The sequence below is a fragment of the Rhinolophus sinicus genome, linkage group LG11 (genome assembly GCF_036562045.2).
Source record: "Rhinolophus sinicus isolate RSC01 linkage group LG11, ASM3656204v1, whole genome shotgun sequence".
Lineage (NCBI taxonomy): Eukaryota > Metazoa > Chordata > Mammalia > Chiroptera > Rhinolophidae > Rhinolophus > Rhinolophus sinicus.
The window spans coordinates 14487117-14624789 of record NC_133760.1 but is presented as its reverse complement, the minus strand read 5'-3'; the positions used below and the strand labels follow the sequence as shown (position 1 = coordinate 14624789).

General features: G+C 48.1%; 9 protein-coding genes and 1 long non-coding RNA gene across 21 annotated transcripts in view; 5 read left to right on the top strand and 5 right to left on the bottom strand.

The window, feature by feature from the left end:
- The window catches only part of FFAR2 (free fatty acid receptor 2), a 2707-nt gene extending 522 nt beyond the window's left edge, over positions 1 to 2185 (top strand). The window contains exons 2-3 of one of the 2 annotated variants that reach the window (XM_019710603.2): positions 42 to 102; positions 594 to 2185. In XM_019710603.2, the coding sequence (XP_019566162.2) occupies positions 601 to 1590 (990 nt within the window). In that variant the 5' untranslated portion in view covers positions 42 to 102; positions 594 to 600 and the 3' untranslated portion in view covers positions 1591 to 2185. The remainder of the gene's footprint in view (positions 1 to 41; positions 103 to 593) is intronic. The other variant, XM_019710602.2, reaches the window with a different exon arrangement.
- Positions 2186 to 30240: 28055 nt separating this feature from the next.
- KRTDAP (keratinocyte differentiation associated protein) lies at positions 30241 to 33279 on the bottom strand. 2 transcript variants are annotated; one of them, XM_019710614.2, is made up of 6 exons: positions 33151 to 33279; positions 31747 to 31785; positions 31611 to 31652; positions 31394 to 31438; positions 30677 to 30724; positions 30241 to 30405 (listed from the first exon to the last, which is right to left on the bottom strand). In XM_019710614.2, exons 1-6 carry the CDS (start codon positions 33235 to 33237, stop codon positions 30367 to 30369), a joined length of 300 nt encoding a protein of 99 aa, XP_019566173.1. In that variant the 5' UTR covers positions 33238 to 33279; the 3' UTR covers positions 30241 to 30366. The 2 variants fall into 2 exon arrangements, with proteins under 2 accessions (XP_019566173.1, XP_019566174.1); XM_019710615.2 differs by lacking the exon at positions 31611 to 31652 and having other exon boundaries at positions 33151 to 33278.
- Positions 33280 to 38926: 5647 nt separating this feature from the next.
- On the bottom strand, positions 38927 to 53020 carry DMKN (dermokine). Of its 7 annotated transcripts, none has more exons than XM_074315765.1 (20): positions 52446 to 53020; positions 51971 to 52171; positions 51805 to 51864; positions 51485 to 51535; positions 51069 to 51314; positions 49823 to 49885; positions 49547 to 49597; positions 48118 to 48165; positions 47371 to 47424; positions 46469 to 46519; positions 46301 to 46348; positions 46061 to 46108; positions 43717 to 43773; positions 43332 to 43379; positions 41618 to 41665; positions 41460 to 41501; positions 41037 to 41111; positions 39947 to 39970; positions 39791 to 39838; positions 38927 to 39241 (listed from the first exon to the last, which is right to left on the bottom strand). In XM_074315765.1, exons 1-19 carry the CDS (start codon positions 52827 to 52829, stop codon positions 39791 to 39793), a joined length of 1647 nt encoding a protein of 548 aa, XP_074171866.1. In that variant the 5' UTR covers positions 52830 to 53020; the 3' UTR covers positions 38927 to 39241. The 7 variants fall into 7 exon arrangements, with proteins under 7 accessions (XP_074171866.1, XP_074171867.1, XP_074171872.1 ...); XM_074315766.1 differs by having other exon boundaries at positions 41037 to 41108; XM_074315771.1 differs by having other exon boundaries at positions 52758 to 53020.
- Positions 53021 to 59537: 6517 nt separating this feature from the next.
- Positions 59538 to 64244, bottom strand: SBSN (suprabasin). Its single transcript, XM_074315847.1, has 5 exons — positions 63465 to 64244; positions 62159 to 63356; positions 60680 to 60745; positions 60527 to 60571; positions 59538 to 59637 (listed from the first exon to the last, which is right to left on the bottom strand). Exons 1-5 carry the CDS (start codon positions 64181 to 64183, stop codon positions 59614 to 59616), a joined length of 2052 nt encoding a protein of 683 aa, XP_074171948.1. The 5' UTR covers positions 64184 to 64244; the 3' UTR covers positions 59538 to 59613.
- Positions 64245 to 68395: 4151 nt separating this feature from the next.
- On the top strand, positions 68396 to 78731 carry GAPDHS (glyceraldehyde-3-phosphate dehydrogenase, spermatogenic). 2 transcript variants are annotated; one of them, XM_019710665.2, is made up of 11 exons: positions 68398 to 68667; positions 71434 to 71638; positions 72397 to 72493; positions 72659 to 72765; positions 75747 to 75837; positions 75942 to 76060; positions 76445 to 76526; positions 76839 to 76990; positions 77134 to 77296; positions 78336 to 78433; positions 78517 to 78731. In XM_019710665.2, exons 1-11 carry the CDS (start codon positions 68601 to 68603, stop codon positions 78587 to 78589), a joined length of 1254 nt encoding a protein of 417 aa, XP_019566224.2. In that variant the 5' UTR covers positions 68398 to 68600; the 3' UTR covers positions 78590 to 78731. The 2 variants fall into 2 exon arrangements, with proteins under 2 accessions (XP_074171913.1, XP_019566224.2); XM_074315812.1 differs by lacking the exons at positions 75747 to 75837; positions 75942 to 76060 and having other exon boundaries at positions 68396 to 68667.
- Positions 75062 to 78941, bottom strand: LOC141567641 (uncharacterized). The gene is made up of 2 exons (XR_012490488.1): positions 78725 to 78941; positions 75062 to 78430 (listed from the first exon to the last, which is right to left on the bottom strand). It is a non-coding gene; the product is annotated as an uncharacterized LOC141567641 (long non-coding RNA).
- TMEM147 (transmembrane protein 147) lies at positions 78939 to 80811 on the top strand. 2 transcript variants are annotated; one of them, XM_019710671.2, is made up of 7 exons: positions 78939 to 79122; positions 79192 to 79261; positions 79811 to 79870; positions 79957 to 80093; positions 80230 to 80314; positions 80405 to 80526; positions 80614 to 80811. In XM_019710671.2, exons 1-7 carry the CDS (start codon positions 79046 to 79048, stop codon positions 80735 to 80737), a joined length of 675 nt encoding a protein of 224 aa, XP_019566230.1. In that variant the 5' UTR covers positions 78939 to 79045; the 3' UTR covers positions 80738 to 80811. The 2 variants fall into 2 exon arrangements, with proteins under 2 accessions (XP_019566230.1, XP_019566231.1); XM_019710672.2 differs by lacking the exon at positions 79192 to 79261 and having other exon boundaries at positions 78976 to 79122.
- A 2771-nt stretch (positions 80812 to 83582) lies between these two features.
- ATP4A (ATPase H+/K+ transporting subunit alpha) lies at positions 83583 to 96700 on the bottom strand. 2 transcript variants are annotated; one of them, XM_074315730.1, is made up of 22 exons: positions 96672 to 96700; positions 96439 to 96579; positions 96292 to 96351; positions 95628 to 95831; positions 94379 to 94492; positions 93907 to 94159; positions 93349 to 93617; positions 92534 to 92732; positions 92019 to 92128; positions 91805 to 91939; positions 91153 to 91345; positions 90246 to 90421; positions 88981 to 89117; positions 88743 to 88893; positions 88483 to 88651; positions 88239 to 88393; positions 86895 to 87018; positions 86231 to 86376; positions 84852 to 84985; positions 84340 to 84441; positions 84161 to 84252; positions 83583 to 83969 (listed from the first exon to the last, which is right to left on the bottom strand). In XM_074315730.1, the coding sequence occupies exons 1-22, from the start codon at positions 96681 to 96683 to the stop codon at positions 83941 to 83943; spliced, it is 3105 nt and encodes a 1034-aa protein (XP_074171831.1). In that variant the 5' UTR covers positions 96684 to 96700; the 3' UTR covers positions 83583 to 83940. The 2 variants fall into 2 exon arrangements, with proteins under 2 accessions (XP_074171831.1, XP_074171832.1); XM_074315731.1 differs by having other exon boundaries at positions 94078 to 94159.
- Positions 96701 to 116969: 20269 nt separating this feature from the next.
- PMIS2 (PMIS2 transmembrane protein) lies at positions 116970 to 117597 on the top strand. Its single transcript, XM_074315893.1, has 2 exons — positions 116970 to 117302; positions 117469 to 117597. Exons 1-2 carry the CDS (start codon positions 116970 to 116972, stop codon positions 117595 to 117597), a joined length of 462 nt encoding a protein of 153 aa, XP_074171994.1.
- Positions 117598 to 125658: 8061 nt separating this feature from the next.
- On the top strand, positions 125659 to 135660 carry HAUS5 (HAUS augmin like complex subunit 5). Its single transcript, XM_019710679.2, has 19 exons — positions 125659 to 125818; positions 126535 to 126597; positions 126686 to 126718; positions 126838 to 126862; positions 127471 to 127576; positions 127656 to 127815; positions 128912 to 128981; positions 129063 to 129145; positions 129660 to 129717; positions 129872 to 129996; positions 130183 to 130246; positions 130357 to 130487; positions 130664 to 130826; positions 131029 to 131109; positions 131210 to 131355; positions 131613 to 131724; positions 131807 to 131939; positions 133912 to 134044; positions 134217 to 135660. Exons 1-19 carry the CDS (start codon positions 125721 to 125723, stop codon positions 134332 to 134334), a joined length of 1902 nt encoding a protein of 633 aa, XP_019566238.2. The 5' UTR covers positions 125659 to 125720; the 3' UTR covers positions 134335 to 135660.
- The last annotated feature ends 2013 nt before the right edge of the window (positions 135661 to 137673 follow it).

The following is a 137673-nucleotide window of genomic DNA, read 5'->3' as shown; positions in this document are numbered from 1 at the left end:
CCTCACTCCCACACTTCACTGGCTTCCTCTTTTTAATACAGCCCCAGAGTCTGGTATTAGATGGGGGAAGAAAAGGTGTTCTGCAAAAGGAGAGAAAACAAGGTAGGGAGATGGGGTGGGGGGGTCTGGGTACCTGCTTCCTGGATGTGTGGTGGAGTCCTGTGGGGAGCCAGGGGCCTGCTTCTCACAGCACAAGTTCTCAGTACAAGGAGGCTTGCCGTTCCTCTCTGCAGGTGTCTGACTGAGGAAGGGACTTAAGGAAAGATGGAAACAGCTAACAGTTAACTTCCTGTATCTGTGAGGAGAAAGGCTGGAGACACTGGAGGGGGAATTCCCTGGGGACACCAAGGGTTGGTCTCCCCCAGAGACACATGATGGCAAACGTAATAACTCCTAGTTAATATCCCGCCCCAGGCAAAGTCAATAATTGCTCTGGGCAGTTCTGGCAGGTGGTGTGAACAAGCAGTGGTGGCAACAGAAAGCCCTGGCCTGGGAAGGGAAGAGAGCAGGGAGAATGTCATCCTGAGCCAGAGGTGGATCCGTAGGCTGTGAGTAGGTCCTCCTGACCCTGCCCTCTCTTAATCCTCTTCCAGAACAGTCATGTCCAGCTTGAAGAGTTCCTTGATCCTCACAGCCTACATCATTATCTTCCTCACCGGTCTCCCTGCCAACCTCCTGGCCCTTCGTGCTTTCGTGGGGCGGGTCCGCCAGCCCCACCCTGCACCCGTCCACATCCTTCTGCTCAGCCTGACGCTGGCAGACCTCCTCCTGCTGCTGCTGCTGCCCTTCAAGATCGTGGAGGCTGCGTCTGACTTCCGCTGGTATCTGCCTGAGATCGTCTGTGCCCTCACGGGCTTCGGCTTCTACAGCAGCATCTACTGCAGCACATGGCTCCTGGCGGGCATCAGCATCGAGCGCTACCTGGGAGTGGCCTTCCCCGTGCAGTACAAGCTGTCCCGCCGGCCTTTGTATGGAGTGATTGCTGCTCTGGTCGCCTGGATCATGTCCTTTGGTCACTGCAGCATCGTGATCATTGTTCAGTACTTGAACTCAACCCAGAAGGCCACAAATTCGAATGAAATTACCTGCTATGAGGATTTCACCCCAGATCAGCTGAAAGTGGTGCTTCCTGTGCGACTGGAGCTGTGCCTCGTCCTCTTCTTTATCCCCATGGCAGTCACCATCTTCTGCTACTGGCGTTTTGTGTGGATCATGCTCACCCAGCCCCATGTGGGGGCCCAGAGGCGGCGCCGGGCTGTGGGGCTGGCTGTCGTGACGCTCCTTAATTTCCTGGTGTGCTTCGGGCCTTATAACGTATCCCACCTGGTGGGGTTTTACATGAAAAAAAGCCCCAAGTGGCGAGCGGAAGCTGTGGTGTTCAGTTCTCTCAATGCCAGTCTGGACCCCCTGCTTTTCTATTTCTCTTCTTCGGATGTGCGTAGAGCCTTTTGGAAAGGGCTTCAGATACTGCGGGATCATGGCTCCTCCCTGCTGGGATGCAGAGGCAGAGAGACAGGGGAGATGACAATTGGAGACAGGGGTGTGAGTCAAGCAGAGGGAGCAGCGAGTTCTGACTTCACCACAGACTAGGGAGGCTCCTGTACCTTTGGAGGCCCTCGAGGCTGTGTATGAGTTGAGCAGGCTAGGAGAGGGGGAACGTGAGGGTCTTAGGAATCCTCAGACCCACGCCACTAGCGGGACTGTAAAAATCTCTCACCAGCTTGGTATCCCTTCCTGACTGAATTTTCCTTCCCAAAGGAACACAGCTCTGAGGCCAAAGACACGGCTAGGCATTGAGAAGTACTAGCAGACCAAGTTTCAGAAGCAATGTAGCTAATACAAATTCAAGTCCTTGTGAGGTGGTCTGTAGCTGGGGACGACCATGCTGAAAGAGAGAGTCCTAAAGCAATCTTGCCATAAGCTTTGAAGCAATACCTAGACACCGGTCTAGCGGTTCATGCTGGAAAGAAGCCAACAGGAAAGAGCTGGAAGAGAAATACTACATGAGGTCAAAGAAGACTCAGGAAGATTCTGAGCCAAGGGGACTAGGAGGAGGGGCTGTGGGCTTAGGCCTCTAATGATCTGGGTTTGCACTGTACTGATCTGGCCTGCTGCTTTGTAAGTATGCTTCAGTCGTCCTCACATGTGTATTTTGTCTCCCCCATTAAACTGGGAGCTGCCTGAAGTCTGGGTCTTGTCTTCTCCCTCCATAGCACCCCACACAGGTCAGGACACAGCTTGGCACCCATCAGTTAAGAGCTCAACACTGACTAGTACAGGAAAAGACAGCCTGGTCTGGCAGATTGAAAATAAAGATTACAAAACTCTGAAGTGAGTGACCACAATGTTTGTTAACATTTCTGCAAGTACGGGGAGGGCAAAAATGGGATGAAGAACCAGACTCAGCAGCAAAGGGGAAAAGGTGATGTACCTGAAACCACAGAAATATTTTAAGGTAAAGATGTAACGAGAGTGGATTAAGTAAGGGTACTGATGTAATCCCATTTAGGTCGATGACTGGAGGCTAGGTTTAGAAAGAGCATGTGGGGTGAGGCCCGAGTCAAAGTTGTCAGTGTATCACAGGGGGCTTGAAACATGCTACTCTCCTGCTTAGAAACCTGCAGACTTTTCTTAGCATCAAAAGTTTTCCTCTCAGGAACTCATATCATATCATTCCATTGTCTGCTTTGTATCCTCTTTCCCTTCCCAATTCCAGCTGCCCAATTCGTTTCTCCACAATAAGGACTCCTACACCTCTCTCTAGGTAACGGGCCCTCTAGGTGCTCACCTAGTGACTTGCAACAGGGGCTATACATCAGAGTTCCACGGAGAGGTATAAAAATAATACAGGTGGCCACCTCTAATCTACTGACTCAGAATCTTGGGATGGGAGCAGCAGGGGAGCTTTGAAAAGCTCCCCAGGTGATTGTGAGAGGCAGCTCTGGTCAGGAATCACTGGCCTATCTCAGGGGCCGAATGTGTCCAAGCAATTACTCTTCAGAGAGACCTTTCCTGCTTTTAAGTCCCCCTCACCTCAATCACACGCACCCTCATCTTCGGATTGCTTGCTTTTTCCCTTCTGATAAAACCCCACTCGATATTTACTTTCTCCAGAAAGACGTCCCTTGTTATTTCCACCCAACAGAGAGCACCTTTTCTCCGTGTTCCTTCCTCAAAACAACACTGGACTGGTGTCATAAGAGCCCTGACTGTTGTGTTGGTTCTGCTTACTAGCTGGATGACCTTGAGCAAGTCACAACCTCCAGCCTCCATTTCCAAATCATAATAATGAGGATCATGCAAGCCTCACAGTCATCCTGAGGATGAGATTGCATATATATAAAACTGCTGAGAAATTATAGAGCAGTATTTAGCTCTAAGATCGCAACTGAACCACACATACATACCCCTACTTGCGGAAATATAGTAAGAAGAAATTTAAAATGATGGAAATAATATATTACATAGCCAACTATAGAGGATGGTTTGACAGTAATATGTGAGGGGGGGAAATCTGGGATTTTTCAGCTGACTGTAGGCTTACTATGTGTCTGTGATGTATTATACCTTCCAAAGAAGCTAATTTGATTTTGGGTGGTATTAAGAGAAGCAGAGTCTAAACAAGTTGATAGTGTCACTCCACTGAGGCCTATTCAATAGCATGTTTAGTACTGAGCAAAGTAAAGGACATTAGCTCAAGGAATCAAAGGACAATAACTCAAATTAATCAGGAAAATTAACCAAAATGTTTTTGGGATTTAAAACCTAATAATAATAAAACAACAACAGCATTAACTGCCAGGCACTGTTCTAGAGAAGGAGCCTGAGGTCATGAAGGGAACTTTCCAAGGTCAATAAGTGAGAGGGAGTTGGAATCCAGGTCTTCCTGACTCCGGCATACCTACTTTCTTCACTGACACATGAGAAGAGAAGCAAATAAGAAAATGCTGGATACGTGCCTGAAACAAGATAAGGTCCATTTTATGGAAGACTCAGTCTATGTAGCCCTCTAGGGAAGAACAAGGGTCATGGGCAAAAGAGGTAGGGAGTTACATCTTAAACAGTCAAACAGTCAGGGTTGTTGCAAATGGAATTGACTGCCTCAACAAGGTTATCACTCCCCAGTCTCCAGGAATATTAAAGTAGAAGTTAGAAAACATCCAACTTACAACACTGAGGAAACTCACGCATCTGGTAAGGGCTGAACCAGTAACTGACAAACCCTTTCCAACTTGAGATTCCCAGGGTTTTAGGGAAATGGCTGCTCTTGCTAATCAGGAAAGTGCCAGAAAAATCTCTTGACCTGGTCTGAGACTTTCAGGGTGGAACTTGAGTTACTCACTAACAAACTTTTAATCTTCATCAAGTTACTTGTTACATAGCCCATTTCTTCACTGGGAAATTAGTAATTCATTTGTTCAACAGATATGTATTGATTACCTACTATAATCAGATACTTTTCTAGGGGCTGGGGATGCAGCGTGTATTAAGAGACAAGGAATTTGTCTTCTTGAGGCTTCCATTCTAATAGGAAAAAATAGTTAACAAACAAGTAAACAAATAAACAATCAAGGTAATTTCAGAATGTGGCAAATGGTTTTTACAAACAGACTAAAATAGGAATATGGGAGAAAATATAAGGGAAGGTTGAGAGGATTTAGAATATTCTCCTGAGTCAACGATGTTCAGCTGAGACCTGAATAATGAGAAGGAGTAGCCATACAAAGTGCCATAGGAAGAGCATTCTAGAAGCAGGAACTGCTATCTTCCCTCCCCACAGTTTCAGAATCAGTAGGTCTGGGATGAGACATAAGAGTTTGTATTTCTTTTTTTACAAATGTTAAGTTTTTATTTTGAACAATTCACAACTACTGATACTTCATTAGCTGTTTTGAAATGGTGTTTGGTGACAACACAAGTACTATAATACACAATAAGTAGTTAAACTTTGCTATAATTCTTTGTGTATCTGTGGTGTTAGTTGTCACTCACTTCTCCTCTTTCATTTCTGATTTATTTGGGTCCTCTCTCTTTCTTTCTTGAAGAGTCTGGTTAAAGGTTTATCAATTTTATCTTTTCAAAGCACCAGCTCTTGTTTTCATTGATCTTTTGTATTTTTTTAGACACTATTTTGTTTATTTCCACTCTGATTTTTATTATTTCCTTCCCTCTACTCACTCTGGGCTTTGTTTGTTGTTCTTTTTTCAGTTCCTTTAGGTGTAAGTTTAGATTGTTTGTTTGAAATTTTTCTTGTTTCTTGAGGTAGGCCTGTATTGCTATGAATTTCCCTCTTATAACTGCTTTCGCTGTATCCCATAAATTTGGGGTCATTGTGTTTTCATTTTCATTTGTCTCGAGGCATCTTTTGATCTTGTTGTTAACCCATTCATTGTTTAATAACATGTTATTCAGCCTTCATGTGTTTGTGCTTTTTTCAGTTTTATTTTCTTGTAATTGATTTCTAGTTTCATACCACTGTGGTTGGAGAATACACTTAATATGATTTCAATCTTAAATTTATTGAGACTTGTTTTGTGGCTTAACATGTGACCTATCTTGGAAAATGTTCCATGTGCACTTGAAAAGAATTCTGCTGTTCTAGTGTAAAATGCTCTAAAAATACCTATTAAATTCAACTGGTCTAATGTGTCATTTAAGGCCACTGTTTCTTGTTGACTTTCTACCTGGAAGATCTGTCCATTGTGTAAATGGGGTATTAAAGTCCCCTACTATGACTGTATTACTGACATTCTCTCCCTTTATGCCCATCAATATTTGCTTTATATATTTAGATGCTCCTATGTTGGGTGTATAAATGTTTACAATGGTTATATCCTCTTGTTAGATTGATCCCTTTGTCATTATGAAATGTCCTTCTTTGTCTCTTATTATAGGGTCTCTGGTGCAGGCCAAGGTCAGCTGCTGCCTGTGACTGACCCAGGTCTACTTGGTAGAAGCTATAAAATGATCTCTGGTTGGTCACTGCCTGTGCTAGACCCAGAGGTGCATGGGAGAGGCCACTCTGTGAACTGAGGCTGGCTGCCAACAGTACTGGGCCTGGGGCAGCTCAGCAAAAGGCCCAGGGCACCCTGAGGCCTGCTGCTGGCTGCTGGCTGTCCAAAAGACTCAGCCACTGAAAGAGCTGGGTGAGATGGGGTCTCAGGAAGTCACCAGGGTGAGGAGAGTGGTATTCACCAGGTTACTGCAGATTCCGATTTGGTGCCAGTGCTGAGCTTGAGTCCATTCAGCAAAAGGCACAGAGCACACCAAGGCCAGCTGCCATCTGCCTGGGGCCCACAGACCACCCCCAAGAATTCTCCAAGAAAGATTGCAGCACAGGCCAATGCCCACTGCCTGTCACTGAAAGAGCCTCCTGTGGTGAGCGAGTAGGGCAGGGTCCCAGGGAGTGACCAGGGGAGAATGAATGAAGTTCACCAGGCCAAAGCAGATTCAGATTTGATGTGGCAAGAGGACTCAACACAGGAAAGATGGTACCCACCCACCAGCTACACGGGATGAGGGCTCAACAGAGGGACAATGGTGGCTGTCCCTCCAACCCCCGCCCTTAAGCTAGCCTCGCCTTTAAGTCTCTCCCTGTATGTCACTGGTGCCTCCTGAGCCACTGTACATCCACTGGAGCCCAGGATGAGTGCCTGTGAGCAAGTGAATCTGTGCATGGGCCCTCTAAGAGAATACCTGGGTTTCCAGCAGTCTTCCATCTCACCCAGATGGACAGACAGAATCCCTGATGATTTTCACAGCGAGATGTTGTGGGAACTCCTCTTCCCAGCACTGGTGCTCTGGGCTGGGGAGCCTGGTGTGTGCCTGGGACCCCTCACTCCTCAGGGCTACCTCCGCAGCTGAGATATCCCTCCCGATTCTCAACCACCACATGTGGGTATGGCACAAGCGTATTTCACATCTCCACCCCTCCTACTAGTCTCATCATGGCTTCTTCTTTATATCCTTAGTTATAGGATTTCTGTTCAACTAGGCTCCAGATGGTTCTCCAGGTTGATCATTCTATAATTTGGTTGTAATTTTGATGTGTTCGTGGGAGGAGGTAAGCATAGCATTTACCTACTCTGCCATCTTGACAAGAAATCCTCAAGATTTTGTATTCCTAATAACCCTGGGTGATACTGATGCTGGTGGTTCAGAGATGACACTTTTGAGAACCACTGGGCTGGAATACTGTGAACTGGGGAGAGAGAGCGATAGAAGATGAAGTCAAGAAGGTCATCAAAAACCAGACTCTGCAAAGTTTGTTAGGACACAGATGGAGTTTGAATTTATTCTAAGAGCTTTGGATGTTATTCAAGAGTTTTAAGCAAGAAAGTGGAATGATCTAATTTCCATTTTAAGACAATCACTCTGGCATCTGTGCTTACCACTGAAGGGGATGGTTGTTAGGTTAATGAGGTAATGTACATGACAGTTAAGAAACCATAAAGTACTCTAGCAAACATGCAGGGTTTTCATCAGTCTGGTAGTTCCCTGAAAGTGGGGGCTGTTTCCTTTTTTATTAGAATGGGCAATCCAAGGACCAAAATAGGAAGGAGGAGGCTTTATAAGTTATGCATCTACTTGATAAATAGATGTCACCAGTGATGTGCTAGAAAACGTTTCACAACCAGCTCCTGGGATGGGAAGGATGGTGGGGAGCAGGGAGGGTGGAGGTTACAGAAGGCCATGAGTAGTCACACTTGCTGATTTCTGTGGCAGACACACTCCACCAAGACCAGTTTCTACCAATGTGAAGACATTGAACAGGGGTTTTCAAGAGATGCTAATAATCAGTTCTTGCAATTCAGCTCAAGCACATCACCAGCTGCACTCCCAGCACATATGCTCAACTGGCAGACAGATCACATCCTACTTGAGAAAAATTTCTCTCCCCTTGGCTACATAGAGTATAAGCCACTGGCACAATAAACACTAGCTGGCTGGGCCTGATCCAAGAGGATTGGGTGGTTGGTTAGATTGCAGGACTCCTCTGAATCCCCTGCAGGATGACAGATGGGTAAACAGAAATATTAGAGCCTGGTTAATGAATAACACAGACAGCAGCCTGGAGCTGCTACCAGGAAACAGGAGTGGAGGGAGCTGGCTCAGCCTGATCTAGGAAAAGGGAACCTGGCATTGACTATTTCACTTCCCCTTTCTATAAAAAATGCTGTTTTGCCCGTTCATCAGAAATTTTCACCTGACCAGAGCTCAGATGTAGTGTGGTTTTGTGGCGATCACTGTGGTAAGAGAGGCAGGGGCGAGCCAGCCCAGAGAGGATCTGAAGGAAAACACACAGCCCAGATTCCAACTCCACTCCCTTAAACCTCCCCGCCCCTTAGCTCCAGCTTTATGTCAGTTCTCTTTTTAAAATTTTTTTCAGCTTTCTCTACCTCATGTGGTTGGATACTTTTAGCCCATTTTTTATTTTCATTCTTTTTTCTCTAGTCACAGGAAATGAGGACATTTCTCATCTGCAAATTACACAATCAACCAGGAAATTGGGTCAAAGATCTCTGAGCCCTCAGAAGCAATAGTCCAGTGACCCACTTGGCAACGTTTTGAATATTTGGAAAAGTAGAAAATGTGAGGTCAAGTGGTGGGGGTGGGGAGCTAATGCTGCAAATGCCAGCCATGCTCAGATGTACACCAGCAGCTTCCCCAAGGAGGGGCTATCCACAACTCTATTATAATCTCAGGCTCCCTTTCCCTGAATGTTGTCCCCTGCCGTCTGTCAGCCCAGCTATGATCAGCCTCAAGGAAACAGTGTTAGGAAAGTAAATACACAGCTCCCAAATCTAGATAGAAGCCCATACATGTTTATAGCAGTCGAGAGTTTCTGAAGTGCCAGAACAGATATTACGTCATTCGGCTATCCATAGATGTAGCATTCATGCATCCACAAATGCTTATTGAGGCCTACTATGTGCTGGGCCCTGTTCCAGGTGTTCAAGACCCAGCAGTGAACAAGGACATGGTCCCTGCTCTCATGCAGCTCGCATCCAGTGAGAGAGGCAGACAAGGAGATCAATAAACAGACACTTTGAAGTGGTGCTAAGGGCTGTGAACACAAGTAAGCAGAGACAGGGGTGAAAAATGACCTTGAGGGGGGAAGTAGGCAGCTACTGTGGAATAAGTGGCTTGGAAAGGCCTCTCAAATGTGGCATTTGAGCTGTTACCAGAGAAACACACATGCCAAGAACTGGGGGGATGTTCCAAGCAAAGGTTTCAAGGCAAGTACAAGGCTTGAATAAGCTGAGTTTGCACAAGGAAGAGATAGGCCAGGGTTACTGGGTCTTAATGACTGCTGGGAAAAGCAGACAGGGGCAAATCATAGGAGGGCTTAAAGGTTTATTATAAGGAGCACAGCACATAACTTCTCCCTACTTAACAACAAGAATAGCAGAGGCTCAGAGATGTAAAGTGACATGTGCCAGTCCTCATCAAGATGGTCTAACTCCCAGTCCAGGACCCCAGACTCCCTCTCAAAACTAGGTGCACACTCTCTCACGCTCTCAATCTGTTACCTCATTTCAGAGAAAGGAGGGCAGGAAACGTGATTCGTGCAATGTGCAGTTGTTTAGTATAGAAAGTTGTTGAGGGAGGTAGAAACTGACGTTTGAGGTTCTGAGGAAAGAAAGGAAACAAAGGGGAAACAAGACACCTGAATGCTGAGAGCAGGAAAGAGACCAATGAGGAGCTAGGTTCTGGCAAGATGTCATGGCTGGGAAGAGGCAGGATGTCTGGGCTTTGAGAAAGGCCTGAGATGTCACCAGCAGCCCTCCCATGCTGTCCCCGTGTCCACTGGCCTGGAACGGAAGTGGCGGTGTGAGGACAGAATCGTGGCACTCTGGGGAATCGTAGAAAGCCTCCAAGCCAATGATTCTCAGCCCTGGCTGCACTCCAGAGCCCCCTGAAGAGCTTCTAAAAATGCCAGTGCATTTGGGCATTTTATTTCGTTACCACTCTCCAGGGGCTTGGGAACCCTGGAGGGTTGACAATCACCATACCTAATCCTGCTCCTCCACTGGACCAGCCAGAGGGGTCTCCAGGGAGGCAGCGCGGTGTACTGACTGGGCCTGAATCTGGACTTACACGGTGCAACTCAACTTCTCTGGGCTTTAATTTTCTCACTGAAAAAAAAAAAAAAAACTGGGGGTGGGGGTGGCTAACGCACCTCCATCATCATGCTAGTAGGAGGATTAAATGAGCTCAGTACTGTACATATAAAACACTTAGAACAGTATCGAGCACACTGCCGATGTTTATACACATTAATGATGGCAATCTGTTTCAACTGTAATTCCGTTCTTCTGCTGAGAGGCCTCCAAATACTTCTCATGGCCCAAGGAATGAAATCTCAAGCCCTCTCCATGGCCAGTCAGCAAGGCCCTACATGATCTAACACTTGTCCACCTGCCCAGGCTCATCCATCTCCCCCTACATCGCCCTCCTTCTCACGTCATTCCTCCTCTGTACTATCAACAACGTGCTAAGCTCCTTCTTGCCTCAGACACTGCGCACTTGCTGTTTCCTTCTTCTGGAACCCTCCTCCCCCACATTCTCATCTTTCAGGCTACCTGTGACTTAAATTTCATCGGCTCATAGGGCTTTCTCCTCAACCTACTCCCAAAGTGCCGCCTTCTGACACAATCACAGTATACTGAATCACTGACTTTACTGCATTTATTACTATCTGATATCATTTTTATCTTACTTGTTATTTTTATAAATGTTATACTTGCACCTAGTTTAATTAATAAATGGTTTGCTGTGAAAAACAGCATCCCTCACCCTCTTGCCCTATTACAGCCATTTATCCCTTCCTGGAGACAACTGCTTTCACCTCTTTTCAATGAAATATTTATCCTTTCACGTCTTTAAGGAAGTTCCTTATTTTACTGTACTCCTTCATTTTTCAATATCAGGTTTTATCTGTTACTTTCCCCGATGGCAGATGAGGATTTGGCTCTCCCTAATACATAAACACACACACCCTTCCCACTCTGTATCTTCATAATATACTCATATCATAATTGTGTCAGAACAATACTCAATATTTACATTATTGTGGCTATGTAAATAGAGGGGCTCTAGATAGTGAACTATGATTACTTTTTCTACCCTGCACAATTTTCTCCCTACCCCAGTATTAATAATCACCTTATTTTTCGTTTGCTTGTTTTCTACATACTTACCACTAATTCCTTCCCAAACGCTTTGCCAATTGTCTTATTTCCTCTCAAGACCTTCAGAGATATTAGTAGGATACAGATTTCATCTTCCTGAAGAAATCTCTCCCACGACTTCCTGACCTGCTCCAGTCTGGACAGGTGGCAGTTTATGCCAGGTGTTCAGCTGGCCTCTGGACGCTCTTGAGAGGCTTTTTGCTTCTCTGCTCTTATTTCTCTTCCTTGGTTTATGTCCTTTAGCAGCTGCTTTAGAAAGTAAATGTGTCATCCCTCTCCTGGGTATCTACCCAAAAAATCTGAAAACACTTATTTGTAGAGATATATGTGCTCCAATGTTCATTGCAGCTTTATGTATGGTGGCCAAGACATGGAAACAACCAAAGTGTCCTTCAACAGATGATTGGATAAAGAAGTTGTGGTATATATACACAATGGAATACTATTCTGCCATGAGACGAAATAGTACCATTTGCAACAACATGGATGGATTTTGAGCGTATCATGCTGAGCGAAATAAGTCAGACAGAAAAAGTTAAGAACCATATGATTTCACTGATATGTGGTATATAAGACTGAAAACAACAAAAGAACAAGACAAACAAATGAAGAAACAAAACTCATAGACACAGACAATAGTTTAGTGGTTACCAGAGGGTAAAGGGGGAGGGGGGTGGGTAGATGAGGGTAAAGGGGATCAAATATATGGTGATGGAAAGAGAACTGACACTGGGTGGTGAACACACAATGTGATATATAGATGATGTCATACAAAATTGTACACCTGAAATCTATGTAACTTTACTTACAATTGTCACCCCAATAAACTTCAAAGAAAAGAAAGTAAATGTTTCAAGACTGCATGTCAGAAAATGTCTTTATTCTACCTTCATGTTTAACTGATACTGGGCTATGTGTGAAATTCTAGATTGGAAATCATTTTCCTTCAGAATTTTCAAGGGATTGCCACATTGCCTTCTAGCTTGTTGAAAATTCCCAAGATATTCTGATTTCTGATTCCTTGTATGTGGCCTTTATTTTTCTCACTGGAAGCTTGAAGGGTCCTTACCTTTCTCACAAGTATTGTAAAATTTCATCCATTGTACTAGGCACTCGATGGACTATCAGTCTGAAAAATAATACTCTTCAGTTTGGGGAAGTTCTCTTAAAACACGTTGCCTTCCTTTTCTCTCTTCTCTCTTTCTGGAACTCCTAGACAGTGGACCTCCTAGACAGGCCCACTAATTTTCCCTTTTCTCTCATTCTCCATCTCTCCATCCATTTGCTCCACTTTCTGTGAGATTTCCTCAAGCTTACTTTCCAGCCCTTCCATTTAATTTTTCCTTTTTGCTCTCACCTTTCATTTCCAAGCACTCTTTTTTATTCTTAATCTTGCTTTACGGTTGTTATATCCACTCTGATCTCTTTGAAGAATGTTCACCTCCCTACTCCGAGTTGCCTTTCTGTTGCCTTTTTTGGTCTCTATCCTGTATGTTAGAAGTTGTGATCAGATATCTGGTAATCCTTGGTTGCTCACCTTGAGGAGAAGGAAGGGGACTAATTTCTTTTTTTTTTTTAGATATATAAAAAGTATATAAAGGTAATATGACATGATGTCTAGAGTTCACTTTAAAGGCAGAAAAGAAAAAGGAAAGGAATGGAAATATGGAAAAATCTCGATAACTGTTGAATCTGGGTGATGGATAAATTAGGTTCTATTGTACTATTCCCTCTACTTTTGATGTTTGAAAATATTCGCAATAAAAATGTGATTGCTGGCAGGATTCAGTTCCTTGAGGGCTGTTGAACTGAGGGCCTCGGTTCCTCGCAGGCTGGAGGCTGGAGGCCTCCCTCAGTTCCTTCCCATGTAGGCCTCTCCATAGGGCAGCTGGCTCCCACCAGAGCAAGCAAGCAAGAAGGCAAGAGAGAACAAGATGGAAGGCAGACTTTTTATAAACCTAATCTTCAAAGTGATCTTCCATCATTTGTGCTCAGCCCATTCTCAAAAATAGTGAATTATACAAGCGCATGAATACAAGGTGGTGGGATCACTGCAGCCATCTTGGAGGCTGTCCTTCATAGGTACTAAATAATGAATGGAAGCTGTGAACACATGAATTAGGCTTCACTGAAGGGTGATTCCGCTGGGTCATTTAGTTAGGAGAACTTTCAATGTCAATCATTAGGGTTTTTCTTCTTGGGCTGATCAAATTTCCCAGAAAAAACTCCTCTATTCTCCTGCCTAGAGGGTGAAAGTTGGACTGCTAGAAATTTAGGTGTCAAACGGAAAGGATTGCTGGTGAGGAGGGAATCTCAACCTCCAGCATTTCTTTAATCTGCTATTTATATTACACTGCTCCCTCTTCCAATTCTATTTGGTATCCCACATTACAAAGACCCTCTGTTATCCTCTCCAGAAAACAAAACTCCAGTCATTTCCTGGGTGAGAGGCAGTTGCCTTGCATCACGAAATTGGGGAAGGGATCTGGGGATTCCTTTCAAATACACTTTTAACCAATCTTCCTTATGTTAGCTTGCCCTTCACCTTCATTTCCAGAGGTGCTTGTTGCATCATGAACCTTACGTGGACTCTGCAGTAGAAACTTGATTGAATCTCGGCTTTTCCTACTACTGGCTCGAGATTCAACTTTCACAGGTCTGCCAAGTCAGTTACCAGTTACTACTCTTACATCTGCTTTCCAGCTTCCAAAAGGAGATGGGTATATTCAATCCATCATCATTAGCCTCAAGTATTTCTTCATTATTATTATTTATTTATTTACTTGTTTATTGTCTGTCTTCCTCTCTTAAATGTGGGTTCCAGGATAACTTGCTTATTTTGTTCACCTATCCATCCCCAGCACCCAGAACCATTCTTCGCAAACGTAGGTATTCAACAGGTGAATCAATCTGCCGGCAAAGGAAACTTGTTACTCACCATCAACAAGCTGGTAAGAGACTCAGGTGTTCTAATTTTCCATCCAGTACCCTTCCTGCCACAGCATAGATGGGATGTGGGTGATTTTGTTCACTAATGATACTTAACAAGTTATAAAGTGCTTTACATGTTACAAAGTGGTTTCAGGATCTTATCTCATTTGATCCTGACAACAGACATGGGCAAAATGGGAAAATAATTACTGTTGGCCCTAATATAGTTATGATCCTTGCCAAGAACTATCCTGTGCCAACGCAATCACCAACCTTGTTCCTGAACTTTTATCCCATGCCACTGCCATTTACCTGGCCCCTCTCATCCCTTCCTCTGCAAATGGGACTTTTAAACTTGTTATTTCTCGAGGAAGTAGTCCTCAAGAATCCAAGACCCACTCTCTCATAAAGAGGAAAACAGGTACAGACGTGGGTAAGTAACACACGGGCCTTTGAGCAAAGAGGCTGTCTCAGTTTTGTGACATGGTTGGAGCAGAAAAAGAAAAGTGGGACTGTCCGAATTAGTAGAGCATAGAGACGAGGTTAGTACTAGGAGGGGGTTTAGATCCTGGAAGGAGAGGGAATAAGTCCCAGAACTGAAAAGCAGTCTGTGAGTGGTGGGATGAAAATAATCATATACCATAACCAGTAGACTAAAAAAAAAAAAAAAGAAAAAGGAATAAAAAGGGAAAACTGTAATATAATCAATATAATCACAAAACCAGTTACAAAATACTCTAGACAGCAGGTTTTATACAACAATAACTTCAGATCTTAGGATCTAAGATGAGCTTGGTCTGAATTCTGCCTGAGGCCCCCCAAGTGAAAAGTGAAAGCAGAGTACATGGCCCCTTGAGGGAAACAAAATGTGACCTCAGAAATCACACCAAGTTCCAAGGGCACAGGTCACAGAGAAAAAGGGCTATAAAGGGCCCCACACTTTCCTTGTGCTACTTTCTGTCCTCTCTTGGAATCTGCCTGCCACCTCGTGGGTAGATAAGGTCATTACCTACCTGCAAGGCCTGGGAGGCCCAGGCACCACAGAGGCTGTGGCCTCTGTTATTCATATGCAGCCAGGAATCTCTCAGAAGTAGAAGAAACTTAGGGATGAGGAGTTGGCAAGGGGTCCACCTCCTTAATCCTACATCAAACAAAGAGAAGTCTTGGTGTGGAAAGAGGCTCAAGACATCATATTAAGCTACAAAAACAGTTGCAGAAGAGCATAAAGAAAACAGCATTGTCCATAATGTTAAAATAGGTATACGAGTGTATAATATTAATAGCAGCTAAGTGTCCTGAGACCTTTGGCATGTGGACACAGGGCTAATCCCTCTGCACACACTATTCAGTGACTCTTTTACCAAAACACAGTGTTGGTACTGTCATGACTTTTCTTTTTACTAAAAGGGAAATTGAGACTTAGAGTGAGTGTTAAATAACTTGCCAATATATCATGGCAAGTAAGTGGCAGGGTAGGATTAGAACCTGGGTCTGTCTGACTCTGGAATCTGAACTCTCAGTCATTATCTTCCCTAAGAAAAGACTAACATGCGTGCACACAGCAAGGCATATGTGAAATTCTGAAAGGTATTCGACAGTCAATAGGGGTTACTTAGGGAGTTAGGGGAAGGTAAGGTAGACCAACTTTCATCTTCTATTTTACAAAATTCTGTACTGTTTACATTTTTCCAATGAGCAAGTATTGTTTCATAATGAAATACAAATCCTTATTATATGTAATAATTCTGCTCCCCAAATACACACACAGAAGAAGACTCAATTACTGTAGCTTTTAGACGCTGTTTACTGAGCAACTACTATGAACTTTATTGAGTGCTAAGCACTTCACATTCAAAACTTCACTGAATCCTCGCAACCATGTCTGGAGGGAAGGCATTCTCATTAACCCTTTTTATAGAAGAGGAACCTGAGTCTCAGAGATGTGAATTGACCTTGCCAACGTTACATAAGAATGCAGGGACTCAGCTCAAGTCTGACTGGTTTCAGAGCCCATGATTTTACCTACTTCAGTATGCTAGTTGTGCAGGAACGATCGCAATGATAATAATAGGAGTTTAAGTGCTTACCATGGCCAGGCCTATGTTTTTCATGCATGATCTCACCAAACCTCCATGGCAATCCCCATCTTGCTGATGAGGAAACTGAGATTCAGCAGCAAGGAAGTCACTTTTTTGTCCAGGGTCACCCAGCAGCATTGGGACTAGAATTCAAGTCCCATACATAGCACTGACATCCACCCAGTTGCTCAGACCCAAAACTCAGTAGTTATCCTTGGCTCCTTCTCTTTCCTTTTCCTCTCCAAGTCTATCTAATCCATTGGTTCCAATTGGTTCCAGCTTCCAAAATACATACTCACTTCTCACTATCCAGCTACAGCAGCCCCAGTGGAAGCCACTGCCATCTCTTATCTGGGTCACTGTGAAGGACTCCTCACTGATCTCCATGTTTCCACTCATGCCTGTTGGCCCCACCCCATCCACTCTCCACTCTGCAGTCAACGTGATCTTTTTCAAATCTCTTGCTAAATATCCTCTTAGGGGCTTGGGAGAGAATTAAGCCCTGCAGAGGATGGTATGAGGGACTGTTTTCTCACTGTTCCAAAGGATGATACTAGCTAATACCATTCTCTAATACAATAGGAGATGACCTAATCCATTACATGCAATGGATCCCTTTGAATGTTAGGGCTTAATTCTCTGCAAGAACTGGATGGAAACAGCTGCAAAAGTTTTCTGTCACACTTCAACTATCAATGACCGTAGTCCACTAGGCCTTTGTAACATACTAGCACATTTTCACCTCTGCAGGTTCATTTTCTACAACAGTTTTCCCGAACACAAGAGCTCTTTTCTGTTCCTCATTTATAGAAGCCTCATTCCTGCCTCAGGACTTTTGCAAAGGCTGTTCCTTCTGCCTGGAACCTCTATCCCCAGGCCCTCCGGGGTCAGCTTCCTCTGTTAGCCATTCAGGTCTCAGTTCAAATGCTACCAGCTGAGAGAGGCGCTCCCAGGCATATCTCTTAACTAAAGATACACTGCAAATACCTGCTGTTCCACTGATCCTGTTTTATTTCTTTTACAGTACTTATTTATCATGAATCTGAAAGTGCTGTCTTTCTGTGTTCACTTACCTATTTTTTATGTCCCCACTCAGAGCTGAGTGCCACAGAGCAGTTCTATTTTATTCACAGCTGAATCCTCCATAACCAGCAGAAAGTTTTTCACAGGGAAGCAATGTGTAAAAGTATGTTTGGAGAATTTATCAGACATTTATTATGTGTCAATCACTGGGCTAAGAGCTTTGCAATGTATCCTTCTATCAACCCCAGTGCTGTCCAACGAAAACATAAGCCATTTAAAAAATTTTTCTTTTAATTTTTATTGGGGAATAGTGTTTTTCCAGGACCCATCAGCTCCAAGTCAAGCCATTGTTTTCAACATTGTGGAGGGCGCAGCTCACTAGCCCATGTGGGAATCAAACCCGTGACCTTGGTGTTATGAGCACTGTGCTCTAACCACTGAGCAAACCAGCCGCCCCCCATTTAAAATTTTCTAATAGCCACATCAAAAGAAGTAAAAAGAAACAGATAAAATTTACGTTAATAATATATATCATTTACTCCCAACATATTAAGTATTATCTTCTCATCATGCAATTGATTTAAAAAGAGAAATTTTACTGTGTTTATTTAAACTCCTCTTCAAATCTCCCTGTCTGCCTTCTGGGTCCTGAGGAGCTCAGGGCTGTCTCAGAGTTTGGGGATTCACAGGCTCCCACTTCAAGCCCAAGCCCCAGTGCTCCCCAAACTGGTCTCAGATTGCCTGCCTTTTTTATAGTCTCTCAGTGTTCATGTGCCCTTCAAGGCCTGCGTCACTAGAAAGTGGGAGGCAGTCCAGGACTGAGGCCTGACGATGTTTTTCTGTGCAGATGCCCAACCAAAACAGGTGTGATAATGGGCCAGCGATGTGCCAGGGGCCAGCAGGGGTCTTCACCAGAAGTGGATAGGAAAGAGTAAGAGGGGACTCCAGAGCCAGGGAGCATGCGCAGGTTAGCTCAGCCCGAAAGTGCACAAGGAAAGAAGGGAAGTGCGGTGAGCGACCGCTGGATACTGAGGCAGCCCTCTTGACAAGAAGCGGGTGGACCCAGACCACGAAGCTCAAAGTTGGGCGTCCTACCCAAGACATCGAGCTGAGGGATCCCGAAGAGGAGTTAGTGCTGGTGTTTGAAGGCAAGTTGGGACTGGAAATTGACTTCTCCTCTGCAGATGTAACAACTGTAAGTTTGGGCCTTTACGATAGGAGGTTTTATACCTAGGCAGGGTCTTTGCAGAGAGGGAGCTGGATAAAGCTTCTTTGCTGTCAGGAGAGACTTTGGGAGGTTTCTTTGAGGTGTATTGAGAATCAATGCCAAAGTAAAATGCATTACAAATGTGCCATGGTTTAAAGGTTGACATTGAATGAATTATACAAAAACATATCCAGGGCAATATGGTTGTGCAGACAATTTGATTTATAAGAAATAACAAGGCGGCCTGGTAATGGGACACTAAGTTGTACAGTAAATGAGACTTGGTCTCTCAATCCAGTCAGCTTGCTGCAGCTACTCTCTGAATAATAACAATCGGAGATCATTTAAGGAGTTTAAAGTTACTCTCCCTCGATCCTGCTTCGGTAAAGGAGGGACCCCCGGTGTTCTGTTAGGAATTAGTGAAGAGGGCTGTCCTGAGAATAAGCTGTAAGGGGGATCTGTAATAAATGGAGGTCCTGAGGGATCTTTTCATCAGGTCACCAGGGCTGGAGGGACGTTGATCCCTGATGCTACTTTGGGAATGAGTAATGGGGCTGTTGTGTGTAGGGTGAGGTTTGTCATGGTTGGGGAGGGCTTCTGGCTGAGACTGTCACAGTGACTGTGTGACTCACACATTATATCAGGAATGTGAGAGGTGCTGGGGTTGGTTTAAGATAGGGTTCCTTTGCCAGTTGGAGAATCGTATAAAAGGAGGTTCATGCTATGGGAGATGATGGAGCCCTTATTGTAGGGCCAGGATTGTGTTGTGCCTTGAAAGAGGGGGCTCTTAGAAGTAATGTGTGAAGGGAAGTTATTGTTTGGCACGCTCTGATGGAGGCTTGATTGTGAATGCCCTATGTAGGCTTAGGCATGGACAAGGGGACTGGTCCTTCATTCAGTTCACAAATGTTTATGGAGTGCCTGCTCTGTGCCAGGCACTATGTGCTAGGGATACAGTGGGAAACGAGTTCTCATCTTCATAGAACTGACCTTCTAGACCAGTTCTACCTAACAGAAATAGAATGTGAGCCACATATGTAATTTAAAATTTTTCAGTAGTCAAATTATGAGAAAGAAAGAAGAGGGTGACCAGTTGGCTAGAGCGCAGTGCTCATAACACCAGTGTCACTGATTCTATTCCCACGTGGGCCAGTGAGCTGCGCGCTCCACAACTAGATTGAAAAACAACAATTTGACTTGGAGCTGATGGATCCTGGAGAAACACACTGTTCCCCAACATTCCCCGATAAATTTTTTAAAAAAGAAAAAAAGCAAACAGGTGAAATTAATTTAAATTTTAATATAGTTTATTTAACCCAATATATCCAAAATATTATTTAAACATGTAATATAAAAAATATTAGTGAGATATTTCTATGCTTTTTTTCTTTTCTTTTTTTTTTTGGTAATATCTTTAAAATGTGATTTGTGAGTTTTACATTTGCCCCATATCTCAGTATGGTTAGTCACATTTCAGGTGCTGGATAGTCACATGTGGCTCGTGGCTACTCTACTGGAAAGTGCATCTCTAGTATGCTATAAAGATAACAAATTAAGAGAGATATTTCTGATAATGATAAATGCTTTAACAAAAAATAAAGCAGGGTCGGAAGATTAAAAGGGCAGGCAATGCTTTAGGTAGGATGGTCAGACTGGAAGACCTCAAATGAAGTGAGGGAACATGGAAGGAGGAATGAGTCATGCAAGCAGAGGGAGCAAGCTTCACCTGTTTGAGGAGCCCCAAGGAGTCTGCGTGTCTGGACCAAAGTGAGCGAAGTAGTCAAGGGAGGTAGGAGATCAGGCCCATGGTAAAGTCTATAGAGTTTTATTGTGGAAGTAATTGGAAATCATTGAAGGTTCGAGAGTGGAAAGATGGCATGATCTGGTTTAACATAAAAAAAAAAAAAGGGGGCTTTCAGAGCTCTTGGGAAGTGACTAAGTATCCAAGTGATGGAGGGGCTGGTAGAAGGATAGATGTGAAAGAGGTCAGTTGCAGCAGGGGACACTGAGAAACATTACCTCAAGTCACCGAATAGGGGGGCGGGGAGACTCAGGTTTCCCTGAGGAACGTGAGAGATCTGTTAGTGGGAGAGGACTGAGGGCTTTTTGCTTGTTTGGGTTGTCACTGGTTTTGGGGAGGAGAGCACCCAGGAATGTCATAGGTTCATCTGTTGGGTGTCCAAAAATGCAGGGGGAGGTCTTAATTGGAGGATAGTAATCAAGGGCGGTGTGTTCTGTTCTCAGAAGCATCTAACGACATGTCATCTGTTGAAGTTCTTGGGCTGCCTCCACAGTGTCCTCGTTGTTGGGCTTTGTAATGATGTGAACCAGGCCGTCAGGAAGGACTGTGTTTAAGAGGTAGCATGAAGAGTGCTGTGTCAGCCACAGAATTCTCTCATGGCTGAATAGCTTTGGGCAGGTTAAAATTAAGGTGTCTTTATTACTGTTGCTTTCCAATATTTTGTTATGAAATATTTCAAACATACATAAAAATATGAGAAACCATACTAACAAAGCCTAGTGTACACATCCCCCAACTTTATCCGTCTTAACATTTTGACCTATTTGCTTCAGACTTGTTTTAAGAACTAAAATATTACAGATAGAATTGAAGCTCTGGTCGTCCCTTTCTTGATCCTATTTTCTTCCCTCTCTAGAGGTAACACAATCCTCAAATTAGTGAAGGATTTTTTTTCCCATCTATGTTTTTATACTTTTATTGCAGATGGATGTACCTGCGAACATAATATTGCTTTGCATATTTTTACGACTTTCATAAATGGTTTCACACTAGCTATCATTTTGTGGGTTGACTTTTTTCACTTAACATTATGTTTTTCAGATGCAGTTTGGTTGATAAATGTAACTCTATCTCATTTTCACTGCTGGATACCTACCTTTGCACTGGGTGAATATACCATATTTTATTTTTCCATTCTCTGATGGATGAACATTCCGGTGATTTCCACCTTTGAGTTATTGCAAACATTGCTGCTGTGAAAATCATTATACCTACCTCTTTGTGTATATATATATGCAAGAGTTTCTAGTGGATCCATAGAACAATAGTTGCTGGGGTACACATTTCCAAAACTCTGTACTTCAATTCTGATTTTATCATTCAGGAGCCTGATGAGAAACTTTAGTGACAGAAAGTTAAACCCAGCCATGCTTTGCCCCTTTGAGTTTTATTTTCCTTTCTGTAAAATGAACATGATAATACTGCCTACTTCCCAAAGTTGTAAGAATTAAATAAGAACAGGAATTGAAAGTACTTAACACATATCTTACACATGGTAGGTGCCCAATGCCTGGGAGCTTTTTATGTTTTACGAAGACAGGAAATTAAAATGGTTAAAAGTTCAGAACTGGGAGAAAACTTGGCTCTGCTACTTCCTCTCTGGGTGCCCTTGAGAAAATCGCTTCACTTTTCTGAGCTTCAGTTTTCTCATCCACTGGAAGAGAGTAAATGAGTGCAATTGTGAATATCTGTTCTCTAACTATGAATCTGTGTGGGTCATAATCTGGCTGGAGTTATAGAGAATAATCATAACAGCCACCATTTGTTAATGTGAATAAAATTAGGCTGACATTTATTGTTGCTTAACTCCTGTAAAGTATTGGTATTATTCTCACTTTGCAAATCATGAAACTGAGGCCCTGACAGAGTGGCCACCTGGAGGTCACATAGCTAATAAAGTGATGGGAACAGAATTTGACTGATTTTAAAACTTGGGTCCTATTCACTAGGCTATACTGCCTTAAATGACTTCAGCAGCTACGCATCATTCTCAGCAGCAGTTTCCAAACCGTTTTTAAAGAATGAAAGCATTTTGTCCAGCAAAATCTTACGTGGTACCCCAGTTTATAAAGCAAATGAAGCTAGAATGAGTCTAGTTTAAGCAGGGTTAATGTCATAGGTGTATGCAGGTTTCATCCTGGCTCTGCCAGGTACATACTGGCTGTGTTAACCTAAACAAGTTGCTTCATATCTCTGAGATTCAGTTTCTTTGTTTGTAAAATGGAGATAGTGATGCCAACCTAATAGGATTGTTATGTGGATCAACCGAGATAATATATGTAAAACACTTGGCAGAAAACCTGGCTTGTGATAAGAACCAAATCAGAGTGGCTGTTGTTGCAGTGTGGCTATGGTTGTTAGCACCTTCCGGACTCTCTTCACTGACCACGGGATGAAGTGGAAATTTCTCAGCCTTGCATTCATGGCCCTCCATCATCGGACCAAACCTGCATTTCTGGCCTTCAACACCTACACTGTAGCCAAGCCAAATTACGTCCGCAACCCAGTATCTCACACTACCAGTTCTGTGTTTATGCTCTGTCCACTGGGGGGACTCCCCGCCTTTGTCCACTCCCTTGCTCTAAAAGTATGAAATTATGTTTTTAAAAAATACATGATTTGAAACTTTCATTATGGAAATTTTCAAAATACACAAAAGTAAAAAGCTACCGTAGTATAAAGAATGCTTGTCTACCGTGTTTCCCTGAAAATAAGACATAGCCGGACAATCAGCTCTAATGCGTCTCTTGGAGCAAAAATTAATATAAGACCCGGTATTATATTATATTATATTATATTAAAGACCTGGTCTTATTTTACTATAAGTAATTAATATACTTATTTTACTTTAAGTAATTAATATAATTACTATATTAATTTTTGCTCCAGTAGACACATTAGAGCTGATTGTCTGGCTAGGTCTTATTTTCGGGAAAACGCGGTATCACTTAGCTTTAGGAATAACCAACCTTATTTCCTATATCTACTCCAACCTACTCACCCCACTAGATTATTTTGAAGCAAATACCAAACAATTTATCATTTCATCTGTAAATTCATTATTATGTATCTCTAAGATAAAGACTCTTTTAAAAAACATAACTGTAGTACCATTTTCACATCTTAAAAAATGAATAATTATCAATCTATCAGTGTTTAAATTTTCTTCAGCTCATAAATCTTTTTTTTTTAGTTGATTTGTATACAGGCAAGATCTATACATTGCATTTAAGCAATATGCTCCTTAAATTCGTTCTTATATTTAAGTTCCTTCCCCGTCCCCCCCTTCTTTTTTTCTCCTACAATGTTTTTGTTGAAGAAATTGGGTCATTAGTCCTCTAGAATTTCCCATGTGAAATTCCAAGGGGGGATTGCTAATTTCTTCTTGGTGGAACCCTTTATGAAGTTACTCTGTGCCTTTTTTTTTTCTGCAAACGGTAGTTAGGTCTAGACTCTAGGGGTTTAATCAGATTTGGGGTTGACTTTTGGCAAGAATACTTTATAAGTGGTGATCTGTGCCTTGTCTTTTATCAGATCTGCCGAGGTAGGTCTTCTGATCTCTCTTTTAGTGTTGGATAGGTCCATGCATTCAGATTGTCAGCCTGATTCACCATTCTGAAGTTCCCTGTCAGTGTTTCACCTGAGGGTTTTAGCAGTCATTGATGCTAGCCTTAATCTATTGTTTTAGTAAGTTTTGAAAAATGGTAGTATTGTAATTCTGTTATTCCATCTGCAGTTATTAGCTGCAAATCCTTATACAAAGAAAAATTGTTTGTTTGCCCTAACGTACAATTCATACAGGAAAGAGAATAAATGCTTGATCCTTTCCCTTTTATTTATCAATATTCAGAATAATTAACTGGTTCCCAGCAGCCTCTAAAGGTAACCAATGAGTTTGTCATTGTTTTTTAGTATCATTATGAATTCTTCAGTACCCAGCCCAAAAACTACTTCCCCTAGTTTTCTTACCTTGATTCTAAAGGAATTTCTTCCTTCTGCTGAATTTAATTGAAACACATCTTTTCTAGTGGTATCCAGTACTTTTCTACCTGTGCACTTCCTTTATCTTCAGCTGGGTCCTAAGCTCCTTGAAGGTGGTCTGCACAGCACTTAACATAATGCCTCAGGTAATGTTTCTCAAACTTCATGTGCATCTGAATCATGAATGGAGGTCTCATTAAAATGCATACGAGGTCTGACAATTAAGTTCACGAACTTGCCACTGTGCCTTACATTGGCAGCACTGTACTAACAGCTCAGTAAGGTGTCATACGTTGATATATCAGTGTCTCACAGCTGTGTTCGTGTCGGTGTCTTGCTGAGTCGTGTTTATTATTGTTGTGTGTTTTTGTGTGCCGTCGCGAGAATGTCTGAGCTTGAATTAGAGCAACAAATAAACATTAAATTTATTGTTAAACTTGGCAAGAGTGGAAGCAAAATTAGGGACATGTTAGTCCAAATTTATGGGGATAATGCCATGAAGAAAACAGCAGTGTACAAATAAATGGATTAAACGTTTTTCTGAGGGGAGAGAATGAGTCACTGATGAAGAGAGGTCAGGGTGGCCAGTAACAATCAGAACTGATGAAAACATTGCAAAAATTTGTCGAATTGTGCATCAAAATCATCGGCTGACTCTGAGAAGCATAGCAGACCAAGTAAACATCGGTAGAGAAACAGTAAGGAAAATCTTAACTGAAAATCTTGGCATGAGAAAGGTGTGTGTAAAAATGGTCCCGAAGGAGTTCACTGATGAACAAAAGCAGAGGAGAGTCGAAGTTCGCCAAGACCTTTTGGAGAGGCAAGATGATGTTTTGAACCATGTTATCGCTGGTGATAAAACATGGGTTTACCAATACAACCCTGAAACAAAACATCAAAATACACAATGGAAGTCAACCAATTCTCCACAAGTCAGGCCAAATCAAAAGTCAAAACGATGTTGTTAACCTTTTTTTGATATCGGGGGATTGTTCATTATGAATTTGTACCAACCGGACAAACAATTAACCAAGTTTACTATTTGGCAGTGCTGAAAAGGCTGCATGAAAAAGTTAGACGAAAATGACCTGAACTTTTCGCCAACAATTCATGCATGGCTCTTGCATCACGACAACGCACCAGCTCACACAGCACTATCTTGGAGGGCAGTTTTAGCCAGTAAACAAATAACTGTATTGGAACACCCTCCCTACTCACCTGATATGACCCCCAATGACTTCTTTCTTTATCCGAAGATCAAGGAAATATTGAAAGGAAGACCTTTCGATGACATTCAGGACATCAGGGGTAGGTCATACAATTACAGCTCTGATGGCCATTCCAGGAAAAGAGTTCCAGAATTGCTTTGAAGGGTGGAGTAGGCGCTAGCGTTGGTGCATAGCTTCCCAAGGGGAGTACTTCGAAGGTGACCGTAGTGATATTCAGCAATGAGGTATGTAGCATTTTTTCTAGGATGAGTTCGTGAACATAATTGTCAGACTTCGTAGTCTGATTCTTTGGCTCAGGGTTGGGCTGAGATTCTGCATTTCTCATAAGCCCAGGTAATGCTCATGCTGCTGGTTCATCCAAGGGCCACACTTTAAATAATAAAACGGTGTGGTCCTTTCATTCATTCTATAAGAAATGCCTATTCTGGGCCAGTTCTCGGGCGAGGCCTTGCTACCTTAAAATGTAAAGGGTGTCTGTGTGTGTGTGTGTGTGTGTGTTTTATTAGAGAGTTGTTGTTTTTTAAGTATAGTTGGTATACAATATTATATTAGTTATATTCATTTCAGGTATAGAGGTTTTCAATTTATTATTTTAATTTATTCTTTTTAATAGTGTACACAGTAAAAAATAATTTTTTTTCCATAAAATCAAGAGCACTTAGTGACAGGACATCAGTCCCCAGAGGTCACTGTTACTTCTTGAGTTTTATTCTAGACACATTTTATGCATATTAGAGCATATATTTGTACCATCTCTCTTTTTTTAAACATATTATTCACGCTGCTCTGCCACTTTCTTTTTTCATTTTACTACATTTTAGAGATCGGTCCATATCTCAACATATATCTCTACATCCTATTTAGTGGGTGGCACAGTGTCCACACGAGATGCATTGATTGTTTTTATGAAGTATACAGTAAAGTGTGACTACTTCTTGGCTCCTTCCTCATCCTACACATTCCCCAGAGAAAAGAGATGCCTTGTCTTCCATTCTTTCAATTCTTCAATTATCTGGCTCATATTTGTCAATTTCATTTGATCTAGAATACATCCATCACTCATTTACACAAGTACATCTTCACTTCATTTTTCTCTTCAGATAGCAGTCCTCCTAGACTCTCTCGTTTAAATAATATTGTGACTATACATAAGTGTGTATAAAATGTATATTGACAGGGTTCAGGACACCCTACCCCAAAATATGGTGCCTTGGCATATTGAATATTTCAAGCTGATGGAGTTTAAGAAAATCGGTGCAGGAAAGACTGACTTTCCCCTAAAGCAGGTCTTAAACCCTCATGTGAGAAGTGCCCTCCCTACACCTGGAGGAAACGAGCAGCCTTATCTCCAAGATGGAGAGACACCCCCAAGAGGAGTCTGAATGAACAGGCCTTGCTAAGTTGACCACAGTTTACTACACTGAGCTCATACCCCTTTTGTCCTATTACATTTTTCCAAGACATTCCACTCTTTATCAAACCTAGCACAAAAACATACAGATTTAACCTCTTCTTCAGGTCTTAATTTCCTTGTGAAGGTTCCCATTGTTGCAGGAGGCTAGACGATGATGCCTCAGCCCCGGGGCAGCCCGCAGAAGGGGCCTGGACCAATGCATTCTTGGCAGCACTGCAGGAAAGAATTCAAGGTCAGGTAACTGCTAGATGAAATCCATTGCCATGTTGGTTCTAGCTGGTTGCAGCCCGTCTTAGTGGTTCCCAGATTATTAACCATCCATCTTGTCTTGGGGTCTGGTGATGTAAGTTTCAAGAAAAAGTTTCAAAATGGGCTGAGATTTTTTGTTCTACAGCCAGCCCTGCCTTTCATCTTCCGCATCCAGTCCTGCCTTTTATCTACCACTCCATGTCCCCTAAAACTTATATTAAACAAATATGTATGCTTTTTTCTTGTTAATCTGTCTTTTGTTACAGAGAACCAGCCAAAAATCTAGAAGGGTAGAAGGAAAAGATATTTTTCCCTTCTCTACAATATACAGAGGGTACCAAAAAAAAAACAACGTATACACATTTTAAGAAAGGAAAAAAACTGTATTAATATATACCAATAACAAAAGATGAATACAAGTCATGTTTGACTTCTGCAATTACAAGAGGTGCTCACAGTAGTTACCATAAGCTTCCAGACACTTCTGATTACGGCAAACTACTGCTTGAGCAACGTTGACCAAAGTGTTAATGTCTCTTAAAATGTATATACATTGGCACCCCTGGTATTTAAGGAAAAAATAAAAACACTAATAATAGAAGCCTTCAGTCCTCCTCCATTTGCCTCTCCCCTCTCACATGATGGTCTTTCCCCCAATGAGGTAACTACTGTCTTGAATTTTGCATCGGTCATCCTGTGGCTTTCCTTTTCTCAGTGGTTGTCAAGCGCTAGTGCATGAGAATCACCTACAGGGCTTGTTAAGGACAGGTTGCTGGGCCCCACCCCCAGCTTCTGATTCAACAGGTCTTGTAAGTTTCCATATGATGCTGAGGCTGCTGATCCCAGGACTACACGTGGAGAACCACTGCCGCACCTCAGAGGTCCTTGGCTTCTATGTGATGACTCTTGTTCTTTCCTAAAGCCTAGCTACTTAATAAACAGAGGGGGCCAAAAACCATGTATACACATTTGAAGAAAGGAAAATTGTATTAAAATTGTAATACTCAATATACACTGATAACAAAAGAGGAATACAAGTCGCATTGACTTCTGCAATGACAAGAGGTGCTCAAAGTGGTTACCAGCAGCATCCAGACATTTCTGATTATGGCAAACTACTGCTTGAGCAACATTGACCAAAGTGTCCACTTGCATACATTTTTTTTTTTTTTTGGTACTCCCAGTATGTGTCTTAAGGAATTCCCCTCCTTCTTCCTCTACTCCATTTTCTACCACCCCATTTGTGAGCCTTCAATCTTTGCTAAATATTTTGATTGTGGCATTTGACCAGTCTCTTTTTTTTTCTGATGATCCCATTTATAACTTGCTTCGTGTGTGTGTGTGTGTGTGTGTGTGTGTGTGTATTGTTACTTAACCAGAAGAAAGGGGATGAGCAACATTTACATGTCTTAGTCATCTAGTCTGGAAGCTCTTTGAAAGCAGGAACCAAGTGAAAAGGTTCCTGCTTTGCCACCCCAAAATAGGCCACTGTGGCACATTGATGATTTGGAACTGAAGGCACTTGAGACACAGCGGATGCAAGAAGGGCCCTCTGCCCTCCCCTTTCTACGTAAAAGCAAGTCATAACATTTTCCTTGAGAGAGGTGCTCTCCCTGTACCAGGAAGAGAAGAACAATCTTACCACCAGAGTCTGGGAGTCAACTCCAGTCTGTATAAACAAACCTACTAAAATAATCCTGACCTTTCATTAGTTTCCCCCATAGATTTCCTAGTCACCGTCCCATAGTTTATTGCCCCTAGTCCAAGCCCTTTTGTGTTGTTACGTCCCCACAATTTGTTATTCTTTGAATAAAGCAGTGTATAAGTTTTTGGGCCTAATGGCTTCTTCGAGTCTTCTCTTTCCTTCTGAAGACTCCAGTGTATATATTAAAAATATTAAATAAATTTGTGTGCTTTTCTCCTCTTATTTTGTCTTCTGTCAGTTTAATTCTTAGGCCAGCCACAGAATTTAAGAGAGTAGGAGGAAGTTTTTCTTCCCCCTACACAAATTTAATTTTCCTTTGTAGTCTACTTCCTCAAGTAAGTTCCAGGCCACAGTTTACAAACTCAATTTCTTATAAAGGCCAAAAGGCAATGTGAATAAATGAAACTTGCCACATGGAACTTTACTGATCTGGAGACCATGTCCTGTGTAAGGAGGACAGCTATTAACTTAGATTTAAGCCAATCACAGCTCCATTGTTCTCTGATTTTCCCAGTTTTCAAGAGAAACCAGAAATAATCCCAACTAATTCAACATTTTAAGTCATAGGGCAGACACACAGAGTACACAGAGATTTCATGCAGAATACATCTGCAGGAACTAAAACAATCCATTTTATGTTTTAAGACCTTGCAGTGGATGGGTAAGTGGCTGGTTGGATGGATGGATAGATGGATATTGGATGGATGGATGGATGGATGGATGGATGGATGGATGGATGGATGGGTAAATGATGAATCTGGGTCATTATGGCAGCTCTTTGGGGGAGTGGAGGGAATAAGCAATTGTTGAGCAATACGCCTACTATATGCCTGGCGTTATGCAAGGAGCTTTACATACCTTATCTCATTTGACCTTCATAATAACACCACGGTCATTATTATCATTCTGATTTATTTCCACACTCATATCACAGATAAAGAAATGGATGCTGAGAAAGGCCCAAGGTCATACCACTAGTTTTCTTTATTGTATAACCTACCCTTTTTTTTTTTTTTTTTTGTATAAAGGATTTCAGATAAGCTCATATGATTTAAGCTGGGTCCTGAGCCTTGGATTCCAGATAGCTCTGGTGTACCAAATTGCCACCACTACGGAAATCAGGTTCTCAAAAGGCAGGAGAGGGAGGGTACCAGTAGTTCAAGGAGCAGATTTGATTCCTTGGGAATCTTCAGTAACTCACAGCTTCATGCTCCTCAAGCATGTCAGCCAGTACTAAGAAGCTAAGACACAAGGGATCTCTTGCCTTCATGATCTGTCCTTCCCTCTTGCTCCTCTCTCACTACTTACTACCCAAGTAAGTAAAGTACCCAAGTCAAGATTTCTGCCTACACCGCCTTGGAGCCCACTCCATCTTAATTTCTTTGTAGAGCCCAGTAGGATAAGAATAGAGATGCAGATACAGGAGCTATTTGGTTGGAAGACATTTTATTGGAGTTATTGAGCCAGGAAAGAGTGATTGTAGGATGGTGATCAGATACCACATTAGCCCCCTTCCAATGGGTATCAGCAGTGCTGGGTCTTGAAGGGAACGATCACTGGGAATCAGGAGTTCCACTCCTCAATCCTTTCAGCTAGAGGAAGAGAGGGCACGGTCAGACTGGGGATCCTCAGGTACAGGAAGCTCGAGTCTTCCATAAGGAACCTCAAGATAGGGTGGGGCACTGATGGAAAGGAATCTCTGCCCCAGTCTAAGTTCCCATTCACCTCTAAGTATTGTAGCTGAGATACTTTGGTGGGAAGAACGTTTATCCTCCTATCACTGTCCCCACTCTCCCTCCCAGATCCTCTGCTTCTTCCCTCACTCCCAGCCCCGTTATCCTTCTAATGCCCACCACCTCTTACCTTAGGAAAGGCATCCCAGTTGAGGAAAGGAAGTTTCCTTTTGATAGTCTACAATAGAAAAAGAGAATGTGAGATGGGTTACAGGTCAGGGGAGCATAGCTCAGTAAGCACCCACTGAGTGAGCTCTCTGTAGTGGCGATGATGTTATTGTTTTATAATTATGATAAGAACAGATATTTCCTGAGCCCTTCTTCTGTCTGCCTTGTACTAACTGCTTTGTAGGCATGATTTCATTTTGTCTTCACAGCAACCTTTGGAGGTAGGTACTGTCATTGTCCCCACATCACACATGAGGGAACTGAGGCTCAGACAACTGAAGACATTTGCACAAAGGTACATAAGTATGTGGAGAGTCATGCTATGCAAGCTCTAGTTCCAGCGTCGTCACTCATTTAGCCTCCTAAGTTAGGGTCAGCCACCCAACTTAGGACCTCAGTTTCTTTGTAGAGGATGAGGAGATTCAAATAAACTCTTGATTGATTAAGGTCTTCCTTTTCTGGAATTGTCTCTGTGGCCTGCTCCCTGCTGCCATGTTAAGAAAATAAAGTATAGCCATGGCAGCCTCCTGGGGAAACTTTCTTTGGCTGGACAGCATCTAAGCATGGCCATTACTCCCTTCTAGAACTCAGGAAGGAACCTGGAGAACTAGCAGGTGTTGCCACTACCCTGGAAAGACTGCAAACAATCAAGAAGAGTAAGGAGTGCCTAAGCACTTACCTCGAAGAGGGCGTGCCAGTTCAGGAATTCATCATTCTTAAAAGCCTGTGAGGAGAGAGAGCAGGACAGGGTCAGTTCCAGAGGAGGGCAGAGCTTAATCCCTAGTCTTCTGGAAAAGGTGAAGGGACCATGGCAGCTTTGCAAGCTTGCTCCCGAGGCATCGATCTCCTTTCTGGTGTGAATATTTGTGGGGACAGCGTTAGAGAATTGTACTTACAGATCGCAACTTGTCGATATTCAGAAACTGAGTGTTATGGGCCTAGGCAAAGAAGCAGCGTGTTAGAAAAATTGCTGAGAAGCATGAGAGGCAGGGGACAAACTCATGGCTGGAGTGTAGGAAAATAGGTGTTTACCTCAGGTCCTGCCGCATAATTACCAATGGTGCTTTCTTCCTGGAAAGTGAAGGGGAGAAAGGAGCCAAATGATCACCTGTCAGCAAGTCCCCCTCTCCAAACCCTCTCTGTCAGCTCTCCCTTCCCACAATGGGCCAGTCCCTGAGCATATTCATTCTCTACCATGAGGCATCAGTTAACCCACACTGTTCCAACAAGGCAGATGTTGACAGATGGGCATGTTTAAGGTAGAGAAGTTAAAAACCCAGGCCTGCGTCCCTCATAAGCAGCTGGTGCAAAGGGTGGAGAAAGAGGACTCCTCCCAAGAAAAACGAGCTAGTGTTGTTCTGCAGTTGACTTCCGGGGTGTTCCTAAGACACCCCATCTTAGCCCAGAGAGCTGATGGGAGAGATTAGCATGGCAGTGGGAGCCAACCTGCTGAAGTGCCCTGCCTGCCTTAAATTGATTGATGTTGGTTTGCTTTGTAACTTGATTGCCACAAAAGTCTCGGGCTCTGTTTCCCTCCATTTGGTCACTCCTCCAGACCTCAGTGCAGCCATCTTGTCACTTTCCCACCTCACCTAGTGTCACTGTCCTTACTTCCCACAACAGAGGTCACAAACAAGTAGCCTACAGCCTAGACCCAAATGTTTAGCTCTCATAGTAGTTTGGCTGGTTTGTTTTTTAAGTTGAATTAAACATTTTTAACCAGTAAGAATTCATAAATCAGATTTCCAGTTTCTCCTGAAAATTTTAAAGCTCTGGCCATACCGAGTACATTTTCCCACTTGGCAGCAGTAAGATGGAATACAGACTGTCCCCTTTTAGATTGGGCAAGTTCTCCCCACCTCCCCTGAGGCCCCAGCAACCCTCTTGCTGACTGATACCACTGGCTTGGATTCTAAGCAGCTGAGTCTGTGACCCCTGTCGTTGACTTTTAAATCTAACATACACATTCTCTCCCCACCTTGGGATAAGTTGGGGATAGAGAGACCTCAAGATTCCTCTTGGCTGGAGGCTGGCTCTTACGATTCTCGCTATGGCCTAGGCTCCAGAGACAGTAGGGAGCTCCTAGTCACCTGGAAGCCATTCCCAGGGATGCAAACGAAACAAAGGTGAGGCTGAACCCAGACGACCAACCTCAGCCCCTATCTCTTCCCAGATCTCAGTTGTCCAGCCTCCACCCCATACTTCACCATCCCTTTCAGAAATATAAGCATCTCCATCCCTACAGGTTTTCCCAGGGATACTTTGTTTCCTTCCTCCTTTCTCCCCTTCCTCAGAGCCCCAGCTTCTCATTCAGCCCCTGATAACATTAAAAAATTAGAACCAACCACTTATCCAGTAATGGATAGAAGGTAAAGAAATAAAAGAGTAAGTGAGGTAATAGATACAAGAAAAAGAAAACCCAGGTGATGTGCTCACCTCAGAACTACCCAGGGCTGCCCCCTGAGCAGAGTGGAGCGCCAGAAGGGAGAGAAGAACCACAGCAGGGAGAACTGGGATCTTCATGGTGTCAAGTTTGGGGTGCTCTGAGGCGGGGCCTCATTGCTTGCCTTTTATATTCCCAGGAAGGCAGATATGAGCAGAAATGGGGTCCCCACCCCACTGACTCACCCCCAGATCCTGTCATCCACCCCCGGGGCTCTGGGAGGGGAGGTGTGGACTATTCCCCACTTACTTTGGATTTCTCAATTCACATTCTGCTCTAGGCATTAGGAAGGTGAGGTGGCAATGGGGTTCTTCATGCAAATGGAGCTGGGATGGAGACAGGTTGGACCTGTCCCTCTAAGGGATTGGCGGTGGCACCCAAGCAACTTCTCCTTTTGTCTTTGTCTCTTTTCCTTATATCCTTCATTCCTCTCTTATAATTCAGGCCTTTTCCCACCTTACTCAGTTCTGTCTAAACTCCTTAGACTGGCATCCATGCTCTGTCCTCAATCTGCCTTTCTGGTGTTTTCTTCTTATACGCCCTTGGCACATACCTCACATCAGGTCAAACTGGACTCCTTACCAAATATGTCCTTCTTTTTCCTCCTCCAAACATCTGCCTATGCTGTTCCTTATTCCTAAAATACCCTTCTCTCATCTCCAGTTCTCAGAACCCAACATCCATCTTGGAGGAAGCTTCCCTGGTTTCTCCCACCGTCCTCATCCCCTTTCCCCCACACACTTTGCCCTTCTCGGAATGGCCATAGCAATTCATTGGTTTCTCTCTGGCATTGCACCTAGAGCAATGTATGTTCTTCTCCCAGTTCCTTGTTAGAATATTAAGTTCCTTGAGGTTAGGAGCTATATCTTAACCACGTCTATATCTCCCTAGCACTATGCCTTACACAGAGTACAGATGGAGCCAACATTTTTAGGTTGGATGTTAGAATTCAAGCATCCTTCCACCAAGTTGTGTACTTTCCTCCTTTGAGGCTAGATCCCTCCTATTATCCAACTGCCCATCTTTTACTCTTGGGTCTTCAGAGAAATGATTTACTCTTGGGTCTTCAGAAAAACGACTGTTCTGAGCTGAGACAAGAAATAGAGAAAAACAAACAAACCACGAAACAGGTCCTACAGCTAAGCAATTGGACATGGGATCTGTGTCCTGGACTTTGTATGCCTACTCCATTTCATTCAGCTTATCCCATGCCACCCCCCATTCTACTCCCCCACTGAGGAGTTGTATCACCTCAAAGTGACAAAACATCCTAATCAAGGAACCGTCTCCACAATGAGGTTCAGGTGGCCCAACTGGTTCCTGGTGTAATAGGGAGGTGCTGGAACGTCAACCAGTGCTGCCAGATCAAAGACCTTATTTCAGAGTGGGCCTCTACCCAACCTGATGCAATGCACACAGATGGCAGGACTAGGGTGGGAGGGCCACAGTCATTCAAGAACAATCTTTATGAACCCCAGACGCTGGCACTTCAGTTCAATTCTCATGCTGCCCCCACATCCCAGATCCTGACATCCTTTCCCTCTTTAGCCCTAGGAAATCTCTTCTGTTTTCATAATGGCATCTGCCCCTTTTCGGAGCTACCTGAGGAGGCACTGCTTGAGGGACACTCACTAAGCACAGATGACCTTGTGAAGGTGGATGTCATGTGCAGTTGGTGCTACTGAAGGGGATAAGTGAGAAAATGACTGAGGTGGGTGGAGCACCTCCCAAAAGGTTTTCTAGAGGATACAAGGTTTTACATGTAGTGAATTCTTACTAATGAATTAACAGTGAGTGGAGGAGCTCTCTAACCACCATTCTGTCAGCATAGGGTCAACTCCAGGAGCAGAAGGAAGGAACAAGTGACAAAAAAGAACTGACATTGTATAATCAACTCCAATTAGACATGCTAATGGTGGGACACTGGCATCTAAAGCACCAGATGATCCAAACACCATCATCTGTTTGGCTCCAGAGTTCTTTGGCAACAAATTGACTTCCCTCTTTCCCTCTCCACCTTATGCTGGGGCTGCTAATAATGATGTTAGCCAATTGATGTCTTACTACACGGCAGGCCTTGTGCTAAGTGCGCCTAAAGCATGACCCCGTGTTTCCCCGAAAATAAGACCTAGCCGGACAATCAGCTCTAATGCGTCTTTTGGAGCAAAATTTAATATAAGACTTATATTTTACTATAAGACTGGCCCATAATATAATATAACATATAATATAATTAATATAATATATTTACGATATAATAATATATACCGGGTCTTATATTAATTTTTGCTCCAAAAGACTCATTAGAGCTGATTGTCCGGTTAGGTCTTATTTTCGGGGAAACAGGGTCTCATTGAAATATCACAGTGATTCTGTAAGGTAGTTACCATAATTACCCACAATCTATAGGTAGGGGACCCACAGCATATAGAGGGTAAGAAATTTACCCAAGATCACACAGCCAGTGTTTGGCAAGACCAGTGTTCAAAGCCTAGGATTCCAGAGCCTGCATTTGTATTGCTCCTTTGCTGTACTGTGGAGTAGTGTCCTACAAAGGGAATGGCCTGCCTGTGGACCACCTTGTGTGAATTAGACCCATGCCCTGAGAGCTGGGGGGCAGGTTGCATTCAGCCCCCATTAGCCTCCGTGACCAGGTGTCCTTTTGTGGTGTGCAGCCATAGGTGGCAGCTCTGAGCATCTGTGCATTAATTTCAATGAATTAAACTGTACACTCTTGGCAAAATGAAAACAGACAGCTAAGAGATTAATGACACAAATGAGCATATGTCCCAGAATGAACCTGCAATTACCTCAATTTCCAGATGCCTCATATCATATAAGCATCTTGCCAGATGTATGTACTTAAAGATATTTCTAGTTCTAGTTGTAGTGCTTAAAGTTCTGGTGGTTAAAAATAGGTGCTTTTGTATCATACCTCTGAATACAAGCCAGCTACTTCATGTGCACAGCCAAAGAAATTCTGTTCTTACGCTGGAGAAAAAACTGGCTATGCTGAACTTATGATTTGTTTCGACTTGGTACCTTCCTGATGGATTTTCAAGGGTAGTTTTGGCTTTACATGATTTACACGGTAAGTGCTAACTTTGGAATCTATTGTCTCTGTCCAAGCTCCTTCTCCTTCCCCCATCGATACTGCCTCAGTGAGTTTGTGATCCCTGCTTGTCCAGTGTCCAGTGGTCAGGCAGGTAGGGGGATTCTCACTGGGACAGGGTCCCAGCAGTTTGGATAATGGCTGGCAGGAGAATCAGCCCGGGATTCAGTGTTGCATTGGATATATCACATCAGGTTAATGGCTGAGGCAGAGTCACAGAGCTGGCTCTGCATCACCCCATCTCCAAGTCTGGTTGGTCTCCTAGTTGCCTCTCTGAGCATACCAGTAAACCCCTGTTTTCCCACAGGCCTGCTCCCACCCCACCCCGATCTGCCAGAACTTGAGTGTGGGTAGGAGACGAGGCCCAGCCCTGATTAGTACATTACAGACACACCTAGGGGGCAGAGCCAGCCTCCTGGGTTCATGGAGGGAATGAGGAACTTGAAGGGATGCACACTGGGGCCTGGGGCCTCGGTGAATACCTAGGTGACAAGCCTTGGAGAGAAAGGGGGCCAGGGTGTGGGGTACTGGGGTATTGGGGTACGTGGAGCATTGGGAGGCAGAGCTCAGGGCATTGCTGTCTTGTCCTTGCCTCGCTCTGCTGGCGTTATTAGCACACCCAAGAAAGCAGCTACATTGCCCAGCAGGTCTGGTCTGTCTTTTGCCTTCCACCTCCTGTCTCTGTGCGCCCTTTGCTTAAACTTCTACCAGGAAGACTTCCTGGACTGATCCCACTTAATTCTGATCCCTTCTTCAATTCTCTAACTCACAAATGTTTATTGAGCAGATACTTTGGCTCTTAGTGCTGGAAATTGGTGCCTGTCCTGTGGAGCTTATGTTCTGGCGGAGGAAACATCATAATCTAACAAAAAAACAAAAAAAAAAATGGAAACAAGATAATTTCAGAGACTGACAAATTCTGTGAAGAAGTTAAAATCGGGTGACGTGATAGTGATTTTGCAGGTATCCTTGGCTAAGCTGGTGTGGCAAGGGACATTTAAATTTAGAGCAAAAGCAGTTAAAGCTCCAAACTTCTGAAGATCTTGGGTTCCAGGGGCAGATAACAGCAGTGTGTCTGAGGGCCTTTCCCAGAAGGTCTGGGATGACAGTGGGGAGAGAGGCCAGAGCCAGATCACTGTGAGCCATGGACAGTTGGGCTTTTATTCTAGAGCTAACGAAAAGCTTCAGGAGGATTCTGAGTGAGGGATCCTCCATAGCTGTCATGCGAGAATGGATTTTAGTGGGGGAAATGAAAGGATTTCAGGAAGCTGCTTCAGAAGTTCAGGCAGGAGAAAGGGTGGCCTGTCCTTCTGTTAGAGTCCTTTACCCAAAAGTCTTAGCTTCCTTCAGGTGGTACTTTAAAGGGCTGCTTTCAGCCCTTCGGACCCGGAATGCCCCAAGAGTCCAGAACCATGTTGATGACCTCAGCTTCTCCTTCAATCCCTCAGGGACTAGCTGGAGGAGACATGAGTTCTAGCTATTTCTGAAACCTCACCCACACTGTGGGAAGCTAGCTGTCAGTCAGCTGGAAAGACTGTCTGCCCTGGGACAGCCGTGTTCACCTCCCTGTGGCCGTAAGGAGGTAGTGCAAGGCCCTCCCACACAGTTACAACCGAAGATAAATGCAAAGCAATAGCCCCAATTCAGGGACATACGAGTAAGTGAGAACAGGATGGAGTAGTCTTCTTTCGCCCAGTCAGGTGGCTTTGTTCAAATAGGTTTCCCCAAGTCCATTTAGGGCCCACTTTCTTTCATTTATTCATCAGCTATTTGAAGCCTGCCCTACCCTGTGCCAAGGCCCTGTGCTAAAGCACTGGGGTTGGAGCAGTGACCAAGGCAGACAGTCCATGCCCTCAGGAAACTTGCAGTCTTGAAGGGAGTCACTTAGGTTGGCAGGGTGCTTTATGTCCTCCTTTTAGTTCCTGGGTCCCCACAGGGATGTCAGGAACGAGTGATGGAGGCTCCTTAATTCGGACACACAGTATGGCCTTGATGGGATTTTGGCTCAGAGACTCTAACTGTAGACTCTCCGGCTGTGTCCTCAGGGCTTCTGGCTTATAATAAGCCTGGGCTCAGCCTGCACCCAGAACCTCTGCCTGTCTCACTGGCACATTACTGGAGTAGAAGTGTTCCACTGCCCTCTGCACCCCGGAAACACAGGGCCGCTGCATGTGATAAGGTACTAGACGGGAGCCACTCCCCCCAACTTGCTAAGTCAACCCTACTGTCCCCTCATCCACCCTTCAGTGTATTTACGAGGCTGCGGCATATTCTCTACCCACCTCTTGCTCTTGTTCCTGCCCTCTCCCTGGGACAGGTCTCCTCTCTTTGAACAAGCTGTCTACTCCCACCTTGATTTGAATAGCTCCCTCATTGCGTTTTCAGGCTAGCAATACACCTAAGACTGCTTCAAGGGCGGTAAGCATGTTATTCAGATGTTTCTGGGCAAAGATCATTTTTCACCGATGGAGGAACTGAGTCCCAGTGACGTCAGCTAGCTACTTCTTGTCAGGACCGCCCAGGTCTTACCTGTCTCAGACCGCCATTTTGTATACCACTCTCAGGAGGAAGGCAGATTATCTGCCCCTAAATCACTTTTCCCTCCTCTCTGATCCAGGCCATCAGAATAGTATTAAAGAATAAAATTTGAGAAAGTCTTAGGGAAACTTTTTTATTTCCACAGAGAAACTCAAAAGTAGGAAGCTCCTCCTGAAGAATTGTCACAGTAACTTCAGGTCACAAAATGGAGTAAATAAAGAAAGTGACTGGTTTTCTAATGAGACTGGTGGTCAAGGAAGCACCACATGGGCTGGGAAGCAACAAGGGACAGATAAAACCAGGTCCCCAACCTAGAAAAAGGTGTCAGCACCCACAGCAGGCCTAGCACAGACGAAAAGCTGGGGGAGGGGTGCAGTTGGGCTCCTTGACAACTGACATTTTTCAGGGCCTCCGTCGTTATTGGAAGTGATTTTCTAAAAGAAAAGAAAAAAGCAAAGGGTAGAATGTGGCTACTCCTAAACCTGTTGAAACCACGTATTCTTTCATCCAGCTTCTGCATTCCCACGGTTCCTTTGTGTCTTACCTATGTCACCTGCCGGTCCCCTCACTTTTGCTGTCCCCTAAAACAGATTGTGTAGTCCTGCCAAGTTAATCTACTACCTCGTCCCCACTGGCAACTCACTTCTTCCTGCCTCTGACCCTTTGCACTTGAAAGGCTCACCTATTACAGTCCGTCGTCAATTCCTATCCTGCTTCCTCTCCTTAACCTAGTGTCATCCTTCTTCTCATACACGTCCCTGCAGGGTCCCACCTCCGTCAGGCCTTCACTCAGCACCTAGGGGGTGCTTTCTGAGTAGGCCATTTCCTATGAGTTTTTCTCCACACTCCACACTGGGCTCTCCTCCTCAGTTACCTTTAGAGCTTCCGTCCAGAGCAAAGGAAATGCCAATCCCAGCCCTGCCCCTGGGAGATGGTGCCTCAGCTCCCGGGTGCAGCCATGCCTGGTTCCCTCTGACACTCACCTACCAAAACTTCAGCCACTGCAGCAGACCAGGTTGAGCCCGGGAAGCCTGCAGGACAAGGAGAATGTCTGAGTGGACATCGCACTGTCCCCTGTACACCCTCTGGCCTCAGGCCCCTTCTCTCACAAGCCGGATTTTCTTTGCCCCAATACTTACCGAGGAAGAGATTGTGACTCCACCCTGCAAAGAGAGGATCGGAGGAGGTGATGTGGGGACTAAAGTGACCTCTCTGTCACGTCCTCACAGTTCAGGAAGGGCTCTGTGACAGGGGCAGGCTCAGACCAGGATTATTTCAAAGGTCCTTTGGTCTGACTGTGGACATTCAGCCCAGGGAATTTTTTCCACAGCAGATTTATCATTCTAAGTACATTTTACCCAAAATGATACTGAATATGGTCCCTGAGCACACTCTGCCCATGGGGAGTGAAAGAGAATAGGTAGGTCTCCCTCTGCCTGTAAGATGGATGGAAGTTGGCCACAAATAATTGGCGAAGCGGATACCCACAGGTAGTGTGAACCGCCTCTTCACCTCCTCTCAGTTAGCAGTTCCTGACCTCTCGGTGGAAGGCCTGTCCCCAGGGCAGGGCTTTATTGTTCTAGGTGGTAGAGGGAAATTCCACCTGTTTTTTCCTTCACCTGCCCAATTAGTATTTAGCACATTTATTTACTGAATTTATAAGATTGCTTTCTTTGCAACTGAATGCAACAAAATTCTTAAATGTTTTCCCTTTTATTTCCTTTATGGAATGAAGTGTTTTCCCACCAACCAAGAGTTCCTGGGTTAGCTTCACCTACGTGCTAGTCTATTCTCCTCCTCCTGGATCCCTGCCACCCCCAAAAGGTCAGCAGTTAAAGAGGCAGAATACTGATGCTGCAAAGGAAGGCTGTTTGTTCTGCCATGTGTCATGTGATTTTTTTTCTTTTTTATTTTTTTTGAGCGTATGTTTCTCTTTGAGAGGATATATGTTCCCAGTTTTCTCCATGTATATGATACAGCCACTGCACCCTTGTAACGTTTTTCTGAGTGGATGGGTGTGAAGAGCATTGGACCTTCTACCCTCCACTTCCAGACTGCTCTCAGGGAGTCCGAGTCTCCTTGCAAAGGGTGGAGAGACATGACTTTCAAAGTGAAGAGGATTTGACCTCAGCAAACCCACGTAGAGAAAGGACCCTGGCAGCAAAAGCCTCCCTCCCTCACCCCCATGCAGAGACCCCAAGGGGAAAACAGGGCACTTGCAAGTCTTACCTTAGCGGGGAGCTTGGCTGAATACTGCCCACTAGAGCCAGTAGGATATGCCTGCTGGTTATAATTGTAGTTCTGCTGAAGAAAGCAGAGGGGTAGTGGGTCATGAGGGAGGGGGCCGGGGCAACACAGAAAGCATGAAGGCATCTTGCTCTGGAATAAACTCCCCACCTCCCTGACCTGGCTGGACCTCTCTCAAAGCCCCAAACTTCTCCCCTCCTTGTCTCATGTGTTTTCTTTTCTGGAATCTCCTTTAGCCAGCCAGAGCCCATACCCTCACCTCACTTGATGTTCCTAGCCCAAATGGCCCTGCCTCCTTCCCTCGTTACCTCTTCCAGCTCCTCAAGTGTTACTTGGGAAGTGAGGGAAGGAGACCAAGACAAGAAGTGAGATCTAAATCACGTGATCACATTGCAGATATCTTACCTTAGAAGTTACAGGTGCTACTGCTTGCCATCCTTGACCAGGCTGAGAAAATTACAGAATAGGAGAGTGAAGGAGGAGAATTTCAGATTGGCCAAACCCAGGAACAAGACTGAGAGGGACCAAGGGCCTCCAGGACCAGTCTGAGGGCAGAGACGTACCTGACCAGCATTGCCTGATCTCTTCTGGAGTGATGACTCACTGGGACCCTGTAAAGAAGAGGGGAGACCCAGTTAGGGTGTCTCCATGGTCCTTCGGGTCCTTCAGGACTCCAACATCCTGCTGCCTAGGCTCTGCCCTCCTTTTGGAGCACCAGCATCCCACACAGGCACCCTACTCCTCTCAGTGGTCCGTGATAAGTGCTACCTACAGAGAAGGCAGTGAGTCTGGAGAAAACTGATGGCCCAAATAGATACAGGACAGATTTCTACACTCGGTATTGGGGAGCAAGGGTAGAGAACTGGCTTTGGCAACACCACCCCCACCCAGGCACCTGGAGTGTTGGCAGGCTGGCCTGAGATGGAGCTAGAATGACAGATGGGTGGTACCCACACAGGCTTCCCTGGGCTAGACCCAGGCTCCTCAGCCCCAGCACACCTTTTGCTGACACCAAACCCTGCTTCCTTCATAGACCCTTTTATCCCTGTTTACAAACACTGTTCTTTACAGGGTCCTTGGAAGGGTGGGCTGTTATTCACAGTTTATTAGGTGAGCTCTGGGACAAAGCAAAAGAAAGGCGAGACATACAAGAAAGCAGGTGAAGCCACTTAGGACACACCACAGAGGCACTTGCCACCTCCCCTTCCCTGATGGAGGCAAGGGGAAAGTTCTAAGCAGTAAGAGAGAAGTTTAGTTCCTGCCATCATCACTTCTCTACCAGGAACCCTACCACCACCACCACCACCACCACTAACACACACACACACACACACACACACACACACACACACACACAGAGTTAAGACATTCTTCCTAACTCAAGCTTAACTCCCTGCCTTATCCGCACCTAACACTGAATTTTAACCCTACATGAGCCCTAACACTGACCACAGTCCTCCAGACATTTTTTCACTTGGTCTGCATTTTTTAATTGAATTAGTTGCGAGCAATTGAGAATCAGATTTCTAACTTTTCTTGAAGAATCGGACAATATGGCCATCCTGGTGCTACATGAGAGCATGACAACACTCAGCAGAAAGGCCTTAACCTCTAACTTTGCATGGTCCCACCTGTGCAGCCTCAGTGCCTGGCCCACGTGGATGAGTATGTGGGCAATCCTTGCCTCAGTGCCCAAGGGTCCTCGTTCCCCAAGGCCACTGGCCACACAGAATCGAGGTGTGGCTGGCTGGAAGACCCAGAGGTCCTGCGCATCCTCCCCAGAACCCGGATATTCAGACCCTCTGAACCTGCCTGTGCTGGGGCTCACCTGACACCCCCCTGCCACAGCTCCTGTTTCCCTTCAGCCAGTTCTGAGGTCCCTCCCTCTTCCCCACCTTGTGGTCCCCACGCCTGCTCACCCAGTAGCTGTGGCTCCCCCGGAGCCAGGCCATGCCCAGTAGGAGCAGCAGCAGAGCCAGTGGTGGCCAGCTTCATGTTCCCGGGCCTGTGAGGGCCCCAACCCTCGGCCTGGGCTTTTATCCTAGGGAGGACCTGCCACTCTGCTCCTTCTTCAGTGACTCACAGCTCACTCGCCCACCCCACCCCCACTCAGCGTTGCATAAAGGGAGGAAAGTGGGAAAGGAAGGGAGGCGCCCTCCCTCAGCAGAGAGGATAAGGAACTAGGCCAGCATCGCACGCCATTGCCAAGGGCCCAGAACCCCATGTCCCCAGCGCTCAGCTTCCTGACCCCGAAACGAGAGGTTCTGAAGCCCTTACCTCAATAATTTCTTTCCAGTTCAAGAAGGGGGTGTTGTGTTTGAAATCCTGGAGGGAGAAGGAGAGATGAGTGGGCCACAGGGAGACAGAACTCAGAGGGTGGAGTGTGGCAGCTCATTGGGAAAGTTTCAAGACCATGTGCAAGAATGGGTTTCGGAGCCTGGGTGTGGGTTGGGGTTAGATAAAGACAAGCGTATAGGAGACTGAGGGTGTTAGAATTTCAGATGGTATTGGTGATAAGATTTGAGTGAGACTACCCATCTCAAAAATGAAAAGGAGGAATCCTGTGACAGGTAGGTTGGAGCCGGGGTGGCTGCTTGAAGCAGGTGGGGAGAGGGACAGGATGACCAGGATCCCCAGTTCTAGAAAGTGAGAAGTGTCCTACCTCCCAGAGTCGGCTGAAGTAGAGCAGGGCTCGAGTGCTGGGGGCCGGGATTTGACCCTGTGGATGAAAGGTGGGGAGCAGGTTAGCAGGCAGCCTGAGCCCCTGCTCACCTAAGCCCCTACTCCCACTCCCACCATTTCTCAGTCTTCAGAATTGCACTGTGACCAAGGTTTGGGGGGAAGCTGGGGGTCTTTAGGGACCAGAAACTATTTTTGGAAGCAGAGGAAGAGAGGAGCTAGATCCCTGGAGCCACTAACCATCCTTCCGATCCCCAGCACATACGTGCGACCTTCTCTATCCCATTTCCCCAGCTTCTAGCAAAATCTCAGGATCAGGACCTGCCTACAGAGCTTCCTGCCTTTTGACCTGCCATGCCCCCTCCAGCCCATTTCCCAAAGCTGTGGGGCTGAAGTCACCCCTTCCAAGCCCCCCTGAGATGACAGTGGAGACGTAAGAAAGGAGCAGAGACCAGGAGTGTGGGGCAGCTAAGGTTTATTTCAAGGGTAAGTGTTGATATTAGTGGTGAGATAGTGTGGTTTTAAGAAGGGGTGAGGGGCTCCCATCCATCTGGTAGCTCTTTGTCTGGAGGTCACGGGATGCGAAAGCTCCTCTCGTCCTGGGCAAAAAAATAGGTTCTGAGAGGGAGCTCAAGGAATCGGACTTCAGGGAGGAATGGACCAAGACAAGGGTGGATTGGACGCCTGCTCCAGAAATCTGCAGGGACCTTTTTTGCACACGCTGTCATCCAGTCAAATCCAGATATTCCAACTTGGCCTTGAAAACCCCTGTACCTTGTCAGGAAAGTTATGTGTAGTTCCCACCCACCCTACCCCCCACCCCACCCCCATCTTCTCTCTTCACTGTAGAGGAAGTCCCAGCCCCCCTCAACCCCCGCTGTGAGGGAGATGGGGCTCTCCATTCTCTTCTCTGCCCTTTGGTCCTGCCCCTCTTCCGCTATCTGCTCCTCCAAGAAGCTGCCCCAAATGAATCCTGCCCAACCTCAAGTACTTGCTTTACTGCCCCCCTACATGTGCAAAAACACTTGGCTGTCTGTCCTGGCCCTTTGGGAAGTGTGTGTATGTGCCCTGGATCTCCCATCAGACCCGACGTGCTCATGGGGTGGGGGAGGGGGCCTGGTCTCCCCATGGTCCACAGTAAGGAGTCCTGCCCCTCTCAGAGACAGTTCTCTCTAAAACAGAAACCGTCTATTTTGTTCATTTAGTTCAATCAAACCAGAACTGCGCTGCAGCTGGGAACATCTGTATCTCCTATCTTCCACTCCCCACTTATCTCCAAAGGGCAGACTTTGACTTTCCTGAGGTTTGGGCTGCCTCTTCGCAGACCCCTACCACCACCCCTTTTCCCCTGCAAGTTTCAGAGGGCAGGATCTTGATCTTCATTCTTTTAAGTTAAGGGTTAGAAACTCAATTGTTCACGGGCCAGTTGGGTGGCTAGAATGACTGATGGGCAGGGGGATTTGGCTGCCCGAGAGCAGCCCCCATGGCAGGAAGCAGCTCTACCTTATTGTAGCTTGTGGAAAAGAGCCCAGTGTTGCCAATTTTTTCAAGAGAAGTCAAAACCCAAGTCATGTTGTGAAGTCTCTCAATTTTTAAATTTTGACAACTAATTCATATTGTTTTTTAAAATGGCTCAAACAAAATCCATCAGTGGGCTGCCTGCCAATTGCAGCTTCTGCCTTTGATATTTGTTTGGATTGTTTGTCTGCCCTCATCCCCTCCTTCCAGTCCACTCCTTCTACTATTCTGGGGTCACTTCAGCCTGGCCAGCGGTTCCTCTGAAAGAGGAAGAGGTGGGCAGGGAAGAAGGAGAAAGCAGTCTGGGCCCTCAGTGTGTCCTAAGCTTCTGTATGTACCGGGCACCCATCAGGTACCCAGCAGATAATCGCTTCCTCTTCCCTTCTTTTTCCATGTCCGTACCTATATGGCCTTTTAGCTCCACCTGACTATTCAGTCCATCCACCACCCCAGCCTCTGCTCCCTCTGGTTTCCTGAGGATTACGCCTGCTTACTCTCCTGTTACCCTCCAAGTCTTAAAGGGGAAACTGAGGTTCAGACCTGTTCAGGTCTGCGTATTAAAACATGAAAGAGGCCCATTCCTTCCTGATCCCCAACTCCAAGCTATTTCCAAATTCTCCCTATCTTTTCAGGTCTCTGCTGCCCTTCGTCCTGTTTTTGTCTTTTTTTTTTTTTTTTTTTTTAAGCACTGGCTGAAATGCTCTTAGCGCCATCATCATTATTTTCCTGGCTCAGCAAGCAGCGGTTCAGCTTTCTTTTCTACATCCATCTCCCACAAACATCAAACAGTATGGCCTTCCAGCCCTTACCTTGTTTATGGCATCCCAGTTAATGAAACCCAGCTTGGATTTCAAGTTCTGCAAAGAAGAAGAAAAAAGGAGAATGGCCAAATTGGGTCATGATGGAGTTGGCTCAGGGCCTCAGGACAAGACAGGTCTAGGGCCACTGCTGACGGTTGTTATAGAAACAGGACTCTGTCCTGTGGGGCCAAGGGGCCGGGTTTTGGTTTTTCCGAAAGAGAATGAGCAGAACAGTCTTGTCCAACTCACCTTCCAGAAAGCGTCCAACTTCAAGAGTCCAGGAGATGTCTCAGAGTTCTAAGGAACCAATGAGAAACGGGATGACAGTAAGAACCTGCTCTGTGGACAAGAGGCAGGGGTAGGAGCTACGGGTGCTGGGAGGGTCCTGGCCCAAGGTGGGGTGATGCTGCCACTCACCAAGTTATTGATTCCACCGACTGCCTCACCTTCCCCACCGGACCCTTGCCCCTGGGTGGGTGAAAGGGGCACTACTGTTCCAGGCTTATGCATCCCGTCATGCATGCCACCTGTCAGCCTGTTCCTGGCCCACTCATCTCTGTCTTTGCTCAAGCGCATGTACTGTCTGTAAAACCACCTCTCTTCTTACACAGCACCTAAGAACCCCACCTCCAGAAAGCCTTCCTGGAATGACTTGTTATTTGCTCCCTAGAATAACCCTATGCATCCCCTAATGCTAGTCCCACTGCGCCAAGCACTGTGCCTTATCCTGCCACATTCCATGTTACAGATGAGGAAACTGAAACATAGCTACCCAGCAACTGGCCTCAGGGTCTGTCTCCACGGCGGACTCCAGGGTCTGTACCATGAGCCACTCTGGTCTTATTATGATGGAGAAAGCTCTGTACTAATGGGAGGCTGAGCAAGGTAGGCATCACTGTCCCCATTTTACCCAAGAGGAAGCCCAGGCTCAGAGAGGTCAACAGACTTCCCCGAAGACACACAGGTGACAAGTGATCCAGCTGGCATTTAACCCCATTCCTACCTCAAAGTTCACTGCCTTTCCACTTCCCAACACTGCCTTCTTAAGTATGGTTCTACAAACTATCCCCCGGGCATTCTTCTGTTATTCGTCTCTGCTTTTTCCCTCACAGAAATAATACAGCTGTGATTGCCGTTGGAAGGAGGAAGAGAATGGGTGAATCAAGGAGCGTGATGGGAACCCCAGACCCGTTTGGTCTCTCGACACAGATTCAGAGCAGCTTACAAGAAGAAGCTGATATTTCTATTTCTTTTCCCAGGCCTTTGGCATTCTGTCCCTACACTCCACCATCCCTTCTCCTAAAGCCATCCCTGCTCACCTGATAATTGCCTTGGGAGCCCCCAGTGAGGCGACTGCCTTCCCTGCTTATTTCCTGAGGAGAGAGAAAATGGAGAAGAGTTGGCAGGGAGGAGGCAGGATGCAGAATGAGAAGGCAGGATAACAGGTGGTAGGCGAGAGGTTCCTGAATCAGGGGACTGCGACACGAGCATGACCGAGGACCTCCCAGGACCCCAAGAGAGGCCCTTCTCTCTGGGTGGCTCCGTCTCCCTGGCAAATCTTGTTTCACCCCCTTGTGGATCGGGCTACTGCTTACTTACGATGCTCATTGGTTCTATAACCATCTCTGTTTCTATTCATATCTGCAAGCTGCCCCAAATCCAATAGGAACTGCCTTTGCCACCGCAGTACCTGAATTCTCCCCTGGTGTGGTGTCGGGGTGGGAGGCAGCCAGGCTGTTGGACTGAATTGATTCAAACTGCAGGACCCCGTGTGGGCTGATGTTTTGCTTTGGTCAGAAAGGTGACATTAGAGTCCATGGGAGCTGAGGTAGCTCCAAAATAAACTGCCTAGTCTCCTCCTAGTTATGCTGGCCTCCTCTTGAGTCCTGCTTTCACTGTTTGGTGTGAATCCCAGGCCCATCAGCACCTCCTCCTTCCCAGAGCTGAAATCTAGACCAGGCCGGGATGTGGGACTATCTGCTCGGTCAGTATCGCTGCTGGAGAGTTGACTTCCATCCCACTAACGGGTACCACAGCCCCTGCTCTCAGCCTGTCCGTCGCCTTACCCTGAAGTCGCCTGAGCCTCGGGGGCCTCCCTGTCCGCCTCCAAAGCCCTGAGGAGCGAGACAGGGAAACACAGATTATTGTCGTGGATCCTAGTCCATCCCTGCAAATTTCCAAAGGATTTAATATGATTCCTCTTAAACTCCTAATGGAATTCTCTTTTGGAACTTGTCAAAGTCATCTTGAAGTTCATTTAGAAGAATAAATGTCTAAGAATAGGCAAGACAACATTGGAAAAGGTAAGCAGCAAGGGAGGCCTTGTACTGGCAGGTACTGATGTACTGTAGAGCTACCATAAATAAAGCGGTGTGGTTCCTGACCCAGAATAGATGAATCGATTTAACAAAATAGAACTTCTAGAAGCTCTCCCCAAATATTAAGGTATTTACAAGTGACATTTTAAATCAGTGGTAGAAATGATTCAATACACGGGCCTGGGGAGACCAGTTAAGTTTGGGGGAGAAAAACTTAGTTAGACCTTATCCATTTCCTCCCTTCTGTTATTATCTGGTTTTCTCCTAAGGGAGCACCCAGATCTGATCCAAAGTGTAGGGTCTGCCTAGTTGAATGGAGTTGAATGGGACTAGACAGCATACAGCAAAATAAAGCCCAGATGGATTAAAGAATTAAAGGATAAAATTACAGAAGTATTAGTTGTGCTAGACGAAAATAAAGACCTTTATTTTCAAGAGCAGAAACCATAGAGAAAAAGTCTTCAGTATGTAAAAAACTAGAAATAGAGTTACAAACTGGGAGAAGTTTTCTTAGAACCTGTCTACCCATAAAAAGTTAGTATCCCCAGCGTTTAAGGAGCTCCTCAGAGAGCCTTGTCAACGCAGCGCCACGCTTCTCGGCCTGTGGGCCACGCTCACACCAGAGCACAAAGCAGCAGCGGCGGCCTCACCCAGACCTTGTTAGAAACCAGAATCTCAGCTCCACCCCAGAGCTGCTGAATCAGACCGTGCATTTTCACAAGACCTCCAGGTGATCCTGTGGACGTTAGCTGAACACTTCCTCTGTCAGAGCTGCAGCTGCTGACAGAAAGCCCAAATTTCCAGAATAACTAGGAGGGGAATGTATGCTTTCGAAACACCATTTCAAAACTGCCGAAGGAGTCACTGAATTCTGTTCACGGGCCCAGCATAGGACATTTGAAAAAATTAGTGTCTAAAAGGACTGGTTTTCATACGATTTTTCACAGCCCCATCTGTGGTAGAAAGTGGGGTGTATCCCATAAGGATTTGCAATTAATTATTACTTTGGAGATCGGTAGTAATGTTATGCACTTGGTTTCTTCCCCTAAAAGGTAAACTCCCTACAGACAGGGTTGGGACGGAGATTGGCCTTAGAAGTGGGGCCAAGCAGAGTTGAGTGACGCGGAGTGAGCACAGCTGAGTGATGAAGCGTACTCACGACAAGTGTGACTCTCACCTGATTCCCAGGGCCTCCGGACCCTCGGACTTCGTTCCCTGGGTTGTCACACTGTGGGAGAGAGAGAGAGAACTTTCAGTCCCCACCCCGACACCAATTCCAGCCCTCAAATGGCAGCCTTTTAACTCCGAGGCTAGCCCACACCCACCCCACCTCAGTAGCAGTCCACCCCCATTCTCAGCCCCACCTGTCACTCTCCCATCATCTGAGAAGCTTCTTATTTTCCTTCCCCCAGTTTGAGGGAGATCTGACCAGGTGCGAACAGCAGACACTCACCTCCGGTTTATATCCACCACCACTTCCACCTCTGCTACCTGAGGAAGAGCTGGGATTGTAGTCCTACAAGGGAAAGCAAGAGTTCATCTGGTGTCTTAAAAGGACTTGGAAAGGACCCAATAGTTCGCAGCCGTGTTATGTATTTTTAACCCCCTCTCCCAACCTCCATACCTTCCCATCTTTAGCTAGTTGGTCACTGAGGGAAGTTATTTGGAGCACAGAGAAGGCCAGATGTGGCCAAGTGTATTTGGAAAGGTAGGATAATTTGGGATTCTGAGCTATTGCTCTCCACCCCCCACCACATGCCACGGGTAGAAAGGCCTCTGGAGCCTAACTTCACAAAAGCCATGACCCCGCCTGGCTCCTGAGGGCAGGCGGGGGTTCATTCTGCCCTCTCCCTGCCTCTTCCCTCCCCTCACCCTCTCCTAGAACCTAGAAAGAAGAAGGGGCCACTAGAGTCTCTACCTGGGAGCGTGAGTATCTGCTTTGATCAAAATTCTTAGAATTTTCTATGGGTCGCTCTTAGATGGGGGGAAAGCAGGTAGTACAAGGGGCAGTAAATTAAAGCAGCTTACGTTATCTGGCTTGTTCTAGTTGCTTCCCTCCTCTTGCCTGACACCTTTCCCAAGACCCCCCCAAGGAAGCCAAAAGTGCTTTCTCTCTGCAGGCCATGCTCATGGAGCCCCCCCAATCCGGCTGCCAGGTTGTGGTCCCTTTCTGGCCTCTAACCCGCCGTGGAGGAGCGGCACGTGTACGCCGTATTTGTTAGTTCGTCGACACCACAGCTCTGTAAATGTTCCTAAGTCTCCGCGTGTGGGGAGACTTGCCCCCATTCTCCCGGGAGCTACCCTAACAAGCGTCATGTTTTTCTGTGCCCACCTCTCCTCTTCCATCCATCACCCCCAGCTCTAGTCAGATTTGCCAGGTGGACGTGACTGCAGGAATGGGGCTTAGACAGGAGATGAAATATCCTCGCCATCATGGGGCAGGGAGAAGGAATAGCGTGAGCAGGAGTAGGCAGCGCGCCGCTTCTGGACAAACTGGAGAGCGTGTGTAAGGAGCCCTGCTCGGTGGGGCTGGGAAGGTGGGGAACAGAAGCTGACGGAGCCACAGGATGATAAGTGCCAGTAACGCCACCCACCCTGGGGGCTGGCAGCTTCCAGGAAGACCTTGCAGTACGGCTCCTCCGCAGGGGCCACCGGGGCCTCAGCACCATCTCTGCCTTCAACAAAGGAGCAGAACTCACCCAGTTGCCTCCAGAATTGCCGCCATTCTTGCCACTACTGCCTCTGCCGCCACTGTCGCTGCCGCTGCCGCTGCCGCTACTGCCATTGCTGCCACCACTGTTGCTGCCGCTGCCACCACTGTTGCTGCCACTGCCACCACTGTTGCTGCCACTGCCACCACTGTTGCTGCCACTGCCACCACTGTTGCTGCCACTGCCGCCACTGCTGCCGCTGCTGCCACTGCTGCCACTGCTGCCGCTGCTTCCCTGGGGGGCGGAAAGGGATCCAAGCAAGGACTAAAGATGAGAACCCCCTAGATTGCTTCCCTCCATTCCTTCCTCTGTCGCTCGGGCACAGTCCCTTCCCGGTCTGAGGGCAACAGAGTTTCTCTGTTTCCTCCCTGTGCCAAATGCCTCCGGTTGCCCCGTTCTCTTACCCAGGAGTTGCTAGAGCTTCCACCTGAGCCAGACGGCGGGGCGTTGGTGCACTGCGGAGGGAAGGGGACAGGGGAGCTTTGAGACTTGAGTGAAAGCCATCACCACAGGCCAGGCTCTCCTGCGTATAGCTTGGCTTCTTTCCCAGGGTGTTTCTCCCCATCCCCATCTCATTTCCTTTCTTGCCTCCTCCCCACGCCCACCTCTTCCCTGGCCAATCTGCCCCGTACCTCCAGCCCTTCCCTCCCCATTTTTGTTTCCCCTTTGTCTCTCCTGCTCATGCACCCAGACACCCTCTTCTTCCCCCGACTCTTCCTCTTACCTCTATATTTGGGTTGCTGTTGCCTCTCATTGAGCCATAACCAGGTTGGGCCACAGCTCCCTGCAGGGAGGGTGAGACTGAGTGTGGGATCTGAGGGACGGAGGCATTGGAGAGTGTGGGCTTGAGAAGACAGGTGGCAGGATCAGGGCTGGGGTGCTTACTTTACCTGAGTGTTGCTCCCAAAGTTATGCGATTCTCCATTGCCTCCTTGGCCCCAGGAGCTCCCCTGAGAGTTGGTTCCAAAGCTGCCACCTGAGCCTCCCGAGTACACATGATCCCAGGGAGTCCCTGGGCCTCCAGGATTGCCCTGGCTGTGAGCTCCGAGGCCACCCTGAGGGCCTCCACGTGGAGGCTGGCCGTTGGTTCCCTGCAAGGACAACATGCCTGCTCTTAGTCTGGGACCTTTTCACTCTGTGAAGGGGGAGGGCAGGCAGAGCAACTAAGACAGAGAGGAGCCAGAACAGGACATAGGGAGAGACAGGTAGAGACCCCAAGGCGGTGAAGGAAGGACGCATACATGGAAGGAGACTGCCCCACATAGCCACATTCATACATTCAGCCTTTCAACCAATTCCCAAGATTCTCAATCCAGCTGCCCACAAGCTCCCATTTCCACACCCAGCTTCCTTCCAGCCACTCACCCAAGCACCATTGTTGCCAGGCACTCCCTGCCACGAGCTGTGGGCAGCATCTATTCCATGTCGAATGATATCCTCAGCCTGTCTACCAGCCTCACTCCCAGTCTTTCCAAGAGCATGGGTTGCTTCCCCAATCCCCTCATGGATGGCCTCTCCAACACTATGGCTGAAAGCATCCCCCACCCAGGGGCCAGCAGCCTCCCTGATTCCAGAGCTAGCGGCCTCACCAACCCCTTGGCCAATGGCCTCCCCGATTCTATGGCCAATGGCTTCTCCCACCCCAGCACCGACTTCGGCGCTTCCCCCTCCGCTCACCAATGGGCCAGCCTCCCCACTGCCCAGGCACAGGGCCAGCAGGAGGCAGGTCAGGGACCCCTGAAACTTCATCTCTGCCCTGCTCCTTCTTTCTCCCGAGTGTCTTCTTCCCACCCAAGTTTCCTTCTTTTTGCCCTTTCTCTTCCTCTGAGTCTGTGTGCCCTCCTCTGTTCTCTTCTTCCTTCTGACCTTGTTCTCCCTCCCTCTAGGTCTGCAGTCTTCTCTCTCCTTTCCCAGACTCCCCTGACCTCCCAGAGTCCTCCTCCCTGCCACTACTCCTTATACTGTAGCTTGGGAGAAGGTGACAGGGCTGGGCATCCCAGAGCCCCTCCCCCCGTGACTCAGGGCCAGCCACCGATAGGGTAATGAGCTATAATTGGGAGTCCGAGAGTCTGTGTTGAAACAGAAAGAGAGAGAGCTGTCCATCAGGGAGGGAGAGAGAAATGGAATGAGATGGGTGCAAAAGTGTTCCAATTTCCCAACCCCAGGAATTTGGGGCACAGGGTGGGGATGGGGGCATCTGAGGAGGTGATAGGCTGTTGGTGTCTCCTAGAGGCAGCAGGTGGAGGGGACTTAGGAGAGGGAAGTCATAGGCAGGACCCTGCCAGTGGGTAAGTGTAGGGAACCCAGTGGAACAGGATCCACCATAGGTGTCAGCCAGCCTGAGTCAGGGGCACCAGAATGAGAGTCAGGTGCCCTTTCTTGGTCTCTCAGTTTCAGTCGGCCTTTGCCTCTCCCATCTCTCTCCCCTCCCACACTGCAACCTAGAGGTGACTGCTCTCACCCTCTTTCATACATTCCAGTCCATAGAAAGCCTGGGAGCTGTGAGTCTAGCCTTGGCCCTCCGTGGGGACCCCAAGCGTCCAGAAAGGAGTGGCCACGACCCCGAGAGAGGTCATCAGAGTGTCTCAGCATCCTGGTGGCTCTTGGCTGAGAAAACTGGGTGTGGAGCAGGGTAGCTGGGCGGGCCAGCCACCCCCAGGGAATGAGTGGGAGGGAAAAACCTAGGGAGGGAGCAGCTGACCCAGGCACCTGTCCTGTTTACCTGTTCTGGAGGGAACATGTGTGTGAGTTCACAGCCTCCTGGGAGGGCTGGGACTACACCAACACCAGCTCACCCCCCCCCACCTCCCAGCCCCCCCCAGGGGACAGGGTATTACTGACAAGGGAGAAGGATTCAGCACAAGGGCAGGAGCCCAAGGTCAGCAGCTCGGTGCTGTCTCAGGTCCAAGCTCAGGACTAGAACTCAGGCATCCTCCCTGGGTCTCATCCCTGCCTAGCCAGGGTGGCTGCTGCTCTACTCCCGGAAGCCCCAGGTCCTCCCACCTGCCACTGTCTCATATCACTGCGATTCATCACCCAGTTAGGAGGGGCCAGTTTCCATCTACCTTTCTCAATGTCTCCTAGTCAGTCTCTCTCTCCACCCCAACACCCGCACCCCAATTTGTAACATTCAACACCTCTTACCATGTAAACACAATCCCTGTCTGTCCTCCGCAGCTCCCATTTCCCTGTTATTCCATCTCTGACTCTAATGATAATAATAATGGTGGTGGTAATAATAATAATGATTGCAGCTCCAGTTTATCAAGGGCTTTCTATGTGCCCAGCACCGGACTGAGCACTTTAGGTCTCAGACAGCCCTGGGAGATTGGTCTTATTATTACTCCTTTTATGGACAGAGAACCTGGGGCTCAGAGAGGACATGGTGAAAGTGTGGTAAAGCCCAAGCCAAGCCCAGGCCTGCCTCACTCCTAAACCCTGGCTCCCAGCATTTTCTGTCATCTCACTGTCTCAGACTTCCCCCCCGCTTTTCTTCTCTGGACAGAATTTGTTTGGGTTTTGCCCGGCCACCTTGTGGAAGGTGGGCAACAGGAGTAAAGCTGAGGCCTCCAGGATTGGTGATGGAGACCCTAGCCCCTGAGCCTGTTGCTTCCCACTCCCACAGGGCAGGACCACAGGCAGGATGGAGCACTTGCTGTCTCAGATGCTTTTCCACACTTCCCTCATGGGACATCACCTTCACAATGGCGTGTATCTGCCCTCTCCATTCTCTATTAGTAATATTTTTCTTTAAGCCTGCTTACTTTCTTAATATGTTTTAAGAGAATACTTTATATTGCTGCTGGAAGTGGAAAGCCGGAATCACTTGCCCATAGATAGAAAGTACCAGAAACCACAGTGAGAAGCAAACCATGGTATTACATTATAGATGGCTGCAGTTCCTGTATCTTCTTTGTTAGAAGGGGAGATGAGTAAGTATGAGAGAGATGTTCAGAAATGGAGTCTTCCTCTTTAACATAATCAGAAAGCATCAAAGAAAATTGAGAAAAGAGTAAGTTTCTCATGGGGTGGTGCAGTTATTTAAAGCCATGTTCACAAAACACCTAAATTTTCTCCTGCCACCAGCAGTCCCATGTTCTACGTTCTGTGAAAAACTGCCCTCAGACATCTCTGGACCTGAGGGTTTACCTCAAATAAATCTTAAGGCATAGTTATGAAATACCTGTCATGAGCCCAATAGAAGGTGGGGTGCTTTCACATGCATGATCTCATTTAATCCTCACTATAACCTCAAGAGGTAGACATTATTCCCATTTTACAGATGAGATAACTGAGGCCTATAGCTGTTGTACACAAGATTATATGTGAAAAGATCATGGTAAAATGCAGTTGTCAGAATGTGAACCAAGTCTGTCTGGCTCCACACAATTTTTCTCTCACATCACCATGCCTCCCTTGTTTTGTACATAATAGCATCCACAAATCTGACATGCTCACATTATGTCCAAGGCCCTCTGATTTCAGTTTTTCTCTCCAATTCACTTCTTGTTTATTCAACAGATGTTTATTGAGTCTGTGCCAAACCTGTTCTAGACATTGGGGATACTGCATGGAACAAGATCATCAAAACCTCTCTCCTTGGGGTGCTCACATGCATTGTGGGGGAAATTGGACAATAAACATATCTGGCAAGGAGTGAGGGAATGGAGAAGACAGAGGAGGTATTTTAAATAGGGTGATCAGGAAAGGGTTCTTTGATACGTGACCTATGAATGAGTCCCAAAGGAAGTGAGAGAGAGAATGAGCCAGGAGGACATCTGGGGATAGAGTATTCCAAGAGAGGGAATGGTAGTGCAAAGGCCCTGAGGCTGGAGCAGGAGGGAAATGGGAGGAGTTAAAGTCAAAGAGGTAACCATTGTGAAGACTTTGACTTTTCCGGGCTTTGAGCTGAGGTCCTCTGTGATCTGACAGGGGTCCACAGGGTTCCTCTGGGGAACAGACTGTTGGGGGAAGTGGGGAGTACAGAGATCGGGGAGGAGGCTTAAGCGATAAGGAGGCTGGAAGCTGGACTCAGGTATAGAGAGGAGATGAGGCCCTGGGTCTGGGCAGTGTTTCTGCTCCATCCTTTGCAGTCCTAGCCCTCAAGCTGACATTGCTGGCTCACCTCGTCCACTGTGCCTAGCCCAGAGTCTAGGTTGAAATCCTAGCTCCATCACTTACTAGCCACGATCTTAACCCATCAGTACAGCAGATTCCTTATCTGTAAGAGGGGTGAATGTGAGGATTAAATGAGGTGATCCTGCAAAGAGCGTAGAGCAGTGCCTGGCACACGGGAGCACTCAGTGTAGGTTCCTGCTAGTGTTGGGCATATGAATGTTGTTGGGATGTTTTCTCGACATTGTTTAATTTTCAGACATACACACGCACCTCCTGAAGGGGCCGAATTCAGAAACTTATTTGTAAAGAGGACTTATTTTGAAGCAGCCCACTCTCCAAGCATCCCAGGGCAGCATGCCGCCTCACCAACAGAGATGACCAGTGCTCCTGAATAGAGCCCGGCCGTCACCACTTACGAGTTGGGTGGCCTCAGGCGACTCTCTCCCTTCTCTGAGCCTCAGCTCCATCATAAGGGGGATAATCACGGTACCTGCCTCATGGGGAGGTTGTAAGGATGGAATGAATCATGTCTGTAAGTGCTTAACACAGACTTAGTAAGCACCTAATAAAGATGGCTGTGAGGGTCCCGCCCAGATTCCTCTCCCGGTTGTTCCACATCTGCAGAAACTGACCCCTCCCGTCTTTGTTACTCCCTGTCCTGGCTCCACCTCTCTGTCAGGTGCCTCCTCCTGGCTCACACTTATTCCAGTGCTTATCCCAAGTCTGCTCAAGCCACTAGCCTCCCCTCTCCTAGTTGCCAGCCAGTTGTGCCTGGCCTTGAACTCTCCTCTTGGACCTCTTAGTCTACGGGGGAAATGGATATGAGACAAGTAAATCTATAACTACAAATTGTCATAAGCACAATTAAGAAAATAATCAGTGTGCCATGAGAGAGAATAAGAAAGGTGGTCCTTTGTTCAGATTGGGTGGTCCAGTTAACTGAGACCTGAAGGGTGAAAAGGAGCCAACATGGGGGACGAGGGACATGGAGGTGTGTGCCTCTGGTTCCCCTTCACCCTTTTCACCTATCCCCCTACCCCTTTCCCCTCTGGCAACCATCAGTTTAGTTTGTTCTCTGTATCTATGTGTGTTCTGTTTGTTCATTGGTTTTCCTTTTTAGATTCCACATATAGTGAAATCGTACAGTATTTGTCTTTCTCTGTCCGACTTATTTTACTTAGCATGATCCCCTCTAGGTCCGTCCATGTTGTTGCAGATGGATAACTATACATTAATTTTAAAAAGTGGGGAGTATAGAGGATATTCCTAGCAGAGGGAACAGCACTCAAGGCCTTGAGGCAAGAGTGAGCCATGCCTCTGTTACCCTTCAGAACTGGCTAAGCTCTTCTTTTCCAGAAGCCTCCCGAAATTGACCCCCAGTACTACTGATGTATCCCATATCTCTTTGGCAAACAAGCCCAGCTAGATAACATGCATAAGATAAAATCAATGAAAGCTTTTGCTTTATGAAAGGCTGGTTTCCTTGAATATGCCCTTTTTAGCAAGGGACTCCTCCAGTCCATTCGTATGAAATAATGTCCAGCACAGATTAGCCCCTTAATAATGTGTGCTAGGAATGAATGCTTCTGTTTATTAAAATGCAGGAAACAGGTGTCTGTAGTTTACTTTGAAATGCATCAAAATGTATTGCTACGTGGCTAGAGGGATAGGTATGTAATGGACAGATGTGTGATAAAGCAAACATAATAGAATGTTAGTGGTAGAATCTTAAGTGGTGGGTATGCAGGTAGCCACTCTAAAATTCGTTCATCTTTCTGGTAAGTTTGAAATATTTTCAAAATAAAATACTGCGGGGGGCAGGGAGAGAAGGAACATACGTGATAAAAATGATGGCATTCTACAAATAAGGAAACTGCGGTGCCTCTGAGGTGCCTGGAGCATCAGCTTTATGGTGGGCATGCAGGCCCCTCCCCTCTCTGGTGTGTCAGTTAGTTCTTACTGATGCGTTACTTTATATTTGTTTTCATTTTCCGTTTATATGCCTCGTCTCCCCAAGAAGCCTGTAAATTCCCCAAGGGCAAGCACGCTGTCTATTTTCAGTCCCACAACTGGTAGAATTTTGGAGCTGGAAGCTATGTTTGCAGTCCCCTCCTGCAGACACCCGCCCCTGCTTTACACAGAAGGAAATTGTGGCCCCTAGAGGGGAAGTAAGCCGGCAGCCAGGCCCGTGCTTGATAAGTGTTCTAGAGACTTTGTAGGGAACTATGAAAGGTCAGGTTCTGACAATAGACAGGCCTGCTGCATTCTCATGGGTTACCCCAGGCAAGTGCCTGGGCCCCTCTGAGCCTCAGTTTCCTCATCCATACAATGGGGTTCATCAGAGGATTTCTGCCTTTGAGTTGGGGAAGGAAGGCTTAAATGGTTACAGAGCATGAACAGCTCTTCACATAGGATCTGGAACCTAGTAAGTGCTCGATATATAGTAGTTGCTGTCCTGATTCCTCTGGGTTTTGAGTCATCCACAGATTGAAAACTGGGCCTCTGGGTCACCACTCCTGTCATTGTAAAGAGGCCCTCCCTCCTGTCATCAGTGTGCCTTCCCCCTGAGCCTTTGATCCTCCTCCCTCTGAGAGGCACTGCCACAGCTATCCCTTTCCTCTCTCCTTATTCACTGATTCCCCTCCCTAAGGATGGCAAACAGGGAAAGACCTGTGTGTTTTCAGAATATCTCTTGTAGCTCTTAGGCCATTTCTCCCTCCACTTACTAACTGTGTAGCCTTGGTCATGTTTCTTAACCTGCGCAAGCCTCCACGTGCTTCTCTATAAAATGGGATAGTAACAGTACCTCTTACCTAACTGGGTGGTTGGGAGGTTTTAGTGATGTCATGCTCCCTGGCAGGGAGCCTGGCATGCCTAAATTGCACAATAAACCCAAGTGATCATTGTTACTGCGCTGGTACCACATCCCTTGAATGAGGACGCCACCCCCTTGGGTTACCCCTAGGTTCCTGCCATCTCTTCCCTTGTGCTTCTGCCCCCACTACTGGCCTGAAGTGGCTTCCCCACCCCCCCAACTCCACCCCCACCCCCACATCCCCAGTACCCCACACAAACTTTGCACACTGGTGAAGTATGGTGTCCCTGTAACCTCCCTCTTAGATCTGATCAGCCTGAAATCTCCAGCTCAACCCTTTCTGTGCATCAGACCCCCCAGCTATTTCAGCCAAGGAGCAAGAAGAGAAATGACAGCCTCCCGCCGACCCCTCCAGGGAGCACATGGACCATGATGAAAGTATGGTGTGTTGTATTTATTCACAAATCTCAGTACAGTTCCCTTAGGGACTCTGGAAGTCTACCTCCCACCCCCCCACCCCCCACCCCCCGCTCCTCCAGGTCATTTCAGCTGATAGGACAACAGGAATGTCAGTCTGCTCAGCAAGGCCAGTGCATTAGTTTAGGGCATGATGTTTGCGACGCTCTGAAAGAGAGAGAGAGAGAGAGTAAGCACAGGGTATGCAGTCGTAAAGGGATCGAGACCTCTGCACTCACGCCCCCTAGAGAAATAAAAGGGAGACTGACCACTGGCCCCGGGATGACCTGTGTTCTGGGGAATGTCTTAAGGAAGTTGGCACCTAGATTGAGGAGCCAGCCTTCCCAGGCAGAGATGCCAGGGGCCTCTGCAGGAACCGAGAAGCGTTGTCTGCTTTGCCTCAGAGGATCCCTGCCACCCCCATAGTCTGGGAATAAACAAGGTGTGCCTCTGGGTTCCAGGCACCATCTACAGAGCGGCTACCACCCACTCACCCTGCTGCCTCAGCCTCAGGCAGCTGAGGTATTCAATGCAAAGAGGAGAGCTAGGACTTGACTTTGGGCCCAGAGTGAGAACCAGGATCCCACAGGAGCCTTTATAGGTGGGGTGGGGAGTTTGTCAACCAGGAAAAGGATAGAGCTACCAGTTCCCACCACCCATGTATTGCTGCAAGGCAGCAGGGGTGTTCCCGGTGGCTTGAGATAGGGAGGGAGTCAGAGCGGAAATGATGAGGAGAGATGGTGGGCACAGGAAGGAGACAATCTCAGCAGCACCTCCCTTGCTCTCAGATGCACATGCACCCCTGGAGGTCTCCTCTGCTAGCCTATGTTTGCCTCAGTGGGAATGGGAAGCACCCAAAAGATTAAAGCAGGATGTGAAGGGTAAAGAGCGGGTGAAGAAAGAAAGGTAAGAGCAGAGCTGGGAAATATGTTGGATGGTCTCAGAAAGGCTGAGTCTGACCGCAGGGAAGTTGTCCGTGAACAAGCAATGGGAAGGGAGGGTGTACAAATATCTCCCAAGATGGAGAGCAGAAATCTGAAACCATGTGGGCACTCACCCTCCACAGAGCTGGAAAGTTGATGAAGGGCTTGTTGACCGAAGCCTGGAATTCAAGGACAAGAGAGTTAGTCCCCAGCCCCTGTCCCACCACCATCCTAAGAGGGCCTCCCCTCCCCCACCCCTGGGTCCGTGCTGTGCTGGGGAGACTTACTCCAGATGTTAATGTTGTGGTTGCGCCCCCTCCGTGATGGCCGGTGGATCCGCCTTGGTGAGCGCCCTGTGGACAAAGCCCAGACCATCATTACAACCCCTCAGTCCTTGAGGGTCTTCCAAGTTCCTCTACCCTAATGACCGGCTACTCTCTAGGGTGAGTAACCCCTGTTCCCTCACTGTCCAGAAGGAAAACCCAAAAGCCTTGTTGCCCTGGAAAATATGTGGGAGATGGGAAGAAAAGCCAGGAAGGATGTTTGCCCCTACTGACGAGTTGTCCCCCAGTTCCCTTTTATTTTTGTTAATGAGATGCTCTCAGTCACTGAGAAGGGGCCTGATTGAAAAGGGAACCCAGAGGACCCACACAAATACCAGGACCATAGATAACCTCAGCTCTGATCTTAAATCTACCCCTTCTGCACACACTCGAGCCTGATCGCTAACTCGGGTTCATTCCCATCTTAGTCTTTAATCCTATCCTCAGACACTCAGCAGTGCCTCCCTGCTGCTGCTGCTATCAGCCTGGAATCCTAAAACAAGCCTCCCTCTCCTGGCCTCTACCTGGTGAATCCTGCCATCTGACTCAGAGCCCTTTTCTCTACCACGCACACTTTCTACATAGTCTCTTCCTCCCCACCCACCATGCCCGGCTCCCTGCCTGGTAGCTAATGCGGTTATGGGTTTTGAGGCCTGGGCCAGTCTTCAGGTGGTGTCCCAAAGACTCCTCATGGAGATTGGAGAGTGGGGAAGTGAGGCAGGCAAGAGTCAGCCTTCTCCTATTCCCCAGGCCCCTCCTTGGTGCCAGTTCTGCTGTGCATGGCGCTGCTTGCCTCTCCTGCCCTCCACTATCTGTTCCCTCTGCATAACTGGGGATCAGAAATCCTCCAGCAGACCTGCTCTGATGGGGCAGTGTGGAGAAGAGAAAGAACCCTCACCTGTGATTTCCCAAAGCTGTGTGCTGGCCATAGGACCTTGGCGAATCCCCTGAAACCTCACTGAGCTTCGGTTTCCTTATGTGAGAAGCAGGGAGTCAGCCTCCTCACCCTGACTACCTCCGAGGCTTGTTATGAAAATTAAACAGAAAAGGGCTCATCTCCAAAGGTATTCCTTATGCTCACTCTGAAGCTCTCTGTTTTCTCAACACTCATTTTGCTCCCACTGTAATAGACATTGGCTCAATAACTGTTTCCTGCTTCCCAGGAGAGGCTTCTAGACCTCCGTAATTAGGAGGGCTGCTCTGTGAAGGTGGGGCTAGGTCCCATTCACACTGTCTGGTGTAGGGCTCGGTAGATAAGATGGCTTGATCCATCTGACCAGCTGACCACCAGTTCCTTTGTAAGGAAGAAGGAGAGGAAGGAGGGGGACAGCATCATATAGCTGCCTAAGCTTCTTTCCCCATGTGAGGGTTACCTAGGCTCTCCAAGGGTTTAACGTCTCCCTCCCGCCCCCGCCCCCCATGTCCCCGCCCCTGTTCACCTACATTCAGCAGCTGGGAGGCCTCCTTGCCGGCTTGGTTGACCCCATTATGAGCATTCTGCTGCAACCTGTCCACCTCCTTCCCGGCCTGGCCAGCAGCATGGTGGATACCTTGGCCAAGTTTCTCCGCTTCCTTTCCAGCCTGGCCAGCAGCGTGGTTGACCCCTTGGCCAAACTTCTCTGCCTCCTTCCCGGCCTGGTTGACCCCGTCGGTGAACCCTTGGACCACTTTGTCTGCCTCCTTTCCAGCCTGTTCAATGGCATGGTGAACTCCCTGGCCAAACCGCTCCACCTCTTTCCCAGCCTGGCTGACCCCAGGATGGACACCTTGGACTATTTTGTCTCCCTCTTTCCCAGCCTGCCCTGTGGCATAATGAACATCCTGGCCAAACCGCTCCACCTCTTTCCCAGCCTGGCTGACCCCAGGATGGACACCTTGGACTATTTTGTCTCCCTCTTTCCCAGCCTGCCCTGCGGCATAATGAACATCCTGGCCAAACCGCTCCACCTCCTTCCCAGCCTGGCTGACCCCAGGATGGACACCTTGGACTATTTTGTCTCCCTCTTTCCCAGCCTGCCCGGCAGCATAATGAACATCCTGGCCAAACTTCTCAGCCTCCTTCCAGGCCTCATTAATTCCATGGTGAACACCTTGGCCAAATTTGTCTATCTCCTTCCCAGCCTGGCTGACCCCAGGATGGACACCTTGGACTATTTTGTCTCCCTCTTTCCCAGCCTGCCCGGCAGCATAATGAACATCCTGGCCAAACTTCTCAGCCTCCTTCCAGGCCTCATTAATTCCATGGTGAACACCTTGGCCAAATTTGTCTATCTCCTTCCCAGCCTGCCCTGCAGCATGGTGGAGCCCCTGGCCGAACCTCCCTGCCTCGTTCCCAGCCTGCCCTGCAGCATGGTGGAGCCCCTGGCCGAACCTCCCTGCCTCGTTCCCAGCCTGCCCTGCAGCATGGTGGAGCCCCTGGCCGAACCTCCCTGCCTCGTTCCCAGCCTGCCCAGCAGCATGGTGGAGCCCCTGGCCAAACTTTCCTGCCTCATTCCCAGCCTGCCCAGCAGCATGGTGGAGCCCCTGGCCAAACTTTCCTGCCTCATTCCCAGCCTGCCCAGCAGCATGGTGGAGCCCCTGGCCGAACCTTCCTGCCTCGTTCCCAGCCTGCCCTGCAGCATGGTGGAGCCCCTGGCCGAACCTCCCTGCCTCGTTCCCAGCCTGCCCAACAGCATGGTGGAGCCCCTGGCCAAACTTTCCTGCCTCATTCCCAGCCTGCCCAGCAGCATGGTGGAGCCCCTGGCCAAACTTTCCTGCCTCATTCCCAGCCTGCCCTGCAGCATGGTGGAGCCCCTGGCCGAACTTTCCTGCTTCGTTCCCAGCCTGCCCGGCAGCATGGTGGAGCCCCTGGCCGAACTTTCCTGCCTCGTTCCCAGCCTGCCCTACAGCATGGTGGAGCCCCTGGCCGAACTTTCCTGCCTCGTTCCCAGCCTGCCCGGCAGCATGGTGGAGCCCCTGGCCGAACTTTCCTGCCTCGTTCCCAGCCTGCCCGGCAGCATGGTGGAGCCCCTGGCCAAACCTTCCGGCCTCACTTCCCACCTGGTTGGCCCCATGATGGGCCCCCTGAATCACTTTGTCTGCCTCCTTCCCAACCTGTCCAGCAGCGTTGTTGACCCCATGGACAAACTTCTCGGCTTCTTTTCCTGCTTGTCCGACGCCACTGTTGATTCCATGGGCTACTTTGTCCAAACCGTGGTTGAGCTCGTTGACGCCCCTGTCCAGCTCCTTGCCGGCCTGGCTCCCCAAGTGGCTAAGTCCATTAAAAACTTTCTCCACTTCCCTTCCAGCTTGAGTGATTCCATTATTGATGCCTTCCAGGGCCTTGCCCACCTCTCTCTCTGCATTGCTCAGCCCTCGGTTGATTCCTTCAATGACCTTCTCAAGGGGGTCATTAGTGGCCGCCCATCCAGGCAGGGCCCCCAATAACAGTAGGAGGGAGCAGGAGCTGATCAAACTGGCAAGATGCATAGTGTTGGGAGGGTGGCAAGATGCAGAGAGGAACCAGCGAAGCAAAGCTTCTATTTATCCTCTGCTTCCCTCCCTATTCTCCACCCCTCATGACTCAATTACCCCTGTGAGGCACTGATTTGGTCCCCAGTCAGGGAGGTATTTCTCAGGGAGATTTGGCGTTGAGCAATGAAGAGGAGGAGGAAGAGAGGGTGAGTCATGAATGGAGAACACTCACATGGCATCTTTGCTCCTTGCCCAGTTTGGGCCCTCCACCCGAGCTCAGATGTCTGCCCTCCCAACCACCTCCTCTTTTCATTCCTCACCCACCAGCCAGGCCTCCTCTCTCCCAACCCCACCTTCAATCACCCTGCATCCATGGTTCCTCAGCATCTTCACTCCTCTCGGGATCTAAGGATCCAGCTTCCCCAGGACTGAAATTCTAGAACGATGAGAGGTGCAGTCAGCATGAGGGAAGCACGCTCGGGGAGACGAGCGAGTAATGAGACCTGGTTCTTACTGTTCTTGTTGACTTTCCCCCCAAACTTACTGTCCTCTAGTCACACGGGACTTCTCCTTCCTCCTCAAACACACCAAGCTCATTCCTGCCACCTGGCCTTTGCGCTTGCTGTTTTGTTGGAATACAGAACGCAGATCTTCACATGGCACGTTCCTCCTCATTCTGTTTGTGGCTCAAATGTCACCTTCTCAAAAACCCTTCCTTGGCCTTCCCCCACGTATACTCTGTAATATCATCCTTTGGTTTTTATAGCACTTACCACAATCCAAAATTACCTTTTTAATTGTCTGACCCACCTATCAGATTATAACCTTCCAGAGGACAGAGCCTTTGTCTGTGTTGGCTACTGCTATATGCTCAACTCCTAGAACATTGCCTGGGATTCAGCAAATATTTATTGATTGAACAAATGGATGGATTAGAAGCAGCCAAAGGAAGACAGGCTAGGCCTGAGCCTGAATCTCAAGAGTCTCAACGTGCTGGGAGGGAAGAGTGCCGGTATCCCTAGATCAGCCTAGGGTCCCTTGGGGAGGTTTGTAGAGTTTGGAGCCAGGATCACATTCTTACCACAGAATCCTGGCCTCCTGCCTCCCAGCCCTTGGGCAAGGGCAGGGGGCTGACTGCCATGAGCTGGGACAGGACGCAGTGTCTCCTGAAAAGCCGGTTGAGGCAGCCCTGGGGAGGGGCTGAAGACCTGGGGCAGCAGGAGACTGTCAGCCAGAACCTGGGCTGGGGGCCAGGAGCTCATTCTTCCTGGCCTCCTACCTCTGGCAATGCTTAAGTCACAACCTGAAACCCCAGGTGTTGACATGGTGGCTCTGGTTGGACGGGGAAACAGCTGAGAATCTGGCCTCGGTGTGAAGAGGACTATCACAAGGGCAGGTGGTGGTTGGTGGATCTGTGGCAGAATATCTATCTGGAGCTAGTTTAGAGGGAGGCGGAGACCAGAAGGATGAGAGCCAGTGGGTGGGTATAGCTGGGTGCAGGGGTGAAAGATATTTGGGTTTTGGTGCCAAGGGGAGAGACTGAGAGATGGGGTGGAGGTGGGATTGTTAGTGGGAAGGCCAGGCAAGAAGGAATGTGCAGGGTGTGAGCGAGAGGAGGTGGCAGAGTTATGTGTGTGGGTGCCCAGGTGTGGTGAGAAGCTGCACGTGTTTTCAGGCTTTGCTCAAACAAGAGCAATAAGGCCCACTCCCCTCGAAGGACCCAGGGTTTCACCCCAGATCCTGGATACTTGGCTCCACCCAGAACCAGGCATCCTAGACCCGGAGGCCCGGGAGCTTGTGCCTTCTCTGGGTTCTGCCTATACAGAGTGACTAATGGTGCCACCTCTCCACGATTGAGCTCATCAAATCTGGTTCCCAGTTTCACGCTCCAGGGACAAAACCAAGTCCCTGGGCAACCTCAGGTGTGGCTTTTCTGCCCTGTCCAGTGTCTAAATGAGGGAGTTTCCTGTGCCCGGAGACTGCTGGGTGGGGAACTCCAGAATCCTAATCCACGCCAAGGTTGACAGGTGGGGTTTCACCATTACTCTTTCCACCCTTCTCTCTGCCCCATCCTTCTATCTTCTGTCGGCCCCTCTCTGCAGTGCTGCATTCCCATTGGCCACTATTTGATTCAAGACTTGGGCATCTGTCTCTGTGAGATTGGCCTTGAGTTGTCCTTTCTTTGCCACCCTCTGCTGGTCTTGGTAACTTGGCTGTGCTGCTTTCCTAGAGTGAGTGGAGAAGCTTTCGGGTGCTGTTCCATCACAGCCCCCCAAAGCACTCCCAAGAAGTTTGCGATCCAAGTACACACAGTGTGCTTGCGAATCCATGGGGCCTGCCCGGAGCCTCTGGTTAGGATCTACAACACTTCCTGTAGACTGGCAAATATTTGTTTCCGATGCTTTTTGACAGATCTTGCCATAAAATCATTAGGAGCAGAGTCATCCTTTGGAGGATAGATCTTAACTCTGTCTCTTCTCTTGTTATTAGCCTACTCAGATTTGTCCTTTCTTTTTGTACCAGTTTTGATCCTTCATATTTTCTAAGAAATATTTTAATTACACTGAGCTTTTCATATCTATTATTGTAAAGTTGTACAAAATCAGTCCCTTTTCAGTCCTGGTTTGGTGTGGTCTTTTGTCCCCCCTGGATCCTACATGTTAAATTGATCTCCCTTTGTTTACTATCTTTTTTTTTCTTTTTGGCCTTGGTTTTTGAAATCTCCCCATCTGTACACCCAATTTATTTTCAGTTCCACCTTTCCCGGGCCATCCAAGCAGGAAGGCCTCACCCTCACCCAATCCCACAGCAGGTACTTAGCAAATGGAGTTCCCATGGAGGTTTGGGGAAGGAAGAGGTTATGTCATTCTGCCCCTTCTTGCTTCCACACCTCTCTCTGGGATGGTGACTCCTTCCTGGCCCAAACCTTCACACCCCTAAATCTGTGTGTCGACTGGCCCTCCAGGTAAAGGTGCCTGCCTGTGAGTCACAGATGTGCAAGCAAGCCCCCACCCCCAGTGCTTTAGGCGCAAGGAGCCATCTGTCCATTTGTTCTTTTTCAAATGTTTATGGAACCCTGCTTTGTGCCAGGCACAGTTCTAGGTGCTGGAGGCCCAGCGGTGAACAAAAGAGACAAGAACGCATGCCCTATGGGGGAGACAGTGAACAAGTAAATCAAAATGACAAACTACATGGGCGGACGGGTGGCTCAGTTAGTTAGAGCGCAAGCTCTGGGCAACAGGGCTGCCGGTTCAATTCCCACATGGGCCAGCAAGCTGTGCCCTCTGCAACTAGAATGAAGTCAATGAGCTGCCACTTAGCTCCTGGGTGGCCAGATGGCTCAGTTGGTTGGAGCGCGTGGGCTCTCAACCACAAGGTTGCCGGTTCGACTCCTGCAAGGGATGGTGGGCTGTGTCCCCCTGCAACTAACAATGGTAACTGGACCTGGAGCTGAGCTGCGCCCTCCACAACTAAGATTGAAAGGACAACAACTTGACTTGGAAAAGTCCCAGAAGTACACCCTGTTCCCCAAAAAAGTCCTGTTAAAAAAAAAAAAAAAAAAAAAAGACAAACTACATGAAAAGCCACAAGGAAAAGAATAGGTGCTGTGAGAATATGGCCTGGAGGTTGCCTTAAGATTGGAGATCAGAATAAAACCCGAGGAGGTGACATTTATTTATTCATTATGGTATTATTTATTGAGTTGTCACCTATTAAGTGCCAAACAGTCTTCTAGTCAATGGGATATAAAACTGATGAGTTTGACAAGCACTCTGCCCTCCCAGAGCTTGGTCTAGTGGGCAGAGACAACTGGGAATAACACAAATGAATAAACAAGATGATTTTTTAGAGACAGACGTATGCTGTGAGGAACACAAAAATAACAGAGAGTGTAATCCTGGAGTAGTTTTGGCCCAGTGTAACATCTAACTCATGATGGGAGTCAGACAAGGCTTCCTGGAAGGTGAGTACATTGAGGGGGTGGAGGTGATGGCAGATAATGACTGAAAACAGGAAGAACTTCAGATGGGGAGTCAGGAGGGCCTCACTTAAAGGGTGGCATCTGAGAGAAACCAAGAGGCAGCCAGCCAGGGAAGTCCTCATCAGGGCTTCCAGGCATAAGGGAGTAGGGGGACTATGGGGGGTGGGGTGTCAGGGAACAGCAGGGAGCCAATGTGTCTAAGGAAAGAGAGGAGAAAGGGCTTTGAGGACCAGTGTGAAAAGCTGGATTCCATTCTAGACGCCAGTGGTGGCCTTGGAAGAGTAGTGCACAGCATGCAGACGGCACACGCCTCGACTGGATGGGCCTTCGTGCCACCGCCTCTGTGACGTCACTGGGCACTGTGACAGGACGGGAGGAAGCTCTGGCCCCACTTCTTAGTAACATCTCAGCGGGTCCCTGGGCAGCTGGGGCATGAAACTGTAGGAAACCATGCCGAAACGCGACATCATCGTCGCCAATTTCACCGTTCTCCAGCTGCTGCGACCACCATGCCAGGGTGAGGGAGGCGCCGGAACTCCCTCGGGGAGGGAAAGGGAAGGCGGTCAAGGAGCAGCGCTCGCCGGATCGGATCTCCCTTCCGCGAGCGTCCGCGAGGGAGGAGACAGGAGGCGCGGTCTCTTCCATCCGGAGCAGCTTCCCTCCAGTCTCACCCCTGTCGGCCCCCGGGTTTGTTGGCAAAGTGGTTTCCATGGCCCTGGTGGTGGGGACGGGAACACCCCCCCCCCCCAGCGTGGGCTGTGCGCCGCTCGCGCGCGATGGAAGGGTAAAAGCAGGGGCCGGGTTTCGAGTGGACATCTCTGAGCACAGTCGCGGGTGCTTGAGAAGCTCGGCGACTGGGTTTCACATCACTTTGATACTCCTGTCGATGAGTGCAGAAGGGCCGCTTGGGGTTGATGGGCTTTGTCCTCCACCCCGTCCCGCATTGTACGAAGCGAGGACACTTACAGCCTGCCAGGGCCGCGCCAAGCGCTTTACTAGCGTTTGCTCATTGAAGCCTCTCAACCACCTGGCGAGGCCTGTGTGTTTACTGTCCCTATCTCACGGAGCCCAAGCAGCTTCCTTAGGTCTTTCCCACGGGAATAGTAGAGTTGAGACTTGGAGTCCCTGCGTGTAGCCCTAACTCACCCAGCCGGAGGGGCACACACATCTCAACCAGATGAACCCAGGTCTTCCAACCCAGGTCTTCAGGAGGGCAATCCCCATTCCCTCGAGCCCTCCTCACTGAACACGAGCGAGGGCAGCCGGGCGTGAAGGGCCTGCCCGGGGTGGGGCGTGGCTTCAGGACACTAGACACCCTGCAAGATGCAGCATCACACAGGGTAAGGCCTATGAACCCCCTTTCTGCTCGACATTTGCCCTGTGGCCTCGGGCCTCGCTTTTCCCTCTGTAAAGTGGATTTGTAGCGCATGCCTCACTGGCTTCTGTGAGCCGGTGCAGGTGGAGCTCAGCACAGCACCTAGCCCATGGTGGAACCCAGGAAATGGGAACAGTCATTTTAATAGGTTGAGAGCGTGCCTGTGCCTCTTTCACCTACCAGGTGATGCTTCGTTGCTGAAGCTCCTCCGGGCTAGACCTTCCTAGTGCAGCAGCTTTTCTCCAGCCCCTATACACCACCCCTAGAGTGGAGGAGAGAGAGGAAAGCTGGGGGAAGTTGGGAGAGAACCACCTGAGTTTTCTTTTGAAAGGTCCCCGAGTGCGCTCAGAGCCCCACTCTTAAGCCAGGTAAACAAATCTTCCCCTTTTGTGATATCAGAAACAGAACCCCAAGGAATGCAAACATCCTTCAGGTCACCAATAATCATGGGATCTCTGCCACCAATAAACACTAATATTTTTATGAACTTGTGCTGCGACTGGAAACACCCACATTCCAGCCTCAGGCCACAAGGTCTGCGGCAGCCCCGAGAGGTCAGGGAGACAAGAGGCCAGTTGGCCCCTGGCTCTGAGCCCCACCACCTCCCCGGTGCTTTTGATTCTGGTACCAAACGCAATTCCTACCTTCATCCTCCAGCCTCTCTCCAGCCCCTTCTCGCTCCCTTTCCACATGAACACTTAGTATTGGACTTCCTCCCCTCTATTAAAATCAGCCCCTACTGGGCCTTGCGATCTCACTGAGTCCTCACAGAAGCCCCAAGTGGAGGGTCAGATGTGATGACAGGAAACAGGCCAGAGAAGTTCCTTAACTTGCCCAAGGCCACACCGTGGGTAGGTGGCTGAGTCAGGGCTGACATCCAGGTCTGATCCCCAAAATGAAACCCTCTGCCAGGCAGGCCCCATGACTACTGTCTCTACATCTCCCCTCTCCTCAGGCTCTCATCTGCAGCTCAGGTAACACACCTCCAAGCACAAGGGTTTTAAAATGCAGTATATGGGAGTGCGAATGTGTGGAAAGGTGGAGGCAGATCAGGTTTCTATTAGTTTAATATGTTATGATACACCTATTATTTCCTAAACTTCTCTGAGGATAGGAATCACCTGGAATGCTTGTTAGAAACAGGATCGTTGAGCCTCAGTGCGGACCTATTGAGTCAGATTTCCCTAGGAAAGGCCTCCGTTGATGTGTATCAGAACACGGGGCTACATCAATTATCAGACAACCCAGGAAAAGATCTTTGAAATACTAATGTATGTGGAATGTTCCCAGACTCTTGTGATAAGCACTACATACAGTGGTGCCTCGGTTTTCGAACTTCTCCGTTGATGAACATTTCAGTTTACAAACGCCGTAAATTTTATGGATCTATGATATCAATAGATAGTAAAATTCATGCTAAATTTGCAGTTTTAGGGGTTGAGTTTAAAGATCTGGAATGGATTAATCCATTTTGCATTACTTTCTATGGGGAAACCATGCCTCCGTTTCGAACATTTCAGAACTCGAACGGTCTTCCAGAACGGATTACGTTAGAAAACTGAGGTACCACTGTATATTACTTCATTTAATCCTCATAATGACCCTCTGAGTGCTAGTATCTCCATTTTACAGAGGAGGAAACTGAGGCACAGAGAATATCAACCCAAGCAATTGTTAAAAATACATAGTACCCGTTAAATTAGAATCTATAGGGAAGGGCCCTGGCACTGATATTTTAAAGCAAGCCCACCCCCTGCTCATTCTGTGGATCAGGTAGGTTTGGGAAACAATGGGCTAGACTGGTGGCCACTAGGGGCCAGAAACCAGCAACAGATTCTGGGTGGCAAAGATGGTTCATTTCTCTCACTGTGACGGTGCAGTTCATTGCCGCCCCCATTCCCCCCACAGTGACCAGAGCACCGCCAACCCCACAGGAGACCAAGATTGAGGCAGAGCCCGAGCCCGAGCCCGAGCCCGAGCCCCAGCCCAAGCCCCAGCCTGAGCCCCAGCCTGAGCCCCAGCCTATCAAGGAGAAAGTTCCATCTCCTCCACCTACTCCACCTCCTCCACCTAAGGTTCCTGTGGTTCGGAAACTGACTGTGGGCATCAATGGGTGAGTAGGTCCTGGCTCCTGAGGCCTCCCTGAAGGCTTAGAGTGCAGCTGGTACCACATTGCTTACCATCAGTGCTTTCATTCTGCCCACCCTGGAGAAACAGGGAAAAGGCAGACAGGCTCACATTCTGGTGGGAAGACAACAATCAAAAAAAGAACACAAGTTTGGGGATGTGTGTTATGACCGGTATGGAGTACAGTAAGACTGGAGAGGGCAGTGTTTTGTTAGCTGAGGTGTCAGGGAAGGCCTCAGGGAGTGAGTCCTGAGTGAGAGTCATGCAGCAAGCAATGGCTCTGGGGTACAGGTGGCAGGTCAGTGTGCAAAGGACAGGCAGGAAGTCAGTGCATCTGGTGTGAAGCAAGAAGGGGAGAAGAGGAGGGAATCTCGTGGAAAGCGGGCAGGGGCCTGGTAGGCCATGGGAAGGAATTTGGATCTGGTTTAACTGATGGAGTCGTGGAGGTTTTAGGGCCAAGAGACATAATCTGACCTGAAATTCTACAAGATCCATCCAGCTATGGGGTTAGGAACGGAGTAGAGGATGGATAGGTGAGAAAGCAGGAAAATCAGTTAAGAGGCTGGCGAGATCATCTGGGCAAGGTGACAGTGGCCCACGCAGGGCTGGTTGCCCTCTGCCCCCAGACTGAGTCCCACCCAGTCCCCTCGAGGGGCCTCCTGCGACCCCCTTCTTTCCCATCCCCTCCTCTGCCTGCTGGCTGAGGATTCTGAGGACAACCCCACAACCGTTGTCCTTGAACAGATTTGGACGCATCGGTCGCCTGGTGCTGCGTGCTTGCATGGAGAAGGGCGTGAAGGTGGTGGCAGTGAATGATCCATTCATTGATCCAGAATACATGGTGAGCAGCAGGCAGAGGGTAGGATTGGGGTGAGGAGGGGGTTCAGAGGAGCTCTCCGGAAGGCTCCCAGCTGCAATGTGGAGCCTTCACCAAGGCGAGGACTCCTTAGGGATGCTCACTCCCCCACCCGTCACCCAAGACTAGGAGCCATTCTGTCTCTCACAGGCGTACATGTTTAAGTATGACTCCACCCATGGCCGATACAAGGGGACTGTGGAATACAAGCGAGATCAGCTGATCGTGGATAACCAGGAGATCAGTGTCTTCCAGTGGTAAGGGCTGCTGTCTGATGCACGCCTGCAACACATTCATGGAGGGGCTGTAGAGATGATCAGGATGGGATTCCAGCCTCTCACATGGCGTTCATAACCCCCCCGATTGTGTGTGTGACTGCCTCTGGGTACTGGTTTGGAGAGAGGGTCTCAGAGAAGCCCCTGACCCCTAAAATAGTTAAGAAGCACTAATCTAGAAAGATGCCCCACTGTACTCAAGAATACTTTTTGTTTAACACACAGTTGCATGTTTTCTCACAGGCATATCAGCTCAACTCGTCTAAAACTCAACTCTTCATTCTCTTTCAACCCCCAAATGTATTCATCTCCCTCCCCAGGAAATGGCATCGCCATCTAGCCAATAGCTTCCACTCAGTTCTTACAGAGCAGCCACAGGTTACTCCCCTTCTTAAACATCAACTGGTTACTCCCCTTCTTAAACCTCCAATGGCCTCCCATCACCACACAAAATTCCAGCTCCTGATGGGGTTCCACAAGCACCCCAACCCCCAGCCTTCCTGTGTCACCTCAGGCACACTGGCCATCCACCTTAGGACCCTGATTCAGCACCTCTTATACTTGAGCAATGAATCCTTCTTAGTACCCCTTTCACATAGTTCTCACTATATTAATTTTTCTCCTTCACTTAAAGGTATGTTTAGAATCTGTAAGTGAAGGCAATAATACGTTTCATATGGTTCAAATACAAACATTTTCAAGATATCAAAAAAACTGAAAATTTGTAAGACGTGCAGTAAACCTGCTTCATATTTCTAATTAGTCACTGCTGGCCCCAGGGCTGCCTGATTTTACACTTGTGCTTGCTTGTGTGCTCACAAGGCTTGCCAGCGCTCCTCCCAGCAGGTCCGCTCTCAGCCCCTCTCCTTTTATTTGGTGCGGGGGGGAAGGGTGAATGGGAAAGCTTGCAGTGAGGTGGTCAGGCTTGGGTGCAGGCGGTGGGGGGGTGGAGAAGGGGACTGGAGCATCAGTGAGCATAGGAGCTGCTTGAGCCAAGTTGAAATCACACCAAAAGCAACGCCAGCACAGCAGTCATTACTCAGATATACCATGTCCTTTCTTTCCTCAGCCGGGGGCTCCATCATTCCGGCCCCTTACAGCATTCCTCCCTTCTTCCCTACCCCCACCCAGCTGCCCCCTCCATGCGCACTCCCAGCGGGGTGCCGCCCTGTCAGGTCACTGCAACTGTTGTTCCCCACTCCTGCCAGCTCTCCGTTACTGCACTGTGGGTGTTTTCCAGGCACTCAACATAAGCCATGTTGTTTTTGTGTGTACTTTTCCCCACTCCACCCTTTCTAGTCAGGTGACCTTGGGCAAGAACTGAACTTCCTTGAGCCTGTTTCCTCGTGCACCTGATGGGGACAATGATCACACCCACCAAGATATAGCGGGAAGCACAGCTGCCGTAACAGAGGCGTGGGGAGCATAAGGAAGGGCATTTGCCCACAAGGCTGCAGCCTCTTTGCAGGGAGGGCCCCATCAGTTGTCACCACTGTTGCTTTGGCACTTGCATACATAGGCCCTGGCTCTGAGCAGACTCGGCACTTCCTTGAAAAATGAATGGAATCCTCAAAACAGGTCCCTGGGCAGGAAGGCAGGATCCATGACGGCCTAGGGGAAGGGTCTGGGGTCTCCTGGGGTGCCAAGCCTTTGCCCCATGCCAACTCAGCAATTACTGCAGAGAAATTTGTTGAAGAGCCCCCACCAACTTGGAAGGCAGGAATGGGGGAGTGGGGGGAGGGCCTCAGAGAAGAGCTAGTTGGGCCAGATGATAGAAAGTGTGGCCTGACAGAGCAGATGACCAGGGAGAACCATGTGTGGTGGCCCAGGGAGAAGAAGCAACTCATTCATTCATTCATTCACTCACTCTAGCAGTGCAGCCAGTACAGATCCTAGCGCCAGCCTGCCTGTGCTCTCAGCCAGCTCTGCTTCCTACCCCTTCACCTCTGCCCTGGCACTGGCTCTTCTGAAGAATGCCAATAGTAATAGTGGTTCTTCCTCAGGTCGTGAGAGTTAAATGAGTTCAGTACAGGTGAAGCACTTAGAAAATGGGCACATGGCAGGTGTTCAGTAAACATGTAGGACAGCTAATAAAAAATAACCCCACAAACATTGACTGAATCCCTCTGGGGGGAGTAGGCTCAATGATACAGGAAACAGCACTGCTGCCCAAGAGTGGTCTAGAAGAGAGACAGACGCTAACAAATAATCACAAAAGCAAATACTGCAGTTGTTGATAAACGCTTTGAGGGAAAAGACGAGCCAAATAGAAAACAGCGATAATGTAAGATGTTTAATATGTTTCAAATACAAACATCTGATAAAACTTTAAGTAAAAATGTAAATATACAAAATAGGAAACAGAAAAGCTCTTTACCTTTCTGATGTGAACGACTGGCCACTGCTGACCCCAGGGTGGCCTCAGACTGCAGTTACACCTCCCCGCCACCCCCACTGCTCTCAGGATGTAGTGCATCTCTTGCCTAGGGACTTGCCTAGCCTCTGGCAATAGGCTACCTGGTGCGGAAGCTGACTGGTACAGACAAGGGCATGGAGAGCTATGTTAAGGTTGCCAGGGCAGGGGACCAGAAGCAACGAGAGCCCTCCCCCTCCCGGGGTCCACATTCTAGACAGCATATATAGAAAGGGCGTGACCTGGTTGGGAGTAGTCAGGGATGGTCCCCTGGGGACGAGGAGGGGAGTGGTGAGGCCTGAGTCTGGGAGGTGGCAGCTTGTACATAACAGGGATGGTGGTGCAGTCAAGGAAAGTGGCCCACAAAGGGGGTCTGAGATGAGAGGGAAGACCAGCAGGGTCGAATCCATGAGACAGCAAGGTATGTGTGGAGAACACATGGTGGCAGGAAGGTGTCTGGGCAGCCTTTTAAACAGTAAAGGCCATGGGCTACGGAGTAGGAAGGTGAGGCCATGCCAGGGGAGACTGACAGTGCTGCCACCCTCCACAGCAAGCAGCCCAGAGATATCCCCTGGAACTCTGTCGGGAGCCCCTTTGTGGTGGAGTCCACAGGCGTGTACCTGTCCTTAGAGGAAACTTCCGTAAGTGGGAGAGGTGCCCAGGGCTGGCCGGCGGAGGAGGGGGGAGGTAGCACTCAAAGCACCTCCTGAATTCATAACACTAGTGCTGTTTCCTCCTTCCCTAGAAACACATTGAGGCAGGTGCCCTACGTGTGGTCATCTGCGCACCCTCACCAGACGCACCCATGTTTGTCATGGGGGTGAACGAAAGGGACTATAACCCTGGCTCCATGAAAATTGTCAGGTAATGGGCAGCAACATTAAAGTGTGTGGAACCCAGAGGACATGGCAGCCTGTGATGGAGAGGGATCAGACTCACCCGCCCCCACCCCAACTCCCACTAGACCCCTGGTGCTTCTTTCACATTGATCTGCTTCCCTTCCCAAAGTCTTCATAGCCCCATGTTAACATTACTTTAAAACTGTTAGAAATGCACGACTTCTAGAGAATGAGGAGCTTCCCCCAGTTGCAGCTCTGGTGCCTCCTTCAGTCTGAAGACAACCCCAGTGATCCTTCTCATCCCCATCCTGACGTCACAAAACCAGGCCTATGAGCATACCCCAAAGTGAGCTGGAGGGGTGGCTCTGCAACTTACCTTACAATGCCCTTGCACACTGGCCTGTTTCAGCAATGCCTCCTGCACGACCAACTGCCTAGCCCCCCTCGCCAAGGTCATCCATGAGCGATTTGGGATCGTGGAAGGATTGATGGTGAGTTGGGAGAGGGTTGGGCCAGGATGGATGGCAGGGAAACTCTACCTCTTCCTCCCAGGACTTGCTTAGTGTGTGGAGTTAACAGGAAGAGACTGGTTTCGGGAGGAGAGGCCCACTAGTGATGAAATCTTTTAAAATACTGTGCAACTCTCAGGCAAGGCTGGACCCTGGCCTGCAGGTGACCCGCCTGTGGTCTGTGGTGGTGGCCCTGCCAGCCTCCACACCTGGCTCACCACCCCAGGCCTGGGGGCAAGAGGCAGGGGAGCTTACGAGCAGGAAAGCCTCACCTCAGCCCCCTTCTTCCCCAAGACCACAGTCCATTCCTACACCGCCACCCAGAAGACAGTGGACGGGCCATCAAAGAAGGCCTGGCGAGATGGACGGGGAGCCCATCAGAACATCATCCCAGCCTCCACAGGAGCTGCCAAGGCCGTGGGCCAAGTCATCCCAGACCTCAAAGGGTATGAGGGTGGAGGGCACACTCCAGGAGGGCCAGACTGGCCTCCAATCCTTGAGGTGTCTATTGAGGGGAAAATGGAAGTGAAGGGGGATGGACGGAGAAGTCCCTGGGTTCTGACTCCCACTCCAATGTGGGATTCTCCAGGAAGCTGACGGGAATGGCGTTCCGGGTACCAACACCAGACGTGTCTGTCGTGGACCTGACCTGCCGCCTGGCCCACGCTACCCCATACTCAGCCATCAAGGACGCCATAAAAGCAGCAGCCAAGGGGCCCATGGCTGGCATCCTTGCCTACACTGAGGATGAGGTAGGGGCTAAGGAGAGGGGACTCTGGGAGGAGCACACTGGGAAGGGAACGTGACTTCCCACTTGCCAAGGAGCTGCATGCAGTGTATCAAGATAGGAACTGCAGGGCTGGGCTCTCCCTGCATCAGAATCTTTGCACTTCCGGCTCCCTTTGGTCTGGAAAGCTTTTCCCCCAGGTGGCCATATAGTCTGTCCTCACCTCCTCCAAGTTTCTACTCCAGTCTCCTTCCTCAGCAAGATGTTCTTTTTGTGGCCCTTTTCCTTACCTGAAATTTCACTTTGTAGTCACTGTTGGTCCTGCTAACATATGCACTCAAAGAAAGCAAGGACTTGGGGACTCTTTTTATATCCATAGTTCCAGCCGTCTTCCCAGGACCTGGCACACAGCAGGTACTCAATACATGCTTAATGAAGAAGACAACAGATCCCATTTTTCAACACTTGCTCATGGCCAGATGCCTTCCCTGTGAGGAGTGGATGTCGCTGTCCCTTTATTCCCAGTAGTGTCATCTCTGGTGCTGTCTTCCTGCTTTAGCTCCTGCAGGTCCATCCTCACACCGCCACCAGGACCTCTTGTTTTAACAAAATCAGATCACGGCCTCCCCACTGCTACAAAGCTTCCTGTGGCCTTCCACCACACCAGGGTCAAAATCCTCCAAGCCCCTGTGCTGCAGCCCTTCCACCTCAGATACCGCTGAGGGCCTGACTTGGCCAGCCCCTCCTAAGTCATCCAGATCCAGCCTCCACACCTCCCCTCAAGGGCCTCTGTGCCAGCCATTCCAAGTGCCTGCATTATTCCCAGAAAATGATACTTATTGGTGCAGCATCAGGGTGTTTGTGGCCTGTGGCCTTTGGCCACTCCCCCACCAGCAAAGCCCCCATGTGCCTTCTTCATACCTCCTCCCCAGAGCCTGGACACAGTAGGGCTCTGTCACACACTGTAGATGAATGGATGGCCAATATGCCTAAGAGTCAGAGCCTGAGCTTTTGGAGGTCCTTGCTCTGCGACCCACACTTACCTTCGAAATTCTGACACCCAGGTTGTCTCCACGGACTTTATCACCGATACCCACTCATCCGTCTTCGATGCTAAAGCCAGCATCGCCCTCAACGACAACTTCGTGAAGCTCATTTCCTGGTAAGGAGGAAGGGGTCAGAGAACGTGGGGGAAACTGGGGGTGATCGGGAGGGATCCCCTGGTCACTCTTACCCCCTCCCTAGGTACGACAACGAATACGGGTACAGCCACCGGGTGGTGGACCTCCTGCGCTACATGTTCAGCCGAGACAAGTAAAGCAAGACAGCCCCACCTCTGCTTCCCCGACTTCACCGGCCAGAACCACCTCTACTTCTCGTTCCCGCCCTTGGCTCCCCAAGAAAGAGGCCCGCGCCACTGGGCCACCAGTGAAATAAAAACCAGAGTGCTCACAGCTGCACCCCGTGTCTGCGCCTCGTATCTCTGCAACGTTCACAGCGGGGTCAGTCCGCGATCGAGGCCCCCTCCACACTGCCTCCCGCGGCCGGTACCCACGGGCCGGGCGCCTAGGCTCCACGCCGGCCCCGGGAGGGATAACGGGCCCGCGCAGGCTCCGGCGGCCGCGCTCAGCGCCGCGGCGGAGCCCGTGACGTCAGTGCGCCGGCGCCGCGGACTCCGCTCCCAGAAGGCCGAGCGGGCGGTGGCGGAGGCTGGGGCCCCAGGCCTGGGCGCCAGGCCGGGAAGGTGCGGACCCGCGCTCTGGATGCCGGCGCCATGACCTTGTTTCACTTCGGGAACTGCTTTGCCCTGGCCTACTTCCCCTACTTCATCACCTACAAGTGCAGCGGCCTGTGAGTGCGGGGCGGCTGCGGGGGCGGGGGGCGCGGGCCCGGGCGAGCCCTCACCGCCCGCTCCCGCAGGTCCGAATACAATGCTTTCTGGAAGTGCGTCCAGGCTGGGGTCACCTACCTCTTCGTGCAGCTGTGCAAGGTGAGGGTGCCCAGAGCCGCACGTCTGGCTCCCAGGCTCGCCAGACCCAGGACTCCTCTCCACCCAGATCCCCCGGTTGTGGGACCGTCCTCAGCACTGGCGTGGGGAAGCTCCAGGATACACATAGAAGACGGACTTTGGGAGGGTGAAACCTGAGGAGAGGTCTCCAAGCAACTTTTGCATAGCTCTTTTAGTAAAATTGAAAAATCATTTGTATGGTTCAGAAAGGTTTTGTATGGTTAAGAGCTGCTAACCCCGCCACACACACACACATACGCATATACACACGTTGGTGCTGCTAAGGCCGCCTGGGCAGCCAGGCGAGGCACCTCCAGACCTGACCCTGATCCCCTGTAATCACGGAAAAGCTTCCTGCCCCTACCCTCTCTCTCCACCGGTCCTTATTCTTGCTCCCATCTGATGGTCCCTCTCCACATGAGCCGCCCAGAGTCCCAGTGTGCTGCCCTCCATGTACACGCTGACTTCCCACAAAACTCACATAGTTTAGCCCCCTCACCTTGAGGTGACCTCTCTGTTTTCTGTTCTCAGATGTTGTTCCTGGCCACTTTCTTTCCCACTTGGGAAGGTGGCATCTATGACTTCATTGGGGTAAGTGGGGCAAGGGAGGCGGGAAGGAGTGCAGGAGTGGGGTCCCTTGGCACCTGCGCTTACTCAAGCCTCAACCTGACCCACAGGAGTTCATGAAGGCCAGCGTGGATGTGGCCGACCTTATAGGCCTCAACCTTGTCATGTCCCGGAACGCCGGCAAAGGGGAGTACAAGATCATGGTTGCTGCCCTGGGCTGGGCCACAGCCGAGCTCATTATGTCCCGGTGTGTGCAGCCGTCTGGAGCCCAGATTCCTGAGAAAGGACACCTGGGTTTCAGGGAGTTCTGGAGGGTGGGGGCTCAGATTCTGGGTGCTAAGGGTTTCTGGGTACTGGAGAATACCTCCTTTTGCCTTCTCCAGTTGCATCCCCCTTTGGGTTGGAGCCCGGGGCATTGAGTTTGACTGGAAATACATCCAGATGAGCATTGACTCCAACATCAGTCTGGTACGCACTCCTACTTTCCCGTGTACACCGTGTTTGCTGGGGGTGGTACTTCTCCCCAAGGCCTGGCCCTGACTACCTGCCTCCTTTCAGGTCCATTACATCGTCGCCTCTGCCCAGGTGTGGATGATAACGCGCTACGACCTGTACCACACTTTCCGACCTGCAGTCCTCCTGCTCATGTTCCTTAGCATCTACAAGGCCTTTGTCATGGAGTGAGCTGGGTGGGGTTTAAGGTTCCGTGGAAATGAGGGCGGGGGGGTTATCTGTTCTCCTTTCCTCACTGTAATGTATCCCCACAGGACTTTCGTCCACCTTTGTTCCCTGGGAAGCTGGACAGCACTGCTGGCCCGAGCAGTGGTGACAGGGCTGCTGGCCCTCAGCACCCTGGCCTTGTATGTCGCCGTTGTCAATGTGCACTCCTAGGCTTGGTGTCCCAGATGTTCACATGCCTTTCCTTGTCTCCAGGTTTTAGTGAAGTAAACAGTATTTGGAAAGTTGTTTCCGCTTCTATCTCTCTCTGGAACTATCTACCAATACAGTGTTCACCTGTGTCCCAGAGCCAGCTGGACACGCTGGGAAACTAACTGGCCCTGCTTTGTCCTGTGTCCCTGGAGCAGATCCGCAGCTCCTTGTTTTCCCCGGGTAGACTGAGGGCTTGAAGTAGATGATCTTTGAGCAGTGGCAGAGACCAGGGCCCTCAGAGAGCAAGGGATAGAGAGGAGCTAGAATCCAAGAGAGGGTTCTTGACTTCCCACGGTCTCCACCTGGCCCTCTCCCACACAGGCCCTTCCCTGGCTGGGCACCTCCTAGGCACCTGGCCCTACTCTTCTCCGTTGATCCACCCGTTATATGTCAGCCAAGGGGACTGATCCAAAACCCCAGTCCTACTAGTTCACCCTCCCTGCTTACAACCATCGAGGGATCCCTGCTGCAGAATGAATAGTCCAATCACAACCTCTGGGGCACACTTTTGTGATTCTGAGCTCCTCGGTGCTTTGACTCAGTTTGGTGGCCCTCAGATCAAATCCTGGCCTGAGTCTTTTCAGGATGGAGTTCAGAGACAGCCGTAGCCAAATAGAGCATTTGAACCCCACAATTTGGACTTTTCCTGGCCGCCACCCTCGCCACCCCAGCCCTTCTTTGGTCCAGTGGGGCCAGCTCCCTGCCCCATTCCCCTCCCCCTTCCTGAGAGGGATGTAAGAAGCAGGGTTTTGAATTTTAATATCATGCTTAAACTCCACCTTGATACAAATCCTGCTCACTCAGGAAAGTGCTCCCCAGCCCTGGTGTTCCCAGTGGGATCCCCAGTGTGTGGGATAGGGCAATTGCCCCCTCCCTCCCTCCACTAGACTGTTGAGGTCCTGCCATAATGTGATTTAACCCTGGGCCTAGGAAAGCACTAAGCACAGCTCTGTTCAGCTCTGCTATGACAGTGTTGGTGTTTTCTGAGGGAACATTTACCCTCGGATGGGACAAATACCATCTACCACACTTTCTCATTGCCCCTAGTGAATAAAGATTCCACAGGTGTCTTAGGGAAAGTGCAAGTGATTGACTGGCCACCCTGACTGAATTGAAAAGGGAGTAGACCGGGCACTCCCCCAGCCCAGGTGGGTAGATATGTAGTAGAGTCACTTTCACCCACACCTCCATCCCATGCACCATCTACGCTTTGTCACATATTGGGACAAGTAAAGTTTGCAGAAATTAATTTGACAGCTATTTGCTGAGCAGGAATGAGATTCAGGCCCTTGCTAGTGGCCAACTGAAGTAAGCTTTCATGGGGCTTAGACCAGAGTGGTTGGCACTGAGGTAGGGGAGTATAGGCCAGAGGGAGCAGGGCTGTAATGGGTGAAGCCCGGTCAGAGTGATAGGACTGATGAGCTAGACTACAATGATTAATTAGGGCTGTGATGGAAAAACAAGGGGCTGGCGGGCCCAGAGGAGCCACCTGACCCAGCCTGGGGGGCAGGCTGGGCTCCCTGGAAGAGGAGGTTGGGCTGAGACCTGAAGGATGAGTCAGTGGGGCAAAGGGGAGCAAAGCAGGTGGCAAGGCCTGTATAAAGGCCTTGAGGTCGCAGAAAGGGCCTGGCATTTCCAGTAAAACATAACTGGTTGGAACAAGTTCAAGGGGGCTTGTGAGATAGCAGAAGTCAGCAGGGGCCAGGTTGCAGAAGGCTCTCAGTGCTGGGCTGGGGAGTTGACCAGGAGCAGTGGGGAACCTTGGAGAGTTCTAGGTAGGGGGAGGACAGGGTCATGTTTGGCTTTAGGAAGCTCCCATGGCCCCTGGATGGGGAGACTGAGGCCAAAAGGCCAGGTCTGGGCTGGTGGGGTTTGGAGAAGTGTGGTTAGAAGCCGAATAGAGGTGGTAGTGACCAATGGGCTGTATTTTTTTCCAGGGGGTGGATTGGGGGAGATGACAGGTGAGGAAGGAGTGAAGGAATCCAGGGAAACAAGTAATTTGAGGCTTGTAAGCTCCCCGAGGGCTCACCCCATTTCCTAGGGAGAAGGAACCCACTATGGGACAGTGGATGGGAGCAGGTTTGGAGGAGGATGTAGAGGCCAGTGTGGGTCCTTTCAGACATGCCAGGGCAGGCTGGAGACAGATGTGGGCGTGACTGCAGAGACAGAACTGAGGAGGGGGCGGGGTGGGGGGCAGTGTTGCTGTGGTGACGAGGAGGGAGAAGCCCGGGGCCCAGCCAGAGAGACTCATATTAAAGAAAGGGTTAGAAAGGCAAGAAAGGGGACCAGGAAAAGTATGGCCAGAGGTGGAGAGCCTGGGGACTGGAGTTACTGGGTTAACCTTTCAGGTGAAAGGGTGTGAGGAGGAGCCTGTGAGTTTAACCCCCAGAAGTTGGTTGGGACTGAACCACTGAGAGGGCACCCATTGCAACAGCAAAGGAGTGAACAAGTGGAATCAGAGTGGAAACACCTAGGGGGGTTGGGGGCAGGGGCGCTGCCTGAAGTGGAAAAGATTTTGACACCCTGTATCAAAGAGCCTCCAGAGGGAAAATGGGTGCTGAAAAAGGAGAGCCCAGAGGCAGTGTTCAGGTTAGCAGGGTGGTCAAAGCACTGCTGGGGAGGGTGCCTGTGGTCTCATCCAGCTCTCCTTTAAATGCTGTAATCCTAGGCAAAGAAATGGGAATTCATTTCTCCAAGGGACATTTATTGAGTACCTACTATGTGCCAGGCTATGTTTTGGGAACAAGTAGCCCCTAAATTGTAGGATTGTGGGACCAAAGGGACTCATGAAAAACATTTAAGATGGTGCCAGAAGCTGGTTTATTACTATCAGGCAGACACAAATGTGTTTTAAAGATAACCCCCAGGCTGCCCACCTCACAGGAGCTGCTAGTTCCTGCTCCCCATCAAAGTCCCCAGCCCCTCAGGTGGGGACTTCCCCAGGCCAGCTCAGAGCTGGGCCTCAGGAGTGCTTCTCCAGGAGGGTGCGCCCCTTAGGGATGCGGAAGGGAAGTGGGGAGGGTCCCTCCAAGATTGGGGTGCCATGGGCTGCAGGAGCAGACACAAGTGAGCCTAGGACTCTGGGTGGCCAGGATGTTTCGGTGGCTGTGCAGACAGTCCTGTGAGTCCCTCCTCACCTGGCTGTGGGGGAGGCAGCAGTGCCTCTAATAGTAGAGTTCCTGGTCCCACCAGCCTGGGGGAGAGAGAGAGGGAGAAGACTCAGTGCTGCGGGGTGGGGGGTCGGGGTGGGGGGTCAGGGTGGGGCTCAGAGCTTATGCATCGGTGGCAATTTGATCTGGGGGTCAAGTTTGAAAGGCAAAGGTCATGGCAGCTGCTCTGAGAACATTTCATCCCCCACCCCAGCCCCCCAGTCTCCACACTCACTCCCGGGGCAACAGCGAACTCCAAGTTTCCGGATCTCATCATAGACAAAGATGAGGAGGCCAAAGGGCATGGGGACCAGCCACCACTGGAACCTGAAGGCACAGAAGAGACGGCAAGGTGAAGGCTGTGCCCCAGTCTGGGTCCCGCATTCCCATCCCTCACACCCCTTGGCCCCTCACCGGATGGGCATGAAGTTGAAGATGTTGGGCATTCCGGGGCAGTAGCACAGGAAGCAGCCAACGCAGACCTGGAACACAATGGCGATCACCAGGATCTTGTTCCTGCAGGTGGGACAGGGTGGAACGGGCTCAGACTGCCGGGCTCGGCACAAAGACAGGCCATCAGGAACTGGGGCCAAAGGGAAACTGGGGTACTGGGTCAGAGGAGGTCAGATGTCGTCACCAGCAGGGCGATGTTCTAACATTTAACACCAGAGTGGCACCTCAGCAATAGTGGATGATGGCCCTGTCAGCATCACCCCTCAGTTGATGAAATATGGAGGGGCCAGCTGAGAGGTACATGGGCGGGGGGGCACTGGCTGGCTACCAATAAGGAATGTTAGCACCTGGCCCCAGCACATGCACACCTCCGGTGCTGGGGTTTGCTGGCTGCAGTAAGCCCTGGTCAGGATCTGCTGGGAGTTGGGACAAGAGCTTGGGGGGTGGGGCAGGGCTGGGGCCTGCGGGGACACCTGAAGAAGCCCTGCTGGAAGGTAGAGAGGCGGCGCGTCTTGCGGATGAGGACGTCAGCGATCTGGCACATCTCGATGCTGATGAAGAACACGGTGTAGCAGGTGTACTGCTGGTACAGGCGCTGCCCGAACGTCTGTGGGCCGGGGCGAAAGCAAAGCAGCCTGAGCCCAGGCAGCCTCTGCAGCCAGTTGGGCAATTCGGGGCCTAGGACCATGAACCCCTAAAACGCTCTTTCCCCTGCATCAGAGCCTTGGGTGAGAGGAAAGGAAAGACGCAGGATCTGCCAGGTTTGCAGGACCCCACAGTGTGAGGCCCAGAAACCTTAGTCTAGCAGAGCTTGGATGTCAGTGCGTGGGCAGACCAATTACTTTCATAAAGAAACAAGGATGTAGAATTTCCTGTGCACCCAAAAGAAGGGTCCTGGGAAAAGGAACTGGAACCCCGAGGCAGGATTTATAAAGTCTAGTGACTCCAGGACCCAGGCCAATTGTAAAAATGAGTAAAGTGCACCAGGTGGGCCTTTGGGGAACAGAGCACTTAAAGAGGCAGTCAGGATTCAGTCCATTTCTTCAATATAACTGTTTTTAACACCAGTTAATTGTGTAGGGAACATTTCCTGTGCGCCAGGTATCAAGTGTTTCACATGTATTATCTCATTTAATCCTCCCCATATTCCTATTGACGGTACCCAAACTTCAGCGTGTATCAGAACCCCAGAAGGGCCGGTTAAAACAAAGACGTCCAGGAACCACACCCAGAGTTTCTGACCCAGAAGTCTAGGGTGGGGACTGAGAACTTGCATTTCAAATAAGTTCCCATGTGATGCTGCTGCTGCTGCTCTGGGGACCACACAATCCCAGAGGTGACAGAGGTGACATCAGTGTTCTCTCCATTTTACAGGTGAGAAAACTGAGGCACAGCGAGACACAGCAACTTGCTCAGGGTCACACAGGAGTGAGTAGAGGCATACCATGGATCCAAGGAAGCCTGGCTCCAAGGTCTGCACTCTTAATCACGACATTACATATTTAAGGGGAATGTGCTGACCTGTAACTCCACAGGGCAAGCTGAATACACCAGCTAGCCGGACCTAGCCTCTCTATGCTCCAAACCATCATTAAAGTCGGCCACACACGCAAATACTCTGTGTAAGTGATGCAGGGAAAATAACAGAACAGGGGCCTAGTCCCACAGCTGAGATGATGTGTTACTGTCAGGGCAGGGAGGGGACCCATCTGCAGCTGGGACCAGCAGAAGCAGGAGTTTGGAGCTCGAGATGGTAACAGGAAAGGACTTTACCCCGGAACTGGCAGAGAGTCTGGGTGTCTGGGATGCTCTGGGTAGGCAGCATTGGAAATAAGAGAGTCACGGGACTCACCCACTCCTGGCCATAGCTGTCCTGCAGATCTTGTAGGTGGTGGTTCTCCCACTGCGGCCGCAGCCCCACACACAGCAATGGGAACCAGCCCTCCTGCGCCATGGCCGTGAAATAGTCAGCGAAGCCAGCAAATGACTGGATGGCACCTGGGGAGAGGCAAGGAGATGCAGGGAGACAGAGATGGAGACACAGAGAAATAGGGACACGGAGAGAGACAGGTATGTGAAAAGACAGGAACACAGAGACACATACACAGAGAGAGTCAGGGACACACACAAAGAGACAGGGACACATAAACAGTGACATGAGACAGACAGAAGCACAGACACTGACAGACATGGAGAGACATACAGAGAGAGACAAGGATTGCAAGAGATTGATAAGGACACAAGAGACAAAACACAGAGAGAGACAGAGAACCCAAAATAACACAGAAGGAGGCGAAACCCAGAGACAGGGTCATGAAGAACAGGGCCAGAGACAGAGAAGGGACACAGGACCATAGAGACAATCATGTGACTATAAGGACTCAGAGAACGACAGAGACCCAGAATCAAATGCAGACACTGAGATCCAGAACAGACCAGAGCCACAGTTAGCGCCCCCAAGGCAGGTGAGTGGCCCTGCTGGTGAGCCCTGGGCTTCCCAGCCCCTGGGCACTCACCAATCTGGAAGTAGGAGTAGGCAGCCAGGGGCTCATTGACTAATCGGTCACGCTTTGGGTTCCGTGGACGCAGATGCATGATGTCACTCTCAGCCTTCTCATATGCCAGCGACACAGATGGAAACTGGCCAGGAGCAGAAAGAACCGGGGTTAAGGGTTTGCCTAGGTCCCCTGACCCCTGGAGCTCTCCCCGCAGCCAGCGGGCAGGGATAGGACTGAGGTGAGGAAGCAGGACCTGCAGTGACCACACAGCCACACCTGCCTGCACAGCTTGGGCCCAGCTGACCCATCAGGAGCGTTGGCATGTCCACTCCACATCGGTCCTGTGTCCATCAGAATATCTGCATTTATCTCCTCCTTTGCATGTTCTCTCCTTCTCTCTGTCTCCCTCCGTTCTGCCTCCTCCTCTTCCCCTCCTCCCCTGCCCCCTGCTCTCCCTGTCTTTGTGTTTATCTGGGGTACTCTGGTCTTGCCCTCTTTCTGTTGCTCACTCTGTTCCTTTGTCCCTGTCTCTGGTCTCTTTCTCCATGACTGTCTCTGCTTTTGTGTCTCTGTGTCCCTATCTCTGTTTCTGTGTCACTATCTCTGTTTCTCTGTGTCCCTTCTGTGTCGCTGTGTCCTCCTCCCCATCCCCCACCTCATCTGTGTGTGACTAGACAGTGGCAGCAGAGTGCACTGATGAAGAACACAGGCTCTGGGACATCTGACTACCTGGGCTCAATTCCCAGCTGTGCCACTGACCAGCTGTGTGACGTGAGGCAAGCCGCTCAACCTGCCTATGCCTCAATTAGCTCATCAGTAAAATGGGGTGATAAGTAAATAAAGCCCATGTCATAGAGTAGTTATGAGGACAAAATTAAGTAAGCTAATGTGTGCCTGGCCCAGAGTAAGCACTATGAGTGTTGCTGAATAAACACATTGACGTGGCCATGCATCTGGCTGCATTTGTGGGTGTATCTGTGGCTCTTTTCCGTCTGTCTGCCTTGGGGTCTATCCGATGGTGTTTATTTATCCATGTCTGTTGAGGGGTGTCTGTTTGTGATCCAAGTGTATCCAGACATCTGTGTCTATTAAGATCTGTTTGTCTGAGTGTCCATATGAGTCCATGTGTGTCCATGAGCCGTCCATGCCTACCTGAGTGCCCACCTGTGTGTCCAAGTCTGTAATTTTGTCAACCCGTCTGCCTGTCTGTGTCTCCACATCTGGCTGGCTGTTGTACACATGTCTTGTCTGTGTTGCTCTGTGTCTAAGAGTGACCGTGCTGGTCTCTGCCTGTTGTGTGTGTCCACGGGCATACGTCTGTGGGCACGTGTGGGTGGGGGCACTGGGGCAGCATAGACTCACAATGTCAGTGCAGAGTTCTATGAAGAGGATGGTAATGCACCCGAGGGGCAGGGGCACGCTGACAGTGATGTAAATGAGGTACGGCGTCAATTCAGGGATGTTCTTGGTCAACGTGTAGGCAATGGACTTCTTCAGGTTGTCAAAGATCAGTCGGCCTAAGGGTGCACAGCAAGCACCTCAGCCTCCTCACAGCCCACTTCCTCCTGTGCCCACCGCCTCCCCCCACCTCTGACCCAGCCCAGACCCTGCTCCACGCCCGTCACAATGGAGGCGAAGTTGTCATCCAGCAGGATCATGTCAGCTGCATTTTTGGCAGCATCCGAGCCAGCAATGCCCATGGCCACACCAATGTCTGCCTTCTTCAGAGCTGGGGAGTCATTCACACCATCCCCCGTCACAGCCACGATTGCCCCCTGCAGGGAGTGGGTATGGACAGGCAGGTCGTGAGAGGCCAGCCCAGGGCCAGCCCAGCCCATCTGCCCACCTTCATCAAGAGGGTCATACCAGTCGCTGGCAGCTCTCCACAATCACTAGCTTCTGCTGGGGACTGGTGCGAGCAAACACCATCTCAGGGTGGGTACGCAACGCCTCGACCAGCTCTGATGGGTCCATGTCCTTCAGCTGCATGCCATTGATCACGCAAGCACGGGCATCCCTGGGATGGGAGGTGGGAGGGCATCGCTAGGGCGTCAGTCTGTGTGGAGTGTAGGAAGAACCAGGGGGAGGGCTGAAGGGGGCTTACTTCCGATTAACCTGGTCCACGGGCACACGGAGACGGGCAGCAATGTCCTCCACTGTTTCGCTTCCTTCTGAGATGATGCCCACGCTGGCCGCAATGGCCTTGGCCGTGATGGGGTGGTCACCTGTCACCATGATAACCTGTGGGGAGGACCAGCAGATCTTTGACCCCTTCAGCTCAGCCCAATCTCCCTGTTCTCCCTAGTGGACATCTGCTGAGACATTCATTCATTTACTCAACGATTAATAATTGTGACCACCTGCTATGTGCCTGAGACATAGCAGGGACAAAACAGACAAAAATCCCTGTCCTCATGGAGCTGACATTCTAGTGTGGGAGACAGACAATTTTTTAAATTGAGAAATGAATGATATCACATGTTAGAAGGAGAGGGGAAATTTAACTGGGTAAAGGAGATGGCAAGTGTTGGGTGGAAAATGAGGTGGTTCAATTTTAAGTGTGTCCAGGAAAAGCCTCATTGAGAAGGTGACATTTGAGCAGAGACCTGAACAAGAGGAGAATTGGCCACATGGAAATCTGGGGGAAGAGTGGTACTGGCAGAGGGAACAGCCAATGCAAAATAAGAGGTGTGAACATGCCTGAACTGTTGGAGGAACAGCAGGCAGGCCAACATGACTGGAGTGGAGTGAACAAGAGGTAGAGGGCTGAGGAATGAGCTTAGGACGATAACAGTGCCCAGATCTTACAGGGCCTTACAGACCATGGGAAAGACTTGGGTGATCTTTGGTCAGCATTGGCCCCCCAACTCTTGATTTGTCTTTGGGGAACCACCCCCCTCTCAGGTTGAAGTGGAGGTCCCTGGTCAACATTGGGCAGGTAAGCCCAGACCTGGCCAATCAAGGTATTCCACCCGCAACCACAGTGACTGACTGGTTCAGGGACGGACATGTTACCCAATCTAGTGCAACTACAAAAGAGGCACTCTTTTTCTGTGGGGTGGCTAAGCAGGTAAGTTGGAGCTGCTGTGAGGGGGTCATCTTTGTCCACCAAAATGGAGAGACTGCTTGAGAATACAGCCAGCAGAGAGAAAAGCAGAGCTGAGACATGAAGAAAGGCAAATTCCTAATAACACTGAACATTTGGATCCAGCTATATCTGAAGCTTCATTCTCCAAAACTTTTTCGTTTCATGAGCCAATATATTCCCTTTTGGGTTCAAGGTATTTTCCGATGTCACGGGGTTCCTCATCCCCAACTACTGCCCTCCTCTGTTCTCGCCCCTGCTTGGTGCTTTCCCAGGTGGCATACCCGGATGCCTGCTGTGCGGCACTTGAGCACAGCATCAGGGACGGTGGCCCGGGGTGGGTCTATCATGGATACAAGTCCCGCAAAACACAGGCCACTAGTTGGAAAGTTCATGGCCTCCACGTCAAAGGCATAGCCAGGCGGGTAGTCCTTCTCACTCAGGTAAAGCTGGCAGAAACCTGATCAGAAAACAGGGAAGTCAGAGGAGCCCTGGGAGGACCCTTCTCTAGTAATGCCACATAACAAGTGAAATGACCAGGCCCCTTGCACCGAGCCCCCATGGATGCCTGACCCTGTGCTGAATCCTTCATTCTCGTCATCCGAATCCATCCTCACAACTACCCTCTGAGGCTGTTAGCATCCTCATGTTGCAGATGACGAAACTGAGGCTTAGAGAGGGGACAATTTTTACCAGTGGTCACACAGCAAGTAACATGAAAAATCCAGAACTAGACCACAGGTCTGTGCCTTCTAGGGTTGAGGCAGGGGTTATGGAAGTTTAAGGAGTCAGGACAAAAATTAGGGAATGTCAGAGGTCAGGACAAGGATTAGGGAAGTCTTTTGAGTTGAGGCAGGGACTGGTGAAGGTCAAAGGGTCATGAGGACTGTGAAAAGTGGCGGTGAAAGCAAAGGCAGGTCATCACTTGGGGCAAGAGCTGGGAAAACCAAGGGGTCAAAGGTCAGGTCAGGATAGAAAAGGTCCAAGCGAGAACAGGTTGGGAGGGGCCGGGTCAATTGAGGATAGACAGGGATTGGGAGTGAGACAGGGAAAAGCAAAGGTGAGTGTGTCAGCTGTAAGCCAAGGATAGGAAAGGTCAGGACCAGGGCTGTCCCGGGAAGACTGAGCTGGGTCTGTGCTAGCTCCTTCTCGCAGGCTGGTTCGCCCTCTACCCCACCATGGGGGTCTCACCCAGCACGCGTTCGCCCAGGCCTCCCAGGCTGAGGTAGGCAGTCTGGAAGGCCTCACGCCATTGCTCATCCAGCGGCAGCTCCTGGCCCTTGATGAGGATGGAGCTACAGCGCTCCAGCACACGCTCGGGGGCGCCCTTCATCACCAGCACGTGCCGCGGGTCCCGCGGGTCCTCCAGCGTGTGGATGGACAGCTGTGGGCGGGGGGCAGGGGATGGTGTGGTGGGCGAGGTCAAGGGGGTAGGGAGCTGGGCTGACGTCGGTCCAAAGTGCCTTGGGAGGGTAAGGTAGGGGCTGGGCTGGTCGTAGCTAGAGACCGAGGTTTGGGGTAGGGCTCGGGGTGTAGTTAGGGGCTTAGGCGCGGGGAACGGACCGAATTAGCGTCCGGAGTCGGACTGGGGGAGAACTGGATTGTGAGCTACCCACCACCGAAGGCCTAAGATCCCTGGTCTAAGTGGCTACGGGCGTGGCCAGGCCATAGGGCTGTGAACGAGACGGGAGATGTGGGTGGGGTTTGGCTATGGAGAGGGAGGAGACTGGGAGCGAAGCCCTTCACAGGCCCGCCCTGCAGTGGACAGGTCGAGCCTGCAGTGGACAGGGCTTGCCGTGGGTGGGACTGAGCCGCGGGCGGGGCCGGCCCGGCGGGCGCACACCTGGAACTTGTTGGTGGAGTTGAAGGGTATCTCGCAGACTTTGGGGAAACGCTCGCGGTAGCCCATGGCGTTGCCTAGCGTCAGCTCGGAGAACTTGAGCAGCGCCGTCTCGGACGCGTCCCCGATTACGATGCGCTGGGAGCGAGAGCCGGTGTCAGGGGCGAGCCGGGTTGCACCAGGCCCCCGGTGTCCCCCGAGTCTCCCCGGCTCTCACCTTGGGCACGGGTACCGCGTCCTGGCCCGACTTGAACGTAGCGCGGTTGCACAAGGTGAGCACGCGGCACAGCGCCCTCCATGTCTCCGAGGACTGGTCAAATGTCTGCCCTGCAGGCCAGGCGTCCAGGCTGGGCTCGCGAGGGGACTCCACGCAGGCACCAGGCCCAAAGCGCCTGTCCTCCCACACCAGAACCGAGCCCCTCCCCCTAGATTCAGGGCAGGATCCCCTGCCCAGACCTGGATGGGACCCACACCCCTCCTCATACCCCGGGACAGGAGCCTTCTCTCCAGACCCAGTATTGAGTCTTCTATGAAAGTCATATGAGACTCCATCCCAGGCCCCTTCGGAGCTTAGCCCCCTGCCTGGTCCCTGGACCCAGCCCTCTTCCTGATCAGAACGAAGTCCCTGTCCATTAATGCAAAGTCCTGCCCCGGGTCCCTTCAGTAACCTCAGAGCTCCCATCTAGGCCTGCCACATCCTGCCCCAGCACCTGTCTCCTTCCGCCGCCGCACCTGACTGGTCTTCTGTAGTGTCAGCTGAGTGGACGTGATTGTCAAACCACAGATGGGACACAGTCATGCGATTCTGAGTGAGGGTCCCCGTCTTGTCAGAGCAGATTACTGAGGTGGAGCCCAGTGTCTCCACTGCTTCCAGGTTCTTGACTACACAGTTCTTGCTGGCCAGCCGCTTGGCTGTCAGGGACAGGCAGACCTGGGGGAAGGGTGAGAAACACCGGCATGGAGGCCAGTCTTCCAGTCCTACTTCCCTCCTCTCACAGCACTGGAGATCCTTTAACCCAGCCATAGTGCTGCATATGCAGCATTCCTCCACAGCACCCAGGCTTTTTCTTGTCTCCACGCTTTTGTCCATCCCATGCTTTCTACTTGGGATTCCTCCCCAAGCTGCCCGGATAAATGTCGCCAGGCACCTCTGTAAGCTGCTCTAGCTGAGGTTCTGTAAGTTGTCTTATCAACACAATCAATATGAGAAAATGAACATTCCCTCAACCTCCTCTGAGCTGACTATTGAAGGACGCCTACACCGGACCTTGGCCTCCTCCAGTCAAGGGCTCTGTCTGTTCATCTCTGTGTCTTCAGTGTGTGGCACAGGAGGACAGGACCCAGTGTAGCCTCTGTGACTGTTTGCTGAGTGAATGGATAGGTGGAGAGATGTGGGGTGGGAAGGTGGAAAGTTGGATGATGAGAAGGTGGGTGGGAGGATGGGAAATAAATGGACAGATGGACAGACAGAGAGATGGTGGAGAGAAGCCTGCATGAATGGACAGAGGGACAGTTCTCTGTACCCCTCTCTGGCCTCCCCAACTCACCGTGACAGTGGCCAGCAGCCCCTCAGGCACATAAGCTACCACGATGGCCATGAAGAAGACCATGGCCCGCAGGAAGGTGTAGCCGATGCACATGGCCACCACAAAAAATGTGGCACCAAAGAGGATGGCCAGGCCTGCGATGATGTCCACAAAATGTTCGATCTCAATAGCAATGGGTGTTTTCTCATTTTCTACTCCAGATGCCAGTGACGCGATGCGCCCGATGATGGTGCGGTCCCCCGTGTTGACCACCAGGCCCTGTGCTGTGCCTACAATGGGGTCAAGAGGACTCAGGGCCGGACTGGCAGCAGTGGGGGCATGCACAGCCATGGGAACTGAAGGAGGGGGCAGTAATGGAAGGCAGTCATGCAGGCAGTGTGACCTTGGAAGAGGGTAGCAACCGTGGGAGCTAGAGAGGTATTGTGACCCAAAGAGGTAGCAGTCATTGAAGTGGGGAGGCAGTGTGTCATAGAATGTAGCAGAAAAGGGGCAGTGTTAGCCATGGGGAGTGTGGAGGCCGTGTGGTCAGCTGGGTGGACAGGCCGGGGCCTCACACACCCTCAAGGCACATGGTGGAGAAGAAGGCAATGTTGCGGGTCTCCAGGGGGCTCTCGTGTGTACACTCAGGCGAGCGGGTCTGTGGCTCAGACTCTCCCGTCAGCGAGGAGTTGTCCACCTTGCAGCCCTGGGCCTGGAGTATGCGGATGTCGGCTGGCACTCGATCCCCACCTTTCATCTCCACCAGATCACCCACCACAAGCTGATCTGCGTTGATCTGGATCTTGTCCCCATCTCGGATCACAGTTGCTTGCTGTGGGTGGAACAGGAGCACCAGAGCTAAGGCGGGCCGTGAGTGGGAGCGGAAGTTGCTCAGGACAGTGGGGATGTGGGGAGATAAAGGGGGAGAAATGGAGACCAAGGATGAAGGCAGGTGGGGCTTGATGGGAGGGGCCACACAGAGATGCCAGGAGCCTGCCTGAGCTGGTGCGGAGTCTCTGGAACTTGAAGTGGCCAGGGCTGGGGGACCCACCTGGGGCACGAGGTTCTTAAAGCTGGCGATGATGTTGGTGCTCTTAAACTCTTGGTAGTAGCCAAAGCAACCGGTGACCACAACCACAGCGATGAGGGCCACAGCCAGGTACAGCTGGGGGAGGAGGACCGGGGGCTGGCTATGAGTCAGCGCTGGAAGCTCCCTGCTTGATGCCACCTGCCTGCTCCCTGGTCCCCTGGTGTTCTTGGGGTCACTGCTGCTATGGTTTTCCCCACTCTACTGAGAAGCCTCGTGCACTATTCCCTGGGGCCTTTGTCTCCTGTCCCCATATTCTTCACATCCTACGTTGAAGTGCCATGTATTTTCAGGGTCTTGTGTCCCTCGGTCCCTGCATCCCATATCCTCTGGCCCCTGAATCCTAGGTCCCCATGTCCCCATATCCCAGGACTTGTGCCCATGTCCCCAATACCCTATGATTTGTGCACCTTGGTTCCACGTGGTCCCTTTTTCTGTGTCCTCCAAGTTGTGCAGCCCACAGGCCCACTACCGTGTGTCTCCTCATGTTCCCGGGTGCTATACTCCCTGTGCTCCAAGTTGCATATTCTGTGTTTTCATAATCTGTGTGCCATCCTCTGTGTCCCTTATACCCAATGGTTCCTGTGCTCTCATGTCCCCATTTCCATGTATCTGTGTGCTGTCAATATTATCATGCTTCATATTCTGAACTCCATGATCAGCGTCTCATGTTCCAAATTCCAAGTCTCTATGTCCAGTGTCTCCCATGTCTAACTACCTCTGGGTTCTCATCCTATGTCACATTCAATGTCACATGTCCCTAAGTCCCCAAGTTCCTTGTTCTGACCTCTGTCTATATCCAGTGTCCTCTCATCCTGCATCTTGATATTCTGTGTCTCTGTGCTTCCATGTCTAATGTCTTATGTCTGTCCATGTACTGTGTCCTGAGTTTTGGGTCCCTTATGTCTCTATGCCCTTGCGTACCACGTCTGTGTCCCAATGTCCATTGTGCCCTCTGTTCTTGATCTGCCCAATGTTCTATTTCCCAAGTCCCATATCTTAAGTATTGTATTTCTTTGTCTTTGTATCCCCACCTACATCCTCCATATCTGAGACACATTCTCCCCTGTGTCCCCTGTGACCTTGGGTCTGTTCCATATCCAAAAGTCCTTCATCCCCCATGACCATGTCTTGGAACTGCATTTCCATGTCTCTGTATCCCCACCCTATGTCCCTGTGTCCCGTGTCTGTCCCCCCAGCACCCACTACTCACATTGTCATCAGTGGTAAGGTCACCCTCACTGGCCTGGATACCAAAGGCAATGAGGCAGATGGCAGCAGCTACCCACATGAGGCACTGCAGACCGCCTGCCAGCTGCCGTGCGAACTTGACATACTCCGGGGTACCCTTCGGTGGCCGCAGTGCGTTGGGCCCATCACGCAGCAGCAGCTCTGCTGCCAGGCTGGCAGACAGGCCCTGGAGACAGGGTAGGGTGGGGGCAGTGGTGGCTGCTAAGGCTTTCCTCTCCCCATATACTTCCTCAGCGGGGTGGCTCTTCTGTCTCTCCTTCCCCTCTTTCCCTCTATCCATCTCCCCCACCTCAGCTGTCTTTTGCCTCTTCATTTCTTTCTCCTTGTTTGTCTCTGTTCCTGTCCCTTCACCATTCCCTCCTTTGTGTCTCTCTCCTCTCCCATCTTTCTGTTTCTGTCTTCCTGTTGTCTCTGCCCCTATTTCTCTTGCCAATTTCTCTGCCTCTCTGTGTCTCTACTTCTCTCTCTTTCTGTCTCTTTTCATCTGCTTCTGTTTCTCTCTCTCTCTCTCTCTCTCTCACCCCTCCTTCTCTCTCTCTAATGCATTTTCCCTTTTTCCTCCCCCTCTCTCCCTCTCCACCCCTCCCCCTTCTCTGTACCCACTCCTCCCTCTGCCCCCAGCTCACCTTTGTCGCACTGGTCTGGTATTTCTGTTCCAGCTCTGTCACTGACAGCTGGTGGTCATTCTGTGTGATGGGGGCAGGACATTTGCTGTCCAGCTCTCACCGGCTCCCACCCCAGGCCCCCACCCAGCCCCATAGCCCCACGCTCACGATCTCCATCTCCTTTTTCATGTGCTCCAGCTTCTCCTTCTTCTTGCCCCCACCACTGCCTGCCTTCTTCTTGCTCAGTTTGGCTGCCATGTCCCCACCAGGGCCAGGTCCCAGCTCTACTGAGTATAGCTCGTAATTCTCCTGGGGACAGGGGAAGGAGAGACATCAGATCCCACTAGAACCCCTGCCTCCAAACTCCAAGCCCCGGACCCCTGACCCCAGCCCCCACTCACTGCCTTCCCCATGGTGCCCAGTGCAGCTGCCCTCCTTTGCCAAGACAGAGCCTGGGGTCTGGACCAGCCCTGATATACCCAGGGAGGGAGGAGGTGGGGCAGGACTGGCCTGATTACAGCTGATTACAGGGCTCCTTTGGGTGACCTCCAGGCCTGGGCAGCTCAGGCCTTCCTTTCTGGGCTGCCCAACCTGCCCAGACCCCATCACAACCTGCCACTGAGATCAGGGAACTAGTGGGAATATCCATAGTAACAAGAAGAATAGCAAATATGTGGAGCTCATTATGTTCCAGGCACTGTGCTGAGGGCTTGCATGTTTTACCTTATTTAACCTCACAACAAGCCTTTAAGGTGAGTACTGTTCTTATTCTGCCTTACAGGTGGGGAAACTGAGGCACGAGAGTAAATTCACTTGCACATGGTCCCTAAGCTAGAAAGAGTCCTGAAAGAGGACTCAGAATTAGGTAGGTTGGCTGCAGAGTGTCCATTTTTAGGCCATATTGCACGTGCCATGCCTGGAGGTGGGAGGGCTCACAACCGTCACTATAATGGCTCTCATTTAGGGATCACTTACTGTGCACTGGATCTGCCCCACATGCTTTGAGCAGATGTTTCATTAGCTCCTCACAACAACCCTATAATGTTATGTCCTCTTATTAGCCCCCATTGTACAGATGAGGAAACCAAGGCACAGAGAGGTTAAAGACTTCACCTAAGGTTGCAATGACTAAGTATTAGGGACAGGATTGCAGCCCAGGTTGGACCCAGGAGCCTGTCTCTCATAAGGGATCACCAATGAAAAAACCCGAACTTCACAGCTGCAGTGCCAAGTACTACATCAGCAAACACAACCAGATATGGGCCAGGTACTACATGTATGTGACCTCAGAGGTCCTTGCAAGAAACCCCTGTGAAGGCAGCACTCTCATTCCCATTGTGCAGAGGAGGGTTCAGGGAGGATTCCCAGAGGTACCCCACACACCCAGCTATAGCTATCAGCTCTCAATCATTCCCATCTCCACCCCAACCTGCTCAGATGGGAAAACCCAGGTGCAAAGTGGGGGAAAGCTGTGTCCAAAGGTCCTGGCTCAATCTTGGTACTTAGGGTCAGGTTTGAAGTCTGGGTCCCCCTCCCAATCACCCAGGCAGAGACCTCTGTGGGCAGCAGTGAGGGGCTGGGCTGGTGGAATGGTGGGGCCTTGATATCGCATGCTTGGGCCTGGTGGGGGGGTGGATGTGCCTCTAGGGGCAGGTGTGCATATATCTGATAAGCTAATTGCCTTGGTGATGTCCTTCTCTGGGGTAGGTCACTTGGGAAAGTCAAAGCTGTTGAGCAGTCCCAGCTCCTCCCCCACACCCACACAGCTGGTCATCCCCACCTGCTACAGGAAACCCCAAGAGAGAGGCAGGTGGGGCTGCAGTCACACTGACTGCCCTTACAATGTGGCCCCTTGCTCACTGGGACTTTCCTCGCTCTGGGCCACACATGTAAAACAGCTTGTGTTGCTCCCCTGCTTATAACCTTCCAGGTGCTTCCCTTTTCTCTCAGAATAAAGGTCACAATCGTCCCTACAAGATATGGCCCCAGCTCACCTCTCCTGGCTCAGTCTCTACTATGGTTCCATGGGCAAGGCCTCTTTGCTGTGCTTTGTACAAGCCAAGGTCATTCCTGCCACAGGGCCTTTGCACTTGCAGCTCCTTCTGCCTGGTTCTCTCAGATATCTGCATGGAACCTTTCTCACCTCCAGGTCTCAGCTCAAATGTCACCTCTGCAGAGAGTCCTCACTTGCAATATTGCTCCCCCATCAGGCTCCATCCGCTCACCCTGCTTTACTTACACCCCCTAGCCCAATGTGACATTGTCTTTTATTTTCCTTTGTTTGGCGTCAGTCTTGGTGCACTAGAGGGAAGACTAGGCCGTGTTTGCTGATGTCTGCACAGCACCCAGAACAGTGCCCCAGACACATAGTAGATGCTCCATAAACATTCCTGAATGTTGAACAGGAGCCACGTCACGCAGTGGTTGGGAATGTTCACCTGAAGCACTCAGGAAGTCTGTCATTGGGGATCCTCGGGTGCCCCTCACTGGCTCCAGCGCTCCCCTAGTGTCCAGGGCCTGGGGCGGAGATGGGGTCATGCCTACACAGACTAGGGAACCCCATGATCCAAGTCCCAGATGGAGAGACCAGGCGCCATGACCAGCAGCCAATGGCTGACCCATGATATTGTGCAGAACTTTGGCAAAACTCGGGCCTCTGGTCTCTGCCTCATTTGTTTTATTTCTTGTTTCTTCATTTTATTATTTGATATTCATTTTCAACTTTTTATTTTAAATATTTCAAACCTTCAATGACCACCTGACTACCCTTCACCTGAAATTAATGATTTTACCACATTTGTACTTTCTAGATAGAAAGACAAATTTTTTTTTTTTTTGGCTGAATCATTTGAGAGTAAATTGGAGACAGAATGCTTATGCATAAGTACTCAGGCATGTGCCTCCTATGAATAAGGACACTCTCTTACGTAACCACAGTCCAATGACCAAATTCAGGAAATTAACATTGATATAACATTAACTACTCTAGAGAATTATTTGAATTTCCCCAGTTTTCCCACTCATGTCCTTTTCTTGGTCCAGAATCACACTTTGTATTTCATTGTCACGTCGCCTGAGTCTCCTCCAATCTGTGACATTTCCTCAGTCTGTCTTTGTCTTTCATGACCTTGACATTTTAGAAGAGTATCAGTTATTATGTAGAATTCCCCTCAGGTAGGATTTGCCGATGGTTCCTCGTGCACTTTTGGCCGGAACACACTGTGCCCTTTGCAGAGCATCTTGTCAGGAAAGACCTCGTTTCTGACTCTGGAATAAGGTAGACATTTGAGGATATCAAGAGGTTTAGGGAACGACCAGAGGGCTATTCTATGATCTCTTTATTTTCTGTTCGAAACACGGTGACAACCACGCTGGCACTCAGCTGTACTGGTGATTAACGTAATGGAAACAGCCACTACCTGAGCCCCCAGACCTCCCACACTGGATCACCCCAAAGGGCTGCCAGCCAGACCCTGCTCCAAAGCCCAACGGTCTTGTCCATTCCGACGGGTCAGTGCCCAGCCATGTTGACAGTTAAATATTTTCACCAGCCCCCCGATCACACAGCCTTCAGATGCTACTCAAGTTCTATGTCTTCGGCAGTGGGGTCTTGTGCATTTCTTCTTTCATCACATGTCCAAGCAATCCTAAGCTGTTTCTGGTGGGCAGGAACAAGCTGTTGCCCAGAGGCAGGATCTGGATAAAGCGGGGGTGCCCCAATGCCTTTGTTACCCTGGAGTGGAGCCCGGGTGGGCTGTGCGATGCCATTTCAGGCTGACAGACCACTCCTGACACAACCTGGGGCGACAGGCTTCTCACAAGAATGTTGCAAGCTAACATGGTCCATTTAGCACAGTACTGCAAGATTTCTCTGAGCCTGGGCACAAGGATCGTTGGAGAGGTTTTTTTTCTGAGGACAGGCTATCAAATAGATGGTTGGTGAACACTGAGTGGGTTTTAATGGGAATTTGAACAAGTCTCCTGGAATCATTACCACACACACTTTTAGGGACGCAGCACCCTACAAGGCCTAACGGGATCAGACCCCTGGCTGTCGTTCCTCCTTTTTGTGTGCCACGTTCCCTTTCCATGCTTTGGGACTCAGTGCCTCCTCCTACTCCCTTCTATTTGTCCTTCTATTTGTCAAAGTAGCATTTTAAGACCTTGGCACATGTAGTTTCCTCTGCCTAAAACGCTCACCCTGCCTCCTTCCCAGGTTCTATTGTTTCTCCTCTTACCTGTTCCCGTTTCCTCCAGGAAACCTTCTTGGACCACCCACCAACCTGGATCAGGTACTCTCCGGGGCCCCCACAGACCCAAGGCTTCCCCTCCCAGCCCTGACTGCTCTGACCCATAATTCCTCCATCACAAGCCTGACCACTCTGGCTGTCACTATTTGGTGACATTTCATCTCTCTCCTGGACTCATGAGGACCTGTCCAGGATGTCTCAGTGCCCGCTGTGCCCTGCATTTCCCAGCCCAGGGCTGGCCCAGGCCGGCCTCAGGGAGTGTTTGCTGAGGGAAAGAACTCATTGTGACGTGACTTTCAGTTTGTGTTTGGTCTCTGATAAGATAGTGGAGTCAGCAATGCCCTTCACCTCCTGGGCAAGTCACCTCCCACCCCCACATCCAGACTGAAGACTGAAGACAAGGGGCTAGGCAGGCAGGGACCTTCTCCCTCCTCTCCAAGCTGGCATAGGAGCAAGCAGTGGGTCAACAAGTGGGGGTCAAGGTCTGGCCTGAGCCTGGTTAAGCTGGCAGCCAGGTGTCCTGTGTTCTGCTCCTCTCCCACCTTTGTCCAGATGTGGAAAGGTCAACTGTCCTCAGGGAATTGCCTGGTTGTCCTTATCTGGGATCTTAAGATTATATCCAGAATCCAACCAACTCTCCCATCTCTGTTCCCACTCTGGTACCACCTTCCTCCTCTCCCTCCTGGACCTCACAGACGCCTCCTCCCCACACAGCCAGAGGGAGCTAATGAACCCAAATCAGGTCAGGGCCCTCTGGGCTCAGAGCCTCCCAGGCTACACCTCACTCCTGGTAAAAGCAAAGTTCTCACGTTGGTGCAGAAGCCCCTGGTAATCTGTCCTGTTGCCTCCCGGACCTCTCACCTCCCACTCTCCATCTGATGCATTCCATTCTAGCCACACTGGCTCCTTGCTATGCCTCCTGCCTCCTGGCCTTTGTATCTGCTGTTTCCTCACCCTGGAATGCTGTCTCTCCCTCCATCAGGTCTTTACATAAACGCTGTCTTCCCAATGAGACTCCTTGGCTAGCCTAATTAAAATTGTAAACCACAGTCTTCCTCCATCTCCATTACCTTCTCCACTTTTCTCCCTATTGCACTTATCACCCTCTAACATACTATATATTTTTCTTATTGGGTTTCTTGTGTATTTTATGAGTCCTCAATAGAATATGAGCCCATGAGGGCAGGGATTTTTGAGTGATTTATTTTGTGTTTGTTTTGGGGGGTTTTGTTTTTGTTTTTTGAACTGATGTATCCCTGTGCCTAGAATGGCACATAGGGCCCCTGGGATACTCAACAGCATGCAGCAGCTGTCATAGCCACAAATACTGTCATGGACACATGGTCCTGCCTTAGGATGATGTTCTTTTTCCACCAAAGACACATAACTCCAACATAAACAAAGGGACAGACACACCCAGACACAATGACAGGAAACCCATGATAACAGCTGACACTCATTGAAACTCACTGTGCTCAGCCGTATCTTCCATACTTTACATGTGTGAGCTCATTTCATCCTCACAATAACCTTACAGGGAAGGTACTGTTTTTAATCCTATTTTCCTATGAAGAAGCTGAGGCACAGAGAAGTTAAATGACTTGCCCAAGGTCACACAGCTAATAAGTGGCAGAGCCAGGAACCCAGGCAGCCTAGCTGGAGAGTCTTCACAGACCTGTGGATATACTGAATCACACCAGACACCACTTGACAAACAGGCCATTAAAACTATCCTCCATTTTAATTATTACTGAATGTTTATTGAGCATCTATTATGTTCCAAGCTTTTTGTTGAGCACTGGGATTTTCAGTGAACAAAATCGTCATAGTCCTTCCCACAGCCCTTGCACTCTGAGGGAGAGACAGGCATTACTAAGTAATCAGAAAAATGAATATTTACCAGCAAATTGTGAGAAAACGAAGTAAAATAACAGGGTACTTGAGGAGAGAGGCAGAGGGGAGTAACCTGAATTAGAGGGGGGTATCACAGAAGGGTCTCTGAGGAAGAAATATTTGAGCTGGGGTTTTAAAGATGAGGAAACAGCAGGACTGATCTAGATGAAGGAGAAACAAACAGCATTGAGATAGGAACAGTGTTCCTATTGTGTAAGGGTTAGCAAGAAGGGAGGTCGAGAGGCTGGAGTGAGATTAGTGAGGGGAGGGTGGCAGAAGTTGAGGACAGGGGTTCATGTGGGGCCTTGTAGGCCAGGGTAAGGGTTGATAGATATGTAGTTATTGCCATTTTATTATTCATATTTTTTTATTTTATTTTCATCTTGAAGAAGTCCCTCTAACATTCCTTACTATACTGATTTGGTGGCAATGAACTCCTTCAGTTTTTTCTTGTCTGGGGAGCTCTTTATGTAGCCTTTGATTCTAAATGATAGCTTTTCTGGGAAGAGTCATCTTGGTTGTAAACCCTTATTTTCCATCACTTTGAATATTTCCTGCCATTCCCTTCTGGCCTGCAAAGTTTCTGTGGAGAAATCAACTGACAGTCTTATGGGAGCTACCTTGTAGGTAATTAACTGCTTTTCTCTTGCTGTTTTTAAGATTCTCTCTTTGCCTTTAACCTTTGGCGTTTTAATTATGATGTGTCTTGGTGTGGGCCTCTTAGGGTGCATCTTGTTTGGGACTCTCTGCATTTCCTGGGCTTATATATCTATTTCCTTTGCCAGGTTACAGAAGTTTCCCATTATTTTTTCATCAAATAGGTTCTTAATCCTTTGCTCTCTCTCTTCTCCTTCTGGTACCCCTAAGATGTGAATGTTGTTACACTTGACGTTGTCCCAGCAGCCTCTTAAACTATCTTCATTTTTTTGTGTTCTTATTTCTTTTTTTTTGTTGTTCGGACTGGGTGTTTTCTGCTTCCTTATTTTTCAAGTTGCTGATTTAATCCTCTGCTTCACCTAATCCCCTGTTGATTCCCTCTAATGTATTCTTCATTTCCATGATTGTATTCTTTACTTCTGACTGGTTCTTTTTTGTTTCCTGTCTCCATTTTTATGTTTCCTATTTCTTTGTTGAAGTTCTCCCTGAGATCACTGAGCATCCTTATAACCGGAGTTTTGAACTCTGCATCTAGTAGATTGCTTGTTCCTATTTTGCTTAGTTTAGTTGGTTAGTTTTGTTTTTGTTTTTGTTTTCCTGGAGCTTTGTTCTGTTCTTATGTTTGGGACATGTTTCTTTGTCTCCCCATTTTGGCTGCCTCCTTGTGTTTGTTTCTGTGTATTAGCTAGGACTGCTATGTCTCCCAGTCTTGGCAGGGTGGCCTTAGGTAGTAGGTGTCCTGTGGGGCCCAGTGGCTCAGTCTCTCAGGTCACCAAAGCTGGATGCTCCAGCTTGTGTGTGTTGTGTTTGTCGTGCTGTTGTAGTTGAGACTTGGTTGCTCCATATGTGTTTTTAATACAGTTTTTGGAATAGACATAGAAATATATTCTTTTGTACAATTCTAAGAAAGATAGTATTTAAATTCACTGGAGCAGCATTTTTGCATATTACATTAAGAGTATGAGCTGAGCAACATACACATTTAGCTGAATCATGTATTGGAGAGATAATGAAATGTACACCCTTACATATATCTGCTATGTTTGCTCCATTATCACACCTTGTTTTGTAGTTCATGGTCATGTTTCCTTAGCCTCCTCTGATCTGAAAGTTTCTGTCTTTCCTTAGTTTTAATGCCCTCAGTGTTGAAGTCAGGTATTTGGATAATGTCCTTCAATTTGGGTTTGTCTAATGTTTTTCTCATAGTTAGCCTGAGATTAGAAGTTTGCAGGAAGAACATCCAGAGATGAAGTGCTCTTTTCATCACATCTTATCAGGGAGTACATGATATCAACCTTGACTTGTCACCCATAACATTAACCTTGATCACCTGGCCAAGGGAGTGTTCGCCACTGTAAAGTTACTGTATATTTCCCCCTCTCCATATTCATGTTTTTTGTAAGCAAATCACTGTATGCAGCCTAAACACAAGTAGATCAAGGAGCTATTAAGATCCACCTCCTGGGGAGGGGGAGCTACATAAATTATTTGGAATTCTTCTGTCAAGAATATCTGTCTATTTTCCAACATTTATTTATTTACTCAATCATGTATTTATATAAATATAAACTTTTGGATCTTTATTATATACTTTGGGTTATAATCCAATACTTTATTATTTATTTTGTTGTTCAAATTGATCCAGCTTGGCCATTGGGAATTCTTTCAGGTTGGCTTTGCATCCATTTGATAAGCCCACAACCTTTTGTTTTGTAAGCATTTCCTTAGGTTCTGGCACTACAAGATACTCCAGGCTCATCTTGTATTTTCCCTGACCCAATTCTAGAATCAGCCATTTCTCCAAGGATCCCTGGTTTCTTTTGTATTTAGAAACAAAGAGCTAAACTATGGGAATGTGGGAAGGTTTTTTTCCTGTCTGCTGCAAAACTTTATTGCTCTTTTTTAAATTAAATGTATTGGGGTGACATTGATTAATAACATTATATGAGTTTCAAGTGTATAATTCTATAATACATCATTTGTAAATTGCTCACCACCCAAAATCTAGTCTTCTTCTGTCACCGTATATTTGACCCTTTTACCCTCTTCGACCTCCCCATCCCCTTTTCTCTCTGATAATCACTATACTGTTATCTGTGTCTACAAGTTTTTTGTTTGTTTGTTCATTGTTTCCTGTTTTATATCCTACATATGAGTGAAATGATATGGTTCTTGTCCTTTTCCATCTGACTTATTTTGTTTAGTATGACACGTTCAAGATTCATCCATGCTTTCTCAAATGGTATTATTTCATTCTTTCTTATGGCTGAATAGTATTCATATTATTCATATATCTTCTTTATCCAATCATCCGTCAAAGGACACTTAGGTTGTTTCCATGTCATGGCTTATTGTGAATCATGCTGCAGTGAACATAGGGGTACATATATCTTTATGAATGAATGTTTTCAAATTTTTCCAGTGTATACCCAGAAGAAAGATTTCTGGGTCATATGGTAGCTCTATTATTTATATTTTGAGGAAACACCATACTATTTTCCACAGTTGCTGTACCAATTTACATTCCCACCAGCACTGTAAGAGAGTTCCTTTTTTTCCACATCTTCTCCAACATTTGTTATTTTTTGTCTTGTTGATAATAATCATTCTAATAAGTGTGAAGTAGTATCTCATTGTGGTTTCGACTTGCGTTTCCCTTTATAGCTAGTGAAGTTGAGCATCTTTTCATATAACTGTTGGCCATTTGTATGTCTTCTTGGGGAAAGCGTCTGTTCATGTCCTCTGCCCATTTCTTAATTGGATTGTTTGTTTTTTTATTGTTGAGTTGTATGAGTTCTTTATATATATTGGAGATTAGCCCTTTATCGGAGGTGTTGTTGGCAAATATCCTCTCCCATTCAGTGGTTGCCTCTTTGTTTTCTTGATAATTTATTTTGCTGTGCACAAGACTTTTACTTTGATGTAGTCCCATTCACTTATTTTTTGCTTTTACTTCCCTTGTCTTTGGGGTCAAATTCATAAATTTAGTACCTGTATTTTCTTCTATGTATTTTATTGTTTTGGGTCTTTTATTTAGGTCTTTCATCCATTTTGAGTTAATTTTGTGTGTGGTATCAAACAGCAGTCTAGTTTCATTCTTTTGCATGTGGCTATCCAATTTTCCCAGCACCATTTATCGAAGCGGCATACCTTTCTCCATTGTATGTTTTTAGCTCCTTTGTCAAAAATTATCTGCCCATATGTATGTGGGTTTATTTCTGGGTCCTCAATTCTATCATATTCCATTGGTCTGAGTGTTTGTTTTTCTGCCAATACCATGCTGTTTTGATTATTATCATTTTGTAGTATTAATTGAAGTCAGGGAGTGTGATGCCTCCAGTCTTGTCCCTTTTTAATTAGGACTGCTTTGGCTATTCAGGTTGTTTTGTGATTCCATACAAATCTGATGATTTGTTGTTCTTTTTTTTAAGCCATTGGGTTTCATTTGTTCTTCTTTTTCTACTTCTTTAAGATATAATGTTAGGTTGTTTATTTGGGATTTTTCTTGTTTCTTGAGATAGGCCAGTGATGATATAAATTTCCCTCTTAATATTGCTTTCACAGTATCCCAATAATTTTGATATGATGTATTTTCATTCTCATTTGTTTCTATGTATTTTTCATCTCTCCTTTTATTTCTTTGACCCAGTCATTCTTTAGTAGCCTGTTGTTTAATCTCCATGTATTTTGTGGTTTTCCTGCCTTTTTTTTTTTTCAGTTTATCTCCAGCTTCAAAGCATTGAAGTTGGAGATTTAATATGATTTCAATCTTCTTAAATTTGCTTAGGCTAGTTTTATGTCCCAACATATGGTCTATCCTTGAGAATGTTCCATGTGCACTAACTAGGAAAGAATGTGTAGTCTGATAGTCTGGTGTTCTAGGATGAAAGGCTCTGTAAATGTCAATTATGTCCATCTGGTCCAATGTGTCATTCAAGGCTGATATTTGTTATCATTTTTCTGTTTGGATGATCTATCCATAGCTGTCAATAGCATGTTTAAGCCCACTACTATAATTGTGTTATTGTCAGTTTCTCCTTTTAATTCTGTTAGTAGTTGCTTTATATATTTTGGTGCTCCCTGATTGGAAGCATATATGAGTATATTGATGTTATGTCTTCTTGTTGTATTGTCCCCTTTATCATTATGAAATATCCATCTTTGTCTCTTGTTACCCTTTTTATCCTGAAGTCTGTTTCATCAGATACAAGTATGAATACACCCGCTTTTCTCTGGATGCCATTTGCTTGGAGTATCGTTTTCCACCGTTTCACTTTGAGTCTGTATTTGTCCTTACAGCTGAATGTGTCTCTTAGAAGCAGTATATGGTTGGGTATTGGGGTTTCTTTTACCCAATCTGCTACTCTGTGCCTCTTTATTGGTGAGTTCAGTCCATTTACATTTAGGGTGATTATTGATATCTGAAGGATTTCCTATAGCCATTTTATCTTTTCTTTTCTGGTATCTCAGTGTCTCCATTGTTTCTTTGCACCTGTGTTTCTGTCTGTTATTTTAGTTTGGTTGTATTCTATGATTTTCCCCCTGTTTCTTCTTTTCATCCATTATGTGTCTCAGTGGTAGTTTGTTTTGTTGTTGTTGTTTGTTGTTGTTACTATTAACTTTATGGAAAAGAAAGTTTCATATATACAGTCATCCTTTTTCTTCAACATGCATCTTATCTCCATTCCCCTTTGCAAATTCAGACTTTTACCCCCACCCCTTTTATGTTTTTGTTGTCACAAATTATTTATACTGTGAGTTCATTTCTGAGTTGCAGTAGCAAATTGTCTTCTTTTTTTCTTTTTAATGTTTTTATCTCCTTTACACTTTTTGTTATGTTTCAGTGTATAGTGCCCTATTCTGTGTAGGGGTTGTCATTTTCTGCTTCTGCCTGTCAGTTAGTAATCTTACTCATAGTTTTGTATCATTTTGTCTTTTTTTTCTGGTAGAATAACCTCCTTCAATATTTCCTGTAATACAGGCCTTGTGGTGAAAAATTCCCTCAGCTTCTGCATGTCTGGAAAGATCTTTATTCCTCTTTCATATTTAAAGGATAACTTTGCAGGATATATTATTATTAGCTAGTAATTTCTCTCTTTCAATAGTTTGAATATTTGATTCCACTCCCTCCTGGCTTATAGAGTTTCTGCTGGAAAATGTGATAATAATCTAATGGGCTTTCCTTCATAGGTTACTGTCTTCTTTTCCCTGGCTGCCTTGAGAATTTTTTTTGTCATAATTTTTGACAGCTTCAATATAATGTGCCTTGGAGAAGGCCTTTTTGGATTGAGGTAGTTAGATGTTCTGTTTGCTTCTTGGGTTCAAGGATCCAGTTCTTTCCACAGGTTTGGGAAGTTCTCATCGACTATTTGAATAGGCTCTCTGTGCCCTTCTCCCTCTCTTTTCCTTCTTGTATACCTAATATTCTTATATTGCTCTTTCTAATGGAGTCAGTCCTTATAGAGTTCTTTCATTTCTTTTAACTTTCAAGTCTCTCTCTTCTCCCATCTGTGTCATTTCCACACTTCTATCTTCTATATCACTAATTCTTTCTTCCATCTGGTCAGCTCTATTTCCTAAGCTGAATATTTCATTCTTCATCTCTTTTATTGAGTTCTTCAGCTCCAGAGTTTCTATTTGGTTCTTTTTAAAATTTCAATTTCTTTAGTATTCATTTTGTTCATTGATTTTATTTGAGTTTACTAAACTGCCTATCTGAGTTGTCCTGCATCTCATTGAGTTTTTTCAGAACTGCAATCTTGAATTTTCTGTCATTTAAGTCACCTATTTCCATGTCTTTAAGTTATTTTCTCTAGATTTTTCATTTTCTTTCTGAACTGCCTTATTACCTTGGTTATTCTTAGTAATTGATGAATTATTTCTCTTCCTGGGCATTTACAGGAATGAATCCTGCAGGATGTTGATATGAAGAGGTCTTTCTTTTGTTTTCCAGTAGGTAGTGGTGGAGCATTTTATTTTCTCTTGTCCTGTTCTGGCTTCTTGAGGTGGAAGATTTCCTGGGGAAGTGGGTGTCTCCTCTGTGACCAGGTCTCCTCAGTCTCAGGGCACCACCCCTGTGGGAGCATGTGGTGGGTGATGGGGTTCTGAGCCACTGAAATCCCAGTGCTGCTCCTGCAGCCAGATGCAGATCTGTGTGCCTCAGCAGCCCTGGGTGCCCCTGCTGGGATCAGCCATGAAAGGTGAGGGTAGGGTGCGCTGGGAGAGGCGGCTGGTGTGTTTATGTCTTTGACCTCCTCCAAGTAATGACAACTGCCAGACCACAGCTGCCTTCCCCCTAGATCTCCTCTCTTGTCACTGAGATTAGCCGCAGTATGTGTCTGCCACACAGAAACTGTCTCTCAAAGCTGTAGATATTCTGCTCTTTAATATGACACTGCTACAGGTTTTTCTGGGGCCCACTGCTAACACTGGGAGGGTGGGGGGGGAGGTGGCCAGGCTCTGTGGCTTTGTTTTCTGCCTGGCAGTGAGGGCTGATGGGCCACAGTTATTGCACTTCTGTAGTCAGTCTTTGCCCCCAGGTCTCTAATCCAGTTTCTGAGTTCAGCTGTATTTTATGCTGATTACTCAGACAGGATTATTTGGGGCTACAGAGAGTACACCTGACGTCTCAATCCTCCCCTCTCCTATGACTGCAGGGAGCTGCAGGCTGGGTCGGCGGCCTCCATCTTTGTACTTCTCCCTTCCCTCCTCCCGTTTGCCCCGGCTCGCCCACCTTCAGATGTTTCGATGTGTGAATCTCTCAGATGTGTTTGTGTGTTGTGTAGGAATCCTTTTTTGAATTATAGCTGATCAACATGTTGTAACTTCAAGGGGGAGAGTTCAAGGAGGACCCCTCATGCCACTATATTTCTGATGTCACTGTTGAGGCAGGCTAGTTTTGTGTATCAACATATGGGCTATCCTAGAGAATGTTCCATGTGCACTAGAGAAGAATGTATATTCTAGTATTCTGGGATAAAAAAGCTCTGTAAATATCGATTATGTCTATTTGGTCTAATGTATCATTTAAAGCCAATAGTTCCTTACTGATTTTTCTGTTTGGATGAGCTACTCATTGCTATCAATGGGGTAATTAGGCCCCTCAGTATAATTGTATTTTTGTCAGTTTCTCCCTTTAGTTCTGTTAGTAGTGGCTTTATATATTTTGGCATGCCCAGATTTGGTTCATATATATTAATAAGTTATGTCTTCTTTTTTTTTTTGTCTCATAATGACTTTATGTTATAAATTGGAATTATCAAATACACACTACAGACACTCATAAATCATGCTTTCTACGAAAATTTACATAGAATATTTGAAAAAGAAACAACTATATTGTTTCCATCTTTGTAGTCCCTACAACAATTACCACAATATTTTACACATAAAAGGTATTAATTGATGTTTGAGGATTTTTTTTTAAAGTTTATTGGGGTGACAATTGTTAGTAAAGTTACATAAATTTCAGGTATACAATTCTGTATTACATCCTCTATAAATCACATTGTGTGTTCACCACCCAGAGTCAGTTCTCCTTCCATCACCATATATTTGATCCCCTTTACCCTCATCTACCACTCCCCTCCCCCCTTACCCTCTGGTAACCACTAAACTATTGTCCATGTCTATGAGTTTTTGTTTCTCATTTGCTTGTCTTGTTCTTTTGTTGTTTTTGGTTTATATACCACATATCAGTGAAATCATATGGTTCTCTGCTTTTTCTGTCTGATTTATTTCGCTTAGCTTAAGTTATGTCTTCTTGATATGTTGTCTCCTTTATCATCATAAAATGTCCATCTTTGTCTCTTGGTACATTTTTAATCTTGAAATCTATTTTGTCAGATATAAGTATAGCTACACCTGATTTTCTCTGGATGTCATTTGATTGGAGTATCATTTTCCACTCCTTCACTTTGCATGTGTGTTTATAGTTGCAACTGACATGTGTCTACTGAAGGAAGCATATCTTTGGGTTTTGTGTTTTGATCCATCCTGTTACTCTGTGCCTTTTAATTAGTGAATTCCATAGTTTTGGGAAGTTCTTGTCAATTATTTCTTTAAATAAGCTCTCTATTTCCTTCTCCTGCTCTTCTCCTTCTGGTATTCCCAATATTCTTATATTGCTCTTTCTAATAGAGTCAGATTGTTCTTATAGAGTTTTTTCATTTTTTTTATTCTCAATTCTCTCTTTTCTTTCTAGACTCATTTCTAGATTTCTATCTTTTATGTCACTAATTCTTTCCTTTATTTCATCTGCTCTATTTTCTAAGCCCTCTAATTCATTCTTCATTTATTGAGTTATTCAGCTCCAGAATTTCTGTTTGGTTCTTTTGTTATAGTTTCAATCTCTTTGGAGAAGTACTCCTTTTTTTTTCAACCCATGGGAATAGTTTTGAATTTATATTTTATTTAGGATATTTATCAATTACATGTTATAATGATGCTTTCAACTTAAAGAAGAAAATTTGACTTTAAATCTAAGCAATACACTATTCTTATAGTAGACAAAAGGGATGTCCCTCCTTTATTAAGAGTTTATTTTAGGACATATCAATTTTGAAGTACTCCTTTTGTTTGGTGACTTTATTTTTTATTTTGTTTAATTGCTTTTCTGAGTTCTTGTATCTCATTGAGTTTTCTCAGAACTGCAATCTTGAATTCTGTCATTTAAATCAAAGTCCTCCATATCTTTAAGTTTATTTTCTGAAGATTTTTCATTTTCTTCCTGAATTCCCTTGTTACTATGATTATTCAGTATGCTTGATGGATTTTTTTCTCTGCCTGGGTATTGAAATCTGCTTTTTGAAGTGTTTAACACTCCTGTATTTAACAGGTTGATAAGTACAGGTCTTCCTTTTGCTTTCCAGCAGGTGGAGCTGAAGTGCAAGTTTCTATTTTCTCTACCTCTGTTTGGTCTTCCCGAGATCTCTGTGGGGTGGTATCGCCTGGGCCTCAGCCATGGAAAATGTCCGGTATTCCTCAAGGAAGTAGCAGCCCCCTTTACAATCCATTCATCTCAGTCTGGGGGTACCACTCCTGTGGATTGGAAGTGGTGGGTTATGGGTGTCCCATGTGTTCCTGGTGCTGCCTTCCTCTAGCCAGAATCTACGGGCACAACCGCTCTGATTCGACCCAGCTGACTCTAACAGGCTGCACCACAACCTTGGGGAGGGGTGGGTGACCAAAAACTGGCTCGCATTTCCAGTGTTCTGCTCTTCCTTGTGGGTTTAGCCACAATTAGTACAGACCACTTAAAAAGGAAAGTTTTTTTGTTTGTTTGTTTGTTTGTTTGTTTGTTTGTTTGTTTGTTTGTTTCTCAGCCCTTTCACCATCTGCTGAGTGAGGATGTTGCGGCCAGCGGGATACAAGGGGCTGGGGTGGGCAGATTCCTGAATCTGTGGAATCCTTTGTTAGTAGGTACTGGCAGGCTGTGGAGCACTTGCAATTTTTTTTGCCCAGTTTCTCTGCATCTGACCCTGGGCCCAGCCTCAGTGGGTGCAGCCACCCAGGCCTGACTGCTGTCTCTGCCCCTGTGGTTTGCCCAATGGGAATTACACCCCAACCCTTCACTGTTACGGTGTCCACTGGGCTGCTATAAACATGGGACTGCACACGGCTTCTGGCTCTGTCTTTCCCTCCACCCCTGCTTCCATCTCTGCTGTTTGCTAAGGTACACCCACCCTCAGATGTCTCAGTGTGCAATGTCTCAGACATGTTTGTGTGTTGAGCAGGGCATCTTTTGTTGAATTATAGCTGTCCAACTTGTAACTTCAAGGAGAGAGACTGGAAGTTCCACTCATGCCACCATGCTGCTAATATCCCAGTCATACTCCTATTTTAATGATGAGAAAACCGATGCACAGAGATATTAAGTGACTTTCATAAGGTGACACAGCCAGTTAGTGGCGTGGCAGGGATTTAAACCTAGGCAATCTAATTCCAAGGTCCAGGTGTGTTGATTTAGTCCACATTTACTGGGCACCTACTTTGTGTCAGGCCCTGTTCTAGATGTTAGGGCTACAAGAAGTACAAACAAATGTCCTTGCCCTCATTAAACCATTTCTCCCATATCACCATCCTCTCTCTCTCTCATTGATACATTGTCTATCTCATCTTTCCCATCAAAAACATCAACAAAACAGTACCCCACTCCCCTTGACCCCTCAGCCCCTTAAACTATAAATCTAGGTTTGTTTATTCATTCATTTGGTCATTTTTAATTCCCGAGACAAAAGGAGAGCCAGAACATGGGAGCATCTTTTCAGAATCTCCATCCCAGTTGAATATGCTCGTCTTTCTCATCTTAAAAAAAAAAAAAAGTCACTCTCACTCCCCTGCTCCTACCCCAATCCTGCCTTTCTTGGCTATACATAGACAAACTTCTTAAAGTGAATATCGGTATCATGTCCATTTCCAAACCTAACACTCAATCCTTTGCTCTCTGAAATCAGTCATTGGCCCCATAGTGCTCCAGACACTGGAACCCACACTCTCTCAGCTGTTACACTGCCTCTCCTTTCTCCTTCACCTCCAAAGTTTTGGAAAGCGATATCTACCTTCTGTCTACACTCCCCCACTTCTTGCAAACCAATTGAGTCCCTGCAGTATGGCACCTGTCCCTCTGATCCTCTGAAATTGCCCTCACCAAAGGTATTAACACCTCCATACCCTTAAATCCAGATGACGCATTTCAGGTCTTGACATTCTTGTACATGCCCTCCTTTCTGAGAGCTTTCCTGGCTCTTTCCCAACTCTGGTCTGGGTGTCTTCCTTCCTCCCCCACTCCCCAGAGCCACAGAGCACTCTGCGAAGCTGGCACCAAGGGTGCTGAAGGAAGTTTCTTGGGGATCAACACCTTTCCAGACTTGCCCCTGAAGACAAAGCCAGTCAGAAGGCAGGTCCTCTAGGCATACTTCGGTAAGTGGTCAATATGTCTGTTTGATGAACAAGTCAGGAGTTGAAAGTAAAGAATGGGGCGGTGCTTAACTGTCTCAATATTAGAAAAGCAGATAATATCTTCAGACTTGTAGCTGACTAGGAGTCAGAAGGAGATAGCCTTGTCCCTTCCTAACTAAAGATTCTAGCCAAATCCTTTGCTTTCTGGAAATTGAAACCCAACTGCCTAAGCCAAGAAAGCTACTATGCAGGGAAAGGAGGACAAAAAAAAAAAAAAAAAAGTAAAAGAGAGAGTGAAAGAAGAAAAAGAACAAGTAGCAAGAGATACACAATCGAGAGGGAGGATTCATCAAATCCTTCCACTGCCTGTAGTCATCATAAGTATCCCCTTGGGAATCCCAGCTATTATTTATATTATGAAGATTGGTCGCTGTCTCCACTACCCAAGACGTAACATCCAGAGTACACAACCCCTTCCCTACTACTGCGTCTACTTCTGCCCAGAACCGAACAGAAGAGGTAGAAGGTTTCCTGGCTTTGTCACCTTTATGGAGAGCCTCAATAGTTCTCTCAATTCATTTTCTAAAGCAACACAATGCCTTCCACAGCCACCCCCAAATAGATCAAGAAAGCCAACTGGGAAGCAAACTGTTACACAAAAAGGAAATATTCAAGTCAAATGCTTTCCCTGAGTTTGCCTGCCATTACATGGCACTTGAATAGTTTCTACAGTCTCTTGTTTAGGTGGCCCTCCAGTCAAGAGACACACCAGCTAAGCCTGATTCCAGTCAATGGATTCACGTGACACATGAGCCTGGGAACACAGAGCCCAGATAAGTTACCAGCCCAAAGCCACCTGAGACAAGAGATTCCCTAATCAAGAGGACCCCCATCCTATCTAAGGAGCCCACCATCCAAAGGACCAGCCAGAAACCAATGTGCATTCTCCGTCCCACTCAGCTTTGAGTTCTGTCCCCCTCACTTCATATTTTTTGCTCTGGAATATCCATTTTGCCCCTTGAAATGCTCTGAGCCAATCAATTCTGTTGAGCAAAACACCATGCACTGGTTACCAATGCCAGGAGAGGACTCCAACTACAGGGAGGATAGCAAAGCCCTTCACAATGCCAACCATCAGGAATAGAAATCCAAAGACTTCTGCCCACTGCATCTTGTCAGGGTCACCAAGGAAAACACAACACAGTCAAGCATTGGATTCACATAGAAAAGAGACAGAGCAAGTTCAGTTCCAATACTGGACATCTGTCCCCCACAGGCAGTAGGTGCAATTAGCCTACATGCACTTGTCTGTGCAACAGCAGAAGGAACCTGATCCCTCCCACATGGAGTCTGAAATACTAAAATCTAGGGGTGTGCCTGAGGGCTATTGGCACACACACTTAAGAAGAACAAAGTAGTACACATTGAGCCTGAAACAGGGAAATATATTCCCACACAAGGCAATAAGCCCAGCACAGGCTGTGTGGGCTCTTTGTCTCTTGGTAAGGAAGTGTTTCAGGGCCATTCTTTTGTGGCAAGTGGAGGTTGAAAGACTATACATGAGATTGCTTTTCTTAACACATGCCATGAAGAATTTCCTGACTTCTGGATTGTGTGTATTGCTGCTGTCCTTGTTGCTGCTTCTAGATCTTTGCGCTAAAATATAGTTGTTTCATTGACAAACCATGTTGGAGTCTATATTTCTGGACCTCACTGTGTCACCTCCGGCTCAATTACAATTACCTGCAAATTTGCCTCCCACACCCTCCATTCCCCTAATACCACCAGTTTAGGGACACTTATCAGCTAAAACCCAGTGGCATTAGTATCCATTGATGATTCTTACCTGAATCAGTAATTGCTATGGTGTTGGAAATGATTGCTAGTTTCCTAATGATGAATAACAAATACCCACAAACTTAGTTATTAACTCGCAGTTCTGCAGGTCAGAATGGTTGGGTTCTCTGCTCAGGATCTCACAAGGCTAAAATCAAGGTGTTGGACAGCCTGCATTCTCATTTTAGGATCCTCTTCCAAACAAATATGGTTATGGCAGGATTCAGATCCTTACTGTTGTAGAACTAAAGTCCCCATTTCCTTGCTGTCAGCTGGAAGCCACTCTCAGCTAGAGGCTGCCTGCATTCCTTGCCACATGGCCCACTTCACCTTCAAGCCAGCAATGGAGAATCTCCCTTGCCTACGATCCATCTCATGCTTTAAGTCTTTTTTTAAAATCTTGCCAGTAAGACCCAGTTCCTTTTAAGAACTCACCTGATTAAGTTAGGCCCACTGAGGATATTCTCCCTTTCTTAAAGTTAACTGAGTGGGAACCTTACCTACATCTACAAAATCCCTTCACGGCATTATATAGATTAGTATTTGAATGAATAACTGGGAGAAGGTGTATGTTCCAGAGAGCAGGAATCTTGGGCTATCTTAGAATTCTGCCTACCGCAATGTGGTATCCATCTCTATCATTCCATCCACATTTATTAGATGGTATTCTACTTTAAGAAAGACCTTACCTTTATTTTCACCTTCTTTCTCTCTTCTTTCTGTCAGTATGGACTAAATAATTATTTTATAATTCAACATTTTATAATCTATAACTGACATTATTCATTTTCCTTCCCTTCTGGTTGTAAATCTCCCAGTTTTCTTACTGGGCTTGTCTACTTCTTTTCTCCCTCTACTCTGGGAGGCGTCCCTGGTACTGCCCTCCGGCCCTATCTACAGATAGGGTTTTCAGGGTATGGAGTCAATGTCCTGATAGACGGTGGAGTCTGGCTCCATGCTCTGAGACTGGGAGGAGCTGAGAACCACAGGACCACGCCCCCTACTGGGGGCAGCCAATCAGGACTTAGGTGCTGGTGTCTCCATTGTGAAGAACCGACTTTTGATGGTTTTGGTCTTGGGATTCTGGTTAGAACAAGGGGAGGCATAGTGGGTTTGGATTTCTGTTTTCAAGACACTCAGGGTCTGTCTTTGGGTGGAAATATCATGCAAGGGAAACATCCCCCAGATTCTCCAGCGGAGACAGCCAACGCAGCCGCAGCCGACACAGCCATCCCACCTATCCCACCTATCCCACCTATCCCACCTATCCCACCTATCCCACCTATCCCACCTTTCCCACCTCCCCCACCTTCCCCACCTTCCCCATCTGTCCCACTTATCCCACCTATCGCACCTGTGGACGCTAAACAATCACAAGAGCCTATACAGACAGCTGAAGAACTGGCATTTTATGCCCCAAGTCACATGTGTCTGACCATCCTGGCCATAATTATCTTCCCTCCCCTAGGGATACCAGCTGCCTTCTTCAGTTACAAGGTAAAATAATGCCTAAGCTATGACCCCCTCCCTGCCCCTTGCATCTGCTTCTGTCCTGGGATGTGGGTAGGGGTTTTCCCTCAGTGGCAGCAGGTCTCTGGCCATCCCCCAAGGGTGTCACAAAGCTGGAATCAGAAACCGGTATCTAAAGTTCCCATCCCTACAGACTTTACAGGCCAACAAGAAAAGCGAATGGGAAGAAGCTTATATCAACTCAGGGCGAGCATGTTGGCTGGATGTATTCGCCATACTCATCGGTTTAGGCATCATTTATTACTATGTTCTATTTGCATGAAGGCCAGGCCCAGCAGCCCACAGGTCCACTCCCTAACAAGACTCACCACCAAGCCATTAACCAGCCAAATTAGCCACCATGCAAGAAACCAACAGCTGAGACATCCCCTAGCCAGGAAACCCACCAGCCAAGGAACTCAACATCCAAGCAATCCACTAGCCCAGGAACATCATACTACTTTATCCTCTTGGCTTCCAGAGCTGTCTTCGTCCACCTTGGGGGTCCTCACTTTCATGCCCTTAATGTCCTTAGCTCCCTGATAATGGGTTGCTATTTCAGAAAAACATTTATTTAAAGCAATAAAATTGAAGGGAATGTTTCAGCTTTTCATGTGTGTGCATGTGAGACATTGATTTCAGCTTTGTGAGAACCTGAGCAGAGAACTCAGACATAATGTTTCTGGACTTCTCACCTACAGAACTGTGAGTTAATAAATGGCTGTTGTTTTAACCCACTAAGTGTATGGTGATTTCTTACATAGCAATAGGAAACTAATGTGCTGACCATTATAAAAGAAAACTAGGAATCAATAACAGAAAGATAACAGGAAAATCTCCAAACACTTGGGAAATAAACTACGAAAAATAAAAATAATTCATGGGTGAGGGGAAATCAGAAAATGTTTTTAACTGATCAAAATTGAAGTACTTGTATACAGTACATCAAAATATGTGGGAGGTAATGAAAGCAGTTTTTAGAAGTAAATGTACAATCTCAAATGCTTACATTAGAAAATAAGAACTGTCTCAAATTAACAATACAAGCTTCCAATTTAAGAAAGTAGAAAAATAAGAGCAAAACAAATCCAAAGCAAACAGAAGAAAGAAGAGGTAGGAGTGGAAATTAATGAAATTGAAAAGGGAAACAATAATAGGGAAGAACAATGAAATCAAAACTGGTTCTTTGAAAAGACCAATAAAACTGATAAACTTATAAGACTGACAAAATAGAAGAGAAAACACAAATGACCAATATCAAAAATGAAGGAGAGAATATCACTACAGACCCCCTGAAACATTAAAGTAAAAATAAGGGACCATTACGAACAATGCTTCATATGTAAATTTTACAACTTAGATGAAAATAGACCCATTTTTCAAAAACAAAATCCAAGAACTGATCGAGGACAAAGAGATTATCTGAGTAATTTTATATCTGTTAAAGAAATTGATTTAGTAACTGAAAACCTTCTGAAAAAAGAAATCTCCAGACCCAGATGGCTTCCCTTGTAAATTGTACCAAACAAATACCATCATTTCCACACCATCTCTTTAGAAAATAGAAGAGAAGGGACTATTTCCCAACTCATTTTATGAGGCTAGCATTATCTTAATACTAAAACCAGATAAAGACTGTGTACAGAACACTACAGACCAATATCTCTCATGAATAGAGACAGAAAAATTCTCAATGAAATATTAGAAAACCAAAAACAGAAGTATATAAATAGCATACACCATCACCAACATGGGTTCTCTTAAGAATTCAAAGTTGGTTCAATATTAGAAAATCAATCAATGTAATTCACTATATTAACTGGCCAAAGAAGGAAAACCACATGATTAATTGAGGCACAAAAGGCAATTCAACGTCCATTCACAATAAAAACTCAGCAAACCAGAACTAACAGGGAACTTCCTCATCCTGATAAAAGCTATCTACAGAAAACCTATAGCTACCATCATATGTAACGGTGAAAGAGAGAAGGCTTTCTTCCTGAAATGTGCACTAAGACAAGGATGTGCACGCTCACCACTTCTATCCACATCAGATAGAAGTCTGAATCAGCACAAGAAGTCCGAAAAAGAAATAAAGGGCATACTGATTATAAAGGAAGAAATAAAACTACAGTTATTTGCAGATGACATGATTGTCTATGTAGAAAATCCCCAAGGAATAAAAAAAAAAAAAAGCCCCCTAGAATACATCAAATGCGTTTAGCAATATCACAGGTTGCAATATCGACATGCAAAAATCTATTGTATTTCCATGTGCTATCAAGGAACAATCAGAAAATAATTTTAAAAAAAAAATACCATTTTCAATAGCTCCCAAAAAGCAAGTAGTTAGGTGTAAATCTAAAGTATCATGTGTAGGGGCTGGCCCGGTGGCTCAGGCGGTTAGAGTTCCATGCTCCTAACTCAGAAGGCTGCCGGTTCGATTCCTGCATGGACCAGTGGGCTCTCAACCACAAGGTTGCCAGTTCAATTCCTTGAATCCCGGAAGGGATGGTGGGCAGCACCCCCTGCAACTAAAATTGAACACGGCACCTTGAGCTGAGCTGCCGCTGAGCTCCAGGATGGCTCAGTTGATTGGAGCGTGTCCTCTCAACCACAAGGTTGCTGGTTCAACTCCAGCAAGGGATGGTGGGCTGCGCCCCCTGCAACTAGCAACGGCAACTGGACCTGGAGCTGAGCTGTGCCTCCACAACTAAGACTGAATAACTTGAAGCTGAACGGCACCCTCCACAACTAGGATTGAAAGGACAACAACTTGACTTGGGGAAAAAAGCCTGGAAGTACACACTGTTCCCCAATAAAGTCCTGTTCCCCTTCCCCAATAAAATCTTTATAAATAAATAAATAAATAAATAAATAAATAAATAAATAAATATAAAGTATCATGTATATGAGCTCTGTGTTTAAACTATAGCTTCTGATGAAAGAAATAAAACCTAAGTAAATGGAGAGCCTTCTCATGATCATGAATTGGAAGGCTCAACATCTCTCCAAAATTGATATGAAATTCTAATGGAATTCCTATTAAGAGACCCAAAAAGATTTGTAGATCTAGAAATGTATAGTTAAAATAATTCTGAAAAAGAATAAAGCTGGAGTACCCACATTACCCAATTTTTAAGAATCACTGTAGATCTACATTGATAAGACAGTATGGTATTGACAACTGGACAGACACGTAGATCAACAGCATGGAATAAGGACTACAGAAAGAAATCTACATATATGGCCAATTTATTTTAAAAAGAAGTCCAAAGGCAATATATCAAAGAAAGACTAGTATTTTTAATGGTGTTAGAATAACTGAACCACCAGATGCAAAACATAATTGATTTTGACTAAAACCTCACAGCTTATACAACTGTTAGCTCAATGTGGATCATGGGTCTAAATGTAAAATATAAAGCTATCAAACTTTAAGATGAAAACATAGGAGAAAATCTTCCTGACCCTTGGTTAAGCAGAGTTCTTAGATATGATACCAAAAGCATGTCCCTAAAAGAAAGAAATGTAGATTTCATCAATATTAAAAAACTTTTGCTCTGTAAATAACACTTTTAGAAAATGAAAAGATAAGCTACAGACCCAGACAAAATATTTGCAAATCACAAATCTGACAAAGGACTTGTATCTAAAATATATAAATGACACTGAAACTTCACTGTAATAAAAAACAATTTTTAATTACATTTATTGGGATAACATTGGTTAACGACATTATATAAATTTCAGGTGTACATTATATTATGACATTGGTATACTCTATTACGTGCTCACCACCCGAAGTCTAGTTTCCTTCTGTTACCATACACGTATCTGACTTCCTTTGCCCACTTTGTTCTCCCCCACCCCCTCCCCTCTGATAACCAAAATTCTCTTGACTGTATCTATGAGTTTTAAAACAAACCAATTTTTTAATGGGCAAAAGACTTGAACTAACACTTCACCAAAAAGGATATACAATGGCAAATAGGCACACGAACAGATGTTAATTCTTACAAATGTCACCCTTCACAACCTAGGCAACCTGACTACAACTTGTTAAATGACCCCTCTCAAGGTACCTAAAGCAATCCAAGACTCGTAGGCCCACATCACTCTTGCCTTAGTGGTGTCTCCCCAAACACTCCCAGAATGATCAATCACGTGAGAGAGTAGAAAGCGCCTGAACTCCTTCAGACCAATTAGCAGCCATGTGAGTATTGGCTTCAACGCCTATCATGCAACCTCCAATCAGCCAATAGAAGTGGAAAGATAGACTAGGAGGCGGAGCCTAAATGGTCTCCATGGTAATCCCTGCCAGGTTGAGGTGAAGGAGAGGCTCTATGTAGTGCCAAATCCAAATGCCCTAATGTGGGTGCCTAAAGTGAGGGGGGTGGAGTTTTGGAGGGTGAGTGTGGAAGGAAGAGAATAGTGGGAATGAGGGTCAAGGATGGGTTCATAATGAGGCAGAGAAGGTGTTATAAGTAGAGAAGTATTTAGAGGGAACACAAGTTTAGGAGAAATCGGAGGCTGTAGTAGGTGGACACAGGAGTTCAAAGGTCAGGGACGTGGTTGCAGAGGTAGAGAGAAGGTCTTAGAGAAAGAGCAGGACTTTATTAGAGGCCAGAGAAAGGCTATGAGTGACACGAAAAGGACTTCAAGTTTATAGGTGCTCAAAGAAGGTCTTAGAGGAACCAAGTAAGAAGTTATGTGGGAGAGTTTATGGATGAACCATAAAGGGTCATAACAGGACCAGACAGATTCACAGGGACCAAGTGAAGGATATTATAATGTGACAAGCAGAGAGCTACTGATGACATTATAAGTTTTATAGGGAGGGACTTTTATAAGAAACAGTTTTACAGATGAAAAGTGAGTGTTAAAAGTATTGAGTGAGGGTCTTCTTAGTAGGGTGTTTTATAGAGGTAAAGAGAAGGTTGCTTGGGTGACAATGAGGGTGTTATAGGAACAAAATGTGATAGTGGATCTCTTGAGGTTTCAGGGACCTAGAGAAAATATTTGCAAATCACATATTTGACAAAGGACTGTATCCAAAATATATAAAAGACCCTCAAAACTAAACTGTAAAAAAAACAAGTCCCTGGATTGATCAATCACCCAAGAGTATAAGAAGGACTGGCAGGCCATCAGACCAATCAGCAGTCAGGCGAGTATTGGCTTCGCCGCCATATCACAGACTATCTCCAACCAGCCAATAAAAGTAAACAGCCAGGATAGGAGGAGGGGCCTGCCTGGTCTCCATGGTAATCCCCAGCGGGTTGGAGTGAGGGAGAGGCTCCGTGTAGCCAGATCCAGATGCCCTAATGGGGGTGTTTCAGGGGACAGGGAGGGAATTTATGGGGGAGGGGGTACAGGTGGGAGGGAAGGAGTTAAAGGGGAATAAGGGGGCAAGGAGGTCTTCCTAAGCAGGCAAAGAGGGTGTTATAAGTTGAGAAGTATTTAGAGGGAGCACAGCTTTAAGAGAACTGGGAGGCTGTAATAAGTGGATGCAAAAGGAGTTCAAAGGGTCAAGAAGCTGGTTAGAGAGAACATCTTAGAGGGAGGAATGGCAGGCCTTTATAAAGAAACAGAAAAGCTATGAGTGACCCGAGAAGGATTTAGAGTTCATAGGTGCTCAAGTTGTTTTTATTACAGTTTAGTTTTGAGGGTTATTTATATATTTTGGATACAGTCTTTTGTCAGATACGTGATTTGCAAATATTTTCTCTGGGTCCCTGAAACCCCAACTGATCCATTATCACATGGGTGCTTAAAGAAGGTCTTAGAGGAGCCTAGTGAGAGCTTATGGAGCAGGGTTGAGGAGGGAAGAGTTTATGGGTCACAGCAGGATCAGACAGATTCATAGGGACAATTATAAATGGGGCAAGCAGAGAACTACAGATGACATTAGAAGTTTCATAGGATGAGAATTTTATAAGGGACAATGAAGGTTTTACAGATGAAAAGTACGTGTTAAAGTATTGAGTGAGGGTCTTCTTAGTAGGGTGTTTTATAGGCGCAAAGAGAGGGTTGATTAGGTGACAGTGAGGGTGTTATAGGAACAAAGTGTGATAGTGGATCAGTTAAGGTTTCAGGGAGCACAAATGAGAATCATGAGTCAGTAAAGGATTTTGGGGTGGGGTGGGGACAGTGGACAGTGGAAGGAGCCAAGAGAGACATGCTGTAGAGGTCTGCAAGGCAGTTATAGAGGAGGTTATAGGAGACAAGGAAAGGGTTACAGAGAGTAATTATAGGGCATAGGGGGACGTGGGGGCTGGGATTTCTAGGGGACAGGGAGGTATTAACAGGGGTAGGGAGAGGTTAGAAGGGACATGGCTGGAGTTAGATAGTCAATGAGTTTTAAAGGGGGGGGTCAATGAAGAATTTATGGGAGACAAGGAGAGATGTGTTAGTGTGAAAAGGGAAGTCAGAGGGGATGATGGAATCCAGAAGCCATACTAAGTCATAACCCACTCTCTTTCCCCAGGCGTTTGAAATTTTGCCTGACAAGCCCCCACAAGATTACATGTGCCTATCGATTTTGGCCTTCTTCCTGTGTTTTCCCATAGGCATTGTAGCCTTGATCTTCTCTATCCAGGTGGGAATCTGCATCATGCCAATCCTTGCCCTCCTCTCCTTCTCCATCCTGGCCATAATCCTGACTCAAATTCTTCCTTGTTTCCCAGCTTTGGGTTCAGGTCCTCACCCTACATCCATACAGTTCTATGGTTTACTCCCATGCAATACCTGTTTAAGCCCACCTATTCCGGTTCTACCTCTCCCCTCAAATCAGACAAGGCACAGCAACAAGTGGAATGAACGAGCCTTGGCAGCTGAGACCTCCCACCAAGTCTTCTACATTGCAGGCACAGGGATTGTTATGGGAAGCCTCATCATACTCATCCTTTTGATTTTCTACATGATGGACTTATTTTCTCGGTAGCATCCTCTACAGTTCATGAACAAACCAACAAATATATACAACTGTGTTACTTAGCTTGGCTCTAAGTATTCACTTGGGCCAAATGGGACTGCTGCTCTTCACTGTCTGGAGTGTCAAGTGTTGTCAACTTGAGTGAACAATTTGAGGTGGTTGATGGGGGAAGGAAGTGGTTGTTCAGGCAGCCCACTGGACCAGAGCTCAAGACCAACCTTTGGACCCTGCCAAGAGATGGGGGCCATAAGAGACAGGGGAGGGCAGCCTCCACTCCTGCCAATATTTGTGCATTGATGCCAGAAATCAATTTATGTTGACCAAGGACCTTGACTATGCTGTCTGACTCTAGGGACATAGTAGTCACCAGTTAAGTTCCAACCGCACTCCCTCTTAACTTATAAACCAGAGCGGAAGGTAAATATATCACCAGATGGTTACAGTCCCTATTTCAAGGTCTTCTCCACCTAATGCCCAACCCAGAGCCCAGGGACTCATGCTGAATGGGCCCCCTCTACAGCCAATCAACCCCATACACTCAGGCCCCTCCTATCTGCTCCATAGCCCTACTGTGGTCCAGCACTGTCCTCGGCCCCCACTCCTCATCCTGCCCCACGCTCCTCCCTGGGTTCCCAGCTTTAGTGTCACTCCACCACCTGCCTCACCCCCCATTTGTTTATTCAACAGCTATTTAGAGAGTCAGGCTCTGCACTGAACACTGAGGACAGACTGTTGACATAGGCAAGCATGTTGAATAAAAGGTCCCTGAATGTTGCCACTTTTCAGGGCTCCATCCGAGGCTGACTGTGCTCTCCAGAACTCTAGCCCTAGTATCCAGTGCTTTCTGGGGCACCCCACAGACCTCTTACATGCCCTGTGTCCCAAATTGACAAAACCCTGCTGCTTGCTTTCTACCATCCCTACCTGGTGATGTGTCTATGTACCCCACTGAACTGTGAGCTCCCTAGCATGGAGACTGGGGCTGTCTCAGCCACTGAGGTGACCCCGGCCTAGGGGTCATGAATGTTATGGAATGGTAAGGACAAATGAATCTGGAAGAAAGCATGACAGGGACATACTAGGTCATGGTATCCCTTACTCAGACCTGCGACAAGAGCAGTAAGTTTGGCATCTCCTCCCCTGGTTCTCATCCTCCTAAGATAAAAGTCCCATTTTGTCAAGAAAATCAAGAGAGGCATTAGGGACGTTTTGCCTCATAGGGAACAACTGGTAGTGAGAGGAAGGGTGCAAAAAGCATGTGAGCCCCACCGCTTTTGCACGCCCCCGCCATCGTCTTTCAACCGGACCCATTCTGGATGAGTGAGAGATACAGGACAGCTCCTTGCAGTTTGGAGGCCCTGGTCTACCCGGCAACCGATGATGTCACTGTCGGCGCGCTGAGGACGTCAGAGCCGGGCGCCAAGCTCGAAGAGGGTGCGGGAGGCGGCGGAGGCGGCGGCGGCGCTGTCATGGAGTTAGTGCAGGAAGTGCGGGAACTGGTATGCTGGGCGGCGGAAGAGATGGAGGCACCCGAGGCAGCCCGAGCCCCCGAGTCGACGCTGCGCAGGTGAGGGCCGCTCTGGGAGTGAGGACTCCCCATGCTGGAGATAATGTCTCTGGGAGAACCCCATCTTTACTGAAGATGCGCCTTCCTCCTCCTTCGCCCCAGTGACAATAACCCCTAAGGGCGCACCCCCCACCCGCCCACCCCCCGTGTAGTATATATCTAGGAAGAGAATGCTGAATTTGAGTCAGGACGTCCTGGCGGTAACCCCTACACTCCATCCCCACCCTTGAGACCACCCAGAGTGAGGTCCCTGGCACCAGGGAGGATCGTCCATGATGCGTTAATGAAGCCCCCTTCCCGTGTTGTGTTTAGATAGGATCTCCTGGGTAAGGCTGTCCCTGCAGTACCTCGCCACCCACCCCACCCCCCCAGCCGGTGAGGACACTCTGGAGTCAGCAAACCCATTCGAGATTGAATCTATAGGAGTGATGGCCCGCATCCAGTAATGAAAGCCCTTCCTGGCAGTATCCCCCCACCCCCACCTCTGGAAGTAACTGGAAAGAATCCCAGAAGAAAGGGAGCACCCCACCAGAGAATGAAATATCCCCACACCCAGTGAGAGGCCCACACTCTCAGTGACCCACCCAGGAGGGACTATCTTACCGCAAAAAGTATGAACCCTCCGTCCCCCCAGAAATGAGATTCCTTAGGAAAGACCGTCCCCCCCACCCCACCCCGAGAATGAGGATCCTTCTACCTGGGTGATGTCCCCACAGGTTGTGTCTGGGCCAGGGCGCTGACATCTGGGCCTATGTCTTGCGGCACGTGCACAGCCAGAGGTGAGCCTGGCTGCATGAAGGAGGCTGTGGCAGGGAGGGGACACAGGCATGTCCCATAGTAACTCTTCCTCCTACCTTTGCACTGCAGAAATGTCAAGAAGATCCGGGGAAACCTACTCTGGTAACTGGTCCTCAACGCTCTCCCTTCCTAGCTTCCCCAGTCCCATCCAGCCCTGTCCCCACCTTCAGCCTCACCCTGGAAGCCCCTGTCATCCCCTAACTCTGGCCTCATTTCCTCAGGTATGGCCACCAGTGCAGTCCAGAGGTGAGAAGCATGTGCTACAAGATTTTTTTTTTTCATCCAGAAAGAGGACTTGTAGATCTTCTGCTCTAGGCCCCCAGGCTTGTGTTGGGTGACGCTGGGGACACTGACTCACAAGACAGCCCCAATCCATGCACTCAGGGTTTACAGTCCAGAGGGAGACAGTCAGGAGCTGGGAGTGGGGGGGCATAGACATGAGGCATCAAAGTTGGTGAGGGAAGATGAGAGAATGGACTAGTTTGGGAGAGATACTGAGACCAGTGTGGGACCCAGTCAGTATGTGCCAGGATCCCAGGTGACATCTAGGGGGAGGCTTCCAGGAGACCTCGGGACTCCTAGCTGTGGGGCTCACTGGGACAGAGATGTGGTATCATCAGTACAGAGACGGGAAATGGGTTGGGAGGCTGATATCATTCTAGGAGGAAGGAGGGGGGCCAGGAGAGTTCCCTAGTGCTCTTCTGGGGCTAGAGGTTCAGACACATTAACAGCTTAGGAAAGACCCTCTACCACACCCGCAGGCAAGTGGGGAGCCTGGTGCCCCACAAAGCACAGCCAGGCCAGGCCGAGCCCCAGCCAGGCTATGTATCTCATCTTGTACCTGATCCCACCAGGTATGTCGGAAGCTGGAGCTGGAAGCTGCTGTTGCCCGCCTGCAGGCAGAGATCCAAGAGTTAGACCAGAGCCTGGAGCTGATGGATCGAGAGAGCGAGGCTCAGGGTGACCCATGGGGCTGGACAGATGGGCAGCAGAATGGAGGTTGGGGAAGTACTGATGGCCACCCCTGTTCCTCCCACAGACATGGCCCTGGAGCAGGCTCTGCAGGGCATGCAAGACACCCAGCGGCGTGCTCTCCTCTTCCGGGCACAAGCTGGGGCCATGCGAAGACAGCAGCATCGGCTCCAACATCCCATGCAGTGGCTACAGAATCAGCTCAGGCGCCTGCAGGACATAGAGAGGTGAGCCTCAGGTGCCCAGGGACCAGCCATCACCAGGCTGGGTAGACAGACCTTTTCCTTAGAGACCCCAGGACTCTGTCCTGACCCCTTCTTGAGTTCCAGATGTCTGAGCTCCACTCCTTAGGTTTTAAAGTCCGTGAGGCCGTGAAGTTTTGTCATCTCAACCACCTGTATTTCCAGTGCCTAGAATGGTGCCAACTGTATATCTAGAACACCAGTGTTGGAAAAGAAGAGTAAACAAGGGAAAACCCTGCCCTCATGGAGCTTACACTCTGAGGCAGAGACAGATGGTAAACTAGGAAGTAAACACACCCTAGAATTACAGGTAGAGATAAGTGTTGTGAGGGAAAGGTGACATGATAGAAGGTAAAAGGGAGGTGCTCTTCTAGGTAGGATGGTCAGAGAAGGCCTCTCTGAAGAGGTAACATTTGAGTTAGGGAAGGAATTTCCATGAAGAGGGGACAGCCAGATCAGAGGCCCTGAACTTGGGATGTGGGGACAATAGCCAGGAGGGCAGTTCAGCTTAAGTTTCATAGGCAAGAGGAACAGATTGGAGAGGTGGACAAAGCACCATGGAGGCATGGGAATTCTACTCTGAGGCTGAGTTCGTGCCCTGGCTTAGCCAGTTACACCTGTGTGACCTTGGGCAAAATGTGTGCCTCAGTTTCTAACATCTATAGAATGGGAATAATATCTGCTTTATAAGGTAGGCATGATAATTAAGTGAGTTAAGTCATGCAAAGTGCTTAGAAGAGTTTGTTACCCATTGCTGTTATTCTGAGGGTGATGAGGACATATCATATTGTCTTTGAGGATTTTGAGCAGAACAGTGACTTGATCTGTCTAAGGTTTTAACAGGATCATTAACTACTGGGTGGAGAACAGACTGAAGGGGGCAAGAGCAGGCAGACCCGTGAGGAGGCTAATGTTGTCATCCAGCCAGATGACAGTGGCCTAACTTTGGAGGTGGCCCCTAAAATTCCAGGTCAATGATCCCTGTGACTAGCTTTGCTGGCAGCAGGAGGGGACAAAGACATTAGTTCTCCCAGCTCCCTCCTTCCAGGGACCCCAGCCCCAACTGCACTCCTCTCTCCAGGAAGGCCAAAGTGGATATAACCTTTGGACCCTTGACATCAGCAGCCCTGGGCCTAGAGCCTGAGGTCCTGGTAAGAGTCCTGGGTCATGGGGGAAGGGGTGGGGACCCAGGTGGACCCCTGGGTCCTCCTCATGCCCCATTCTCTTCCCAGGATGATGTCCGAACAGCCTGCACCCTCCGAACCCAGTTCCTACAGAACCTCCTGATTCCTCAGACCAAAGGAGGCAGCATCCTGTGAGTGTCCCCCAGCTCCCAGAAACCCTGGAGAGAACTTGGGCTTTGGCAGGAGTTACGTACTTGGCTGTTAATTCCTCAGACACTGGGCCTCTGGGCTGTGTCAGCCCTAGGGCCTTCCCTGACAGGGCTCCCAGGTGAGGAAGAGGTGGAGACAGACCCATCACAGACAGTGACGACCCAGGTGGTTAGGGCTATTGGGGAAAGAAGCCTGAGGGGCTCTGGGTTCCCAGAGGAGACACCTGACCCAGTTAAGGACACAAGAAGGATGGGTTCTGTAGTGAAGAGACTTAGCAAGGGTAAAAGGTTGAGTGGGTTTTCCAGGCAAGCAGCATATGTGTAAGGGCCCAAGGCCAGCAAGTTGGTGTAAGTGGGGAACTCGAGTCTAGCCAGCATAGATGAACTTGGTTTGCTCGTCTGTAAATTGGGGGCAGTGACAGCTCCCACTTTGTAGAGTGGTGGTAATCACTGATGTGTGTTGTAACATTCTCTGTCCCTTCCCCCAACCCCACAGAACCCCTCAGGATGACCACTTTGGAACTTCCTACCAGCAGTGGCTTAGCTCAGTGGAGGTGAGGAGGGCTCTCAGAAAAGGCCATGCCCACTGCCCCATGATCAAACCTCAGGATGCCAGGACTTGATTCTTTATTGCAGCCTGGTCCCCATAGGGTCCGAGCTCACAGCCCTGCCCCCATCCTGCCCTGACTTCACCCCTCCCTCTACTAGACACTGCTGACAAGCCACCCTCCAGGCCATGTCCTGGCCGCCTTGGAGCACCTGGCTGCAGAGCGGGAGGCAGAGATCCGGTCCCTGTGCAGTCCGGACGGGCTCCAAGATACAGAGATAGCCAGGTGTGAAGTCAAGTGCTTCTGTAGTCAGGCAGCACGGGTGATTGGGTGAGCTGGGACAGGGTCAGGACCTGCTCATGAGGGTGGAACTGAAAGCAAGGGACCGAACCCAGGTGGGCTGACATTGGCTGCCCTCAAAGGTCCAAGCAAGGAGACAGGCTCCTCTCAGCAGTGTCAACCCATCCCTAGGTCCGAGGAACCAGACCAGTCAGACTCCAGCCAGGCCCTGCCGTCCATGGTGCATCTCATCCAGGTGACCCGCAGGCACCCTTCCTAGACTCCATCCCCTTCCCATCCCAAGACCCACTTGATCCCCTCACCCCCAGGGACGATACCCACCCTGACTTTGTACCTGTGCCACAGGAGGGCTGGCAGACTGTGGGTACACTGGTCACCCAGCGGGGCCCGCTCCTGAAGGAGCATCAAATTCTGACCCGGCGTCTCCAGAGCCTGAAGGAGGAGGTGGCAAGATGTACCCCCGGATCCAGCGAGAGGTGAGGGGGCTCCCTGGGCAGAGGCCTCTGGGCCATCTCTCTCCTTTTTCTGCCCCTGTGGTTCCGTCTGCCTCCCAGCTCTGTGTGTTTGTGGCTCCTACAGATCTTATCTCCCCACCTCCACCGTGAGTCTTAGTCAGCTTCCTGTCCTTTGCTCTCTCCTGCTTGTCCCCCAGGCAGGCATTGCTGCTGGAGCTCCGGAGCTGTGGCCTATGGGCAGAGCTCAAGGCCCTGTGTACCCAGAGCCACGAGCTGGAGGAGGCGGTTGTGCAGCGGCAGCTTCTGCTGCAGGAGCTACAGGCCAAACAACAGCGGATCCTGCACTGGCGCCAGCTGGTGGTGAGAAGTGGGACTCTGGGAGAGATGGCAGGGCCTGGTGGTGGCCAAGTGAGGCTGGGAGCCTTCTGATCCAGAGCTGGGCCTCCTGGTCTGGGGTGAGGCCCAGGGTGAGTGTCTCAAGAGGAAGCAGGACCTGTGCAAAGGGGAGGGCAGAGCCGGAGGCTGGGAGGTTGGAAGGAAAAGCAGTTTGTTTCGGTTCCAGGAGGAGACACAGGAACAGATCCGCTTGCTCATCAAGGGCAACTCAGCCAGCAAGACACACTTGTGCCGGAGCCCCGGGGAGGTGAGCTGGGATTTGGAGCGACGTCTGGGTAGGACCCAGTCTCTTAAGGAAGGGGCTGGTGCCCTCAGGCTGTCCCTCCCATCCCTTTCCTACCCCACAGGTGCTGGCTCTGGTTCAGCGAAAAGTGGCACCCACTTCGGAGGCAGTGGCACCACAGAGCCAGGAGCTGCTTCGCTGTCTAGAGGAGGAGGCCCGGCATCTGCCCCACCTTCTGCTGGGCACCCTGCTTCGGCACAGCCCCAGAGGGTGAGACTAGGACCAACCCTCCATCCCCTCCCAAGGATGACTGTCAGTCCCTGGGCCACTCCAAAACAATAATCCCAGACCCCCAGTTTTCCCAGGCTGCCGGACCTCACCCTCAGGTCCTCAGCCCCACTCTGGAATCCTAGTCCCCAGACCCACCTCCAAGTTCCGGGGCCTCCTGAGCCCACCTCTCAGCCCCCAGAGCCTCTGGAACCAAGCTTCCCTCTCAGTGTCCCACCCAACCTGGACTCTCCCCACAGGTTGCAACCCCTGCCCACAGTCCTGCCATCCATCCACCAGCTGCACCCTGCATCCTCAAGCGGCTCCAGCCTCATAGTGCTAAGCCGCATGCTGGGGTTACCTCCAGGGAAGGTGAGTACCTGTCCCCTAGGTGAGTACCTGTCTTCCCACTCCTACCCCTCCCGAGGTGACTGTCCTTCACCCCTCCCTCCAGGCTCCAGAGCTGCTCCTTCCGAAGGCCACCTCTCTTCGCCAGGACCTTCTGTTCTTCCAGGACCAGTGGAGTCTCCGATGCGGGGATCTTCTCCACATGAAGACCAGCCTACCTCCAGGACCATCTACCCAGGGTAGGCCTGCCCATTCCCAGGACCATCAGCCTCCAGAACTGATCACAACGCCCACTGCTGACGCAGATCCCTGTGTGCTTTAAGCATGTTCACTAGTTGCATCTGTGCAGCAGCTCCTGGGGTTAGTGCTGCCATTCTCCCCGTTTTACAGACGTAGGACCTGGACGCAGAGGCCTTGGTAGCTGCCCAGATGGCAGAGCTAGGATTTGAATCCAGGCAGTCTGACTCCTGATGGGCATGTGCTCTAGGTGACACTGCCCACTAATTGCCAAGTACTCCTTTGTCACCATCCAATAGTATACTTGAGTAGTTAAAAACTGGGCTATGGCGTTAAACTACCTGGATTGTCTTCTCAGCACTATCTCTTCTTGTGTGATCGCCCTGTGCCTCAGTTTCCTCCTCAGTGGAGTAAGCATAACAATAGTACCTTATAGAGTTGCTAGGAAAATGTAGATAGGGCACTGAGCAATGCAGGGCGTGCAGTAAGCGCTCTGTGTCGTGGGGAGATTGCGATCATTTTGTCTACACATGCTCAGTCTCTTCCAGTCCTTATCATGAGGAAAGTTAGGGGTTATTAAGATTCAGTTTACAGATGAGGAAACTGAAACTCAGAAAAGTCATTCATTCCTAGATTTTCTCAGCAAGCACTCACTGAGTACCTACCAGATGCTGGCCCCAAAAGCTCAGTGGGGAGAGAAGTGAGAATGGTCCAGCCCCAGGGGTGTCCCGATGGTAGAGCAAAGAATCAAAGAATTAAATAGAAGAGGTGAATTGATGACAAATGAATCGGAGTGCCATCAGCAAAGTAGGAAGAGATCACTTTCCGGCCTTTGAGTTTCGGGCTCCCTGCCTTCCCCCACTGCCATGGGCAGGGAGTGGTGTGCGGGAACAGCCCAAAACCCACACAGCTGCGTCCAACCTCAGGCGCATCGTGGACTTTACATGTCCCAACAGGACTGAGTTCCCTCTGTTCCAAAGCAGTTTTGTTTTTCTTCCACCTGGTTTCCTTCCCTCCATAAATGACTCTACCCTTCTCATCCAGGGGCCAAAGCCAGAAACGCAGGAGTCATCCTTAATTCCTCCCAGGCCCCTAGCCAACCCCCCTCCCACAACCTGTCAGCAAGCCCTGTGGGTCCCATTTCCAGAGTGCTCCAATCTTCCCTCTGCCTTAGTATCCTGTGGCTCAGGTAATGATCTGACCACAGAAGCAGCTGTAGAAAGGGCAAGTGTCATGCCCAAGATCACGAGGCAAGGATGGGTTGGAGTCAGGATTCAGGCCCAAGGGGTCGAGCACACTGCAGGTCTGCACTTGCCCCGAGCTAGTCTGTTTGGGGCCTGTGGCGGGAGACTACACCTAGTCACAGTCCCCAGGGGGAAACAGCACTAGCGTGCAGAGCTATAGCCATATGAGGAGAAAGCCTTAGGGTTAAGAATGCTGGGAAGGGCTTCCAGGAGGAAAGATGGTCCCTGGGGGGTAGGTGAGGTTTTGCTCAGGAGCAGTGAGCAGCAACCATATAATGCAAACCCTCAAGCACTAGGCTGCGGAGATTAAACTGTCTTGGGTGCACTGGGAGCCTTGGAGAGTTCCATGCAGGAGAGGGAAAGGATCCGGTTTAGGTTTAGGCTTCAGGAAGATCACTTCAGCTACCACGTCCAGGATGGAGCAGAGTGGGAGGCTGAGGCCTGGAGCCTAGGAGGGAGGCTGGGGGGTGAGTAGGGAAGTGGGAGGAAGCTGAGGGAGGGGCCACAGAGATTGATGGTCTGTCTGGGAGGCAGGTGTCCAGGATGAGGCCTGGGGTGGGGGGTGGCAGTGGGCTTTCCCTTGAGATGAGGACCTGGGAGGAGGGAGAGGTTTGGGAGACATGCTGAGGTTAAGACTAGGTGACTGGAGACTTACGTGGTGACCCATTGACTGCAAGGCACCACGGAACCAGAGGACTCAATGCTGCCTCCTGGGCTTCTTAACCTGCAGGGCTGCTGCAGATCTGGGCATCCCAGGAAAAGGAACAGAAAGAGAATCTGGGACAGGCTCTGAAGCAGCTGGAGAACCTGCTGAAACAAGCGCTGGAGAAAATCCCCAAGCTGCAGGGGGTTGTGGGAGACTGGTGAGAGCGGGGACAGGATGTGGGGTGGGGCTGAGCTGGGTGGCACAGGCAGAACTCAGGGCTGGGGAGGAGTGGGGCAAGGACACTGGTGATAGCCGGCCATGGTGGTGTGGGGAGGCCAGTGAGGGCCTGGAGGCCCATGCCTTCCTTCTGACACCATCCCCGTCCCCAGGTGGGAGCAGCCAGGCCAAGTCGCCCTCTCAGAGGAGCTCTGCCAGGGCCTGTCCCTGCCCCAGTGGCGGCTGCGCTGGGTCCAGGCCCAAGGCACCCTGCAGCAGCTGTGCAGATGAAGAGGGGGCTCAAACACGAGTCGAGAGCTTCACATTTGTTCACTCAACACTTCCCTCAATATGGAAGAAAGCTTTACCTGGGTGTGTCAGCCCATTGTCTCTACCCACACCTGCCAGCCCCCTCACAGGCTGTTCTGCTCTTCCTCTCAACTGCCTTACCCCTGTCCTTTCATCCCACCGAAGCCAAGAGAATGGGGTACTCTGGACCCCACCCCAGGTCCCCTTGAAACTCCTCTCATCACTTTCACCCTCAACAAAAAAGAATTGAGTACCTGCTCCAAACACTGAGGATTCAGCACTGAACAAAATAGACAAAAGTCCCTGCCTTCAGGGAGTTGTCGTTCTAGGACAGGGAAGCAGACCACTGACAAGATAAGTAAGCAAAATATCTAGTATGTTGGAAAATAACTGCCATGGAGAAAAATAAAGCGGGCTGTAGGAGGAGCAATTTTAAATAGAGGGCTACACAGCAAAGGTCACCAGGAAATGCCATGCGAGGCGTGCAAAGGCCCTGAGTGCAAATGTGCTGGTGTGAGGGCTAAGGAGACAGTCCAGCTGCGGGCGGGGGGGTGGAGAGGGGTTAAGAGCTGCCTTCTAGTTTTTATAGCTTCTTTTACACTTAAATCTCTGAGCCGTTTGGAATTTATGTAAATGGATCCAATTTTGTCTTACTTTACATATATCCCAATAGCACTTATTAAAACACTAAGAGCAGTGGTTGTTGCCTCTGAAGGAGTGGTGGGTGACAGGGATCAACCAAGGAGACAAGGAAACTTTCTACAGTTGTAAATATATTAGTTGACCCTTGAACAAGGTGGGGGGTTAGGGGTGCCGACCCCCACCCAATTGAAAATCCACATATAACTTTTGACTCCCCCAAAACTTAAAGTAAGCTAGAGAAAATAATGTTAAAATCATAAGGAAAATAAAATACATTTACAGTACTATTATTTATTGAAAAACAATCTGCATATAAGGCGACCTACACAGTTCAAACCTGTATTGTTCAAGGACCAACTGTATGTGTTGAGAGTGATGGGGTTACGCAGGTGTGTACATTTGTCAGAACTCATCTAGCTTTACTTTTTAGGTCTGTGCATTTCACTGTGTGAATTACTCAATTTATAAAGTAAAACTACCCACCTAAACTTTATAAAAGTAAAATTTTAGATGATTTGAGATGCCACCTTTTCATACACTAATCACTCATTCCATGAGTAATTGGGCTGTATCTGGGTTTTCTCCAAGCTGTCTGTCTGAACTGCGTGTGTCATCCCTACAGTGTTTTAATTATACAGGCTTTGTAATACATTTTAGTATCTGAAATGGCTGGTTGTCATCTTCTTTTTCAAGGTTTTGATGTCTCTTCTTGCTATTTTTTTCTCCCAAATGAAATGAAGTTTATATCAAACTTGCTTGGTTCCAGAGTAAATACAAACACATATGGGAGTTTTATTGGGGTCGCAGTAAGTTAATAAATTAGGCAGATTTGATATTTCTATGATCTTGAAACCTAGCTTTCCACCTCCTTTCTCACAACTCTTCACTTGGCCTCCAGGCACTCTCACTCTCCCAGTTCTGCTCCGAACCCTGGCTACTCTTACCCAGTCTTTATACCTATGCTGTGCTGTGTGCCGCCTGAGTGTCCCCTCTTCTCCCTTTCTTCATCTCAGCTCCCACCCCCCACCTCCCTATTGAATATGAGGGTCCTTTCCCCACTCCCTGCTCAATTTTTCTCCGTAGCACATCTCATCTTCTAATATAGTGTGTTTTACTTTATCTTTCATTGTTCCCCTCAAACAGAATGTGAGATCCATGAAGGTGAATTCCTCTATAAATTAGAAGTTGAGCAAACTTTCTGAAATATGATTCAAAACTCAGATGCAATAAGGGGAAGTATTGACAAAAACAAACTTTTTGCATTTTGGAAAAAAAAATGAGCAAAGTAAAAAGAAATGACAAATTGGGAATAAATTTTTGTAACTTATACCCTAAAGGATTGTATGTGTATGCGCACACATGTGTAATATCAAAGTGGTAAAGAAAAACTCCCAAGTCCATAGGAAAATGGGCAAAATATATGAATGGACAATTTTCAGAATATCTGCTCAAACTCAATCATAAAAAAAAAAGCAGATTGAGACCACATTTCAATACATTTCTCATCTATCAGACTAGGGAAAAAGGAAACCCAAAATTTTGGCAGCTCACTCTGTTGACAAGACTATGGGAAAACAGCACTCCGCTATATCAGTGGACATGCACTGTGTAACAACACATGGAAAAATCTCCAGCAAAACTACATAGGCGTTTACTCTTCGCCCAAACAATCTTACTGTTAGGACTCTATCCCAAAGATATACTAGGTGACATAGAAGTGTGGCACCTTGTACGAAACAACTAGACTGTATTCTTCAGAGGGTGGGGACTGTTTTACATTAAAAGAAATGTGACAACCAAATGCAATGCAGGATATTGGTTGAATCAGATTTTTTTAAATGTGTTTTACAGTACATTTTTGGGACAACTGGGGAAATTTGAATATGGGAATTTTGTATATTAAAAAATATTGTATTTTTGTTACATTTCTTTGGTGAGATAATGGTATTGTGATTATGTGGGAGAATGTTCTTAGAGGATGTGTTCAAGTGTTAAGGGTGATATCTGCAACTTTCAAATAGTTCAGGCCAGGAGACAACAAGGCAGAAAGGAGAGGAATGGAAGCCCGACATCTCTGCATGTACATTATTTCATACTTTTGACTGTGAAATGTCTGATAATTTTAAACAATGAAAAAAAGAAAAAAGAAATCCTTTAAAAACTCAAAACAACCTGGAATAAATGAACCTCATTCTATATGAAGTTGGTGGCACAACTGTTTTAGATAAGAATTGTTAAAACACTGGTTTCATTTGATGCCTCCAGTGGTACATAGATCTTAAGAGAAAAAGAAATGCAATGAAATCTTAAACTGCATTCAGTAGTCTTATTGTTCATAATAATACTGGTATTTTTATTTTGAAAAAATATATTACAATTTTGAGACTCTACATTATACATTTTGACATTATATATTAGACTAACCAAATAAGTAGCTTTGGTAATGTTACTGGAAATCAAGATTTTTAATAAAATCAAAGAAGTAAACACCTCGCAATCTTTCATTTGAATTGGAAATATCAGAATGAACTCCTGGATCTTTCTAAAAATACATATTTCCCTCACTAAGTCCACAGAAAAGGTCTAGATATAATGATAACCTGGTAATAGTGAGCAACCCTAGTGCCCAGATTGTCGTCTCTAATTACCATTTCTGACTAGAAGGAACCAGGGATCCTT

Coding starts and splice junctions, on each gene's coding strand:
- ATP4A (XM_074315730.1), bottom strand. Junction 88,394..88,482: donor TGTGACGGGCGTGGAGCAGG/GTCTGGGCTGGG, acceptor GTGCACCCTTAG/GCCGACTGATCTTTGACAAC. Junction 83,970..84,160: donor AGTTCGCTGTTGCCCCGGGA/GTGAGTGTGGAG, acceptor TCTCTCCCCCAG/GCTGGTGGGACCAGGAACTC.
- TMEM147 (XM_019710671.2), top strand. CDS start 79,046: ATGACCTTGTTTCACTTCGGGAACTGCTTTGCCCTGGCCTACTTCCCC. Junction 80,094..80,229: donor GCCGAGCTCATTATGTCCCG/GTGTGTGCAGCC, acceptor TGCCTTCTCCAG/TTGCATCCCCCTTTGGGTTG. Junction 80,315..80,404: donor TTGACTCCAACATCAGTCTG/GTACGCACTCCT, acceptor GCCTCCTTTCAG/GTCCATTACATCGTCGCCTC.
- DMKN (XM_074315765.1), bottom strand. CDS start 52,829: ATGAAGTTTCAGGGGTCCCTGACCTGCCTCCTGCTGGCCCTGTGCCTG. Junction 51,536..51,804: donor ACAGCAACCCAAATATAGAG/GTAAGAGGAAGA, acceptor TTCCCTCCGCAG/TGCACCAACGCCCCGCCGTC. Junction 39,971..41,036: donor CAGCCAAGCTCCCCGCTAAG/GTAAGACTTGCA, acceptor CTCTCTTTGCAG/GGTGGAGTCACAATCTCTTC.
- HAUS5 (XM_019710679.2), top strand. CDS start 125,721: ATGGAGTTAGTGCAGGAAGTGCGGGAACTGGTATGCTGGGCGGCGGAA. Junction 126,863..127,470: donor GCCACCAGTGCAGTCCAGAG/GTGAGAAGCATG, acceptor TGATCCCACCAG/GTATGTCGGAAGCTGGAGCT. Junction 128,982..129,062: donor GCCTAGAGCCTGAGGTCCTG/GTAAGAGTCCTG, acceptor TTCTCTTCCCAG/GATGATGTCCGAACAGCCTG.
- SBSN (XM_074315847.1), bottom strand. CDS start 64,183: ATGCATCTTGCCAGTTTGATCAGCTCCTGCTCCCTCCTACTGTTATTG. Junction 63,357..63,464: donor GCTGGGAATGAGGCAGGAAA/GTTTGGCCAGGG, acceptor CGAGGCAGGGAG/GTTCGGCCAGGGGCTCCACC. Junction 60,746..62,158: donor AGGCCTCCCAGCTGCTGAAT/GTAGGTGAACAG, acceptor CTTTGTCCACAG/GGCGCTCACCAAGGCGGATC.
- PMIS2 (XM_074315893.1), top strand. CDS start 116,970: ATGCAAGGGAAACATCCCCCAGATTCTCCAGCGGAGACAGCCAACGCA. Junction 117,303..117,468: donor CTGCCTTCTTCAGTTACAAG/GTAAAATAATGC, acceptor CCATCCCTACAG/ACTTTACAGGCCAACAAGAA.
- KRTDAP (XM_019710614.2), bottom strand. CDS start 33,237: ATGAAGATCCCAGTTCTCCCTGCTGTGGTTCTTCTCTCCCTTCTGGCG. Junction 31,439..31,610: donor ATATCGACAAGTTGCGATCT/GTAAGTACAATT, acceptor CTCTCCTCACAG/GCTTTTAAGAATGATGAATT. Junction 30,406..30,676: donor ACTGGGATGCCTTTCCTAAG/GTAAGAGGTGGT, acceptor CTCTTCCTCTAG/CTGAAAGGATTGAGGAGTGG.
- GAPDHS (XM_019710665.2), top strand. CDS start 68,601: ATGCCGAAACGCGACATCATCGTCGCCAATTTCACCGTTCTCCAGCTG. Junction 77,297..78,335: donor TTGCCTACACTGAGGATGAG/GTAGGGGCTAAG, acceptor TCTGACACCCAG/GTTGTCTCCACGGACTTTAT. Junction 78,434..78,516: donor TTCGTGAAGCTCATTTCCTG/GTAAGGAGGAAG, acceptor CCCCCTCCCTAG/GTACGACAACGAATACGGGT.